General features: G+C 39.2%; 11 protein-coding genes and 2 long non-coding RNA genes across 24 annotated transcripts in view; 7 read left to right on the plus strand and 6 right to left on the minus strand.

The window, feature by feature from the left end:
• The first annotated feature begins 864 nt into the window (after positions 1-864).
• Positions 865-17,471, plus strand: gas6 (growth arrest-specific 6). The gene is made up of 15 exons (XM_037749203.1): positions 865-1,389; positions 1,596-1,756; positions 4,511-4,535; positions 4,638-4,700; positions 8,106-8,228; positions 9,272-9,391; positions 10,547-10,669; positions 11,756-11,877; positions 12,050-12,168; positions 12,883-13,072; positions 13,169-13,333; positions 13,427-13,595; positions 13,805-13,953; positions 14,039-14,240; positions 15,390-17,471. The coding sequence occupies exons 1-15, from the start codon at positions 1,314-1,316 to the stop codon at positions 15,539-15,541; spliced, it is 1,959 nt and encodes a 652-aa protein (XP_037605131.1). The 5' UTR covers positions 865-1,313; the 3' UTR covers positions 15,542-17,471.
• Positions 17,472-18,135: 664 nt separating this feature from the next.
• Positions 18,136-39,434, minus strand: LOC119476033 (transmembrane protein 255B). 2 transcript variants are annotated; one of them, XM_037749212.1, is made up of 10 exons: positions 39,048-39,434; positions 36,851-36,938; positions 35,409-35,551; positions 35,197-35,259; positions 24,959-25,048; positions 22,753-22,833; positions 21,942-22,027; positions 20,920-21,079; positions 20,145-20,291; positions 18,136-19,274 (listed from the first exon to the last, which is right to left on the minus strand). In XM_037749212.1, exons 1-10 carry the CDS (start codon positions 39,276-39,278, stop codon positions 19,044-19,046), a joined length of 1,320 nt encoding a protein of 439 aa, XP_037605140.1. In that variant the 5' UTR covers positions 39,279-39,434; the 3' UTR covers positions 18,136-19,043. The 2 variants fall into 2 exon arrangements, with proteins under 2 accessions (XP_037605140.1, XP_037605148.1); XM_037749220.1 differs by lacking the exon at positions 39,048-39,434 and having other exon boundaries at positions 36,851-37,018.
• A 379-nt stretch (positions 39,435-39,813) lies between these two features.
• Positions 39,814-50,336, minus strand: grk1a (G protein-coupled receptor kinase 1 a). Its single transcript, XM_037760282.1, has 7 exons — positions 48,158-50,336; positions 47,206-47,333; positions 45,868-46,025; positions 44,590-44,673; positions 43,459-43,583; positions 41,636-41,837; positions 39,814-40,576 (listed from the first exon to the last, which is right to left on the minus strand). The coding sequence occupies exons 1-7, from the start codon at positions 48,857-48,859 to the stop codon at positions 40,284-40,286; spliced, it is 1,692 nt and encodes a 563-aa protein (XP_037616210.1). The 5' UTR covers positions 48,860-50,336; the 3' UTR covers positions 39,814-40,283.
• A 161-nt stretch (positions 50,337-50,497) lies between these two features.
• Positions 50,498-56,154, plus strand: LOC119482613 (potassium-transporting ATPase subunit beta-like). The gene is made up of 7 exons (XM_037760295.1): positions 50,498-50,830; positions 52,784-52,912; positions 53,008-53,121; positions 53,209-53,414; positions 53,501-53,563; positions 54,568-54,660; positions 55,521-56,154. The coding sequence occupies exons 1-7, from the start codon at positions 50,719-50,721 to the stop codon at positions 55,677-55,679; spliced, it is 876 nt and encodes a 291-aa protein (XP_037616223.1). The 5' UTR covers positions 50,498-50,718; the 3' UTR covers positions 55,680-56,154.
• Positions 56,155-60,007: 3,853 nt separating this feature from the next.
• On the minus strand, positions 60,008-75,657 carry tmco3 (transmembrane and coiled-coil domains 3). Of its 4 annotated transcripts, XM_037747398.1 has the most exons (16): positions 75,625-75,657; positions 71,994-72,044; positions 70,017-70,110; positions 67,242-67,555; positions 66,417-66,584; positions 65,505-65,684; positions 65,144-65,344; positions 64,874-65,002; positions 64,698-64,790; positions 63,406-63,592; positions 63,120-63,237; positions 62,821-63,016; positions 62,546-62,696; positions 62,364-62,443; positions 62,128-62,277; positions 60,008-60,711 (listed from the first exon to the last, which is right to left on the minus strand). In XM_037747398.1, the coding sequence occupies exons 4-16, from the start codon at positions 67,497-67,499 to the stop codon at positions 60,598-60,600; spliced, it is 2,025 nt and encodes a 674-aa protein (XP_037603326.1). In that variant the 5' UTR covers positions 67,500-67,555; positions 70,017-70,110; positions 71,994-72,044; positions 75,625-75,657; the 3' UTR covers positions 60,008-60,597. The 4 variants fall into 4 exon arrangements, with proteins under 4 accessions (XP_037603326.1, XP_037603310.1, XP_037603317.1 ...); XM_037747382.1 differs by lacking the exon at positions 75,625-75,657 and having other exon boundaries at positions 70,052-70,110; positions 71,994-72,835; XM_037747389.1 differs by lacking the exon at positions 75,625-75,657 and having other exon boundaries at positions 71,994-72,083.
• On the plus strand, positions 72,112-81,747 carry dcun1d2b (DCN1, defective in cullin neddylation 1, domain containing 2b). Of its 3 annotated transcripts, none has more exons than XM_037747428.1 (7): positions 72,112-72,250; positions 76,690-76,906; positions 76,999-77,167; positions 77,301-77,431; positions 77,577-77,659; positions 78,020-78,116; positions 79,168-81,747. In XM_037747428.1, exons 2-7 carry the CDS (start codon positions 76,732-76,734, stop codon positions 79,242-79,244), a joined length of 732 nt encoding a protein of 243 aa, XP_037603356.1. In that variant the 5' UTR covers positions 72,112-72,250; positions 76,690-76,731; the 3' UTR covers positions 79,245-81,747. The 3 variants fall into 3 exon arrangements, with proteins under 3 accessions (XP_037603356.1, XP_037603346.1, XP_037603364.1); XM_037747418.1 differs by lacking the exon at positions 72,112-72,250 and adding an exon at positions 75,236-75,376; XM_037747436.1 differs by lacking the exon at positions 72,112-72,250 and adding an exon at positions 75,432-75,772.
• Positions 81,748-82,637: 890 nt separating this feature from the next.
• On the plus strand, positions 82,638-87,708 carry adprhl1 (ADP-ribosylhydrolase like 1). Of its 2 annotated transcripts, XM_037754757.1 has the most exons (7): positions 82,645-84,023; positions 85,205-85,369; positions 85,454-85,579; positions 85,747-85,887; positions 86,237-86,364; positions 86,471-86,603; positions 86,691-87,708. In XM_037754757.1, exons 1-7 carry the CDS (start codon positions 83,810-83,812, stop codon positions 86,858-86,860), a joined length of 1,077 nt encoding a protein of 358 aa, XP_037610685.1. In that variant the 5' UTR covers positions 82,645-83,809; the 3' UTR covers positions 86,861-87,708. The 2 variants fall into 2 exon arrangements, with proteins under 2 accessions (XP_037610675.1, XP_037610685.1); XM_037754747.1 differs by having other exon boundaries at positions 82,638-84,023; positions 86,471-87,708.
• A 5,139-nt stretch (positions 87,709-92,847) lies between these two features.
• Positions 92,848-96,222, minus strand: LOC119479334. Its single transcript, XR_005204663.1, has 3 exons — positions 93,967-96,222; positions 93,053-93,536; positions 92,848-92,950 (listed from the first exon to the last, which is right to left on the minus strand). It is a non-coding gene; the product is annotated as an uncharacterized LOC119479334 (long non-coding RNA).
• Positions 96,223-96,780: 558 nt separating this feature from the next.
• grtp1a (growth hormone regulated TBC protein 1a) lies at positions 96,781-105,484 on the plus strand. 2 transcript variants are annotated; one of them, XM_037754782.1, is made up of 9 exons: positions 96,781-97,155; positions 97,293-97,439; positions 99,935-100,092; positions 100,185-100,343; positions 101,598-101,722; positions 102,303-102,399; positions 103,209-103,381; positions 104,615-104,800; positions 104,944-105,484. In XM_037754782.1, the coding sequence occupies exons 2-9, from the start codon at positions 97,399-97,401 to the stop codon at positions 105,034-105,036; spliced, it is 1,032 nt and encodes a 343-aa protein (XP_037610710.1). In that variant the 5' UTR covers positions 96,781-97,155; positions 97,293-97,398; the 3' UTR covers positions 105,037-105,484. The 2 variants fall into 2 exon arrangements, with proteins under 2 accessions (XP_037610710.1, XP_037610700.1); XM_037754772.1 differs by having other exon boundaries at positions 96,781-97,439.
• Positions 105,485-105,905: 421 nt separating this feature from the next.
• On the minus strand, positions 105,906-113,967 carry lamp1a (lysosomal associated membrane protein 1a). Its single transcript, XM_037754735.1, has 9 exons — positions 113,556-113,967; positions 109,253-109,359; positions 108,938-109,157; positions 108,463-108,624; positions 108,158-108,378; positions 107,921-108,046; positions 107,747-107,813; positions 107,492-107,659; positions 105,906-106,976 (listed from the first exon to the last, which is right to left on the minus strand). The coding sequence occupies exons 1-9, from the start codon at positions 113,608-113,610 to the stop codon at positions 106,837-106,839; spliced, it is 1,266 nt and encodes a 421-aa protein (XP_037610663.1). The 5' UTR covers positions 113,611-113,967; the 3' UTR covers positions 105,906-106,836.
• LOC119479328 lies at positions 113,571-119,899 on the plus strand. Its single transcript, XR_005204662.1, has 2 exons — positions 113,571-113,707; positions 119,724-119,899. It is a non-coding gene; the product is annotated as an uncharacterized LOC119479328 (long non-coding RNA).
• On the minus strand, positions 116,321-127,020 carry cul4a (cullin 4A). Of its 2 annotated transcripts, XM_037754725.1 has the most exons (21): positions 126,862-127,015; positions 126,379-126,516; positions 123,679-123,794; positions 123,180-123,283; positions 121,718-121,787; positions 121,557-121,630; positions 121,316-121,478; positions 121,130-121,219; positions 120,926-121,008; positions 120,314-120,381; positions 119,705-119,823; positions 119,398-119,590; positions 119,177-119,281; positions 118,935-119,045; positions 118,604-118,689; positions 118,348-118,455; positions 118,122-118,235; positions 117,928-118,033; positions 117,578-117,750; positions 117,283-117,435; positions 116,321-117,196 (listed from the first exon to the last, which is right to left on the minus strand). In XM_037754725.1, the coding sequence occupies exons 2-21, from the start codon at positions 126,449-126,451 to the stop codon at positions 117,101-117,103; spliced, it is 2,205 nt and encodes a 734-aa protein (XP_037610653.1). In that variant the 5' UTR covers positions 126,452-126,516; positions 126,862-127,015; the 3' UTR covers positions 116,321-117,100. The 2 variants fall into 2 exon arrangements, with proteins under 2 accessions (XP_037610653.1, XP_037610644.1); XM_037754716.1 differs by having other exon boundaries at positions 126,379-127,020.
• A 3,690-nt stretch (positions 127,021-130,710) lies between these two features.
• The window catches only part of tgfbrap1 (transforming growth factor, beta receptor associated protein 1), a 17,238-nt gene continuing 6,824 nt past the window's right edge, over positions 130,711-141,124 (plus strand). Inside the window, exons 1-10 of one of the 3 annotated variants that reach the window (XM_037748806.1) lie at positions 130,711-130,951; positions 133,764-134,479; positions 135,279-135,473; positions 137,232-137,386; positions 137,602-137,684; positions 138,434-138,614; positions 138,728-138,888; positions 139,359-139,416; positions 139,519-139,662; positions 140,130-140,273. In XM_037748806.1, the coding sequence (XP_037604734.1) occupies positions 133,783-134,479; positions 135,279-135,473; positions 137,232-137,386; positions 137,602-137,684; positions 138,434-138,614; positions 138,728-138,888; positions 139,359-139,416; positions 139,519-139,662; positions 140,130-140,273 (1,818 nt within the window). In that variant the 5' untranslated portion in view covers positions 130,711-130,951; positions 133,764-133,782. Of the gene's footprint in view, positions 130,952-130,973; positions 131,105-133,763; positions 134,480-135,278; positions 135,474-137,231; positions 137,387-137,601; positions 137,685-138,433; positions 138,615-138,727; positions 138,889-139,358; positions 139,417-139,518; positions 139,663-140,129; positions 140,274-141,124 lie in introns of those variants that run through there. The other 2 variants (XM_037748797.1, XM_037748816.1) reach the window with 2 other exon arrangements.

Below are 141,124 nucleotides of genomic sequence, written 5' to 3' on the forward strand. Positions count from 1 at the left end.
TAAGTGAGCTTTATTTTATTTTATTTTATTTTATTTTATTTTATTTTATTTTAATTTGTATTTGTATTTCATTTCATTTCATTTCATTTCATTTTATTTCTATTTCTATTTATATTTATATTTATATTTTATTTTATTTCATTTCATTGTATTTAATTTTATTTAATTTAATTTTATTTTATTTTTGTTTATTTTGTTTTATTTAATTTCATTTAATTTCATTGTATTTTATTTTATTTCATTTCATTTCATTTCATCTTATTTTATTTTTATTTTATTTTATTTTATTTTATTTTTATTTTATTTTTATTTTTTATTTTTATTTTTATTGAATTTTATTTTATTTTATTTTATTACCAACTTTGTGTGATAATCTATTACTAATTATAATCCAGTAATATAATAATCATTCCATCACTGAAAAACAGCACACAGTTGATGGTTAAGTGAGCTTTATTTAATTTCATCTCATCTCATCTCATCTCATCTATTTATTTATGTATTTATTTATTTATTTATTTATTCATTAATTTCATTTCATTTCATTTCATTTCTATTTATTTATTTATTTATTTCATTTCATTTCAATTTATTTATTTATTTATTTCATTTTTTTGTATTTTTGTATTTATTTATTTAATTTAATTTAATTTAATTTAATTTAATTTAATTTAATTTAATTTTATTTTATTTTATTTTATCTTCTCTTCTCTTCTCTCATCTTATTTTATTTTATTTAATTTCATTGCATTTTATTACCAACTTTGTGTGACAATGGGTTCACACACACACACACACACACACACACACACACACGCACACACACTGTGGGAGGGAGGGATGCATCGTTACCAACTGAACTACCGCTGCCTGCACTCTCCACTCTCCAGATCTACTCCCCCTCCTGAAGCAGCAGCAGAGAGCCGTGCTGAGCTGTCTGTCTTTCTCCGCAGAGTGAGAGTGGGGACTCAGTCCGGCCAGAGAAAGAGAGGAGGGTCACAAAAACATAAAGTACAGACCGCGATGAGGACGAGCTGAACCTTAGAGAGAGAAGAAGAAGAGGACGGTCGCTTAACTTAACTGATATGCGGGAGAAACACACGAGCGTTTATATCCCAACGGTCCCAACGGCAGCAGTGATTCCACATCAGAGACGTTAACGAGCAACGGTCGGAAGTACCTGAATACCTGCAGTGTGAACGTCAGCAGCACCGAGGCTCCGTGACATTGAGACACACAGAGACACAGAGACAGAGAAGAAGGGGACATAGAGAGACTACAGGAGAAAGTTTGTGAAGCTTGGTGCAGACACAATGCGGTTGACCCCGACAGAGTCGCTCTCCTCGGCCGCCCTGCTGCTGCTGCTGCTGGTCCGCTGGTCCGACAGCAGTAAGTAAACACTCACATGCTAGCTGCTAACTAGCTCTCTAGTCACCTCTGACATGTGTGTGCTGACTGATGATGAAATGTGTTGTTAAAGGGGCTTTAACTGGTGGATGTTTCGCAACCTTTCTGCCAAAAATAGTGCTTAAATCCACAGAGTTATGTGACCTTCTCTTGTTCTTGCAGGTTAATGAATGTCTTTCTTGTTTTAGTTTCGTTGTCTCCTCAAGAGGCCAACCAGTTCCTGAGCAGACACAGGAGGGCTAATCAAGTGTTCGAGGAGACGAAGCAAGGACACTTGGAGAGGGAGTGTGTGGAGGAAAAGTGCACCAAAGAGGAGGCCAGAGAAGTGTTTGAAAACGACCCAGAGACGGTGAGGATTATATTATTATGTCACCAAAACCACCATTAAAGTTGTGTTTTTAGTCCAAGGTTGCATGCAGCAACCAAAACACACAACCACAACACCACACCTTCTTCTTCTTCTCTATTCAGACACTGCAGTACTAAAAAAACTCTGTTAACTAATCAGAACACAACCACAACGGCTGTGGCTCAGAGGGTAGAGCGGAAGGTCGGTGGTTCGATACCCGGCTGCTCCGGGTCACATGTCGATGTGTCCTTGAGCAAGACACCTAACCCCAAAATTGCTCCTGAAGTCATAGCCATCGGTGTGTGAATGAGTATTTAGATTAGATCCTGATGGGCAAAGTTGACACCTTAGCAGCGTCTGTCATCAGTGTATGAATGTGTATGAATGTGTGTGAATGTGTGTGAATGGGTGAATCCTGACATGTAGTGTAAAGCGCTTTGAGTGGTCGGAAGACAAGAAAAGCGCTATATAAATTCAAGTCCATTTACCATTTACAACACCACACCTTCATCTCCATTGAGGCACTGCAGTACTAAAAAAAAAAAACTCTGTTAACTAATCAAAACACAACTGTTCTTTTTACCCCTTGGCATGTGTTAGAAAACATAAGGTTGTTTACATCATGTTTGTATTGACTGTAAATTGATGACTGCAATGCAACAGTAGACTAATGATTCATTGTCTGGGCTGCTGGTGTTCATGCTCCAATAAGTCTGTGTGAATGCTGATAGCTGTCAGTGTACAAAATATTCCCACGTCAAGGACATGACATGTTATCTTCTTCTTTTTGTTTGTTTCTGTGACAGACATTGAGTCAGCGTGACTAAGCTTTAGTTTATGAAATACAGTTTCTGCTATCCCTACACGCCCCTTCATACTTCTATGCACACTTAAACTCACACAGGCGTTTGTGTGTCTTAAATATATTCAATTTGGCCCTATCTACTGGAGATCTGCTTGGCTTCTGGGATGCCAAACATTGGAAACTCCATCTCTGTACTCACTATCTGTATCGCTTTATGTCTACACATGCCTATTTTTAAATATCCTGCATGTGAATTGTGCAAACAAACTCCTCTGATTCGGATTGGGAGCTACTTAGCTGTTGATCATGGGCTGAGAAATGTGTTTCATTCGACACAGTAATGCACATTGCCTCGCTAATCCGTATACATACTCCCACCCTCTTTTATGTTTACCAACATACAAAATCCATCACACTGTGTGTATTCAGGAACTTTGACTGCAGATTAGTTTCCATTCTGCATTCATGAATGCACAGATTAGCCTTTCCATCCATGTGAATATGTAAGCCTATTGAATATGTTCTATATGTGCTATATATGCCAACAAGCCCCAGAGATATAAATAGTGTAACGTGTCAGAAAACGTGGAACACTGGCTATTAAGTCTTTTGACACCTGTACATGGTGTGTTGCACGTGTCAATGTTACTCAGTAAGCTAAGTTACAGTGTGGGCCATTTACAATAGAGACTCCTGCCCAAACCCCTTTAAAATGTTAAATAATAGCAACAAGTTAAGTGAGAGATTCAGATGAAGGTTTAACTGTACGTGTTTGTTAATGGTGTGCTGGGGATGCTGCCCTGCTGTTTAACAATCGCTCTTACCCTTGAAGTTTTGCCGTTGTGAATTGTTGCGGCGAGGGGGTGAATGAGGCAATCGATGACTCAGAGATTACTCGTAAGATTATCCAATTGGACAGACATGGAAGCTGATGGAGGCAGGATTAAAGCGAAGTCGAGCTGGGTTCAGAGGAAAAGGTGAAGTCAGGTGACATTAGTTGAGTTTGAATCATCTGGACGTACATCATCCTTAGGATAGCGTTGACGTGCCTGTAGTTTTCTACCAAGTCGTACCACAAAGCTGCAGACTCATTCATAGCTGCATTATTCATTCTGAAAGTGGTGCCCATTTCTGACTCTGCATTTTCTTCTGCTGCAGCTTTCTGACTCTGCAGAGAGAGGGAGAGTTCTTGGATACTATATGATTATCTTTGGTCACACACACACAATCACACCAAGTCTCTGGTCTCTCACTTGTTAGGTGAAATAAAAAGGTGTCACACAACTGACTGTTATGACCTCACTACATCTTAACCAAATGTGACTGACCTTTGCAAATCATTTGTTGCAGCAAATCAGGGGTATAATCAAGCTTAACATTGTGTAATATGTTCCTAGGTTTAGCTGACTTTTGATAACCGAATCTTACAAGAGACTTGTTCACCTCAGTCTGCTGCACCTGGCTCCTACTGCAGCAGCAGCAGCAGCAGCTCGCTAAAATCTCTGAGCCTCCAAAGCCAGTCTTTCCAATGGTAGATTATCTGCAAATTTTGACCTACATGTGGAGGAGTACTGCAGCCAGGAGGTGGGAGGGATGCTACTACTACCAGGAATGCAGAGAATCCTCAGGAAGCCTTTGGCAAAGGGCCGCACCCATTAGAGGGAGCACACACAGATAACAGAGTAATCATATTGTAATCTCTCTCCTGACATTAAACACACACGAACACACAGACGTAAATGTCAAAATTAATGATTGTTTATAAGTTTATTTCACTCCCATGAGTATGAGCACAGAGATCAGGCATGAAACGAAACCAAATCCTAGATTATGTCAAGTATTAAAGGAACTCGCCCCCACTAATCGTAAGCATTTAGTTCTGTTTCGTTTTTTGTTTATACGCTTACCTAACTGTATCCCTCTCTTTCCACCTCTTCTCCCTGGTTTAGGACTACTTCTATCCCAAGTATTTAGGTAAGTTTTCATTCTGACTAAACTCTTCATCTCTACTCCTAACTGCCGACTCGACTGATTATATGTTTGTAATGTCTTCGTTTCATTTTTCTTTTTGTCTAGCCTGTGTGGAGAGGTTTGGAGATGCTGAAAAGAAGAAACAGGATCTGATTACATGTGTTCACAGTAAGTTTTATGCCCTCTTATCTGTATCTTAATTTTAGAGCTTGATGGCAGAACTGTGGACAGGATAATAGACGGTCTTTTTCTCATCCTTCCTTCTGTGGTTCTTGTCACTGTGTAAGTATTAGTAGAGAGAGGCACCTAGTTGTAGTGTGGGGTTGGGCTGCACTGCAGTATCCCCGCTCTGCATCACACTCAGGCACACATGCTCTCTCTAAGAAGAAAAGGAAGGGAAGATGATGAAAAGGTGCTGAATCTTTTAGGCAACTCCAGGTCAGGTTTTTGTAGCGTGACACACCGGACTGATTATGTGACTTTGAGGTAGCCTGTGCGTGCTATATGTGCGTGCGCTTAGGTATCCGTGAGTAATATTGCAGCACTTTGCTACAGTGATGCTGCAGATTGGTGAATGAGTGACACACCCCTTCAGTCGTCACATACTCACGCACTATCTCTTGGTTGAGTGCACCAGCGTCTTCGTGAGTTGGCTCAGCGGAGGAGTGACGTGAAAGAGAAAGTCTGACGTGAGTGGAGCACAGGGTTTCTGCTGCATCAGGATACAGGAGACCAACCCGGCTTCACTGCTATTGGCTGAGGAGCCTCGAGGGGGGGTTTCCATGACTCAGCTGCAGCATCATGACACGGCAGCTCATCAGCTATCTCTCTCTCACCACTTCTCTCTCTCTGTCGCTGCAATTCTCTGCCCATCTGTCTCCTGCCTCAGTGCAGACTAGCGGTGGGTGGTATACCCGTATCAAAGCACATCATTCCACTAATTCCATTTATGGAATATTTTGGACATGGGATTTTACAAACATGGCATGTTATGGAAAGATACAGTTTCGGCTTCATTTTTCCACATACCAAAAGCACAGCAGACAGTGTTTATTCTCCCACTCCTCCTCCCTGTTTCTGTTCCTTTAGGCTGCAGTTTGCAGACTCAAATGTTCTGTGAATTGCTCTGCAGAAAAATGGAATCATTAAAAACACATTTTCAATTCTCTAGCATATACTGTGTGAAGTGAAGTGAAGCTGCTCAGTAAACTTCGGAGGGCTTATCCAAATTGCCATTGTGGTAGCCCACAGTGTGTGCTTTATTAAATGAAATTAAATGTGGGCATGCTGTTAAGGGACCTCTAAAATGTTAAGCAGAGGAAACAATTGAGGCTCCTGCGGTTGGTGACCCTGTTTGCTCATAGACCCCAACATATTACTAACCAGGAGCTTTGGTCAATTTGGTCTGATTCATTTAAGGACTGTCCTTAGAAGGAGGCACATAAAGAGGCATGTAGAGATGAGCACAAGTTGCTCTGACTCAAATGATGAACAGAACAATATTATGGAATTTAGTTTGTTAAGACATGTCGAGCATCTCTGTAGAGCTGCAACGATTAATGGATTAGTTGTCAACTATTAAATTATTCGGCAAATTCTCTGATTCCAGCGTCTTAAATGTGAATATTTTCTGGTTTCTTTACTCCTCTATGACAGTACTGAATATTTTTGGACAAAACAAGACATTTGAGGACATCATCTAGGGCTTTAGGAAACACTAATCAACATGTTTCACCATTTTCTGACATTTAATAGACCCAACAACCAATCGATTAGTCAAGAAAATAATCAACAGATTAATCGATAATGAAAATAATTGCTATTTGCAGCCCTACTTCTTAGTAATCGGCCAACAATATTGCATGGTTGGGGCGGCTGTGGCTCAGAGGGTAGAGCAGGTCGTCCACCAATCGGAAGGTTGTGTTTTTTTAGTCCAAGGTTGCATGCAGCAACCAAAACACAACCACAACATCACACCTTCTTCTTCTCCATTCAGACACTGCAGTACTAAAAAAAACTCTGTTAACTAATCAAAACACAACCACAACGGCTGTGGCTGTGGCTTAGAGGGTAGAGCGGAAGGTCGGCGGTTCGATACCCGGCTGCTCCGAGTCACATGGTGATGTGTCCTTGAGCAAGACACATAACCCCAAAATTGCTCCTGAAGTCATAGCCATCGGTGTGCGAATGAGTATTTAGATTAGATCCTCATGGGCAAAGTTGGCACCTTAGCAGCCTCTGCCATCAGTGTATGAATGTGTGTGTGAATGGGTGAATGCTGACATGTAGTGTAAAGCGCTTTGAGTGGTCGGAAGACTAGAAAAGCGCTATATAAATGCAAGTCCATTTACCATCTAAAGTTTTTTTTTGTACATGTCAAAGCTAGAAAATCGTCTCCACTTAATTATGAAAAGCATTTTTTTTTTACAAATGTATAGAAATGTATTCAGTAAGTTTATCAATGCATGATTTACTAGTAACTGACACAGTTAACAGAATATTAGCTAAAATAAATCAAAATACATAAGTATGGCCGTGTAAAATGAATCATCCACATATATCAATGTATAACTACAGGCATAATTTTGATATTGGTTCTGATTGATGATATTTTAAAGTAATTCTTGTCCCTATATAGTAAGCTGACTAATATGTTTTGGTATTTTAGAGAATATTTAACCTGGTAATGCACCTTAAATGCATTTTTGGTATTGTGGTAGCTCACAGAACCCAGTTGTTTCAGATTACAGGTAACATTTAGTAAGATCTTGATGAATTGATGAAAACCTGCGGTCATCACTTTACTCAAAGCCCATCATTTTTATTTTTATGTTTGTGTCTTTCATTTATTCTCACAATTGATGGTTCACCCTTTGTTTGTTGTGAGTATCCGCTGGCAATCAATAAAACATCTCACAGCTGGAGCATGTAATTGATCGACTAGTTTGCCACTATATGCAGCGCCCACGTGTTAGTAGTTTAGTAATAGATGTATTGCTATTGGAATTAAGGTATTTCTTTGTACAGTATTGTACATCATTCAGTGAAAAAGCTGCGCCTTTGTGTTTCCCATGTGAGCTTATCTCTTTCCTGCTCTCCTAACACTGTCCTTTTCTCTCTCTGAACTCCAGCTAACATGCCCAGACTTGTCAAGCAGTAGAACTCCACTGCTGGGAAAAGGAAAGTGCATGGAGAGAGAAAAGATTTACACATGTGCTCACTAACACAAGCTTGGTGCGAAAGAGAGTGCTCAAGTGAAACTATTTAATAGAAAAAATAAGACAAACAAAGGTTGAATTTCTATTTGATCTTGGGTTTTTTTTTAGCTAGAGGACAGGTATGCTGGGAAGGACAGAATTAGGGCATCTCCTGCAGGAGGGCTTAGGCAGCATTAGGCTATTTATATTGAACTCCTGATATGCAGAACATGAGATATGCCCTTCCTCTGTCTGGTATCAGTATAGAGTTACACTCATCGTATGCATCCGGTTTGCGCAGACTCAATTTGAAAGCAATAATCACACCTCCTTCCTCTGTGTCTGTCTGTCTGTGTTTGTTTTTTCTCATTTGAAGATATTCCAGACCAGTGCTCTCCTTCTCCCTGTAATGCCAAAGGTACGGTGCGCTGCGAGGACAAAAAGGGCGACTTCCTCTGTCACTGTTTCACAGGCTGGGCAGGAGCCAGATGTGAGAAAGGTACTGTCATTGCTATGGAAAGGGGAAGAGGTTATATAGTTGAACACCGTGTGCTAGAGCTCAGCAGAGGTTGGATTTTTGCACCGTCACTTTGTGTTATATCCAGAGTCTCTAGATAGATGTCAAAGTGTCTGTGACCTTGATTCTGACTGTCGCCTACACTGATAGAAAGATCTGGCTTCCCATCACTGTCATTAGTCACATACTTGTCAAATATTTTAATTGTTTCTCATCATGTTGATGTGACTGTTTTTTATTTTGACCTCACAAAACTCTACTTCTAGTGTTTCTGTTTCACTTTTATCTTAACAAGTGCAGCTGTTGTTGTTGACATGCCTCTTTAATATCCAACTGCTGCTGCTGCTATTAATGATGTGTGAATGGTGTGTCAGGTCAATATGAACTGCATGTACGGGAACCCACAGCAGGAATCTATTTGTCTCATTAGAGGTCAGAGCTAGTTACTGTATATAGATTTGAGGGGAGGCTAGCACTGAAAGTTAGAGGATTCCACTTTTACAAGGGAAATGTAACAAAGTGTATAAGCGGGAACTGGAAAACACACATAATACATACACACACACACTGTGAGGGAGAGGGAAACATGGTTGATTTATGGCACAGCCACCATTCCTCACATTTCCACTGTGACTCATCCTGCCACCTTACTGTGCGAGGAAACCAAAACAGATTCAGTTTGACTCGGTCTGAGCCTTTTCCACTTGACGACCGCACTCCTGCTAAACACTCAAATGCAACACTCAGCCACAATGACATAGTGTGTCAGTTATTTGTGAGGCGTTTAACAAAGTACAAATTCATAGGACATTTAGCATTTCAAACTTTATCAAACTGGCAATTCACGCTGTGCGCTCTTGTTCAGAATTTCAAAATTAAACTTTGAGTTACGTTAAATCTAACCTGATCCTGAATTACAATGAGAAATCTTAGCGCAAGCCAAACAGCCTATTGCTGTTCACAGCCCCATGATGATGTTTTTCCTGCGCTCATGTTGACTGTGCCCTGTACGTTCCTATTTGCAGATGTCGACGAGTGCAGCAAGAGAAATGGAGGGTGTGACCACGAGTGCAACAACACTATGGGCAGTTACCGCTGCTCCTGTCACCAAGGCTACATGTTGGTAGGACGCCACATGTGTAACGGTGAGCACATCATACAACAACTGGAATCATGTCAATACTGTAGCTGCAAATAACACTTTGTTTGACTCAGTCTGTATTTGAACACTTTTGAATCCACTTCAACTATAACAAATATTATTTCTGCTGTTATTGTTGTATATATATTTTGAATTTGCAAGGAAATGTAATGTGAGAGGTCCCTTTAGTAATCCAATGGCAGTGTTGTTCTGTCTTGTGACATAATTATCTTTGTAAGTCCATAAAGAATAAATGATTTAGTTAATGATTGAATGACAAAAACACATCAACCTCACAGACCCTTTGCCAGGTCCAACATGACAAAGTCATGTTGTGCAAATAATCATTGTCTAAACCCACAGAAGTCATGATAAAAACACCTCGACATTTCCACTTGATTTAATGGTACCAGCCTCTGAAAATGGTGTCTTCAGTGTAAATATGTGACGTAGTTTCAGAGAGTGCTGGAACAAGCTGATACTCTATGTATGTACGTATATACAGTACGATGCTGACAAACAATTTGAAGATCACATGAAAAATCACACTTTATTTTTTTTTTTTTTTAAATTAGGAAAAATGCTACGTGTGCATATCTTTGATATTCAACTTGTTATGAGTTCATAGATACCAAATATTTGATTGTGCTCCTTGTAGTTTCTGAGATACAGCCATTTTCATATCATACTATATTTAGTATTTGGGCACATGGGACAACCGTTTTTTCCTAAAATATGATAGAGTCTATAGCAAAAACAGTAGTCCCATGTGCCCAAAGACTAGATATAGTATGATACCTTTTCAGCAAAATGATTTCACAGATTTTGAAAATGTCTTCACATTTGTGCTTAGGCAAGCCCAGAGAACACTTCCACAAAAGGAAATTAAATATTTCAGTTTCAGGCACAAATGGGTTAACCAATCAGGACCATAAATTACTAGCATCTGACTTGTCACTGATTTTAATTTCAATTCAGTTAAGGTGTCAGATGTCTTTTCCTGACCCGTTTTTTTCCTGACACTAATGAGCAAAGATACAAATAACCTCCTCAGATCATGTCCTCCTAGCTGAGGAGTTGACTTTATAGTCTTCCTGGTTCTGTTGAATTTCCACCAGACTTTGACCGGTCCAGCTGACCACATTTTGTTTTCTTTCAGATGTGGATGAGTGTGAGGACCCAGGTGTGTGTGGAACTGCACGGTGTGACAATACGGACGGCAGCTATGATTGCTCGTGTGATATCGGCTATGTCTACGACAATGAAACCAAGAGCTGTGTTGGTAAGTGTGTACACACACAAAGACACACAAACACATAGTCTCATGAGAACTGACTGAGGAGCAGCTTCAGCCTCAGCAGGACTTGATGCAGCTGTGTTGTGGGGTCAGGACAGGAATGCAAAGACATTTGGAGAAATTCTGTGTAAGTAGGTAACAGGTCACCGTCTCCATGCGGTTAGAAAAAGTTAATTTCAGGTCGGAAAATAAATATGCAGACTGACGCTGTGATTCACCTTTGCTTGGTGCTCTTTTTGATTTCAAATGTGGTCAGGACAGAAATAGTTATAAAAGCAAAATAAATGAGGTAAAATGCAGTAGTCAGAATTCATAAACACACAACGAGACCTGCCATACTTTAAGTTTACATGTTAGAGAAGTGTTTGTCACTTTTCAGAGTCATCTTAAATGTACCAAATCCTGCTTTAAACATGCAATGATCTGAAAACACCATGACAGCCAACTGTACAATCACAGCAGCATTACCAAGCCTAATCCTCAAGTAGCCTTGGACCTTAATAAGTGTAATGTTAAGATGTACAAATATGCTCAACATACACTTTTATACTCAAGGAATGGAAGGATGTTCGAGGCCAAAAACCTGCTTGGAATGTCTTGGAATTTAATAAGTTAACATAATAAGATAAACAACCACGACATCAGGTCTGTTGGTAAAAACATTGAATAAGAATTCACAGACTTAAAAGTCATTAATCACTCGTGATCCCTGTTTTGCTCTGCAGTGGAAACCAGACTTTTCATAACCTCTGTGTTCCTCCTCTGAGAATTAACGTTTATTATAGCCAATCTTCTCATGGCCATGTAAGGTTGTACATGGAGCGGGGAGATACAGTACCACCCAGTCAACGGCAAAGACCACTTGACTCGAGTGTTGTTTGCATTCCCCGATGTGTTGACAGAAGAGATCTGATATATTTTTAAAAGCTTGAGGATGTTTTTTAGGTCCTTGAAAGTTTGGACTAATGATAACTTCATGAACTCTCTGATTCTCTGTAACCTTTTATACCTCACTCCTGACTTTCATCTCTCCTTTTCTTTTACTTTCTTCAACCTGCTGTCACTCGTCAGATGTGGATGAGTGTGAGGCGCACGTGTGTGCAGAAGAGTGTCTGAACACTCCAGGGAGTTTCCAATGCTTCTGTGATGGTCGTCAGGGCATGAAGCTGGGCCAGGACCTCCGGAGCTGTAAGGTGAAATACATATAGCAAATTCATAGTTCAGCTCTCACCTTTGTTGTTAAATGTGAACTATAAACTGCATTCTTGATCTGTTAAAGCATTTTGAACTAGTCGTAAATACACGAAGGGTGCTCATGAAGTAGCACCATGCGTTATCTCAAGATTTATGTTTGTGTTTTCACAGCCTATAACTCCCTGTATGTCGCCGTCTCTGAAGAGGAACTCTCGTTCCCTCTACCTGGGCCGCATGTTCAGCGGCGTGCCAGTAGTGAGGCTACGTTTCCGCAGGAGGATTCAAACTGGGTGAGAAAATTGTTACTCTCTCAACAGTTTCTACAGTTTTACCTTAGTTATATTGAGTATGAAGACAGATAAATGATTAAATGGACTCTTCCAACCTGCCGGTTGTTTCTGGTAGGACCGTTTTAGTTTCAATTATAGATGAGATCTAAAAGGAAGTATTACTCTGGCAGCAATCTATCTCAATGCTGCCTGAGGAAATGTATCAAACTCTTATGTTGTCTAACTTTCTGCATGTTTGTCTATTTGTATGCATTAGAAGATAAAATAATTCAGTTTTATTAGTATAGTTTAAGATCATTAGTATAATTTAAGATTTAGGCTTTAATCAAATCCCGTTTTTAAAGTGTTGTCCATATTTTTGTTTTTGATTGGCATGTTTCTGTTGAAATGATACCGTGGGCTGAACAGCCACTTGGTTTGATGTCTTTAAGGGAAACATATTTCGTTTTTTTTACCATACATAGTCACTCTATGAAGTTTTATCAGCTAATTCTAAAAAAAATGTCTAATATTAGCTGGGAAAATGCCACCCACTAAGTTTGAGTGCCAAGTGCATAGCAGTTCAAATTATTTTGGTCACTCTAAGGAATTGTTTTTCTTCGTGTCCTTTCTTTCCTCTTTTTTTCCCTTCATTTAATATTTATTCTCAATTATCTTTGTCATACAAACTTACTTATTCAAATACACACTCTGTCACTGCTCCCCACCTCCCAGCTTTTCTGCAGAGTTTGACTTCCGCACCTACGACCCTGAGGGCGTGATCTTCTTTGCCGGAGGTCACATAAACAGCTCCTGGATCGTGCTGGCAATGCATCATGGGAAGCTGGAGCTGCAGCTGAAGTACGGCACCGTCAGCAGGGTCACCAGCAGCGGACCCATCGTCAATGACGGCCAGTGGAGAAAGGTTGGAGGTTTTCTATCATGAACAGTACATTAGCTTAATTAGCTGATTGAGTGCTTCTTCTTAAAGGCTTCTTTAAATGTCTCATTTCCCTCTCAGATCTCGGTGGAGGAGCAGGGTCGGAGTCTAGTGATTAAGATTGACAGGGAGGCCGTCATGAAGATTGCAGTAAACGGTGATCTGTTTACGCTGAAGAAAGGCATGCACGAGCTCAACCTCACCGTGGGAGGAGTCCCCTTCAGAGAGGACGGCCTCGTCAATCAGGTGTTTGTTTGTATGTGCTTGTGTATTTTCTTGAATATACACCTAAGAGAGATGTTCTTTACATATTTCTCAACTGGTATGATCATGACGTAGGTGAACCCCCGTCTGGACGGATGTATGAAAGACTGGAGGTGGTTGACGGGGGAAGATACGTCCATACAAGAAACCATTCGGTCCAACGACAACATGCAGTGTTTCAGCACCGAGGATCGTGGAGCGTATTACCCTGGCACCGGCTTCGCTCTCTTCAACATCAGCTATGGTGCAGTGTGTGCATGTGTGGGAGTGTTATGCATAGCGTGGCTGAGGGTTGTATATCTGAGCTTAATGGCTTCTTCTTACTCAGTGTTTAATTTGTTTGGGTGAAAGTTAGGTGGCTCTCGTCATCGCCTACTCTTTTGTCAACAATTCGCCTCATCTTTGTTTGTCGATAAAGTTCATGACCGGCTGTTCTCTCACTTCCTGTTATAGTTACTTCAGAAACACAGAACCTGAGCGTACAGTTGACCCTGCGTCCAACTTCTGCGATTGGAGTGCTGTTTGCACTTGTTCACCAGGACAGAGTCCCTCTCTCCATCGTTCTGGCAGACTATCATCCCGGCACCGATGAATGGAGAGATGTGAGTACTTTAAAGCTCTACCTGTGTCTGTTTGTAAAATGTTACTCTTGTTTGATCTCCAAACTGACCTTTTGTGTGTCTTCAGTTTGTTCTGGTATCTGTAGGTGATGTCATCATTGCCAGCTCTCCAGCCCCCCTGTGTGACGGCGAGAGTCATGAAATCCAGGTGACGATCTCAGGCAACCAAACCCTGCTGCTGGTTGATGGCCAGTCTGGACGTAGTGAAGACACCGACATTCCTATTGATGTCCTGTCACAGTCCAGCACCTTTATAGGAGGCCTCCCTGGTGAGGACATGCACATTTCTATACACATTTAGCAGGATGTTATTTAAGCAAAGCTTAAAGACAGCTTGTCATTTAACAAAGACACACACATGCACATTATTTTTTTGCTATTCATGTATTTTACTTCAGTGAAGAAAAATGTTGTGCTAGAACACATGCAGAGTCAAAGCAAGTATTTGTCACACGTCGATTTTAAAATTGAAAAGCCACACAAACCTTGTAACATCCAGTTTTCTTGAGCCGATCAATTGAATAACGTAAAATTATATTTATCTTCCAGTCTCTCTCTAAACACTCTTAGCTTCCACATGTCAGCAATAAATGATCTTAACCATCAGTGATGCACGGGGCTTCGAGTGAGCTTACTTGAAAATATTGCGGGTTTAGGCGGATAAAAAAGTGACAAAGCAGCGTTCCGAGTAAGTTATTAATAACTTACAGAAACCCTCTCTGTGTCTCTCTCTCAAACACAAACACACACCAGCCGTGGTGGCGGTACGTAATTTTAACACATTCCAACACACCTCCACGTTATGCGCTGTCAAGAGGTCGTGGTCATTTCACATATATTTGAGATCACGATGCAGACACACACAAACCGCAAACTGCGGCACTCGAGTCTGCTTGTCTCTGTTGTCTCAGACCTCAGGCCTGACATTTATTGTGCTACTATAATGATAAAGTTGGTGGTTTGCGGGTCGGGTCAGGTTCGGGTGGTTGATGAACGCATATTTTTGCGGGTTGGGTGTTGCGGATTGGCTCTCATAACGGGCTCTCATAAACCCTGACTTTTACCCACGAATAATGAGATGAGGTCATTCCTGCAAAAATCCTACAATTTATTAGTGGTTCACTTTCTTGTACTGTGTATATAGCAAAACCATAATAATGATCCATAGTTCTGCAGTGGCTGGCAGCTGATTAAATAATTCAGGATCCAACATTCCCCACATTGGAAAGAAACCATGATAAGGATTTTGTCTTTTTCGCCTTGTTGCAAATTGTGATGTCGTAATGCGTTTGCTGAGTCTGACTTATTCCACACACTGACTAATACTGTTATCACACTTACGGTTAGGTCTCAGTTAGGGCTCCCACACAGTCCATCTTGTTATCTGCTGAATCACATATTGTTGTTTCCTCCCTCAGATGTTCCTCTGGTGTCCACGCTGGTGTCGGCGCCCTACAGCGGGTGCATGGAGGTCAGTGTTAACAGACAGCCTCTGGACTTGGACCAGGCCATCCACAAGCACAACGACATCCGCTCACACTCCTGCCCCCTGCTGGACTCTCACCAGTGACCAGCGCATCAGTCTGCCAAAACTGATCCATAAGCAGTTCATTGAGGCAATGGAGAATATTTCCAATATATTTATAAAAGCTTTGACCAGTGGGGAGATGTTTAAGATTGGAATGTAAAAAATAAAAGCTGGACCAGGCGTCGTGGTTCAGCTGGAGCCTTAGCCCACGATCACCCTGTCCTTTTACTGTGATGACACTGCTGCCTAGTATCTCAGTATAATGACTCAGTAAGGCAGTTAGTCAGCCAATGAGCAATGCCCCCCTGTACTAGGCAGAATATATGGGAATAAATGCTGCACAACATTGCCTCAAAAACTGCCCATGTATCACAGCCTTGTAAGCCCACAAGAACACACAGGGCCTTATCTAGATCAATGCCCACTGGTTGGTCTTGGGTCAGCCTACTACAGCTGGCATCCTGTGCTTAAATGCAGATCCTACTGGAACTGTGTAGGCAGAGTGACTCTTCGCTGCAGCGACTCCGCTGATAGAGCTGTGGTCATGCTGCTTACATCCAGTCCACCTAAAGGCCCATGGGGACCAGATAAATAGTCCTTCATCAGCTACCCTACTCAGAGAAAATGTGTGAATAGGTGCTTCATGAGTGTTTGCTGCATAATGACTTTAGGGGCTGATTGGGGACTAAATCAATCTTATTTGCTCCTACCAAGCTGAATCCCCTCCGTCACCACTGCAGGGGTGGCGTGGTATTAGGCACAACTTTGTGTTCTGTAAAAAAAAACTTGCACATTGTTGCAGGTAGCGATGGACTGCGCGTAAAAGCCATTTTCTTGATTTCCTCGTGTCTAAAGCAGCACTCCATGTCTGCCTGCAACCTTAAAAATCAACCATGTGCCTACAAAGAGAGCAACCAACCCAAACTTCACAACCGCTTCCCTCCAAACAGGTTAACCATTTCACAAAGGTGCAGTACTGTAACACACACACACAGAGCTAATACTTCTTCTGATGACATGTTGTGCTCATTGCAGTTAATACACTATGCATTACAGTCTTTTAAAGACCCGACTGACACCCTGATTCTCAATAATCTTCGTCACTAAGGCCCCTTCTTTCCCTCAGAATCACCCACTCACATATAATACCTGCCGTATACGGATCTGAGGATGTTAGATGAGTCTCACAAGCACAGGGAGACAGGAAGGGGCCCTCTCCATGAAGGAGAGAGCGAGCACTGCATCGAACGCACCACACAAGCTACTGAGAGTAAAAAGAGTGCGCTGTAATATACTGAATATGTAAATAATGTGACTGTACAATGCTTTATAGGAGACAGAAAACAAAAACACTACCTTGTGCTCACTGAGGTTTTCTGCACATTTAAGTTGATCCAAAGTCAAACAATAATCTGAGTCTCTGCTTCCTAAAAACGTTTGAGCGACAAATACACAATTATTTTCTTGAAGTAGGAATTGGGAGACTGTGAGAGCAATAGCTGGGGATCAAAGTATCATAAATCTTTGGGGACTCAGTTTTTTTTTATTTGATTTTATAGGTGCTGAGCAAATCAAAACACAATAAAAACAAAGAATGTCAGGAGCATTGTGACTGAGAATGCCAAAAGGGCTCCAGTGTTATTTTACTTCCTTCTGTAATGTATCATTTTCTAGTTTTCTGATGAATGAATGCCAGAATATAGAGCTTGACGAGTTATTGTTTTGTTTTTTTTACCATGAGTTGTATATTGAACTTGTCTTTAGTTTTCATTTTTCACTTTAACTGCCAGTAACGTGTACAATGCTGAGAGGAGTGTGCCTTTTGAGTTTCAACTTCCCTCAACAGTGAAAATCCTATTTAAAAAACAAAAAATAAAAGCAGTTGTATGAACACCATAGAGTAAAAATTGTATTTTCAAAAAATGCATTTGTATGCTGTGTGGTTACTTTAAGATAAACTTTTCATGCCTTGCTCCGTGTGTGACATGTGGTTAATCTTCTAAATTCAAGGTTTACTTTATGTGCTAGCTTTTTCCAATACAGCTTTCGACTGTTGATAAAATAATTTTATTTCATATGAATTCAACTTTTTATTTGTAAGAGGAAGAATTGTGTGACAATTACACAACAATACAGTAAAAACACCTGGTACTGGAGTAAAAGTTGTACTGGTGCCATACTTTAAAATGAGAATTTAAAGGAAAAGTTTGACATTTTGGGATTATTCCCTTTCTTGTCGAGAGATGAGAAGATTGGGAGAAAGTGGCTAACTAGCCTGGCTCTCTCTGTAAAACTGAATTCTAATTTAAATTTAAACTTTTAGTTTTTATTTTAATTTAACAAGTGAGATAAAACCTGTTAATTAGTGAGCTTTAGATGTGCTGGAAGGCGGATTTTGTTACCTTTCGATAAAGCCAGGCTAGCACTTTCCCTGTCTTTATGCTGAGCTAACCGACTGCTGGTGGTAGCTTAATATTTTCTGGACACACATGAGTGTTATCAATCTTCTCATTTAACTCTTAGCGAGTAAGCAAATAAAGCACATTTTCCAAAATTGTCAAACTCTTCCTTTAAATGTGAAATGTTGATGAAGCCCTTACTACACATGTATTTGTATGCATCAGTGAATATATGCATTTCTTAAAAGTGCCTCTTTAATACATAATGTATTTTATAACAGCTACAGAATCCCTCCCACATGCATCATCAATAATATATACAGTATACTGACTTTAAAGTGCACATTAAATGATTCACACTAACATAGTTAAACAACAGCAACATCAGCGTCATTTACTCTCCCGTTCACATTTCAAGAAAGCCCTTTTAATTGCTCCTACACTAGTTTGGTATAGTGAGACAATACACAAGAAGACGTGTAATCCAATCTACACAAGTTAGAACACAAATAACTATCAGATCACAGTCAAGTGTACTACTATACACATATTCACATGTAATATGTAAGCATCTGGAGGCCAGCTTTAGGCTTAAAGTTTGACATTTTGGGAAATACGCCTATTTGCTTTCTTGCTGAGATTACGATGGCAACTGCCAACAAGAAATAGTCCTTAAACTAACGAGATATAATGTGTTAAGAGGTGCTGGTAGGCAGGTTTTGTTTCTGTTGTACAGATCCAGGCAAGCTGTTTCCATCTGTTTCTAGTCTTTGTGGTAAGCTTAGTTAGCCGGCTTCTGGCTGTAGCTTCATATTTACCTAGAGATATTAGGAGAGTGGAATTAATCTTCTCATCTAATTCTCAGCAAGAAAGCGAATAAGCATATTTCCCAAACCGTTTCCTTTAATGAATACACATGAAATAACTTAATCATGTCTAAATAATTACACTACATAGTTATAAATCTGTCTCTCCTAGGTGCAACCACAAGAAATTTATCATTTCTATCAGTACAGAGTAGTCGTGACGGTCACAGAGGGTTTTACCGTCTACAAGGTCACCTATGAAATGTCTTGTGCTACATTCAGTCTGACCAGATCAAAATATTTTTCTCCCAACACGCCCCAGATGTTTGTGTCAGGGGCTCAGCAGGCGTAAGGTGGCGGTTTCTCAAAGGGGCTGTAGGTGGAGCCGTAGAGGACGGGGGCGTTGGGTGTCAGCATGTAGCCCCCTGGTTCCTGGGTGGCTCCCTGAGGTTGTGGCTGAGCCTGAGAAGGCTGCTGGTTCTGGTTCTCCTCAGACAGGCCGGAGTTGCAGGCAGGGCCTCCGTCAGGGTTCATCTGGGGAGTAGCAGGAGGCTGATAGCTGCTGTTATGCTGTGGGAGAGGTGAAGAGACAGGGAGTGGTAGCTTGCATCGGTATGTGGAAGTAGAGCCAAAGATAGCTAAATTCTGACATTTTTATGTGAGGTGTGGTTTTAATTCTCTTTGTGTCGTTTTGGTCCTCAGAAATATCAGCAAATATTAGCCATAAATCAGTAATAAAACTGTAAGGCAAATCAGACAAAGTCACCATGATATAAATAAAACTATGCATCTGCAGATTTAATAAAGTGATTGGCTTGTTTAAGAAGCACAGCTCTTATCACCGTTTACTTTATGGCACCAATTCAGAAAGCATCAATCAGACATTCCTGTTTTTAACAGGCTCTTGGATGACCATCACAAAGAATTGTCTCATGAAACAAGACCAGCAGAAGAAGTCGTCTTTATGTAGTATGATGAAACGGGGTTCATTCCTCAATAAACAGTAAGATTGAGGGTACATGGTTTTAGTACAGGTATCCACCTCCGTAATGTGATGTGGCAGCCGTGCAGATTAATAGTTTTCTTTCTGGTCAGGTGCTTTAATGTTAGAATGAAACAGCTGTTCAGCAAAAATAAATATGATCCAGTGCTGTTACCAAACGAATACACTGGAAAGGAAGATTCAGCTTTTTCACAGCAGACATTTTGACTTGTCATAGTAGGAAAAACACAAATAACATTAACTATGGCTCAGTTATATTCAGGTGTCCCAGTAAACCAGCATAAACAATACCAGGACCCTAAAACTGAGGCAGCTAAATTTATTTCAGCCATCATTAATTTTGTTATTCACACCTGTGCTTTACAGTGTATTAATATACATTTGTCTTCAAGGCCTATTAATTGCTCTTTTTTGTGTTTGTGTTCTGGGGCCCCTACCTGCATGGTTATTGGATAGTTGGGGTAGGCGGGCAGCGTCTGTCCTGAAGGGCAGAAACCAGCGTAGGTGACCATGTGCTGGGTCGGGTTGTACAGGATGTGGGGTGGCGGCGTGGGGCTGGGAGCCGTCTGAGAAGTCGGCTTCTGCTGCACGAAACAGTAAAAATGAGCGTTAAGTTACACATGAAACACACACTTCATTATATAAAAGGTAATGAAGTATGATTGCTGCCTGTAGGCACGATAATCGTAAAATCAGGACCATTAAGATTGATAGAATAAGATCAGAGATTTTCATGTCTTTGAAGCTTTGACTCATGGCAGAGAAACTTTCTTGTGTGAGCAGTAGATTTTTGATAATGTAGTGAGTGAGGCAGTGGAACAAAAATATATCTGCACACACATATAAATCAATATTATGTTTCAGACAAAGCTTTGGTAAAGTAAAAGAGCAAAAAAGAGGTTAAAATAAAAATAAATTAAAAACATAAAAATGCCAGTATACAACACAGTGCAGTATTTAGTTGATACAGTTCAATCTCATGAGTTTTGGTCATTCAGGAACCATGTTGATTAGATTCAGGCAGAGCACACCTCCACTTGGTAGTTTATCGTCACAAGTATAGTAAAAATCCTTCATCAGAGTGCCTTTTAGATCTTCTTCCTTTTAATTTTCTTTGCCTTTAACTCCAAACTACACTTTTTTTTTTTAAATTTCGCGTCTATAAAGTAAAGATGCACTCCAATTTTCTCTTTTTTTTGGGCTCCTGCTCACCATATCCTTGTACGCTCCGAGCATGGCAGCGGTGATGATGCCCAGGAACAAGCAGATCACATTGAGCACCACTGAGGCCCAGAGCAGACGGTACAGGTGGATCACATCCGAGCAGCCGCTGACCCCGGTGAACTCGTAGTATTGTGTGTGGAACTCTGTGCTGGAAGACGAAGAGAGCAGGAGTCAGTACAAATCTTAGATAAGGTAAGAATGGTTTTGTATTGTAATTATTGTTGCATTTAGATTACAATGTATCCGTACAAGAGGCCTTCTTCACAGCAGACATTGTGACTTGTCATAGCAGGAAAAGCACTGATGGCTCTGTTCCATTTAAGTGCATCAGTCAGTGAGCCAGGTAATGCCAAATGGAGTGCAGCTCTTATTAATTTCATTTACAACACCTGCAGGAAAACTACAGTCCATCAAAATGTCAGCCATGAAAAAGTATGAGAACCACTTTCCACAGCACATCATAGGTTTTTTATATTTCAGGGAGGGAAGAAAACAAAGAATCCCTCAAACTGCCCACCACTTGAACTCACTTTATGACTTTATTAAACCTTCCAGGCAGCTGTTCATTAGCTAATAACTGAGTAGTAACGTATAGTTGCAAGCAGGGAGGGACTTTTTGGAAAGCTCTTCCTCTTGTGTGTGTTCAAGAGCTCATGGAAACATCCGGGATTTTGAAAGTTGGCGTTAGAATAGGAACCTCTTAAATGCAAGAAAGTGACAGATTCATATGATCCAAGAGTGATTTTCCAACAGTGGAGCCTGTAAATACAGCCAACATTTTCTAGTATGCTGTTTTTTACATTGCTCTCTACTGTATTATCATACTAGTATAACATTATAACAGGTAGAAAGTTGGAAAAAAAAAGAAGTGAAAATACTCTGCAGTGATGTAAAGCACATGCAAATTGAAGTTAATTGGATTAAAACTGTATGGTCCGTGTTTATTCAAAATAAGGTGCACTCACTCACATACACACACACAAATATCAACAGCTGGTGGTGTGTCTCACCTCGCACAGTTGTACAGGTAGCAGCAGTAGCAGGTGTTGCTCCTCAGCTTCATCTTGCACGTTTTGTCGTACGAACGGCATGACACCTGCAGTGTCAGAGGTTGGAGAGGTTCTCAGAGCTTTAATAATTTGTAATAAAAGTTTTATAAACCTCATGAAAATGGATACGACAGCCAGATAAGCAGGTCTGGACAAAGAAATACATGAGGAAACTGTCTACATGTCATTTCCAAAACTTCTATTTGCTTATAATTTGATACAAAGTGAACTTTAGATGCAATTGTTGCTCTCAGTGCAGTAACATTATTGGACCACTAGATGTCTCTACACACTTTGTAACTTTTTCAGTTAAGCGCCAAAAGGCTGCAATAACACAGAATATAATCCTAAAATGCATTTCAAGCATCATTTAAAAGACAAGATCTGAGACACAAACGTGAAGCAGTGTGTGGGAGGAGGAAGGTGAATGGAAACCATACATGAGGTGAGGTGAGGTTAGGTATTTAGATTGTTTAGACCTTTTTCACAGCATCCATTTAGACATGAAACAGTAGGAGTCACCAGTGATAGTAATTAAGGTTTCATTCAGGTCAAACAGAATCAGGGTGCTGCTATTGTGCATGTTGGCTCACTGGAAAGGCTTCGCTACACTAAATGGAGCAGAACCTTTATTAATTTAATTTATTAAACCAATGTTTACCTGCTGCAATTTCATGTCAATATCGCTGCTGTGAAAAAGGTCTATTGAGAAATGACTTTGACATTTATACAATATAGACAATGGCAGGTGTGTACACGTTATATGAATCACCTCAGTATAGTAGCTGTCGTAGGCGTAGCCCGCTCCACTGGAGTAGAAGTCACACATGTCCTCCTGCAGGGGCCTTATGTCCTGTGTGTTAGAAAGATTAGAAAAAGAGAGGAGAGACTCGATTTGTTAAATAAATGAGCCACACAGCCTAATATAGGATGTATACGATGTTTTTCTGTTCTTTTTTAGAGTAAATCTCTGATTTAAGGGTTTCAATGATGCACTTTTTGCCTGAACCCTGGTTTATTCTGTCCATTGTCCTCTGTGTCACTGCAGCAGTGAAGGTTTACAACATGTGCCTGCTCAAAAACGTCCACCGCAAACCAAACCTCACTGGGCTTTATATAATGTGAAAGGTCATATAATCATTTTCATTGTCCGAAGCTTCAAGGTGCAATAAAATATTAATTTTACTGTCCCGTGAGCACAAAATAAATATATCTGCAGAGGGTTTGATAGCACTATTGATCAATAACAGTGACTGTGCCAGCTTTTTAAACTCTCTCTTGCTCATATTAAGAAACTCATGAAATGATTTAGGCTGAACTGTTCTGTCCGTGTATCCAAACACCGAGAACATCTAAGACATCCAGTAAGGAAGCAACAGTGACCTTATTTGACCTCTCTGCATTTTCTGTTCATTCCATGGACTGTATATAAAGATGGACGACGCGTCTCCACTTCCTCCCACTGTACAAAAGTGAAGCCAAAATATATATAGATTTTGATGTCATTTGGAGCCAGAGTAGCGCAGTAGTGATCGGGGGGGGTGGAGCCACGGCATCGAGGTCCCACCCACACACCCGGCTGAGCGAATAACGAGCCGAGCGCGGCCGCAGTTTGTTAGCCTGAACCACCTATCTGCTATGTTAGCTCCATGGTAGCTGTTTAGCTAGAAAGACACAACAGCTAACCATAATATCTCCATAACTACTTTTATAATCAAACTGACACATGTTCTTTTACACAGACTTGTGACAGTTATGGGAAGTTAAAGTTACATCTCCTCTCTCGTACAATTGTCGAGGCTCTGGTTCCGCGACTACTTCACTCAGAGCAGCTGTCAATCATGACGTCTCACCCACTTTTTATAGCATCAAATAACTACTTAAAACCAAACTCATCAGAAAAATGAACACTTGAACATACATCAGAGTGATAAGAACTCTAGAAATGACAGAAACCATCTTTGGGAAAAATGTATTTGACGTGTACTTTGACTTTTTAGTTTGGCCCCTGTATCATCCGCTAACATGGAGGGGGCGGGGCTTATGACCTAAACTGCAGCCAGCCACCAGGGGGCGATCAAGATGTTTTGGCTTCACTTTTGGGAGCTGTTATGTCGTCCATCTTTATATACACTCTATGGTTCATTGCCATTTAAACAAATTCAGGTATTTTCACAAATTGAGTTTCACGCATATTAATTTACTCTGTAAGTTATTTAAAATCAAGAGACTTTGAAATTGTCGTCTGACTGATGCCATGATGTGGACAATTAATGTTAAACTGACTGTTTATGAAAATGTTTTAGAGTAAATGAGGCTTCTTCCTATGAAAACGAAGAACTCAATATAGACATTGTGTAAGAGTGAACATGTTTGTAGTGGGACGGAGAATGAAAAGGAGACTCTTTGTGGAATTGCTCTTTATGTGCTTATTTCTTTCTCAATATAAACAAATTGCAAAATACTGTATATGTATCAGACCATTGTAAGGACGTTTCCTAGAAAATCAATTCTCAGTTGAAATAGAGTTAGAGATGTATTTTTGGAAAAGTGTATTCTTCTTGGGTTGTTGCATATTGTATGTTTTTATTTACGGTGTATTTGTTTGCATCTTAATACAAGAGTTTTCAGTGACTTAGAGAAAGGTGGGTAACTTTTGGACACATTTAATCAGCCCTGTTATGCTGAATGTCTCCCCAGCAGATCTCTGCAGGTCAGGCTGAGATGAGTTGGTCTGGTCTACCTGTCTGGTGTCGTGATGCTACTGACAGATCTGTCTGATTGAATCTGCAAAGTTCCTGATCTTACTAATGTGTCTGTGCCAGTCTCCTCTGTTTCTGTTGACCTTAGTGTGACCTTAGCATGTGTGATTAAATCTGCTGTGTGTTTGAGGGTTTGTTCAGACAAAAAAAGCTTAACGGAATTAGTTTGTCTTTCTTTCTTTTCAATGCAGGCATGTAAATACATGTGATACTTACAATGAACTCTGAAGCGATAATCCCGTCCACAATGGCACAGAAGAACGCCGCGATGACTCCGATACTGATGAATATGATCGCTGCCACGAGCTTAAAGAGACGAAGAGGGTGAAAGCATGAGAAGTCATTTGGAACAAAGATTAAAAGTACCAGTAAGTATCATCAGAGTAAGTACGCAGCAAAATGTATGAGATTATCAGCTTGTGTTTTGTTTGTGTTTATTTAAATGCACGACTATAGCTATGGATTGGAAACACACTTCTTACATATTTCAAAATAAAAGAATGACAAAAATTATCAGTAGGTAAAGCACAGAGGTTGTAAAATAAATAATCAGGTAATAAACCCACAAATGAATTGGGAATCTGATGTGGAAATTTTTAATTTGCAACAACCATAAATCTATTTATAAAAATGTATGTATAACCAGAATTGTATTGTGTTTTATCAAGTATTTAACAATAAATGTAGTTTTGTAGAGTTTAGAGAGACCAGGAGTAAATACTGTATAACGACAGAATACAATAAATGATGCCACATATGCATCTATTTCTACTATAATTTAATTTTCTTGAGTATTTATTTAATATGCCAGAATTTGTATTGTATAAAGGCAACGTCTAAATTGTATCATAAGCTTAACACACACACACACACACACACACTCTTGCACATGTAAGCTTTCTGCATGTGTGTGTCCTGATTGGTCATCTGCAGCGTCTGGGCTGCTGGACGATAAAGGAAATGTACGGCCTCTTGCTCTGCCAACAGAGGTGCTTTGTGGGTAATTTATGGGCACAGAGGCGACGTACAGGACACAGGGACGGCCTTTTGTACCAGCAAGGTCAACCTAATTCTCCCAATCTGAAACACGCACACACATACACACACACACACACACACATTAACCCCAAGAATCTAATCAGTATCCTCCAATCTGTGACACGCATCTGTTCTCCCATGTAGCTTTTACTGTAGGTACTTTTCTGATATTACACACACACACAGACCCAGCTGGCTGATCACAGATGTCTGATCATGAACTTTTTATCACTGAGCATCGTTTACTGTCTGTTCAATCGCTCCTCCAAGACTGCACCTGCTGTACTGAAGCAGCAGATTAAACACACACTTTTTCTCTATCTGTCTAAAATGGTAGGAGGGAAACATCAGTTTGTTCCCAGAAGCAAAATAAAGTAAAAAGGTAGAGTAGATTAGAGTATATCTAATGATCCTGCATTGACATGAGTGACTTGTTTGATTCATGGGAGACTGATGAGGCTGAAGAAGCACAAGAAATTCAGAACAGATGCAATTAGAAGTGGTACAATGTACTTACGTTCCTAATTGGTTGTTTTTGTGGCTTTGTGTCTTGGTCCCACTAACAACAAGAGTGCTTTGTGAAACCAAGAAAAGACTTTCCGGTTGATTTTCTCTTTGTATTCTTGTGTTTTTCAACTGAAACTATTAGTTTTGACCAAAATTACTTTTTAACTTTGCAGCCAAGAAAGGATGAGAATCTAATATTTGGAGTCAACAGGCCTTTTTCACTGAATACATTTGACAAATCACAGGTGTAAATAATGAAACTAATGAGGGCTGAATTCTAGTTCGCTTCCTCGTTAATGTTATTAGTAACACCTGTGCTTTTACTACCATAACAAGTTACATTTTGTTCTATTAGGATAAAGAAGGACTTTTCTTTCAAATAAGAGTTAATTTACTTCTTTAAGGACCCCGCACACCGGCTCAGGCGTTTTCACTTATTCTGGCTGATTAGACCTCTGCTCAGGTTGAAGCTGGGTGGAGTCGTGCTGTAAATTATGTGAGATTATCAATTAACATCTACCGCAGGCTGCACTTGGTTTGTTCAGCCAATACCAGCTTTTTGAAATATGTATTAGTCTGTAATGTTTATGATCAGGTGATCCCGTTTGGCGGCCAAAAATCTACTGTTGGACTCTTTACTGACCCCCCAACTACCAACCACTGTGCTTTGTGTATGTATATCCCCTGTCAAGTACACATTGTGTACACAGTACTGCATATGGCAGCTTCATTATCTCTCCAGTGCTATGAAGATTAGCTTTACTGTATGCTAACTCTGATAAAGTACATCAAATGACAACATTTATGTACAAATAAAATGAAATTAATAAATAAAATCCTGGAATAATAGGCATACTACCTGCCCTCATGTTTTCAGTGTGTCAGTTAGTTGGTGTTAATTTGATTAAACACAACTTTATTTACAAAAGTACAACTTGTGAGCACGATATAAAGCGCCCACTATGTCCGAGGCCTCGGGGAAGTTACCTGCTTTGCCCACTTGGTAGGCCAGTCTCGGGCTTTGGAGCGTATCCAATAGTAAATCTAAAAACATGTGAGGTAAGCCCAGTCTATACACGCCCTCACAGTCCTGAGAAGAAGTCTAATCAGGCAAAATCCAGGTTGTGGCTCATCAGAAATAAACTTTCCTGTACAATATTGTGCTGTAAATGTCTCCGACAGATCAGGTTTATTTGACAAGTCAATTTTATTGAGGCTAATCTTTAGTTAACCTCAAGTGTTATATATGAAATGTCTTTATAACACAAGACACAGTGAAATGGATATTAAAAACAAGGGGATTTTTTAAATAATTTCCCTGAACAAAGTGAAATAAGAGCTGAGAAAATAAGCTCTTTTCTGGGTGGGTTTTATCTGCCGCTGGCCCAGACTCTCCACTTCATTAGCGGTTTAAATGACTGCTTTTATGGGCTGCAAGTGGGAGATGAGGCCAGCGGCACAGACAATAGAGCCTGACAACTGCATTACTTCACATTACCTTAGCACCAGCTGCCAGCACATAAAACACCTCAACACACACTCTGTCGCCCAAACCACCGAATCTCCCCTGATACAACTGAAGCAGAGAGAAAAATCAAAAGCTGTAAAAGATTAAAGGCTAACACACTGTAGATGGGTTTCTGCTCTCAGGAGATTGAAGACTGCAATGGTGGAAAGAAACTCAGTACAAGTACTGGACTTAAGCATAGCTGTGATGTACAAGTACTTGATTATTTCCATTTTACACTACTTTATAGGCTACTTCTACTCCATTACATTTCAGGGAGGGATATTGTACTTTTTATTCCACTACATTTATGTAAATGCTATGTTACTTTTTAATTTTTAAAACTTATATAAAATACAATGAATTGTAAAAGACCAGATACAACAGTAAATTTGCACTTTTTGATACTTTATGTACATTTTGCTGATATTACTTCTGTACTTTTACATTAGTAGGATTTCAAATGAAGTACTTTTACTTGTAATAAGGATTTTTTTTAATTAAGGTATTGGTACTTTTACTTAGACTGCAATTACTTTGTCGGGCAGCAGAAACAAGTTATGAACACAACACTGACATATCATCTTCTCTTAAGTTTATATGGCAAACTTGTTAGCAAACAGCTGTTTATTTACACATCCAGCTTGCATCATTAACTCCGAGTCATGTTTGTGTCGACTCAAGGTAACCTCGGGGTCGGAAAAGTGACGCCAATGTGGAAGTGCCTTAAACTTGCATTCTTTCTAATAGCCAGCAGGGGGCGACTCCTCTGGTTGCAAAAAGAAGTCTGATTGTATAGAAGTCTAAATGAGCGTACTTCTCACTTGATTTATTACCTCAGTAAACATTGTAAACATGAGTTTATGGTCTCAATCGCTAGTTTCAAGTCTTCTTCAATATAGCATGATGTTTATTTAGTAAATTATGGTCCCATTTAGAGTCAAATAGACCATAAAGCAGGGTATGCTTTAGGGCGTGGCTACCTTGTGATTGTACAGCTAAATGAGCTGAGACTCGATATAAAGCTCAGTAATTGATACATTATTATAAAGATATTGATTATAGCCGCTTTAAGTACTGAAAAAAAGAGAAATACAATAAAGGACAAAGACACACATGATGTAAGTTTTAGAGAAGACATCAGTGACGAAGAGATAAAGACACAAGGAGGATTTTTATAGCTTCAGTAAAGATACCTATCAGGTTATGTAACTAAAGTCGCTGACCGCTGCAAGGTCTTTCTCCCTCTGCTCAGTGGTCCAGTGACCAATCAAGACCACAGCTGGACACACCGGTAATAAGAAACGTGTTGGGTAAAATACGGCCCTTTAAAAGGTTCACCGTTCTGCTCTCCAAGCTGCAAGGTGACCAAAAGGACGTCAGTCTGTGAAATACAGGCAGTTACTACGGAACAAAGAACATGAGCTACATGAAGCATTTAGTCATAAAGACATCTCACAGTGTATCAGGGCAGTGAAGCCTGTTTTAGGAGCAGCACGGTGAGTGCAGATAGGAGGGAGTTTACAGACAGAATTTCATGCTTCACCGTCCTTTTGAACATTTTGGAGGACAAGATAAGACAAAAGTGGCAATATTCAAGTCATTGAGATTTTAAAAAGCGTTATCCAAGAAATGTCAGTGGAGTACAAATGTGTGTTTTGCCTGCAACACGCCTCCCATTCATAAAAAGGGCTGTTTTCTCAGAAACATTTGTGATAAAACTAAAATCTAGAGATATAAAGATTCACACTTTGCAAAAAGACACAACTAGACGGTGGTTTAACACTTATGGGTAATAGATTTGTCTTTCTCTTCATCTCTATGCCAAGTTTTATATTATGGGTGACATTTTTCAAAATTGTTTATTATCATATAGAGCTTTATGTAGGCCGTTGATTTTTCTTTTCTCCCAGAACGAACCTTCTCAGCCTTGATCAGTGTTTGTGTTAACGTCTGCATTCACTCAGCAGCTGGATGAGTTACTCAGGAGCCAACAATCAAATCATACATACACTCTGGTACAGAGCTAATCATCAAGAATGAAAAGACCATAATCCTCTATTTACACAACAGCAATATGTGTTTGTACATACATATTGTATAGTCTTAAAATGTGTATTGTACATAAAACATACTCATGTAGGCTGCTCTGCATGTCTACTATAAATTCAATTAATCAATATAAGTGATTTGTAAGCACTTCAAACATGACAGCAAATATACACAACATTATAATAAAGTCAATATAAATGTTTGTGAAATTAAATCAATACTGTAGATGATCTATTTTGTTGGTTATTGTTTATTGCTATTATCTGATTTTCATTTTTCATGTGCTAATGTTTCTGTCTATAATTGTTTTTAATCATATTTTGTATATTTTGTATTTTTTGTTTTATTATCATTTTCATTCATACCTTAATCTTATCTTTTTTATTTTGCTGTGCATTAGTTTATCTTTCTAACGTATCATCAGTCTTATAAGTGTGTCTGCCATCTGTAAAACACTTTGAACTGCACTAAAAGGTACTAATACAAATACATTTTAATTGCTCCATTGATTGGTCCACTTCAACAGAAGGGAGGGATTTAAAGTTGTTCATTTCTGTAATCAAACCCGTAAAAGTGTCTGTTTGGCAGCAGTAAATAAACTTGTCACTTCTCTGACTGTTTACAGTTCAAACTAGAAAAGTGCACTCAGTAGAGTGCAGATCTCCGCCAGGTGTGTCTCCCTCTCCGGTTCCCTTACAGCCAAGATGGCGGCGAAGATAACAAAAACGGGGATTTATTAATCTCGCATCATAACTTTAGTGGATCATATCGGGTATGGAATTAATCTGCAGATGCTCCAGTCCAGTTTTAGAGCCACAACAAATGTCAAAATGTGGCCTGCAACAGACTAGGTAAAGTATGTCGATTGCCAGAAATGCCTTTTGCTACTGAAGCAGTTGTTGATCACTTGCAGCCCCTACCGACCGGTTAAGAGGAGTGAGGAGTCAGCAGTCAATGACGGTATAAACAGTCAATAAAATAGGTTTTTCAAAAAATGTGAATCACGCCAACCACGAGAGATCCTTGAGTATACAGTCATAAATGAGCACAGAATATACTAGGTTGATGGGTCCAGTAGTGCACAACATTAGCTGTGGACAGACAGATACACACACGACTGAACGCATGATCTCCCCTCAGGCTTAACAACATCAAACCCTCCATCTGCTGCTTTAAGAGGTCAGAGAAGCAAAGGCTTGTGAGATCCAGCAAGTAACAGAAGAGCTCTCCGATGTCCGTGGCATTGTCGGTACGTTGGTTAGTTGTTCTTTAATGAGCGACCTCGCTCTGCCAGCCGGCTCTCGTGTTACAGTGCTGAGCCTCGGACACAGGATGGGAAGAAGACACCTGTGTCAGAGTAACATCGTGCCACATGTGCCTCATAAGAGACACCGTAGACCGGCGCTACTGTGGCAGCGATCTCAACCATTAAAGTTTAAAGCACAGACTTGGGAGCGATGCCGGAGAGGCAGACGGATACAGCAGGTATAAATGTCTGTGTGCTTGACTTTCCCTTACAGCCACGCACACAACACGAGACGTGAAACAACGTAACGACTCTAACGAGCCTACAGAAAATATTCTTAAACATTAAAACCTGTCTTTATCTTTGTTAAATGAATTATTGTGAGGTCGGCTGTAAACTGTTTGTCTCTACCCACATGTGAACAGCTCAGGGCGTCTGTGTATACCGGATTGTACACTGCAGTGTAACGTAAGACAACGACACCCAGAACACCACATGAAAAATTCACAACACACTTTAGCACAGTCATGGTGACAAGTCATCTCTGTCATGCCAAGACAACTGCATATTGTCTATTATAGACTATTGCTATGTGCTGTAATAAGCCTTTAAAGTGTCTGTAGTCATTTAAAAAGAAAAACTGTTTTGATGTCTGTTTAAGCTTTTTTTTTACTTTAACATTTTGAGCAGTGCCCTAAGGTCATTTTATGTAAATTTGGAGGTTTTAGCACTTTACTGTTCAAATATCTGCTCCCGTTACTGTAGCTACAAAAACATCCTGTTCTCACATGGCACACAATGCTGATGCTAATGTCTAACGGTGGCAGATTTACCACTCAAAATACTTAAATAATTTTTCAAACAATGAGTCCTAGATTTCAGATACAGGTAGACAAAGGTGGATTCTCATTTCTAGCCGGCGACTGTTGATTTTTGTCAGCTAAAATGACAACTGTAGCTAGCTAATTAAACTAACGTTGGCTGAAATGTTTTCTGCTGACATCATTTCATAGCAAGAATCTTGCTAAACGAGTCTTGAATTAGGCTTCTTGATGGCTACATAGATATTGTGACACTGAGGCAAAAAACCTTAAGTATTGTAAATATGATGTCAAACTCTTGTTTCATTCTAATGTTATCATGTTTAGCTGCTTATTTTACAGACCCGTCCAAGCAAAGGTTATAAATTTATGCTTTGTTGTATATTTTCAAAAAACATGTTTCACAAAAAAGCTTTTACAATGAGGACTAACTGTTTGGTGACCGTATCTTGGTTAACAGGTTTGGCTGTGTAAGCAGTGTAAACTTGATCAAATATAGTAGAGCAGGACAGAGCCGCTAAACGTTAGTTTCGGTCTAGTGGGACTACTTTTAGGTTAACAAAACAATGAAGAATTTGGTATTTCTCGTCCAAAATGTTATTCCTCGCCATGTGGAAACATTTAGTTACATACTGAAAATATAATTCAACAATAAAATAATAAAATATGAAAAAACGCAAATAATTAAAACATTTTAGAGACATTATTTTTGGTATGTAATCTGTTTTTTTTAATCTAATCTGGAGTTTTGTCTGAGGGAAAGGCGTTGTGTTAACAGCGCTCATAGTGTCAACAACGGAAAAAGTGCTGACAGAGCTAATACCTGGGGGAACCGGAGGGTGGGCGTTAAGCTTTCGTGACAACGCCATTGGTCGGGAATGCGTTATCAGCTGTAACCGCTATATGAGCGGCAGCAAAGAGCTTGCCAGGGGGGCATGCTCACATGCACGAACATGCACCAAAAGTACACGCACGTAACAAAGCGAGGAGAAGCTCTGATTATAACACACACAGAGGGAGAGTGACTTCATTCTCTGCTCAGGTAGACATTACTCCACTATATCTTTACATAGCATGTAGTTGTTTGATGCTATATTAATGCTCTGAATGTCGTATAGAGCACCTTTAAAATCCTGGTTATGGCTGTGTTATGTCCTGAAACTTCAACTTAATCTGTTTTTATTTCTTCTTTGTCCCTCTCTTTTTTCTTTTCCTTTTTTTTCCCAGTATTTTACGTAATGTAAGTGATGACAAATGAAATATTCCTACCGAGATATAAATGAGATGTGAGTTATTAACTTTGAAACTAACTTTTTTGCCTAATAATTAGGACAAATTCAGAGGTGAAAAACAAGGACTCCCAATCAGCTAAAGTTTCTGTGTCACTGGTGTCCTCTTCAGTCCTTGCAGAGTCTCATGCTGGGTTGTATGTCCTGTGAATGTGATACTGACTTTACGTAAATGACACAGAGGAACAGTTTCAGCTGGTTGCCACTGGCTCTTGAGTAAAGTCTGCATTTGTAGGCCACTTGACTGTTGCCACAAAGGACGCCGATTGGAGGTCAGTTCACGCTGATTTCTTTCCCCTTTTATTCCGTTTTATTATTCTGAGTCTGAAATTCTCAAACCGGGGTTTCTACTTTTGTTTTTTTTTATTCACCATGAGTTAAAAAATGGAGAATTTATAAAGAGTCAATAATCTTTTCAGACAGGTCTTCGGTCTACTCTGTTGTACAGAGAGGCACTTTGATGATATTATACCTGTGTCCCTGTCTGAAATAAAGCATCCCTGTCAGCAACTGACCAATACTAATACAATTTCCCCCTCTTATCTGGTCATAGAAGTCCAGAGCCAATCGCATTCACTTCCCCCGGCCACAAATCCAGTCATGTACTCTGACGTCGGCACAAGGAACAAGAACACATTACGGCCGCCATCGAGTAATCGGATTTGCTTCTTGCTCATAATAGAGCAATTTCCCATAAAACAGTTTAGTGAATTTGCAAAGTCTGTAACATAATCCTCTAATTTATGGTGTATATATGTCCCGCTTTCCAGGAACAATGTCTCATTTTTAGAAGATGAATATTATGAAGCTCAAAAAGCTGACAGAAGTCACCTTGAGAGAGAAAAAACAGAGACGGCTACACACTCTTTTTCTGTCCACTTAGGTGTAACAGAACAAAATCTGAAAGAACTGGCGCTAGCGGCCTCAGTTTTAGAGCTAGAGTGAAAATACTGGCATCATATAAAACTAGAAAACCTAAGGAATCCATTGGTACCAACATGTCATACTAGCTTCTCGCAAAAGAGGCTAAATAATGCTCCAAACTTGCGCTTAATTTTTGCGAGGAAAAACTGGCAGGGCCATTTTCGAAGGTGTCCCTTGAACTCTGACTTCAAGATATGTGAATGAAAATGGGTTCTATGGATACCGACGAGTCTCCCCTTTACAGATATGCCCACTTTATGATAATCACATGCAGTTTGGGGCAAGTCATAGTCAAGTCAGCACACTGACACACTGGCAGCTGTTGTTGCTTGTTGGGCTGCAGTTTGCCATGTTATGATTTGAGCATATTTTTATGCTAAATGTAGTACCAGTGAGGGTTTCTGGACAATATTTGTCATTGTTTTGTATTGTTATTTGATTTCCAGTAATAAATATATACATGATTAATTTACGATTAATTGCAATTAACTATGGACAGTCACGCGATTAAATATTTGAATCGATTGACAGCCCTAAAATTCACACATCCTGCAACTACAGAGCAACATTAACATTCATTTGGAGGTTGTAAGTCCAATATTCACTGTCCCATAGCTTAGTGTGTTTGGTGCCGGGCAGAGAAGAGTCAAGGTAAGAATATTAGGCCCACTGCCCTGCACATATCATACGTGAGAAAGACTTATTATAAGACATCTTTGCCACTAGACCCCTACAGAGATTAGCTCATCCATCTACATTTACCTGCGTGCCTATCGTGATCCAGGCAGGTCTCCACCTTTCGTCATTTATGATGTCCTATAAAAGCTCACAGCTGTCATTGTCATAAAGTTTATGGAAATTTACCTACAGCTGCTAATGAATAAAACACCAACCACGCTTTGCAACACCAACACATTACTTGAAGTCTGAAGTACAAATCGTATATAGTTAAGGGGTCTAAATGAAGACCATAAAGGTGTTAAATGGGATGGAATAAGTGAAATCATCATTATAATGTGATTTTTAAATGTGTTACAACAATGACATGAGAGTCAGAGGATCAGACTCACCATGGGTCTACGGTTTTCCACCAGGTGGATGCCAACGATACCCAGAAACGCTCCAAAACTCAGCTGGAGGTGCAAAGAGATCAAAGTGGAGGACATGATTATAAAAAAACACACCATCTCACAATCATACAGTGGTTGAGGTGTTAATGACATTATAATGCTTTCTCAGTGTCAGGACAAAGAAGGTGCAACGGAAGGTGGTCGTCACTCACGGTGATGCCGGAGTAATATCCAGCAACAGCCACGTTGTCGGTGCGAGTGGCTGAGATCAGACCCACGGCCAGCACCACCAGAGCCAGAGCCAGCAAGGCCACCGTCACCCACAGAGCCGTTTTCCTCCGACGCAGGTACTGATCTGAGGATGGATGACAGGAGGACCTCTTTACATTCATTACGTCCCAAACCCTCTGAATTACAGGCCTTTCTAAACCTAATTCTACCTATAACCTCCTTTTTGCTCAAGAAAACATGCACATATTTGTCTAGCAGTGGAAGAAGTATTCAGATAATTTACTTAAGTAAAAGTACCAATACAACAATATAAAACAAGTCCTGCATTCAAAATCTTACTCAAGTAAAGGAGCACAAGTAAAAGTACTCATAGCTGGCTATGGTGGAGCTGTTCTGTTGTCTGGTTTGATTTACTGTATAACAAGGCATCTTATTTTATATGATCATTAAAGGTTTTGTCATCAACATTTTGCAGGATTTTTGTTCTTTTCACAGACATATTTTTGTTTTAGAGCACCGATCAATAAGGTTTTCTAATGTGCAAGAACTGTGGTTATAGATTTTTAAAATCCTAATTAGCAAAGTAACCAGTGGATACTTACAACAACATACTTACAACTAGGAATACTATGATCAAAAAATACTCCATTGTAAGTAAAAGTCCTGAATTCAAGTAAAAGTACAGAAGTATTATCAGCAAAATGTACCTCAAGTGTATTTCAAAGTACTAGAACTCATTGTGCAGAATGGCTCCTTTCCCAGTGTTATTATTATATTATATTATGATATAATATAATATATTACTCAATGTGGAGCCACTTTTGTGTATACTACTGGGTAGATTAGTGGTATGATACTGCATCTTATCATATAAGCAGATCATTTATGTAAAAAGTAACAAGTGTCAAATACACACAGTGCAGTAAAAAGAACAATATCTCCTTACAAAGTGGAGTAGAAGAAGCCTATAAAGTAGCAGAAAATGGAAATACTCAAGCAAAGTACAAGTAGCCTATGTTCAAATTGTAGTACAGTAAAATACTTACCAATGCACAGTTATATTCAACCAGTGACTATATGGCTCAGGTGAACATAGATAAAGTACAATATTTATAGAACAATAAATACTCAGAATAAGTTACCCTCAGGAATATGTCTAAGTACATGCAGTACTTGAGTAAATATGTACTTCTCCACCTCTGCAAACGTTTTCTTTTCCTCATCTAAAGAAGAAACCTGTCTTTGAGAACTATATCATCTACAGTATATATATATATATACACACAGAAATGTGTCCTATGCATTGAATTAAAGCACACTACAAGAAAAAAAACATGAATAATGTGTTTAAAATAATGTGTTAATGGTATTAAAGCTGGAGTCAGGTTAGAAGATCTCAGGATGAAACTTGACATAATGTTACCTGCTGGATCCAGTATTTCTGTGGCTGTTTGAGGAGCTGTCCGCTGGGTTTCAGGCTGCTGCATCTTCAGTCTGGATGAATTAAAAATCTATAATAAAAAATAAATAAAAGCAGATCAGGCAGCTGAAGCTGAATCGAGGTGTTTTTTTGTTCCTGTTGATTCAAAGCAGAGTCCTCATCCTGCACAGACAACAGGCTGCAATAAGATGCTTCTTTTTCCTATAATTCAAACATCTTTATAATACATAAAAGAGCTATTGCATATTAATTTTACAGCTGACTCTGAGCCTGGACCAGTTCAACTTTTCCTGAAGCCTGAGAGAGAAAGAGAGAGATAGAGAGAGAGATAGAGAGATGGAAAGAGAGAGAGATAGAGAGATGGAAAGAGAGAGAGAGAGAGAGAGAGAGACAGAGAGAGAGATAGAGAGATGGAGAGAGAGAGAGAGAGAGAGAGCGACAGAGAGGGAGAGAGAGACAGAGAGAGAGACATAGAGAGAGAGATGGAGAGCGAGGACCAATCAGCTCCCTGTATTCACCTCAGTGATAAATTATTAAAGTATCTATCTTACACAAGTTGAATGCAGCTTTAATACAGGATCCATGTTGTTGTTGTTGTTGTTGTTGTTATGGTGTCATGTTGTGGCTAAACTCTGTCCTATACTATATTATAAAAGGTGGTAAAAAGTGTGTTTTAATGTGCACAGACTGTGATCTGAGTGGTCATGATGCTGCAGAGATGATGTAATGTGAGTTTACAGCGCCCTCCATCGGTCAACACATGAATAAACAGGCATTGTACATACATCCTATTATTCAGTGTCATTGAAATATGAAACAAATATCAATATAACATCTAGTTTAGGGGTCAGCAACCTTTACTATTAATCATCATCTTATACAGCTTATAGTCTGAGTATATAGAATATACTGTAAATCTACTGCAGTGAGGGCCAAAGTGCAAATGTACTACAGAGTATTAGGGCCATTGAGGGAAAGAAATCTGAGATTTCCAGAATAAAGTCATAACATTACGAGAATAAAGTCATAACTTTACAAGAAAAAAATTCGTAATATTACGAGAATAAAGTAATAACTGTACGAGAAAAAAAGAAAATAACAAGTAAAATTACTACTTTATAATATTATGACTTTATTCTCGAAATCTCAGATTTATTTTTTTCCTCAATGTGGCCCTAATACTCTGCGTACCGTCATACCATGGATCTACATCAATGATAAATAAAAATGAAAATGTAAACAAAAAAGGGTTATTCATTTCCATTTTCAAAAGTCAACAGGGATAACCCTGATGTAGATGTTTGATATTGTTAGAAAAACTGTTGTTTGTAATGGTTTCAATTAAATTAAATGTACCCGCACGTCTACATCTGTGGTGGTGAAAAGTTTTAAGAAAAAAAAAATATGTTAATATATATTATAATTTCATCCATTAAAAACAAAAAAAGATACATGAAACTCTTTGTTTTATTATTCCATTTACAATAAAGATGTTTACTCTGGCTTCCATGTGTTGTGTAGTGAAGTACTGATATCACATTTGTGGTGATGAGTGACAACATACTTTATGTAGTGTGTAAGTATTGTAAGGCTTAACGTCATCAATTAGTTGATCGACAGAAAATCAACCCACAACCACTTTGATTAGTAATTTAAGTAATTTTTCAAGCAAACATACTAAACGTTCCCCAGTTTCAGCTTCTTAGTTGTGAGTGTTTTTTCTTTTTCTTTGACTTTTATGATGATAAACTGAATAAATTTAGGCTTTGGAGAGTTGATCGGAGAAAACAAGCAACCTGATGACATCACTTTGGATTTTTAGAAAATTGCAATAAGACAATAAATAAACGATTCATCGAGAAAAGTAATCTACAAATTAACTGATAAAGAAAGTTACTGTTATTTGCAACTGTAAAATACAAATTATTGTGAACAGCTCTTTAAATGTCAAAGCTTTTTCATATAAAAGGTAGCAAGGACTATAAGCTATAAAAGGTTAATAATTAAAAAAAATGTTTTCACTTAATGTCTGTCATCATATAGCTACATACATGAAATTTAACCTTTGACCTTGTACTCGTAGATTTGATTCGTAGCTGTAAACCTGAGATTCACACATACAGTTGAGTTCTGCGTGAACTTTTTTCACCCACAAACAGATAGTTGTGTAACTACAAACCTTTTTTGTAACTGTGTGGCAGCTGCCCATTCTCTGGTGCTTGCTGTCATTTCCCTTTTCCTGGGTGTTTTTTTTTTGGTTGAATTGCTGAGTGATTGGAGGGTTATTCATTTCACCTGTTGAGCAAGGTGTGATAGTTGAGAGCAGCTTGCTGCATTCCCCTCTTGGCCAATCAGGGTGACCGTGCCCTTTCTGTGGGCTTAAAAGAGGAAACTGCACACCCAGTGTCATTCTGATCCTTCCTTCACTACATGCAACATGTGTTAACAGCCAAGAGGCATTCTATTTTATATTATTATGTGGATGGGAACTGGTTCTCAGTTTTCTGCCTGATCAACTGAAGTCTGGGGGAATCAGCAACGCCACAACTGAAAAATCTTCATTATGCCACTCTACATTTGTTCACAAACTGTCATGCACAGCTACAGCTCTCCTTTTAGGTTTAAAAAATAAATCTATTTGTTCAGATATTGTTTACACATTCAAACAAAATTTAATTAATTTGTTCTGAAAGTTTTTACACATTCACACATTTGAATGTATTCATGCAAAATGTTTTCACAGACTCAGATATGGTGACACACAGTTAAATACTTCTGACTCTACTTTGACTCCATTAAAGGTGGTAGTGGTGTCTGCTTGTATCTAGGATGACGCTTGGCTGTAGGTGGAGGAACTAGATTGTGTTAATGTTTCAGTCACACACAAAACATGTTGATTTTAATGTTAAAATATGTATTTCAATTTAATAAAACATCTCTGCAGCAATGGATACAAGTTTTATTTACACGTCTGAAGCTAGAAAACGATTATAACACAGTGGAGAAACAAAAAGTGGAAAAAGGCAAAGGAAATTAAAATGCTAATTTTTTACTTGCAATTCATTCACACTGACACACACACAAAATAATCAATCATTCATTCCTCTACTTAAAAAAAAAATCCAACAGTGGGACAATGTTAGAAACAGATAATTAGATAACAAGTCAAAAGTGTGCAGCAATAAAGACAAAACATGTCAGTCCACATAAACAACATGAGTTTACAGTAAAGGGCTATAAGTAAAACTGGACAAAAAGTGCAGGTAATACTGTGAGTATCTCATTATCTATCAGAGACATGGATCCCCCTCAAAGTCTTGTACAAAAAGTGTTAAAGAAATAAACAATCAGCTGATGTAAACTCCTCCATTAACAGCTGGATGTTTTGCTGTGGTGCTCTGTGGTCGTCGCTGTCTTACGTCACCGTGCAGGTTGAGGACTTGGCCGGCTGCTCCAGGATGGATTCACGTCGCAGGTCGTTGGTCAGAGCGCCGTTGGCTCCCCAGACCGTGAGCTCGCCATAGATCCCCATCTCGATCATCTCCTCCTGCCAGGGGATGGGGATGTTCCCCGTGGCAAACTCTTCAAAAAACTGGTTGTCCATATCCTCCAGCTGCACGCCTTTAACCGTTGAGAAGGCCCCGACGTCGTCGATGTCCTTGGCGTAAACTGTCTTTGAGTCTGGCACGAAAGGGGGTGTGAGGATCCCTGAGGAGACATGAGTGTTTACTGGACATTTGGCTTGTTGAACTTTATTTTTCTAAGTAAAGTAGTAAATGTCAATTTTTTGTCATTTATGTGTCTATATTTGTCAATATAGACACATAAATAGGTCACTTCTAAAAGATGCTGTACCCCATATGCAAACATATTTTGAATTTCAAACAAAATGTAACATAAACAGCAAAAACTGAACACAAAGAGCCACAAAACTGATGAGTATTTAACCCCCAAATCCTAAATACTTCTTTATAACATTAAATATTCATTACTAACTGTGCATCAATAAACTGCAGAAAAAATATGAATCATCTTTAGTTATTCTTCATCAAAACCTCATCTATCCCCTTTACCACACCTGTGTGGGTGTGTTTTAGTTTGATTGACAGCATCCTGGCAACATCACAACTGTGCCCACAACTAAAATTTTGTTAAATCCTGATTGGTGCACAGAAATACATGACATCACCTTTCTTCAGCTGAGTGCGACCTTCTTTAAACCAGTTAGTAGAGCTAAAACTACAAAAATATGGCTTATGAAAAAGCCAAAATAGTTCAAACGTGTCTCGTTCATGTGGGACCTTACTGCTCAAAGTAAGAAGCTGATTCAAAAAAATTGTTTTTGGGGCCTTTAAGAACTAAGAAAATATTTAAAACTGCCCAAAAAGTGCATACAGATAACAAAACTCTCTTCTCTGAAATAAGTTTTTAACTGTTTTTTTTCATTATTATTATTATTTGAGCACAAAGTTGACTAGTGAAGAGGTGACAGCACTCAAGTGAATCTCATCAACTAAAAGAGGACCATAAAATTATTCAAGATTAAATACGACTGTTAGAAAAACTGGAATGAAGGTGTTTTCACATGACGATAGCCATAAGTAGATACTGACCATTCATTCTATGTATGTACTGTAGCAAAACGAAATATTGGAATACTTTAAAAAACAAAATCAGTGAGCAAAAAGTAAATACAAAAAAGACGTGCATTTGTGCAATTTGATGCAAACAGACAAGATTGTGAAACTTTAATGTTATGAAACAGACCTGCATTGAGTTTCCTCCAGTTGATCTCGCTGAAGAAGGGGAGCGCCCTGATCTCGTCACAGGATCCGTTCTTGAAGCCGAGCCTCTTGTCGACCTCTTTGAACAGCAGACCCTCACAGATGGACCGGGCGTTCTCACTGAACTTCTCTGGATACATTACCGGATCATTCAGGATCCGCTTCTTCACCACCTTATTCTCCACCTGAAAACAGCACAAAGACGAACATGGAGAGATGAATTTGTTCCTCTCATTTAAAGTCCAACTTTAACACATATTCACCAAGTCTTTAAAATGAACCAGACATTTTTAAAGAGATTTAAAGAGAATAACCAATTCAGGCATTTACCTGCACAGCTCTAATTTATTATCTTTCTGCAGGAAAATTCAGGGTATTCAAGTTTATGTTCATGCACAGTCATCTGAATATGCCATATAATACCACTGTAAATCCTCTATTAAGTAAATATATACATTACATCAATACACATAAATGCTTAATGTGTAAATAGGTAATAAAATCCATCAGTTCTCCTCAAAGTTAAATGCAGGGGTGGAAGGTAACTAAGCACAATTATGAGGTACTTTTACTTTTGATACTTTAAGTGCATTTTACTGATAATACTTTTGTATCATAGCAGTCCCTCATTCTTTGCTGTCATTTCCCATTAACTTTAGCTGAATGTCACAGTTCCTCTGAGTTGATTGGAGGGTTATTCAGATCACCTGTTGCTGCAGGTGTGCGGACTAATTAAGACTCATAATTAAGAACTGAGAGCAGCTTGGGGACTTTCGTGACAACGCCCTTTCTTTAGAGCATAAGAGAGGTGGGGAATCGTCCATGTTGATGTGTCACTGCAGGCTAAACACCAGTGTAATTAATGACATTAATTATAGTCCTGTTGCATTGAGGTGTGCCAGGGTCCAGGTATTGTGCATGCTGGCTCACCGGAATGACTGTGACACACTGAATAGAATGGGACCATAATTAATTTCATCAATTACACTTGTGTTTTGTTGTGCTATGACGTCGAAATAGCTGCTGTGAAAAGGGCCTATTGCACACCCAGGGCCCTCTGGTCCTTCCTCAACTTAATACAGAACTCATTTTAGCCAATTGACCCAGAAAATCTGGTCTTTAGGGCTTTTTGAGGCTTCTTTGCTGTCTTTCCTTTTCTGATTCATGCAAGAGTTTGTCGTTTTCTACAGATAACCTAATGCCTCCAGGCTTTATTTTGGGTTCATTTTCCTCCTTCATACACATTTCCTTATTATCGAAGAGGCATTTTATTATAATTGAAGAGGCATTTTTACATCATTATTATTATTAAGGAGGCATTTTTTATTGTGAAGGCACTTGTGAAATGTGTTTCTCCAAGTAGCTGTTAAATATTTCTGTATTATGTGGTTGGGAACTGGGGAATCAGTACCACCACATACTTTTACTTAAGTTAAATCTTTTATATGTAACAAAGTATTTTTACAGGGTGGTATTACTACTTTTATTAAAGTAAGACATATGAGTATATTTTCCACCACTGGTTAAATGAGGGCTTCATATTTCACAGCAGTGTCAGCATCAGGCCACAAGTGGGCGAAGTAGAGCCATCAAATCTTTAAAACCTGTTACTGTATTTATTACCCACAGACTGTATTGAGTCTATGGTATTATCACACAGGTTTAGTAAAAGCTTCAAACATCACATGACAAAGAGGCAACAGCTAGAAGACTGTAACGAAAGAGACAGAGAGCCAAAAGAACATGTTTAAAGCACACAATAAATGTAAAAACTGCTCTAAACGTGGTCACACAAAGGATATTTACCTTCTCTCCTCGGCTCCTGAAGGGTCCTTTGGCAGCCATGAACTCAAACAAAGTGACCCCCAGAGTGAAGTAATCCACCGAGTAATCGTACTCTTCTCCTTTCAGCAGCTCAGGAGCCATGAAACCTGCAGGTCAGAGAAAAGAGGTCACGACCTTTCAATTTCAGTACATTTGGATAAGACAGATATGTTTTTTTAACATACTTAAATAAGTAAATCTGCATGAATAGTGCATCTCTTAAAACAAATCCTGAGATGCAAGTCACGTTATCACATTTCACTCATTAATAATACAGCTGCTACTACATTAACTCAAGTACTGTACCTGATACTTCAGTACTTCTATTGTTGTTCAATTTACGTGCTATTTATTCGACACTGCATGTCAGATGGAAATGTTGTACTGTTTCTTACTCCGATATTTATTCACAGGTGCAGTGACTGGTTACTGGTCACAGATTTAGTTTTTTATGAATTATAAACTCAGAAAATACGACAAATTAAACTATCTAATGTATAGTAGTACTAGTATACAGTATGTTTGGAATTGCACCACCTTATCTGATTTTAGAAATTAGTTTTAGAAATACTGTCTAAATTCCCTCAGAACACCACCCGAGAAACTTTTGACAAGACACCAACCGAACTCTGTACAACATTTTTTTTTTTTTTTTTTATCACAACATTTCACATGTAATAGTGGGAATGACGGCTCACAGTAATGATGAATAATAATACTGGAGACAAAGAAGAAGAAACTTCCAATTGATCATCCATTGTGAATCTGAATTATGGGCTTGATGAATATGGGTTTATATTGTTTTGAAAAGAAACAAATGAATCATGAATCTTGAGTTAATTTTATTCATTTCAAAAATGATATATTTTTTACAAAATAGGAAATGAAACAACAATAGGCCTATCAGATTCAGCACATATACATATATACTGTGTTTATACTATCTTTTCATGCTGATATTGTATTTTAGAGCTGATATTTGCTCTGTTTGTTCATTGTCCTCTGTTATAAAGTGGCAGCAGAGTTTCAGTCATTCAGTTTAACACTGGTTGGGTGAAGGCAGCTGTACAGTAAAACTAAATGTCATATATTAATTACAGAGTGAGAAAGTACCTGGAGTCCCGGCGTAGCCCTTGATTTTGAGCTGATCATCAGCCAGCTCCACAGCCAGACCAAGGTCAGAGATACGTACGTTACCTGTGAGAACAAATACACACAACTAATGTCAAGAGTGGTGCACGTCACAGATACCAATGTTGACCTGCACCACTACGTCTGTGGCTCGTTTCCCTGTATGGCATGATAACTGAAAGACGTCCTTGCCTTAGAGGTAAGACTCAGTGCTTCAGGGTGTTTATACAGCATGTGTGTGTGTTTTGACCTCAGGAGGCCAAGAATGAGGCATATTTTATCACAATAAAAGCACAAATTAGTATATCTGTTGTAGTGTTTAGAAGTGGTTGGCGGTTTGAATCAGCTAACGCTCCCCTCCTGGTTCCAACTTCATATTTAACAGACAGACATGAGAGTGGTATCCTTACACAATTCATTTGATTAATATCTTAGTAAAATATTATATCCATAAAATGATTTGGCTTTTAAAACTACCCTCCTTTTATATTTCTAAAGATACTGATTTTAAAACTTATTTGACTAGATAACGTTACTATTGAAAACTTAAAACTCAAAAATAATTATTAAAAATGATTATATAAATTGGCAAAAACTATTAGATTATTTAGACATTTCAAAAATACTCCAATTGTTTAACAGACCCAAATTGTTTTTGTTGTTTTTATTATTTATTATTATTTTTTATTTTATTTTTACTTTTATTTATTTTTTCATTATTATTACTCTCTTCCTTTTATTCTTTTATTCTTATTCTCTTATTATTTAGATATTTCAAATTTACTCCAATTGTTTAACAGACCCTGATTGTTTTTTATTATTATTATTATTATTATTATTATTATTATTATTATTTATTTATCTATTTATTTTATTACTCTTTTCCTTTCGCTACATTTTGTTATTTGTTTTATAATTTATTTTATTTTTATATTTTTATAAGCTGAAATATATTTACTACAATTTTTATAATGAAAAAATGTAACATGTATACTCTATGTAACAACTGTAGGGAGAGTGTGGTATCAATCTTCAAACTCAAAGCAAATTTCCTAGCACTATTGTTCTAATTAAATATTCTAGTCATCCAAAATCAGACGGTTACGTTACCCCATAATTCACTGTTGAACCAATATGGTGTATTGAATGTATAATGAACCTCTAAAACAGGAATCACCAACAGCACAACAACTACGAGAACAGAATGGCTGCATTTCAGGACCAAACACAAGAGACCTTTTTTGAACTTGAGTGTCTGACCTTGATTATCCAGCAGCACGTTCTCTGGTTTGAGGTCTCTGTAGATGATCCTCTTCTGGTGGAGGTGCTCCATACCCTGGATGATCTGAGCAGCGTAGTAGCAGGCCCGCGGCTCGTCCAACCCCGGGTTGTCCTCGTCCACGTTATAAATGTGATACCTAGTGGGATATGAGCGGTTAAGTTAATTCTATACAGTATAAATATATATATAGACTGTATATGTTTATACAAGAAATAAACACTATGTGGACATTCACACTGACATGACATTTAAAACACATCTATAAAAAAGAGATTGTTTTGAAACATCAGAAAAATGGCACCATGAATCATCTCATTTTTAACACTACATGACATCATACTAAAGCCAAATAAATATCGGATTTAAATTTCAATGCATAATCCGTATATTAAAATATAAATTCTTAAAGGGACTGTTTGTAACTTCTTACACGTATAAATCAATTGGGGTCGGTGTCCCATGCGCGCTCCCGTGTGGCTACGCTGTTCAGACTCAGTCTCCAACACAAACTAAATGGAAGCACCAAAACCACAAAGTTCTATCTAGTGAAGCCCGTCTTGCAAAACAGTGTTGGCTGCGGTCAGAGGACGCGGGGGAGACCGTAGCTTTAGTCTCCAGGGCCGGAGTATCTGCTGTACTCTGCTCCTCTGCCTGCCTGCCTTCACTCGCACGCCGCGCTCGTTCTTGCTATTTGCTCCACCTCACGTGCATGCGCGCACACTAAACACTGCAGAAGAGTTAGTTTAGCTCTGAGAATATCTAGTGAATGTACAGTGGACGTTTGTGCAGAAATAAATGCTGCAGCTCCTCCAGACCAACAGAGGTTTTCCGTGTCTTGTGAAGTGACGGGGCTCCGCAGCGAGTAACGTTATCCTCTCCGACCAGGTGCCGGTGTCTCCCCTGTTCCCTCCGGCCGCGGTCGGGAGGCTGAAGCAGGAAAAGCCAACACTAGGATCAGCATTGATTCATGGAGAGACCTTCGTCTGGTCAGCTAACATTACTGCCAAGCAGGTGAAATACAGAGTGATATTGTGGTTTTAGCTGACGTGTGTCGCCTCACTGTGTTAACGAATGCTCGCTCACATTCACGTAGCGCGTGCACACAGGCGAGCACAAGCAACTGGACGCTGACTTTCTTTGACTTAACGGCCACAGGTGTCGCTGTTACAACCAATTTCTGATTCTTACAAACAGTCCCTTTAATATTGGGTTGCAGAAGTGTCTTAATCAGATCCTGAGAGGATGTAGCGTCAAAGGGACTGAAATATGGAGAACTTGTAGTCAGTGTGTCAGTGAGTGAGAGAATGAGATCTAACCTCAGGTCTCCTCCGTTCATGATGGTCATGACCAGACACAACTCTGTTTTTGACTGGAAGGCGTACGCCAAAGAGACGATGAACCTGCTGTGAACTCGAGCCAGGATCTTCTGCTCCACCATCGCCCCCTGCAGGACAGGAAGGGACAGCAGATGTGAGGACATTTACAGTGTTTACAGCACTCTAGGTGCTGTCATCTTTATTGGACACAAACAGTCCTGCCTGCACATAATAGTTTATCTGCAGGTGAAGCACATACTGTAGTTTCAGCGTTCTGTCATGAGAAGGTGTCATATGATGGTGGGAAGCTCTGACACCTGACGCTTGAGAGTTGGCTGCACAACAGCATTGCAACATCCAGTCAAGGAAGTAATTTCCCAAAATATATGATTGCATTTGAATGCACTGTTTCAGTCAAGTTTCATCAGAATTTACACACAAAAAAAATTTTTAAAAAATGGAAATATTTAAAACAAGTCACCGCTGCATCTAAACAAAGCTTGCTTTTCTCATATATGTCGGCCTATATGGAGCTAACCAGCATTAATTTGATCAATGAAAACTTGATAATCTTAGCAAGATTTTAAACTGAAGTTATACAGACGTCTTACTGTTTTTGTTTTGAGGATTGAGCAGAAGATTAGGAAATCCACTCCAGAGCTGCTCCATTTATAATCATGACAGGGCTGGCTCTTTATAATGAGATCAAAATGCTTTAATGCTGATGGCACTAATTGTATAAGCCAAAGGTGCCTAATGTCGTCTCCATATGAGTGTTGTTTAGAGGGGGGATTACACAGATACTGTGTACAACTGCTGGAGAACAACAAACTAGACCACAACTCGTGTTTCCAGATTTCAACCACTGCACAAACTACAATGTTTAATAGCCCCAAGTAATAAATGCAGATTTTCCACTCTTTCTCTGATGAGAAAGGACTTGTCTTCTTACCTCATTGCCTTTTCTCTTCTTCAGCCTCTTCTTGTTGAGCTTTTTGCAGGCATACAGTTTCCCCGTGGCCTTCGTCTGACAGGCAGACACTTCCCCAAAACCCCCTTTCCCCAATACACGAAAATCCAAAAACCAATCCTCTCCCATGGGCTGCATCTCCAACCACTTCCACTGCAGAAACCTTGTCAGATACATACTCTCCAGGAAGAAAGTGTAGGGCACTTCCTTGAGAAAATCCATCACATTGTTCGTGGTCTCACTGAAAAGATCGTCCCCGGCCTCTTGGTGCTTCTCTTTGACCTTTGTGATGCCGTTTTCTGGCAGAAAGGGGCAGAAATACTTGGCGTCAGGCTCCATGTACCGGGACAAGATCTTGCTCGCTTTCATGACTCGATCTTCATCCTCAGCCATGTTGTATTCCTCAATATCCTTCCACAGGCGGCAGGGGCCTTTATATTCTTTGTTGGCGTCTAGGAACTCCTGGAAGAGACGTTTGCCGATGGGCTGCTCCACACAGACTGTCTGGAAGCCCAAATCTAAAGTCTCCCGCAGGTCTTCACACACTGTGATGTGAGGCAGCTTCAGGCGGGAGTGGTACTTCTTGTCTCGATTGGTTGCAGGGTTGGCAGTGCCATCAAAGCTCCCGCGGGCCGAGATGTAGGCAGAGTTGGCCACCACTGTCGTCAGGCCACCGATATCCATGGTGACACAGTCGAAAAATGAGGAGGAGGGACGGAGAAATGTGTGAGATGCCGCAAAAAGCTACAGAGAAAATGTGAATGTGAATAATTCCCAGATAAGAACAAGATGTGGATTCAAATCTCTTCAGAAGCAGAGGATGTCGTACATCCAACCGCCTGCTCGCTGCAGACAGCCACAGAGAGCTCAGTGTTTCCCTCAATCATTAAACCTGTGAGTCCCTTTCACACACACATGCAGACACACTTGCAGATCTACCTGACTCATCACCTTTCCCCAAAGAGATTTATCCACCCTGTAACACCGTAATGCGTCATCCTGCATGAACCCATGTGCACGCTGTAGAGGAAGAGTGAAGGGAACAAAGAGTGAAAACAAAGACTCAGGAAACATGATGGAGAAGAGAGACAGAAAATGAAAGCGAGAAGGAGGAGAGATAAATGTGGTATGCATGTAGTGGGCTGGTAATGACAGGAATGCAGTGAAGCTGAGAGACAGAGCGAGTGGCACAGAGAGAAATGAGAGAAAAGTGTTCACAGTAGTTAACATCATGCTTCTGCACAGTGCTGTACTTTTGTACTCTTGTGGTCTTTTCCTATTTTAAATCTTCTACCAGAAAGAAACACCTATTCAGTCTCAAAACCTGATTCCTCTAATAATTGCTAGTGATAACATTTAGCTCAAATGCTACCACGATCACAATGACAATGCTAACATGCTGATGTTAAGCAGGTATAATGTTTACCATGTTCAACATCTTAGTTTAGCGGGTTAACATGTCAACATTTGCTAATTAGCACTAAACATACAGTAAGTAGCTTACAGCTGAGGCTAAATGTCATTAGGTTTGCAGGTATTTGCTCATAAACCAAATTACTGGACAAATTGAACTTTTGACCTGATGACACCAAATACTAATGTCCCCCCCACAAAACGGTTCATCCTCTGGAGGTCACGATTGTTGTTGAGATATTTTAGTCTGGACCAAAGTGATGGACCAAACGACTAACTGACGTTGCATCTATAGAGCCATGCTGCTACGTATAGATATGAATTTTTTCAGGCTTCTTAAATTTGAGGATTTGCTGCTTTTCTTCATTTGAATCAATGTAAATTGAATATATTTTGGTTTTCAACTGTTGGTCAGACAAAAGAAGCAATTTGAAGATGTCACCTTCGACTCTGGGAGCTTGTGAGCTTGGCAACTTTCACAATTTTTTGACACTTAAATAACTAACGTTGATCTAATCTGTGATAACATTGTTACAGTATCTACCGACTCCCTTTACTGTAAAATCTCCCCCTTATTACTTCTGGAAAAGTAAAATGTTACAACCTCTAATTGGCTCTTTGGCAGGTACAGAATCAAACAGATGCAGACTTTGGTTTCAATGTGCCAAACATTTAAATCCGAGCAAATCATATGCACTCGTTCACCTTGACTGTTGCCATTAGTAACCAAGCTGCCTGGCTGTTCAAGGTGATCCTCAGGTTTCACCGAGGAGTGAAGGACGTCGCTGTTCACCTGTTTCTACGTTGGCCCACCTCAGCGTCCCTACAGGCAGCATGCCCACCTTATCTTGGCCTTATAAATAGTGAATAAGAGATAACACATACATCACACTCTGGAGCGACGTCCAGGGAGTGAGTTTTAGCTTAAATTACTGTAAAAGAGAATGAGACAGGGGCAAAACAAGACATTAGTACAAACCTGAAAGGGCCTCAACATCTTTGGGGAGGGACAGGAAGGAGAGAGGTTTGAATCTTGTGAGGGAGGGAAGAAGAGAAGAGAAGTAAAAAGTAGAGTTGAGTGAAGGAAAGAAAAGGTCTGCTGTGGATCCTGGTCAGCACAGAGCTTCACCATGGCCGCCTTGAAGGAGAAGAGGACTTGTGGGCAAAAATGTGAAGACTTTGGCCGTTTTGTCTGGAACTCCGATGAGGGGACGTTAATGGGGAGGACACCAGAGAAATGGGGTAATTATAACTTCTTTAACCTCTCTTGTGCAACGTTAAATAATATAATACAGTACAGTGGCTCTGTATTAAGAACAAGAGTGGACGTGTCATTTATGAGGCCGTAGTTTGTAGCTCTGCTAAGGGAATATGATGGTGAAGGTTTATTTGTCTCTTTGCCTTATTGCATCATTTTGCATTGCTGGGGACCAATGCTACCAAACATTTAGGCAACATCTCACCTGCAATGACTGAGAAATACTTAACTACTTTTTTTTTTTTTGCCTAACAACGCAAGAAGGGCCTTGAAGTTGAATTAATATGTGAGACAATGTGAACAAAAATCTAACTTTGTAAACATTGCCAAATTGTGGCTCAGAGGGTAGAGCAGGTTGTCCAACAATCGGTAGGTCGGTAGTTCATATGTCAATGTGTCCTTGAGCAAGACACTTAACCCCAAATTGCTCCTGAAGGCATAGCCATCGGTGTGTGAATTAGTATTTAGATTAGATCCTGATGGGCAAAGTTGGCACCTTAGCAGCTACCAACTCTACCATCAGTGTATGAATGCTGACATGTAGTGTAAAGCGCTTTGAGTGGTCGGAAGTCTAGAAAAGCGCTATATAAATGCAAGTCCATTTGCCAAACTGTTTTAAATTAGTTCAACTTCTTTATTGTCGTATGCACAACAACTGAAGCAGTCACGTAAGTATTATCTAATTAGAATACAAGACATTTGTCCATGTGGAACAACTGGAACAAACTGGAACAAATATCCAATGTTTGTCCAATATTTAAACTGAAGAATTGCAAATATTTGCTCGAATGAAAGTTAAAGTACAGATTCAGATTTTTCTGTCTTAACATAATACCCTGATGTCCTTCTGTACATCTGAAGAGTTATGGATCTCTGTGATTATTTCTCCTGTCTACACAGGCCCTGAAGTTATTCACCATTCATGTATTCTAAAGTTTAGCTTAAACTAATTACTGGCTGACATTCAACAGTCTAAATTAGCCAAATTAAGAGGGTATTTAACGGAATTAAAGTATTTTTTTAGTACACATTTGTGTCTTAAATTGGAGTCACTTTTAGCTTCACAGCTAGCATGAACAGGAAGAAGGATTACAGCAACCCATGACTCTTTCCATGTGCACATGTAGTATGGGCAGTACAGGAAGAAGTAGCAATACTCCAAGATAAATATCATCCCATTATAAGTAAGAGTATATAAGTATATGTAAAAGTACTCATTATGCAGCAGAATGGCTCCTGTCAGTGTTATATTATTATACATTATATTAATGGATTAATATCATTACTAAAGCCTTAAAGTGTAGGCTGTATTTTAATGTTGCAGCTGGTCGAGGTGGAGGTATTTTGAACTACTTTATAGATAGTTAGGTACTTTAATCTATAACAATACTTTATGTTTAACAAGATCTTAATATATTTTTGTGTATAAATTCTAAACCTGCAAAGTAACTATATCACTGGAAAATAAATGTACTTAGTTACATCCCACCACTGCATATGGGCACGTGAGCGTTGTGTTGTAAACGATGCACCACATACGTTGAACTCTGTGTGCGTATTAGTGTGTGTTACAGTAAAAGACAAACACACATCATGTACTTGTATGTACCGTTCTGTGTGACATTTTCTGTCCTTTTAATATCACCTCAGCGAGTAATTATGTTTGCAGCATGTGGACGGAGAGAGATAAGCCCGCTGTTTTGATAAGCTTTGTTTTTTTTCGTCAGAGTCCTTCCCCCTCCGTTTGATCTTAAAATCAGATTAAATTGAGCTCATATCAACAGAGGACACCTTGACCTCTGCGAATGTAGACATACACCTTTGTAACCACACCTGCTTTGTGTCACGAGTGTTTTCACATTAAGCTAGTGTATACTGTACACTGTAATCCTGACTGTGTGTGTGTGTGTTAATAAAACCATCTCTCTCCTTCACAGTGTACATCAGTCTATATTATGTGGCCTTCTACGTGGTGATGACGTCCCTCTTTTGTCTGGCCATCTGGACGCTCATGTACACCTTGGATCCGTACGCCCCGGACTACCAAGACCGGTTAAAATCTCCGGGTAACACAACAACAATAACAACAAGAAGGAGTTAAGACAATGACGACTTAAATGAAACCTCGGTTAACCAGCTCTCTGTTTGCTTCTCTGTTCAGGGGTAATGGTGTGGCCGGACACTTATGGGGAGGAAATGGTTGAAATCAACTACAACACATCATGCAAGAAAAGCTTGAAGAAGATGACCAACATCCTTAATGAGTTCCTGAAGCGTCAGTATTATTACTATTAGTAGAGTTACCTTAATATTCAACGCAAAGTCAGACAACTTAATCTTTCTTTCTGTCTCTCTCATTCAGCCTACAACGACACCATGCAGCTTGAATGTAACAACTATAACTGCACAAAAGGAAAGTACTTCATCCAGAACACCTTCACTGCCCCGCACCACACCAAGTGGGCATGCCCCTTCATGCAAAGCATGCTGGGACCCTGCTCAGGATTTGAGGACCCAACCTTTGGCTACAACTGCACTATGCCTTGTGTCATCATTAAGATGAACAGGGTACGTTTAATTCATAAATATCCTTCTGAGCACTTTCGGAAAAAACTTTGATCTGGAAATAGAAATGTTCTGTTTTGTGTCTGCAGATCATCAGCTTTTTGCCAACTAATCACACTGGTCATCCCCCATATGTCAACTGCACTGTACTGGTGAGCAACAACTGCATATACTGATTTTAACAGCATACATTTTTTTACGTTTTACATATTATTTTCAGGGGTACTCCAGTGATTTAGTATTGCACTTTCATAAAGTCGAAGGGCTTCCCGAGAGACAAATTAAAGATCACAATCCATGCGTCAGAGATATGGTGACTTTTAGTCCCAGTTTGGGCCAAACTCCAAAAGCACTGGATCCTACATATCCCATAATGCAACTCTTTTCATTAGAACCTTCTTGGCTGGTTAACTCCCATATCTTTCAAACTCAACAACCCCAGTTTGTAACAAGGACTTTCTGTTATATTTGTTGTCTCTGATGAGGGTTATTTTCTCAGACTTGACAAAGCTCCTCCAGGGTAACATGAGAAACTAAAAAGGTACTCGGAGAGCGCAGACCTCCGCCAAGGCCGTTTCCATACGTGAAAAATAATGTGTGTATCCGCCCAGTGATTTGGATCAGCTCAAAAATGTAACGGGTTCTTTCTTCACCTTTCCACCAAAATCGTGCCAGTAGTTTTTCCAGAGTATAGATGCAAAGAGACGAAACTCCGTTTTTTTTTTACAACGGCCGCTGCCACCATTTTGGACTGAAAATGTTTTTTATATTTATAATATTTCATTGTTCAGCAGTCCATTTTGGTAGAATATGACAATATAATAGAAATATTTTGTTTTACTTTTGTACAGGACTTTGTAGACGTCGCTATCAGTCTAAAATGACAGAAGCGTAGCTTTGCTGCTGGACGCTGATGTTGCAATGGAACGAACAATTGACTTTCACTTCTTGGCAATATATACGTTCTTTGATTTTTCTGTAATCCTGCTGACAAACAGGCAAATAAACCAACAAAACATAACCTCCTTGGCGGAGGTAATTATACAGCTGTTTTCTCAGGTTGAGTAATATTTGTGACGAGTAAACTGATCTTCATGAGTAAAATTGGTGCCCCATTAAATATGATGAAATTCTTTGTCTATGTGTGTGTGTTTAGGAGGGACAAGACAATGTGGCCAAAATGGAGTATTTCCCTGAAGGGGGAGCTATGGATCTCTCTTACTTCCCTTACTACGGAAGACTGGCACAGGTGAGCGAGAATCAAGATCTGTTTATGTCGTTAAAAATGTTCTCGGTAAAAGTAAGGCTGAATTACCAAGCAGGCAATGGCCCAATATATTCATTGTGTTTCACTTGGTTTGTGGTAAATACATTGTGCATACTGTATATCTAAATAAACTTAACTAAATTACCACAAACAGGTGGTCAACAGAGGCTCACAGCTCATTTTCACCACCTGTAAAATCTAACACACTTCGGATTTACTACCAGTTTAGCAAACTGGTGTTAATGCATTCATGTTAAACGTTTTTTGTGTCACACCAATGACCAAAATTCTCAAGTTATTAATATTTAATTCGGGAATTAAAAGAAATGTTTGACATTTTGGAAAATATGCTGAGTTAGATGAAAATATCTACTGGCTAACTATCTCATGTCTGTATGATAAATATGTATTTGCAACCGGCAGGAGGTTAGCGTAGCACAAAGACTGGAAACAGGGAAACAGCTAGTCTGGCTCTGTCTTAAGGTCAAGGTCAAAATGACAATTTGCATTGATTTCCTGCAGTCGCTGCTGGTTGCTTGGCAATCTCATTGTGACAACAAGACCTGACACAATTCCCATAAAACCACAAATTGTTGATATTACACTTAAGCTTTTGTACAGATTAAACAAACAAGATATGCCATGTTAATTTGTGCGATTTAAAGGTGCTTGTAGAAGGCTAGCTGCTTCCCCCCGTTTGCATCTTTATGCAAAGTAAGCTAATCAGATTCTAGCAGTGTGGTATCAATTTCCTCATCAAAATGTCAAAGTTTTATCAACATGTTCTAGATAAATAGAAATTAAAAAACATATTGCATTACTTTCTTCCTCCTTTTCTTCAGCCTACTTACGTCAACCCGTTGGTGGCTGTTCGGTTCAGCCTGGTTGGAGAGAAGCATGCCAAGATCCAGTGCCGAGTGGTCTCCCACATGATCAGCTACGAAAACTTCCACGACCCCTACGAGGGAAAAGTCGTCTTCTACCTCAAAGCAGTGAAATGATAAGCAGAAGAGAAGATACTCAGATATCCCGTAATCACGTAACAACTAACCTGCCAGTATCAAAGATAGAGCCTGTGTCTACACATCAATATTTAACAACCTTTAAAGCACTTGTATTGAACAGTATAGGCCCACTTGTAAATGTCTGTGTGGTGCTTTTATAGACAGGATTTGTCATGCTTTGCTGAGTGATTCATGACCTTCTCTGTCATCTGATTTTGGGATTTTACCCATGATATAAAAAATAATATCTTTAAATCTATGTGTTGTTATGTAATCTGATGCACGCTATAGCAAACTTGCACATCTGTCTGCATGTGTCTCAACAAAGTATACAAAAATCTGAGTATGTCAAAGGGAAACTACTCGACTCGAGGTGGATTTGGGATTTTAAAAAACACTGCAGAACATGTTGCCAAATGTAGCTACTGCATTTTGAAAACATCTTTCTAAATAAAAACTAATTCCAAGTTTTGTTTGGTCTCGAGAATATTTGACGGAGTTACCAGTTTGAGGTTTAGGGATGATTAGTTTCAGTGGTGGAAGAAGCTTTCAGATCCTTTACTTAAGTAAATTTACAAGTAAAAGTCCTGCATTCAAAACCATACTTAATTAAAAGTATGTAAGTATTAACAGCAACATTTACTGTAAGTATCAAAGTACTTATTGTGCAGTAAAATGTTCCCTGTCAGTGCTTTACTATGATGATTCTGGATTAATATTAATGTGTATGTTACATTTTACTGCAGTAGTTGTTTAAGGTTGTGCTCATTTTAACTCCTTTATATACTGTTGGCTAGTTTAATCTACAGCAATGCATCATGGTCTATAAGATCATCATATATTTGTATTTGTAGTGTCGTTGTCTTATGAGAGCCATGTATCTCTAAAAAGTCCATTACTTTTCACAAGCTCAGAAAAAACAGCCTGTTTTCAGCTTTGTGACGATGCATTTTCCAGCTGATCCAAGAGGGTTTTTAAATAGTGTATTTAGCTTAAACAGGAGGAGAAATTTCTTCATTATTCAGTTTATCACAAACATTCAAAATCCTGAGATGCATGGTTTTCACTGGACAGGAAGGGTATTAAAGCTGTCAGACAAATGTAGTGGAGTAAAAAGCACAATATTTGTCTCCAAAACATAGTGGAGTAAGTATCAAGTAGCATAACATGGAAATACTCAAGTAAAGTACAAGTACCTTGAATTTGTGTTTAAGTGCCACTGTTTAGTTTACATCAACATAACCAAAACTATCAGTTATAAAGTTGTTGCAAAAGCAGGATACCTCTAACAATATATATTCAAGTACAGTCTGAGTACAAAAGGGACTTTTTGTAAGAATCAGAAATGCTTGTGAACAGAGTAAACTAACTCTCCTGCAGTGTGTAGTGTGCGCGCATCCACGTGAGCGTGGGACGAAATAGCGAGAACGAGCGCGTGTGTGAGTGAAGGCAAGCAGGCAGGCACAGGAGCAGAGTACAGCAGAGACTCCGGCCCTGGAGATCAAAGCTACGGTCTCCCAATGTCTTCCGACCGCGGCCAACACTGTTTTGCAAGACTGGCTTCACTAGATATAATTTAGCGGTTTTGGTGCTTCCGTGTAGTTTGTGTTGGAGTCTGAGTCTGAACAGTGTAGCCACATGCAAGCGCGCATATGCGAGCGCTCATGGGACACTGACCCGGATTGATTTATACGTGTAAGAAGTTACAAACACTCCCTTTATCTCATTAGTGTCTAGTACCACTGCTAATAGGATGATGATGATGATGATGGTGATGAGGTTTCTCACAAATCTGCTGACCGCAGTTTGTGGGTTATCAGCTTACACAGTGCAGCGTAAATAAACACACACACATGCAGTCACATATGAAAGAACCTGTTCATTCATATGTTCTATATGTATGTGTGTCATATGTTCAGGAAGTTAAATGCAAATCCCTGCAATAGCTTCACAATACCTTCGTCAGAAAGCACGTGTTTAGTAGCAGTAAATTGTGAAGAGAAGATAATGTAAATAAATATATGAGGGTCTCTTGATAAGCACGTGGATACTTTAATCTCTTTGGGGCTTCTAAAAATCCTCCAAATGAAACGATCTGAAAAAGAAAACCCACTCTTGGTTGGTCAATTCATCAATTCCACAATAAAACCGTAACTTTTAATGAGGGGTCAAATGGAGACATTGGTTCATTTTTAAGTGTTCACAAGCCAAAAAGGTCGGGAAACACTGGATTAGAGGACTCATACTGACATCTGACATAGAGTCATTAACTTTATCTTTCTGCACTTTCTTTTAATGTTCCGAGTGTGATTTCTTAGCCAGGGAGAGGGTTTACGTTTGAATGTCGTCTTTAAAAAGGTGCAGTTTTATGCTGCAACATGTACTATTAAAACCAGAAACTACATCCCCTTATTGGGGAGAAATTAAAGGACTCAAACCAGAAAACCCTGGCAGGACTGAGTGGCTGACGTGGAGTTCAGAGAGAGAGGGAGTGTATGCGAGTATTGGAAGCAGGAGAAGAAGGTGAAAGTGAGATTTGGAAGATTACAGCTTTACGGTCGGATGGAGGGAAGAAATTCCAGAGAGCTCGGTGATCTGCCCGATTCACGCACCAGAGCGGGACTCTCGATATGACGCACTGGTCAAAGTTAAAAAGCTTAAATCAAAGTTATAAATCAGAGCTGAGAGGAGACATGGATATTAAAAACACAGAGGATTAATAAACTACATTATATCTAGGTACAATAAGAGATACAAGTTCAGAATAAAATTGCAAATCAAAAAACATAAAATACGTCTCACTCTCAAAAGTGATGGATTTGCTGAGAAATGTGAGAAATTAAAATAAAATAATAAATTGTTTTCTTTAGCAGCATTAGGTCGTTAGGGTGGCTTTTGTTTGCGATTAGACAATTCATTTTCATGTTCTCCAGAGAACAGAGTAAATACAGACCAAAACCAAGAGAATACTTCTTTGTCATCGTATTTTTTTAATAAATAAATTAATGAATTCAACAATTTAAAAATACATGAACATTTTGATGAAAACGTTTCTTTGTGCCTCGGAGCGTCGGTCATGACCACCAACACAAGTATGTAAACTACACAATGTAAAGAAAAATACCCCTCTGTGCTGACATACTGCAGGGAAATGTTAAACAGAAGACAACATATAACATGTATGTAGCTCACACACTGCACATTATGAAAGATAAGACGAGGACATTAACAGCAGGAGAGGCCAGACGGGCTCGCTTCTAGTGCAGAGCAGGCACGTAAGTTTGACATTCAATGGTAACTAGTGCAGGATGTTCCTTTAAATGTAGCATCAGTAAATACATCGTGATGAGCTGCTCTCTAATATTTCAGTATCTGCATTTTTTACTTTTTACTAATGTACATTATACCAGAGTTTACATATATTTGACAAGAATGGAGAGCCCAAAAATTAATTAACAAAGACAGTTATAGTCTTTGTAAAAGGAATTGTTATAGTTCTTAGGTAACACTGAAGAGTGCTTTCACAGCTAAATTCACAGTAGTACAATGATTACAATAAACTACAAGTGCCATCTATTAAATACAGCAGATATTTGCTCTTCGTAAGGATTTGAATCTGACATTTGCAATAACCTTAATTTGAAGGTTAAAGTCAGAAATAGTAATGTGAGATGGTCAAATGTAGGAAAGAAATGGAGGCAATATAAATTATAGAAAAGTTTCCCTTATTAAAAAAATACAAACATTCATGAAAAAAGAGACAGAAATGTGAAGTTAAACCTTCAGATTTGGTCCATGTGATTGTTACAAAGAACTAGAATGGAAGACCTCTGCCCCCCCCCCTCTCCGTTCAGCTTGCGTCATCATCCACATGTATTTTTGTGTATGATGAGATGAGCTGTACGCAGCGGAGCATCGTTAAACACTTCATTCAAACTGGACAGAAACAAAATAAAACTCACCTAAACCATTATCGTTACTCTTTCCAACAATCACCAAGTGTGCTTTGGTCGAACTCAACTGTAATTTCACAGAGTTTAATGTGAAAAAACGCCGAATCTACAGGTATCCCCCGCTCTCTCTCTGTCCCTCTCTCTGCAGGCAGATGAAAGAGGCAGGGTGACGCGTCATCAGTTACACTGCGCATGTCTTTAAGCCTGTGGTGTTAATGCACAGGCTGAGCGGAGCTATTAAAAAAAATTCCCGAAGCCGGATCATGATCCGGATCGCCACCAAAATCTAATGGATTGTTCATTGTGCCACATCCCACCCCTCCAACAAATTTCATTCAAATCCATTGCAGACTTTTGGAGTAATCCTGCTAACAGACAAACAGACAAACAAACCAATGCCGGTGAAAACATAACCTCCTTCCTAGGCTTCGGCGTTGGCGGAGGTAATAATAAAAAACTTGGGGTTGAAAATGCAGAAACAAAAGAGGAAAAAAGAGGAATTCCATTTACTTTCAATGGGAAACAAAATCATTCTTAAAGACAGTAGAGAGGGAAAGTATCAGTAATTCTTCATAATGCAGGAGAAAGTACATGAAACGCATCAGAGCTGGAAGGATATCAAGTATTTGTGCTTCTCCACTGAACTGTCGAGCCGGTGTGCTTCCTATCAATGATTCTTTAAAGAATCATGATGCATCTTCACAGATGCTGTTGAGCTTTTATCAGAATTTATGTTGGCATTTGTTATCAAAGAAAGACCTTAAACCGTGGGGGGTATCTGTATCTTAGATGGTCCAGGTTTTAAGCTCTTTACGTGGAGAAACAGCGGTTAAATCTAGAAGAAGGAGAGGAAGATTTGGTCCAACCTTTCTGAATGGCCAATTAAGACTTAACTCCTGCTTCTCGCTGTCGTTTTTTTAGGAGTTACACGGGAACCTTTTGGCCCTGAAGGCGGTCTCTGGTCATGTGACTGTTTTTCGTTCGGCCCGGGCAACCCATTTGTGAGTGGCGACCCTCCACAACACCGGAGCCAGCAGCAAACTGAGGGTGGTGACGCTGAGGACCAGCAGGTACACCTGAGCAGAGAAAGAGAAAATGTATTTATTCGATTTTAGTATTTACTACTTAAAATGAGCACAAGCCCCGACACCTACACAGTATCAATATTCTGCAATATTATACCGTATATATGGACTCTATTTTGTATATTTTTTCTTTGAATGTCTACTGGGGTCACAACATTTTATTAAATCTTACTTTTAATAGAAAATAATCATGACTTTTAGACGTTATTCCACGTTGACCCCTGACAGAGCTATATGGACGTAATTATACATAAAAAAAAGTTTAAAGGGTCAATCCACCCAAATTAAAAGTGGTATTTAGTCAAGCACATTGCTGTGGCTTTATTAGCCCCGATTTTTGAGATACCCGTCTCTGAGATTTCTGTGTGCTGCTCACAGCATTGAAAATTGACATTTAGAAAATTCAACAGCAACGTTGTTTTTGGATTTTTCTAGCGGGGGCAGAAACCTGAGAGGCAGATATATCAAAATCTATATCATAAACCAAAACTATCTACAAATCAGACACCTCTAAGGTGAACAATCATTTTAAGAGGGTTCTCTAGTGATCCTTTCACCAGTCAGCGCTCTTAAACTATTATTTTCTGCAACTATAAAGCTGCAAAAAAAGCTAATTCATGCTTTCATCTCAGCACTGGTTTTCCAAAAATGTCTATTAGGAGGCTACAACTTATTAAAAATATCATTGCTACTACACTCTTACTAAAAAGACAGAGCATATTACTCTGCTTTTAGCTGAACTTAAATCTTCCTGTATCATTTACGATTGATGTTGATTTAAAAGTGTTTTTGATTGTATATTAATCTATAAACAGCTCAGGACAAGCCTTCACTATAGACTTTTCATCATATACTGATTACCCGATATGTGCAGTCACCTGTGTGTCACTACAGTTGAAGACCTTCAGGAGAAAGCTGTTCAACAGCCCAAAATATACAATAATAATCTTTATTTTAGAGTAAAAACAATAAAATCGATTATTTGATTAATGGAAAAATGTATCTGCAAGTTCTGAAAAGAAAAAGGCAAATCTTCTCTGGTTCAAGCCTCTCAAATGTGAAAAATTTATGCTTTTCTGAGTTTTATATCATTTTTAAACTGCATATTTTCGGGTTAGTCAGACAATACATTTGAAAATGTCATCTTGGGATTTTATAGACCTAACAGAAATAATTGAAAAGATTAATCGATAATGAAAATAATAGTTAGTTGTTGTCCTACTATACTTTAATTATAAAGCACTTTTCAAAACCCAACAAAGTGCTTCACATAAATCAGCAAATTAAAAAACAACAACAATAAAAGCAAATGAAAAAGACATTAACTGGACCAAAACGACTGGGGCACCTACGACCACTTCAGCCCTTTTCTGAGTAAAATAACGTATATTTTCAGTCATCACTGACCTCTCGGGAGATGATGCCAGCACGACGCGCACGGCTGCTCAGGACGAAGGAGAATTCGCTGACCTGAGCCAGACCGGCTGAGACGATCCACCGTAAGTGTCGAGAGCCTGGAGGCAAGATGGCCGACAGCACCGCTACGGCCATCACAAACTGGGAGGAAAAACGAGGAGAGAGGAGGGACTGAGAGCGCGGCAAAGGTGAACTGTAGAGAACAAAAAGAGAGAAAAGTGCTGTACCTTCATAATGACGAGTGAGAGTGTTAGCACCATCAGAATGGTGAGTTCATACAGCACGAATGTCGGGAACACGTGGAGACCTGCAGCGTCACACAAACACACGATGATTCAGTCAAGTCTTACTCGTACAAAAGCGTAACATGATAATAAAGCTGCTCTTAAATTGACACGTTGCTTCTGACCGATAGAGGCAAAGAAGATGATTGCGAGGAAATCTCTTATCGGCTCGATGCATCCCATGATCTCCGTGGTAACCATGTGACCCTGCGTGGACAGCAGAGCTCCCGCCAGGAAACAGCCCAGCTCCATAGACACATCGAAAAACTCTGTCACCTACAGTATCAGTCAATGAGAGAAAAGGAGTTTAAATAATACTGCAATGCAAGAGATATATCAGATGTTTTCTAGAGAAATGCAGGAAAACTACGAATAAATGATTAAAATGTAAAGTGCATACCGTCAGCATGAAAAAGACAAAAGCTGTCATCCCCAGCACCAGGATCTCCTTGTTGCCTTTGCTCTCAGCATGCAGTTTCTTGTAATACGGGCCAATCAGGTATGATTTGAGTAACAAACACAGCAGCAGCACAGCAGCCAGAGAGACCAGGACCTGGCCCAGGAGGTAAAACACACGGAGACTTCCAAACAGGAAGCTGTGTGTTTCACAAAGGGAACAACGGGTTTAAATAAGCGGTGCATGCTTTTGGTTGAGGAGAGGACACATGCAAAAAAACAAACAAATAAAGGCTAACTGACCTGTCCAAGTCTCCTCTCTGTGCCTGGATCAGAGTCGGCATGACGGCGATGAAGAGGCCGAGCTGAACGTCTTGCATCACTAACATCCCGAGGAGAACGCTGCTGTAGTCCAGATCACCTGTCTCACACACACACACACACACACTCACATTATTGATCATTGTGTCATCAAGTTTTGCTCCAAATACTGTATAACTGCACGGGAAATATCTGGTGCTGCTGCTGCTGCTGTATTACTACTTATGCACATCTGTGTTCATTTCTGTGCAGAGACATACCTACATACCTTCTTTGTCTCCTCTGCTCCCCCCCGCCAGGAAACGAGACACTAGCGGCGTGCTGGACAGGGACAGGCATGTCGAAATGAAGACAGTCTGGGTGGGTCGAATATGCAAGACTTGTCCCCACAACAAACCGGCCCCAACCATCAGCAGACTCAGATAGCACGAGCCCTGGACTGATATCTTCCATACCTACACACACACACACACACACACACACATGCTTATCAGCACGCTTTATGGAAGTAAGTAAGTAACTAACTAAAAGCAGCTATATTTTAAACTATGAAAAATTGATCAGTAGAAAAAGGTCATCAACTAAAACATTCAGGGACATAAAATGTATTTTATAAAAAGGTTCTTCTTTTCTTTTTAGAACGATACAGATGTTATGGCATATTTGCAGGGAAAGTAACATCAGAAAATGTTAGTAGAGGGAGTAGATACTGTGACAAGAAGTGATAGATAGCAGGAATAGAAATTAAGTATTGGAGCACCTTGCTATTATGATTATTTATTTATTTATTTATTTATTTTTATTCATAGATTAAACATTTTAATTTATTATATATACAATTTTTTATTTTTATTTTATAATTTCTATTTATTTTGTTTTATTACCATTTTTTTTCTCCTTCCTTGTTTTCTCCTACTTTGTTTTTCAATTTACAGTTATTATGTGTTATATGTGCACATTTATTTGTTGTGGTTTAGGCTCTTGTAGTCTTTTTTCTTAAGGAAACAATAAAAAGCAAGATTCCTTGGTAGCCGAATGTCCCTGCCGGTTCAATTACAGCTGTGTGACCTTTTTTGTATGTCATGCCGCCCTCTCTCCCCCATTTCCAGTCTGCCTCTAAACTTTCCTCTGTCCAATAAAGGCGAGAAGAAGAAATTTGAAATCAAAATTTTATTTGGTGGTTATTTAGTCATTAATGTTTCAGGCATTTGCTTAAAAAAGTTAGCATTACCTAAATGAAGGTTACACTATGCAGCCATAACATGTATATTAGGATTATTCAACACAATATACTGCCTTACAATCTAACTTGGATTGTTAAAGTCTAAAAGCTTCTATAACCGAATGCTTTTACAGATTTTGCAGGTCCTTACTCATTATATGTCACTAATCTCGAAATCAAGTTTGAGGTCATTTCAATCTGCATGCTAATAAAAACATGACATTAGTGTGAGTTGCTTACTTCTTATGTATTGTCTTTCACTGCTTGCAAAACAAACTTTGATGAAAATGGACGTTATTGTACAATTTTAATCCTGAATTCGAATCCCTCTTGTTTACCTTTCGAACTCGCTCAGGTGAGAACTCCAATCCCACCACAAAGAGAGTGAAGAACACACCCAACTCCCCCAGAGTCTCCACCTGGACCATCGACTGCAAGACAGACACTGACATGAACAACTAGCAAAGACTGGTGTCGCTCTTCAAGTCTGATCTGATCACACACATAAACACACCTTGATGCTGTTGAGGCCAGAGGGACCCAGCAGGACCCCACAGATGATATATCCAAACATGGGAGGAAGACCGACCAGAGAACAAATCCAACCACATGGCAGCGACAACATCACCACCGACACCAAGTCCTGCACATACATGTACGGTTTAACTGTGTCAAATATTAGAAACTGAACTATTCTAATCATTATTAAGGAGTCAAAACAAATTAATACAGAGCTTCTTATGTATAAAACAGGATCCCACCTGAGCTGGAGGAATAAACTGACCTTGATGAAGTGATGGTCTGCTCTGGGCATCGTGGAGTCTCGTGGTTTGGTGAGGACATACTGGTTGTTCTGCGAGTCGATGAGCATACTCAGTCCCAAGTCATCCTCCACTTCCTTCTGCTTGGACTTGTTCTTCCTCTTCCCTCCGTTCTCCTCGTCATCCTCCACCCTCAACACTGCCTCTACATTTACTCCTTTCATCTGCACAAACAGTGAGTACAACAGGAGGCACAATTTGATGCTTTGTCGAACACGACAGTGTATTTAAAATCACAATCTCGTTGGTATCACGACTATTCAGTCTCTCTCAAGTGTCTGACGCATTTTAATTAACCGAAGTCTGTGAGTGATGTTTACCCACCAGTTTGTTGTTGTCAAAGGCGTGCTCCTCGATCTCCTCTTCCAGCCGGTCTGCTGCCTTCCTGACGTCCTCCAGGATCTCGTCCAGCATGGACAGAGTCTTATTCTGGGCTAAAAGGCTCTTAAGAGCTTCCTGCTGGTGCTTCTCAGCTGCCACCAGTTCCATGTACTCCTGTTCCTCCTGAAAGTTGACAAGTCAGGTTGTAACAACATGTTAACAGAGATGCATGTGGCAGTATACACAGGAAGCATACAATTATACATGATATTACTACTACCTTTGACATACTGTAGGAGTTAGCAATGTGGTTGAAACCAATATCATAGTATTTGTCTGTAATGTCATATATCACAATATGACAATTTTTTTTTTCATCCAAAAATTAAACTTGACTTATTTTGATAGTTTTTAATTACAGTCTGCCAAAAATGTCAAATATTGTCTGTTGCAGCTCCTCAAATGTGAAGATTTGCTTCCATTATATTATTTTAAATTGAATATCTCCGAGTTTTATGCTGTTGCTCGGACAAAACAAGACAATTTTGAAGATGTGTGATGTGTGTGAAGGGCATTTTTTATTATTTTTTGCCATTTTATATAACCAATTAATCAATTAACTGAAATCATCAAATCATTATAAATAATAATAATAATTTGACTCATGAATTAATAATTAAAATAACCCTATTCACATCATCACAAAAAATGTTCCACAAAAAGTCACCTTGTGGCATCACCATGCATTCCTTGCCATTGTTGAGATGTGTGTCTACATACAACATGACAACATTTATGGACATAGAAACACTAATCTTAGTTCACTTAGACTGACTGAATACAGTATGAATCAGTGACTCTCTCCTGCCCTCTGTCGAAGTCTCTATGAAACACTGCTGACCATGACGCCCTCACCTTTATGGCTGCCTCCCTGAGGGCCTCCAGCCTTTGTCTGCTGCTCTCCTTCATGTTGACCACATCCCTGTAGTCTCCCTGCAGCGCCCTCTGCAGGCCGTGCACCGCCTGGAACACCAGGTGCTCGCTCTCGTTCAGCTCCTTCTGGAAAACCTCCAGAGTGTGAACCTGAACGCAGGGATTGGACATGAGAAAAAAGGACAAAATAGATCCAGATAACATGTGTTAAAATGGGAAGAATGGTCATCATTACTCTGAGAAAAATAATCCACCTGATTTGGATGAAATGTTTTATAGAGACAATTAGTCAATTAATCAATTAGTCAGTTAACAAAATATTAATCAGCAACAACTTTGATAACCATTTATCATTGAAGTCACAAATCAAGCAAAAATGCCAAATATTCTCTTGTTCCAGCTACTCCAGTGTGATAATTGTTTTGTATTGTTGTAAATTTAATATATTTTGGTTTTGAGATATTGGTTGGACAGAGGGGATCTTTTTTACTGTTTTCTGACATTTGATCAATTGATTAATCTAAAAAACAACTGACTGATTAATGCATGGTGGAAATGATTGCTAGCTGCAGCTCTAATATAACCAAGGCATGTTCTCTGTATATGTGAAACCTGAACTGTGAGAATGAAATATGAACAGGTATTATTGTCAAGCTACTGTGTCAACACCCAGAGAGACAGAGACACCACCCTGAAGAGTTGCAAACCTTATGACTCACACACTATGTACTTTTTACTATAAAAAATAAAGCTAAACAGTCGCCAGAGGGCCTTTGTTTGATCTGGTATTTATTCTCAGTCTGGTACCTGGAAGAGCCTCTCTGGTTCTGAAAGAGCCCGGTCTCGTCTAACACCATCAGCAGCAGCCGCCAGCTTCCTGACAACCACATTCTTCTGATGCAGGAGACCCACCAGACGCTTGCAGTTGCTGGTCACCCAGTTCTGGGCGTGTGTGGCCCCCTTGCTCCGATAAAGCTTGATGGCGTGCTGGGCCACTTGGTCCTTCTGCAGCACAGCGAGTGCCCCCACCGTGCCAAGGCACATCAGCCAACACACAACCTGCATCCAAACCTCTACTACTGTCTTCACCCGAGTGTGAAGATGGATGACGAGAAAGAGATCTGGGAACGGGAAAAGAAAGTTTGTTACAACGATCAACAATAAAAAAACAATAAAGCTACTATGATATGAATGGACTCAAAAAGTGTAGAGGAGACATGAGGAGGGTTTAAAGGATACGTTCAGTGATATTTTATGTTTTTCTTATTGTCAACAAATCTCAAGAAAAGACCAAACCAATGAAGAATTGATCCCACTAACAAGTACTGATATAGCTTATTCCTTTGTGCCATAGAGCTCCATTGTCGTCCAAACTATCAAACTATCACATTCAGTCAGTGAACCAAATCTGCAGCGGAAAATCGTCCCTAACAAATACACTATTTACTCCTATTTGAGCAATGTTTGCTAAAATCTGCTGCTTTTTTAGGAATTGATTTAGCCTTTCTTTTTTAAATCAAAGTACTGTGTATATATATATATATATACTGGAAAAACAAAGTTTGGAAACTTGTGTTTGGTGGATTATTTCTCTGTTGTTACAATGCTAATTGGCGTTGTATTTTACATCGTTGGAAAGCCTGTTTATTTACCTTCGCAATGATGTCCCACTTGTAAGGATCATGCATTTGTGGGATGAGCAGCATAGCTGATTATGTGGGTAGCGCTCAAGAAAAATTTGCCAAAATGCTCCGTCAATGGTAAACAGTGTATTCTCCTGTTGGTGTTGACTCTTGTTTTGAGTTGTTTGGTGGATTGGATGATTGAACTCTCTATCAGTAACAAGGAACAAACAAGACATATTGGCTATTTTACACTTTATTCATTTAATACACCATCAGGAGCCTCAATAGCGGTGGAAGATCCATACGCAGCCACAACAGCCTGGCACCTCCTCCTCATGCTGGCCACCAACCTGGTCACACGTTGCTGTGGGATGGCGTTCCATTCCTCAACCAGGATTCGTTGCAGGTCAGCCAACGAGGTTGTGTTGGTCACTCTAACACGTAGAGGGTTAGAGTGACCCAAGCTGATCCCACAAGTGTTGAATTGGGTTGAGGTGTGGACTCTTGGCAGGCCGTTCCATTGTCTCTACTCCCACAATGTGGAGGTAGTCTGTGATAACCCTGGCTCTGTGGGGGCGAGCGTTGTCATCTTGGAGGATGAAGTTAGGTGCCAGATTGTGGAGATATGGGATCGCCACTGGCTGCAGAATCCCCTCCTGATATCTCACTGCATTGAGATGGCTTTCAATGATGACAAGCCTTGTTTTGCCAGTGTGGAAGATGCCGCCCCACACCATGACACAGCCATCGGTGCTACAATCAGCATAGTGTTCTCCGCGTCGTCTCCATACTTTGACCCTGCCGTCCAACTTTGGCAGACAGAACCTGGACTCATCACTGAACATGACATTCCCCCACATGTTCAGGTTCCATTGTCTGTGTTGTCGACACCAGCGCAAACGGGCCTGACGGTGAAGGGCAATCATTGCAGGCTTCCTGGTAGCCTTATGAGAATACACTGTTTAGAGCATTTTGGCAAATTTTTCTTGGGCGCTACCCACATAATAAGCTGTGCTGCTCATCCCACAAATGCATGATCCTTACAAGTTGGACATCATTGCGAAGGTAAATAAACAGGCTTTCCAACGATGTAAAATACAATGACCATTAGCATTGTAACAACAGAGAAATAATCCACCAAACACAAGTTTCCAAACTTTGTTTTTCCAGTTTATATGCTTTGGTCTTTTAATGGTATTTGTTGATAAAAGGGCTGCCCCCTCTTAGTTGACTAATCGATCATTTTGGTCTTTGTCGACTATGATTTTTTTAGTCGTTTGGTAATTTTTTTATGATTTTCATGCTGAATGACTTATTTCCAAGAAACCTATGAGCACATCTCTGGTAAAAACAAGATTTAAAGTGGTGCTTCTGTGTGATTCTTTGTGAAGAAACTCAGATTTACAGATTTGTCGATTAAATCAACTCATCGATTAGTCGACAAAATCGTATGAGTGTTAGTCGACTGAGAATTTCTTTGGTCAAGGACAGCCTTATTGATAATAACAAAATTATAGAAATACAGAAATTGCCAGTCATCCCTTTAAAGCACAGACAGTGACAGCCCTAAATTGTCCTAAAATTTGATATAGATAATCTCATTTTATGTGGGCCACTCTGTGCTTTTGTCATCTCAAGAGACGGTTTAATCTTTTGATCACAGCTGAACAGCTTAAACAACAGCTGTGTATACTCACCTGTGCTCTGTCCTACTGGCTGCTTTGAGTCGCTAATAGCACCTTGTAGTTCTGTGTAAAGTGCACTTGACTTGACTTGACACGTCACAAGTATAAATTCCAGTAGTGCTAGCTATTCTGCCTACACCTAATGTGATGTTGCTTAAAAACTGAGCAAATTTAAGAAAACTGTTTTACTGTCCTCTCGTACCCTGGCACCATGTGCTTGATTACACATTAACGACTGAATGCATTCAACTCACAATTCAGCTGGACCGCACCTTTGTAAGCATGAGTCAAGCTGAGTGATGTTTACTTTCCAAACTCCTCCTATGTCCTTCTTCTTCCCACGACTGGACCGCAGCAACTCTGCTACTGTTGATAGAAATCAACAACATAATTTTCATACTGTTAGGTGGATTAATCTATAGCCTAATGTGTCATATTAAGGGATGCACCGATCCGGCTTTTTCAGTCCTGATACCGATAGCGATACCTGGGCTTTGGGTATCGGCCAATACCGAGTACCGATACCAGTGTTTAATTAATAAGCTGTATGCCTCACTGGGATCATTCCTTTATGTGTAAACATCAGGCTTGACTTAAGCATTTCTTTCCTAACTTTGTAAAACAAAATGTAACAAATAAATACATAGATATACATTTATTGAACTGCTATTTATTATTAAATTAATAAATCATACACCAACAACTTGGTAAAAAAATCTTCAAAATTAACATAAATTACAATTCAAATGTAAACCTTTTTAATGAAGCAACAAATTGGTCACAAATTAAACAGGAATTAAAATTACAGTATATAATGTATATAGTATATAAACATAGAACTGAATTGAATAGGTCGGCCCCATTGTCACCAATAACCGATCAAGCTATTTGAGTCAGTATTGGCCCGATATCTGATCCAGTATCGATCAGTATTTTTTAATTTAGATTGGCTTTTAATACCTAGTAGCGCTGTGACATTTTTCCTGTGCTTTTTATGTACCTTTTTATCATTTTATGATATGTTATGTTTTTATTCCTGTTATTTCTTGATGTTAATGTAAAGCACTTTGGGTACCTTTTGGTTATTGTAAAGGGCTATACAAATAAATGTTGATTGATTGACTGATTGATTGATTGATTGATTGATTGATTGATTGATTGATTGATCGGTGCATCCCTACTAGTCATATTTCATAAACTGTGTAAAAACGGAATGTGAAAAGTAACAAATACAGTTGTTAACAAAATGTAGTGGTGTAAAATAGCATAATATTTCTCTCTGAAATGTAGTGGAGTAAGTGACTAAAAACTGTCATTAAGTACTTTTTAAGGTGCTTTTCACATTAAGTTTTTTACACAGTTTATGAAATATGACTAGGGATGCACCGGTACCGATACTGGATCAGATATCGGGCCAGTACTGACCTAAATAGCTGAATTGGTTATCGGTGACTATGGGGCCGATCTATTCAATTCAGTTCTATGTTTATATACTATATACATTATATACTGTACTTTTAATTAATGTTTAAGTTTTGACCAATTTGTTGCTGCATTAAAAATGTTTACACCTGAATTATTTTTTACCAAGTTGTTGGTGTACGATTTATTATTTTAATAATAAATAACAGTTCAGTAAATGTATATCTATGTATTTATTTGTGACATTTTGTTTTACAAAGTTAGGAAAACAATGCTTAAGTCAAGCCTGACGTTTACACAGAAAAATAAATGATCCCAGTGACTTCCACACAGTGAGGCATACAGCTTATTAATTAAACACTGGTATATACCACTGTACATATTGAAAAACAGCTGAAAAACAGGCATGTAAATAGGAAAAACTATGCACAATATTCCTCTCTGAAATGTAGTGGAGTAAGTGGGATGAAATAGAAACACTCAAGTAAAGTACAAGTAACTCAAAACTGTAATTAAGTACTTTTTAGGTGCTTTCCACCACTGATCTGTCAATTGTGTTCACTAAAAACCTGGAGGTCACTCTCTACTACTGATACATGCCTCTACATACTTAAAAACAGCTGAAAAACAGGCATGTAAACAGGAAAAACTATGTCATCCCTAATAACATAATGGCAGCCAAGAGTAACATCATACAACACACACACACCCCAGTCATTACTGGGGCGCTGTTAAATTATGACTTAATGTCCCAAACACAGATTACTCTTTTCACTGAAGCACATCAATGTAAACAGATAAATACAAGAAAGAAAGGCTGCAACTACCTGTGAAATATGTGCTGTACTGTCCTGGCTCTCAACAACTCCACTCCTCGACTGAAGGAGAAGAAGAAGAAGGGAACAATCATGCTGTTGTACCGCAGCACCACCACCACCGACACCCCTCCTCCTCTGGCTGCCACATAGCTGCAGCCAGCGTCGGTCACTGGACCACCAACTTCATGTTTACTTCGACCTCCAACATTGGTAACAGTGACTCGTTGCTAGCTAGCAGAGAGGAATGATAACGTTACTTCATCCAGGTAGGTGCGACTGATGTTGATGAAACGTCTCTTCTGGTTGGATCAGTTTGTTTAATGTGTGTAAAGTTCAACCTGTAAGCTGTACAGCTAAATAGTTAGCTCCTTAAATTCCTCCTCGGAGCTGTCAGACCAGCTCCAGCCAGCTGAGTCTCCCATGACACCACAGCTAACACAACGATGCTAGCGTTAGCTCAATAAGTTAGCTTACTAGTAACTTTATATAGAAACAGACGTTTAACATAAACCTGCGGCTGAAACTGAACACCTGCTGCTTTGTTTTCTGATGTAATCGCGTCAATATAACTTTGATAACGTTTTAAGATTACTTCCGAAACATCTTGATCAGCTCTGATCAAGATCATGATGGGAGTTGTAGTTCTTTTAGATGTTATGTTTTCTAGTACACTCATAGTGACAGCTGGTTAAATCTACTTTGACTTGTCTTAACAACCGCTTAACATCATACAATTTAATTAAAAAAAAAACTGTAACAACGCAGTTTAAAGGAGGTTACTGTCTTGCTCGCTCACAACGTGTAGTTTTAATGTATAACAGACATAAACGTCTCGACTTACAATGTTAACGTCTCGACTTAGAATGTTAACATCTCGACTTACAATGTTAAGGTCTCGACTTAGAATGTTAACATCTCGACTTAGAATGTTAACATCTCGACTTATAATGTTAACGTCTCGACTTACAATGTTAACACTTAGAATGTTAACGTCTCGACTTAGAATGTTAACGTCTTGACTTACAATGTTAACACTTAGAATGTTAACGTCTCGACTTAGAATGTTAACACTTAGAATGTTAACGTCTCGACTTAGAATGTTAACACTTAGAATGTTAACGTCTCGACTTAGAATGTTAACACTTAGAATGTTAACATCTCGACTTAGAATGTTAACGTCTCGACTTAGAATGTTAACACTTAGAATGTTAACGTCTCGACTTACAATGTTAACACTTAGAATGTTAACATCTCGACTTAGAATGTTAACACTTAGAATGTTAACATCTCGACTTAGAATGTTAACGTCTCGACTTAGAATGTTAACATCTCGACTTACAATGTTAACACTTAGAATGTTAACATCTCGACTTAGAATGTTAACATCTCGACTTAGAATGTTAACGTCTCGACTTTGAATGTTAACACTTAGAATGTTACATCTCGACTTAGAATGTTAACACTTAGAATGTTAACATCTCGACTTAGAATGTTAACACTTAGAATGTTAACATCTCGACTTAGAATGTTAACGTCTCGACTTAGAATGTTAACATCTCGACTTACAATGTTAACACTTAGAATGTTAACATCTCGACTTAGAATGTTAACGTCTCGACTTAGAATGTTAACGTCTCGACTTTGAATGTTAACACTTAGAATGTTACATCTCGACTTAGAATGTTAACACTTAGAATGTTAACATCTCGACTTAGAATGTTAACACTTAGAATGTTAACATCTCGACTTAGAATGTTAACGTCTCGACTTAGAATGTTAACATCTCGACTTACAATGTTAACACTTAGAATGTTAACATCTCGACTTAGAATGTTAACATCTCGACTTAGAATGTTAACGTCTCGACTTTGAATGTTAACACTTAGAATGTTACATCTCGACTTAGAATGTTAACACTTAGAATGTTAACGTCTCCACTTAGAATGTTAATGTCTCGATTTAGAATGTTAACACTTAGAATGTTAACGTCTTGACTTAGAATGTTAACACTTAGAATGTTAACGTCTCGACTTAGATTGTTAACATCTCGATTTAGAATGTTAACACTTAGAATGTTAACGTCTTGACTTAGAATGTTAACACTTAGAATGTTAACGTCTCGACTTTGAATGTTAACACTTAGAATGTTACATCTCGACTTAGAATGTTAACACTTAGAATGTTAAAGTCTCCACTTAGAATGTTAATGTCTCGATTTAGAATGTTAACACTTAGAATGTTAACGTCTCGACTTAGATTGTTAACATCTCGACTTAGAATGTTAACACTTAGAATGTTAACATCTCGACTTTGAATGTTAACACTTAGAATGTTAACGTCTCGACTTAGATTGTTAATGTCTCGACTTAGAATATTAACACTTAGAATGTTAACGTCTCGACTTAGAATGTTAACGTCTCGACTTTGAATGTTAACACTTAGAATGTTAATGTCTCGACTTAGAATGTTTACACTTAGAATGTTAACGTCTCGACTTAGAATGTTAACGTCTCGACTTTGAATGTTAACGTCTCGACTTTAAATGTTAACACTTAGAATGTTAATGTCTCGACTTAGAATGTTAACGTCTCGACTTTGAATGTTAACGTCTCGACTTTGAATGTTAACACTTAGAATGTTAACGTCTCGACTTAGAATGTTACTCGCATAGCGCAGACCAGTAACGTTACCGTCTCTACTTTAAAGTGAGTTTTTAGCTGACTTTACTGTGTTTTAACGTTTAAAGTTTGAACATTTTATTCACATATATCGTACACTTTTGCTAAAATAGTCGTGTGAATTTGTTTTCATGATGAAATAGTTCGTTGGAGTGGAGTAAAAGTGTCCAACTGTCACCTCACTTTTCTAATTAAGCTAGCGCTGCTAATATTAGCTAGTATGCTAATTCTGAGGACAGTTTTATCGTTTACTCGCCATTAAAAGTTACATTTTTCACACTATTTTTCACGCTATTTTTCACGCTAAACTAAAACTAAACATAAACTTGGACGGAGTTGGAGTGCAGATGACTTCCAGCTGCGTCCACAGCTTGGTGTTTTTAAAGAAGTTCTACTGTACTGTAAACGTGTATTTTTAATGTATAACAGACAGTTTCATATAAAATTGAGATTTTTTTTCCCCTTTTAAATGTTTTTCAGTGGAAGGACTTTGAGAATAAATAAATATTTTCCCGAATTTTATCTATTAATGCAGAAAAAACATTAAACTAAAGGAATACAACAACAACAACAGGGGCCTGTGGGGATTGCAGCGCTACAGAACTACATTTCCCATCAACCCCAGCGCCCCGTACAGTAGCGCAGTTCTTTTTCGCACATGCGCCCTGGCGGTAATTGGATATCAAGTGGGCCAAAACAGCGTGTGATAAAATGGTAGGTAAGATTAAAAATGAGAAACCGGGAAAGCAATTCTTTCAGCTCCGTTAACACAAGTCCAACAACCCGGTACCGGCTGTCACTACTAGTTAAAGGAGGACACACCGGTAACGGAGGGATCGGTGTGTCCTCAGCCAAGTGTCGCATAGCGACAGCTTGATGTGTGTGTCGGGAGTGTGTGAGGGAGACGGAAGGTCAGTTGTTGGTATGTTGAGATCGGACACCCCGCACTGAGCCGCACGTACCTTTCCCTTTTTGGTAACCGGCCTGTTGGTGCTCTGCTCCGGGTCAGCAGAGAGAGAGAGCCTGCAGGATCAAACGACCCCCTTTAACCGAGAAACTGGGTCACCAAACAACTGGCCTGTCACGGTGAATGTGCTGTTTGATCATCGGGTGGGTCAGTCAGGGCTGCAGCTCTGCACAGACTCTGCAATCCTCCTGATAGATTAAATGCACACGAGGAGGTGTTTGCGTGGTGGTGCATTTGGAAGTGTTTCCCCTTTAATGAACTATAGTTATACTAATATATATGTCTGAGTCTTACTTTTGAAATTACCAGATCTTATAGTCATGGAAGTAGTTTCCAGTTGCCAGGAGGGTTTTTAATGGAAATCCTTGCACTCATTCAAATGTTCAGAAAGTTTAAGGCTGTGTGTTGTATAAATTTTAATGTGCAGCCTCAACTCCACATGCATGTCTCTAGATGAAATGAACACGAGGAGGTGTTATTGTGGTGGTGCATTTGGAAGTGTTTCCCCTTAATGCACTATAGTTATAGAAATATCTGTTGCAAGCATGGTGAGAGTCTTACTTTTTAAATTACCAGATCTTATAGTCATGCAAGTAGTTTCCAGTTGCCAGGAGGTTTTACCGGAAAGCAAATTGCACTCATTGAAATGTTCAGAAAGTTTAAGCTGTGTGTGTGTTGTATAAATGTTAATGTGCAGCCTCAACTCCACATGCATGTCTCTGCATCCCATTTATTACTAAAGGATTAACCACCTGTCCTCAGGGGTTCTGACCCCTCAGGGGGTCCTGAAGGCCTGCAGGTTGTGCATGTAGCAATTAGTCTGCTATCATGCATGCACCATTTTAGCACAATAAAAAACTGAAATAATTCTGCAATTTAACATAACCTTGAAGCCCTGTGGCAAAATTCTGCTTTAATTATTTTAATTTATCACTTGATATTGTGCTGACATGGTGCATGTTCTTTTAACACATTTAGACAGATAGTATCTGATACCAGGGTAAAATGGGTGTGTTACTACAGCCCTGCATTTACCTTGTGGGCCTGCTTGTTTTTACAGCACAAGTTGAAGTCATCGCAGAAGGACAAGGTTCGGCAGTTCATGTCCTTCACACAGGCCGGGGAGAGGACAGCCGTGTACTGCCTGACACAGAATGACTGGAAACTAGAAGTCGCCACAGACAACTACTTCCAGAATCCAGACCTCTACTACAAAGAATCCATGAAAACCTCAGTGGACCGCAAGAAGCTGGAGCAGCTCTACAACAGATACAAAGGCAAGTGTTTCAATCAACGCTGATTTTAATATCGGCACAGTTTTGTTTACATTTGGCACTGCTTTGCTCACTCTTCCCCGATGTCTTTGCAGACCCCCAAGATGAGAACAAGATAGGCATTGATGGGATCCAGCAGTTCTGTGATGACCTGACGCTGGACCCAGCTAGCATGAGCATACTTGTGGTGGCATGGAAGTTCAGAGCGGCCACGCAGTGCGAGTTCAGCAGGAAAGAGTTCCTGGATGGCATGTCTGAGCTAGGGTGAGCAACGCTGACACTGAAATCTACAATATTTGATGCCACTGCATTCATCCACTCGATACCGGTTTGTGTGTGCAGTTCACCACAACTCATAATAACACGATTTTGTTTTTATCTTTAATGTCTCCTCTAGCTGTGACAGTCCTGAAAAACTCAAGGCGATCCTTCCCAGACTAGAGCAGGAGCTGAAAGACACAGGGAAGTTCAAAGACTTCTACCAGTTTACCTTCAATTTTGCCAAGAACCCTGGCCAGAAAGGTTTAGGTAAGCATAAGAACAAAACATGAAGAACGTGTAGAACAAGTAAAGCTGGTCACTTTCGGTTTTACCAATTTTTATTTTATTTTAAAAAACAATACAAAATCATAATAAAAAAAAGTTTAAAATCGTACTCCACTTTGTGTCCTAGACCTGGAGATGGCTGTTGCTTACTGGAATCTAGTTCTCACAGGTCGCTTCAAGTTTTTGGATCTCTGGAACCGATTCCTGCTGGTGAGCGAGGAAAAAATCTTTGTCAGACCTGCTCTCACCCTTTTATTTATTTTGTGTGTGTCAGCAGGATATTACAAAACCAAAGAAATAGATTTCCAGTGTTTGGAAACTGGAAATGGAGAAGCAAAACTATTAGAAACACTTTGGTAGAATACAACAACACCACAAACAACAGCCTAAAGAATAACCATAGATTAGATTCAACACGTCTTTGACACGTTGCCAACAACAACAACAACAACTAAGTTTCACAAAGCTAGTAGTATGTATTTCCAGGCTGTTGAACTGACTTTCAATGCACAGGGATTTATAATATTGTAATAATGTGTAACTCTCTTCCTGTGACTGTGCTGCATTCAGGAGCATCACAAGCGCTCAATTCCCAAGGACACGTGGAACCTCCTTCTGGATTTCGGCAATATGATCGCAGATGACATGTCAAACTATGATGAGGAAGGTGAGTTTGTTAAAGCAGGATAAAGTAATGTGTATACATTTCAGTGTATTGAAAAGACAAACACTCACTGATCACATACAGTTGTATTACTGATAGTTCAGTCGGTCATCCTGATTCACTCAGACTACAGCAAACGTCATGTCAGAGTAAGGTCTTACAACTCGCATTAAAGGCTAACTTTGGTTTCAACCTGGACCCTATTTTCCCATGTTTTTGTTGTCGAACTGACGAATAGTGACAATCATTTCTGAAATTGGTCCAGTATTGAGGGAGAACGCTGTAGACGGCAGCTGCTCACAGGCTTTAATGTAATCATATTGGGGCAAGCTGGCACCGCCATTTCCGTCCACTAAGCGTGCTTGTTTTTGCCATGACAGCCTCTGATTGTTATTATAAGTGTCTGACATTATGGAAAGAGTGTCGCTCAAGGAGAAGTCTTGTTCTGAAATCTGGCGAGGTGACGTGTTGCAGGAAGACAACGGTGGAATGGTGGAATAGATCCATGGTGGAAACGTGAGTGCCAGCTGGGCAGAGTTTGTTGTGTTGGAGTACAGAAAGCGTAGCTTAGTGTTATCTAAAAGATTTTCAATTTCATGACTGAATATTTCGACCAGATTTTGAGCCAGAGTATACGGATATTCAGATTTCACAACGAGACTCCTCCTTGAGTGGGATTTAGACGCACTAACAAACAGACCGGATCAAGAGAAAGGTAAGATATTATTATTATTTATATTATTAATTTATTTCTCTTGAGGGTCCTTTCAATAATGCTGTCAGACACTTATAATAACAATCTGAGCAGCAGAAACGAGCACTTTAAGTGGACGTAACGTTACATTGACGGTGCTCACTTGCCCTTGCAGCTTGTTTAGCTGCTGCCGGTTACAGAGTTCTCCCTCAAAAAGTGTTGTCGCCATTAGTCACTTGGACACAAAAACATGGGAAGCTAGGGTTGAAAAATACCAGTTACCCTTTAAAGTGCACTAAGTCATTGTAATAGATTACATTGAGATGTAACTAATATTCCGTGTTTTTTCTCTCTCCTCAGGGGCATGGCCCGTCCTCATAGATGACTTTGTGGAGTTCGCTCGGCCGATTGTGACGAGTAAGCGCAACATGACATAGTGTTTGTCTCGGCTTCATGCAGCAAATGGAGTTTGTGTTTCTCCCAATTTTCTTCTTTTTTTGAATGAGGATTTTTATACAAATGAGCCAAAAAGAGAGTACTTCTCAATAAGCCTGTCTGCAGCTTGTCGTTACGATTGATCTTTCAGCTGCATAAGATGCCTTGACTGGGTAGTGACCTGGAACACCAGTACAGAGAGGAAAAGCAGGAGGGGAATCAACGGGAGAGACATTGTGTTTTTTTTGTTGTTTTTTTTTGGCAAGGACAGACTTTGTAATTGCAATATGGAAACGATGGGTGCCCTAAAACTCGTCACTCATGGGCAAATCCCCAATGGTTGTGGCTTCGAACTGCTGCTGCGGACTCGGCTCACTAGCCTGCACCCTCGGCACAGTGAGGAGGGACAGTGACGGTGAACTTTCAGCACACGCAGAGGATTAAGTTATAGATGCAGTAGGATGTGGCCTCTTACTTTGTCAATTGTGAATGGAACAGTATGTTAAAAATCTGCATGTTTTTGTCAGTCAGTGTGAAGCAGTGCCATGAATGGATGTTGAGGAGGGGGATAAAAGTACTCTATATGATTTTCACTGAGATTGTGAATGTGTAGCTCTCAAATAATCACACTGAGAGCAGAGAGAAAGTGTGCTAGCTCATCAATGTATGTTTGTAAGTGTGTGTGTGTGTGTGTGTGTGTGTGTTTTGGGGTGGGGTTAAACATATTGCCTCTTTTACGATACAATGCTAAATATTTTCATTTGGTTTTATTATAATTAGAAGTTAAGAAATTATGATTCACCTTAACTGAGCGACAGTGGAAAATCCACATTTTGTATTGACACTGAGAATTGGACAGAGCAGCATGCTTTTCAAGCTCAGCACCAGCAGAATCACTATTGTTACAGTTGTAAAATGCTGTACCCATAGGAATAACAATAGGAACAAAAATGTATACCTGAGAAAACAGGTAATGACATGTATAATCATGATGAGTACATAAGAAGCATTTAGGATCTTTTAAAATGCTTCTGCATTACATATTTGGTTGACTTTAGTTTTGCAGTGTGTGAACTGCTGTACACAAAGAGAAACTGACTGACTGACTGACGGGCACATCGACTGTTTTCTATTATCCAGGTGATTTGCCAACTCTGCAAACTGCACTGATTTACACTTTTTCTGTTGTTGTAGGTTTTCTTTATCAGGCAACACTGTATACAGCTACAGAGCTACTCAGTTTACTTATATACTAGACTTTTTAAAATTAACATCTACATCACAGCTAGGAGTATTTTAACTTTTTGTTTACACTGTTTTGAGGTTTTAGTCTGTTGCTTTTCATCAATTAGTGACTAGTACAATGGTGTCATGTTTAAGTACCATAAAACATGTCACTTTGAGAACAATGCTTGTGCTGCCATCTAGCGGTGCAGTGCTTTTCCTTCATACAAGATTTAGTGTTGCTCTTCAAGTGTTATCATAAACACTAAATGCATCTCGGCTAAAGAGTGTGACAGAAGGTAGAGCTCAGGTACTAGTCGTCCTCTCCCAGTCACAGTGAGCATCAGTGTTTGCCATCTAACTATCTTGTTCTGCCAATTGTTGTCTCCATGATAACACTTTTGCCATGTGTTGAAATACGGATGGATTATTTCCCCGCATCAAATTTCTCATCCAACTACAGGGGGAAAAATTGCCTTGTGTTTAAGTTCTCATATTTATGTAAACAAAGGTCAGTCATAAACTATGGTGGTGTGCATGAAGTTAAGAAGCTGAGGTGGATCAGGATGGGAATCTGTTATGATTTCAGTCCCAGATTGAATGCAGATGAGTGGCAAAGAAACCAGCTTCATCATGACTGTAAAACAGTCCTTGTTGTAGCAGCTGGTAAATGTGTCACACTGTCCATCTTTGTAAAAGTTAGATATGTGTTGGTGGAATGAAATATCCCATAAAACTTTCTGAGTGTCGAGAGTTGTGCACAAACCTATCACGGTCAAGACAGCACGCCGGTGTGAAAGCTTTTCCCAGTTGATTGTTGTTGACTTTATTATCTGACATCGTCTGTGGTTCAGTTTGCTAACATGGTACATTTGGTACGTTTTTTTATTTGTCAAATGTGTGTTTTGACTGTTTCAAGTCATGCAAATCATTCTTATCAAAACAGTATTATTTTCGCCGGCAAGAAAACAGGTATTTAAAGAATGTTATGTTTTGTCACAGAAGCATACGGTACATTGTTTTCTTTAAGAAAGTTGTCAATAAAGCATGTTGTTTTTAACAGCCTGGTAAAAAGATGTACCTCTGTCGGTACACCAGTTAGTTCTGACAACGAGTGTTTGTTTCGTTGTCAGAAACGAAGATATTGAATGCTGGTCAGCAGGTTTGTGTTGTGCTGAAATCAGTATCCCGATATTAATATTTTTCTGAAATCAATATGAATCGCAACTTGTCAAATGTGTAAAAGCAAAATTGCAGCTAAAATACACAACTTGATCCTCAGTGTGATGACCTGTGTTGTTAATTTCATCAAAGAAAACTATTCGTCCATGTAAGAAGAACATCAGCAAATAATTCTGTTTTTATTTAGAACTACTTTTGAATAATTCATTTGGATTGGATAACGGTACTCTGTAAAACTAAAACATTGTGTTATGATGCCACTATAGGTTCAAAATAAGGCTGTCAATTGATTCAAATATTTAATCGCGATTAATCGCATGATGGTCCATAGTTAATCACGATTAGTCACATTTTTTTATCTGTTAAAAATTTACCTTAAAGGGAGATTTGTCAAGTATTTAATTATCTATTATGGTATAGTATATAGTATTATTAAGTATATATTAATTATTATCAACATGGGAGTGGGCAAATATGCTTGCTTTATGTAAATGTATTTATATATTTATTATTGGAAGTCAATTAACAACACAAAACAATGACAAGTATTGTCCAGAAACCCTCACAGGTGCTGCATTTAGCATCAAAAATATGCTCCAATCATAACATGGCAAACTGCAGCCCAACAGGCAACAACAGCTGTCAGTGTGTCAGTGTGCTGACTTGACTATGACTTGTCCCAAACTGCATGTGATTATCATAAAGTGGGCATGTCTGTAAAGGGGAGACTCGTCGGTACCCATAGAACCCATTTACATTCACATATCTTGAGGTCAGAGTTCAAGGGACCCCTTTGAAAATGGCCATGCAAGTTTTTCCTCGCCAAAATTTAGCGTACGGCCGGAGCATTATTTATTCTCCTCAAGCTAGTATGACATGGTTGGTACCAATGGATTCCTTAGGTTTTCTGGTTTCATATAATGCCCCTGTCTTCTCTCTAGCTTTAAAACTGAGCCAGCTACAACCTAAAAGTCGCAAGTTACGTAAATGCGTTAAAGAAATTAATGGCGTTTAAAAAACGATATTGAGACATGTAAACTATATGGCGGTAATGAATGAAACAAAAAAATTCCATATTTCTGCTGAGAACCACTGCGCTACAGTGTGTGTGTGTGTGTGCGTGCATGCATGCATGTGTGTTTGACAGTGTTTGTAAAATGTCAGCTTGGTAACAGTTGTCCCTTATCAGGTTGCATTCCTGCTGCATATCATCATCATCATCATTGGCTGTTCTGGTAATGCTTTGTCTACTGTTACTAAGTATGTTTAGAGCGACATTCATCACCAACAGATAACTCAAGAAATGAAGGGTTGGGAATAACAGATTGTCTCAAAAGGGGTATAAAATCGAGGTATTATGTGAAGATGAAGATTAAAGAGGGAGGGGGACTCTCGGATGCAGTGCACATAACTGGAAAGCTTTGCTGATGTCAGGGTGGGAGGTGATAAATAAATTATGTTTAGAATAGTGAGGTAAAGCTTAGAGAGTTGAGCTTCGATAAAGAAGGAAGCAGGCTCATGTGAGTGGGGATGATGCTCCATTCTTACCCTCCTCCCATGGGGCGGGCGGGATGTCAACAAGCTCCAGCACCAGCTGACGGGCTTGCACTCCAGCCCAGCAGCAAATTAGCATCTCTTCCCGTTACCACTCCACACCCAGCCATCCAGCTTTTAGGCTTTGGGGCCATGGGGATTGCCTTTTTAGGAGACACCTGACCACAGCTGAACTCCCCGCCGCCCAACACAAAGAAACTCTGGCTGATAACGTGATGCTTTCGTGTGTGTGTGCGCGCCCACCCTTGGTAATGAGAGTGTGTGTGAGACAACTGATGAGAAACTAGACGAGAGCGCTGAGGGTGGGAATTGTGGTGGAGCTGTTATGTAGTGGAGACAGAGGTCTGTGGAAGCTCCTCATCAAGTGGAAATCTTAATAGTGAAAGCTGGAGAGGCTGTTTGAAGACCTTCAGGATGCTTTGCAAGAAAGTTTGTTCTGCGACCTTGAATCTGTTGAGGTGGTGAAGAAGAAGAAGTGCAGCTGAAAGGAGCTCATATTTTGGCAATTGTTAGTGCCATCTAAATCCCAGGAGAGGTGTGACGGCATCGTTCAAGAGAAGATCTTTTATAGCTGGGTGAGCCAACGAGAGCGGAGTATCCCAGTATCATGGAGAAATTCAAGGCGGCCATGGTTCTGGGTGCTGTTGGAGATGCCTTGGGCTACAGGAAGGGCCGTTGGGAAGACTGCACCTCAGGCAAGAAGATCCAAGAGGAGCTGGCCTCTCTCGGGGGACTGGGGGCACAGAAACTGGACCCTGATAACTGGCCCCTGAGTGATGCAGCGAGGATGCACATCACCACAGCAGAAGCACTTGTAACAGGTACGTTTACAGGCAGATTAGAGAGCAGGAAAAATAGCAAGAGTATACACTCATTTGCTTCTTTCTTCTATTTTGAAATGTTAAATTTGATCTAAAATTACATCTAACTTCACAAAAATCCAAAACGTTTCGTTCTTTATCTGTTCAATAAAATATAGACACATCAGACCTGCCTACGTCTATAGGGACCAGAATAGCTTCTTCTATACAGTCAATGGAAGTTGCTAATCACTAACTGGCAGAACATCTTTGAATGACACAACCTGCTGACATACCATAATCCATCCTTGCAACTGGTCATCAAATATAAAATGTCAATAGAAATCCAACTACAAATCACTCAAATGTCATCTCAAGCCCCCGCAGGGTGGCCACGAGTTGCCAGGATAGAAAAGTCCAAAATAGACTACTTTGGAAAAGCTGATCCTCGGCTCTCCTTTACTGAACAATAGCAGGTCAGACTCCTCCATAATCTACCGGTATCATGTTTGGCTGCAGATGCGGTTCAAAGCCAATGACAGAGGTCCTGTGAAGTGGTGATGACATCTGTTGAGATTAGGAAGCCCTATTTAGCTACAATCCAGCATGCCTGCACACATACTCATACAGCAGCCAGACACAAATTTATGGAGTGGAGATGATGTCAGAGTTTACTTTGTCAATCTTCTTACCAGCATATATAATTACAGTAAAAGCAAATGTTACAGCAGAGATACTGTTACATAAACATTCATATAAACATTACATTTATACAGTCTTATCTGAAGCAGCCTCATCGTCTATATAACTGAATCTGAACCACAGTCCAGTCGAGAGTGTGAAAGTCCCCATCTTTCATCAAAATCCTTGATCACTAAATTAGAGCTGATGCTTCTTTGTCAACAAAGTGTCTCTCTCTCTCTCTCTCTCTCTCTAACACACACATAGAGTACATATATAAACACATTCTAGCAGGATGGCTGTGGGCTCTGCTCGTGGATCCCTGCTGACCTCATGGTGTGTGGAAGGGACTCCACTCGCTCCGATGGCATGCTGGTCCTAATCTATGGTGTGGCAGGCTGAGGCTAAACTTAGCCCACCGCAGCACCACTCATCTCGCCTTGCATGCCAATCATGAATGACTCTCAGTCACGGTGTGTGTGTGTGTGTGTGTGTGTGTGTGTGTGTGTGTGTGTGTCCAGATTACTGGTGTCTGGAGGATCTGTACCGGGAGCTGGTGCGTCTCTATGTTGAAGCCATGGTGTCTCTCCAGGGCAGAGCCCCTGATCCTGCCACAGTAGAGGGCTGTGTTCACCTCAAGCCTCACAACTTCCTGCTCGCCTGGCATACACCCTTCAATGAAAAAGGTCATTGGAGATTTTAGATCCATATTTTTTTTTATTTCGACATAACTACAGTATATGAAAATGTTTGCATGTGTCTATGTCCAGGGTCTGGTTTCGGGGCAGCTGCCAAGGCCATGTGTGTGGGGATGAGATACTGGCAACCTGAGAGAATAGACAACCTGGTGGAGGTCAGCATTGAGATTGGCAGAATGACCCACAACCATCCCACAGGTGACAATGTTGGCAGTCTCTAACCTATCTGATCAAACTACAGGCTGATAATTGTGCTGCTGATAAATTGTTAAGCATCTTTCTTTACATTTTAACTGCAAGAACATTGATTAAATACACGCTTAATTGGTGAGTTTGACTTGTGGTGTCACTCTTGGCTGCTTCAGGCTTCCTAGGCTCCCTGACAACGGCGTTGTTTGCATCCTATGCGATCCAGGGGAAACCTCCCGTGGCTTGGGGCCGTGAGCTCATGAAGGTCATCCCTCGGGCTGAGGAGTATTGCAAGAAGACCATACGACACATGGCAGGTAAGACAGTGATTGTGTCTGTTAGTGAAGGGGCACATCATTTTACAGCTTGGTTGATTAATCCAGGTCAAATGAAGCTAAAAAACACAACAGCAGTAATATCAATGTTTGTCAGTATACAGTATATAGTGATTTTCTGAGTTTGATATGTATGCACATGTGTCTGAGAGAGCATGTGTGTGTTTGCACATTCAACTTTAAGTTAAAGTTTATTGTCATGTGTATTATAATACAATGCTTTTGCAATTACACAGTGATACTTTACAAGTGCGGTGCATATGAATGCATAAGCTGTAACTGAGATGGCTGGGGTGTGATTTGATGCTCCAGTAACGTTTTTCCTATGCAGAATATCAGGAAAACTGGTTCTACTTTGAAGCCAAGTGGCAGTTTTACCTGGAAGAGAGGGAGATAGAGGAGGAAGGACAGAACAAACCCTCGTTCCCCGACCGCTATGATGCTGAGGAGACAGACAAAGTAAATCCTGCCTCTCTGTCACACACACATAAAGAAAAGTTTAACTTCAGGTTTCTACGTCAACAGAACCCCTAACAGGAATAGTAATCTGTCCTCGTCCATACAGATGTATAAGCGCTGGAGCTCAGAGGGCCTTGCAGGACGCAGAGGTCATGACGCCCCCATGATAGCCTACGATGCCCTTTTGGCGGCAGGGAGTGACTGGGCTGAGCTGTGCAAACGAGCCATGTTCCACGGAGGTGAGGACCTGCACGACAGGTTTAATACACAGACAGATAAAACACACACCATGCTCACTGTGACTTCTGTGAAAATGTTTGTTTTAGGTGAGAGTGAAGCCACAGGCCTGATCGCAGGTTGTCTCTACGGCCTCATGCATGGCCTGAGTCAGGTTCCCGCAGGACTGTACCAGGATCTGGACAAAAGAGAGCGTCTGGAGGAGCTGGGAGAAAAGCTTTACACAGCAGCATCTGCAGAGAAGTGCACAGACAAGTAATCCTGCTCTTCACTGGCCTGAACCCTTCTGGCTATCAGAGGAACTGCACATGACTGTCAAACTGCTTCCCTTTGTCCCACACCACCCTCTAGTCCTCCCTGGTAGTATCTCAATAGTCTCAATAGTGGCATCCTGTCCACTCCTTGCCCTCCTCTCCTATATTTTGCTGCACACACGGGTGTCATGAATTGGAGAAGTTGAAGCACCTGTAGGTGTGAGGCAGAGGAGCATCAAAAGGGAGACCATTAAGGGTATTGAGCTTCAAGCCTTCAGCCTTTGTCTGTCATGAATGCATTCCTGTGAGATCATCTCTCAGGAGCGACATCTGCAATCATGTTCTGTTGATGGCAGGGAGGAATAACCTGTCTCCACCTAATTAAGTAAATTACAGAAGAGTGGGGACAAGAAAACTCTTTGGCCTTTATACATTTTAATTGAGAATAGTAAACTAGTTGACTATTTAACCTGACAATTTCCTTCTCTGACCTTTTCCTTTTCTAAAGCTAACCTGTATTAACATGAAGCACATGGTTATGTTGTGTCATGGAGTATCTAATTCGAGAGCCTAACTGATTTTAAGATACGTCTCTTTCTCCGCAGTAAGTTTCAATAGTTTTTAATCTACATACATCTTGGCTTTATAATGCATGTAACATTTGGTGGAAATGTTGAGATGATTTTAACTTTTATGCATAACATTATTGAGTTGTTGAATATTTTATCTTTACTGTGATCAATTATTATTTGCACTGTGATGCTCTTATACGGCATTAGTGTACTATATTGTGAAAGCACCATTACATGGTCAATATTAATATGATATGAACATTAAAATGGACTCAGATCTATATGACGCATGAAGTGCCTGTCTCTCTTTACCAGATATCCTCTTCTTGCTGCACAACCCTCCTCTGCAACCCCCCCTGAACTAATCAGCTATAACAAGTTCACACTGCTGGAGCACCTCACTTCAAGTCTGAATATTGTATCTCTTGCTGCAGGGGTGGGATGACTTCTGGTATATCCAGTTAGAGTAGAACTACTGTTTATTGACTCTAATATCACTCAGGTAGAAGATTAATATGTAAAAGGGAAAAAGTCATCCTTTTGAAGATTACTGCTGCTAGTTTTATGGTCCTATATTTCAAAACTAGTGAGACGGTGGGGTACCATTATTCATTTCTTTACGGTAAACCCTGTCTAGGCTACTCTACATACCTACATACTCAAAATAGTGCAAGAACATGAAAAGGCTACTCCAGTTTGGGTACAACTTATCCAAATATATTTAAAGTCACCTATTTTATGCAGTTATTCAGTGGGAATGTAGTTTTAGGTGCAGACCACACAATATCGACTAAAATACTGCAAATTTTCTATCTGTTCTGGCATATACTGTAATTACACATCTCCTCACAATTATGCATCCTGCACTGCTACTATCTCCATGCAATAATAAAGTTAATGATTTGCCAATCATTTTTCAGCTCTGCTGTCAATATCCAGATGGCTACAGTAAGGGATTAAGTTTTGCATTTCCTCTATTCTCCATAGACCATATTCTCAGGAAACCAGTAACCAGTACCCCGATGCCAGTATGTTGAGGAAGTTGGTTAGAGACCGCAACTGTCGTCCTGTACTCCGAGGGATTCTGGAGAGTCTCCTGCGTTACCTAACACAGGATCTGCCCAAGTGGACCGTCAGAAACAGAAACCCAGAGAAGCCAGGGTTGGATATTGTAGTTGAAAGAAACACAGATTGGCCTGATCAGAGAGTTGAGGCATCAATGAAGCAGACTCAGACAAGTTGCACTATTGTTCAGTATAAAATGACCCAAGGAAAGACTGCTGAGACCTCTCCCAAGATCCCTGAAAAAGGCTGGTCAGATCCACAAAAAGACAGATTGCCAAGCAGGTATGGAGGACATCAAAAAGCAGGAGGATTAATAAAACATCGTCTAACCACATTCAAGCTCATCCAATCCAAATTCACACGGTCCACACCCAAACCTCCCATCACCCACCAAAGGGAGGTAGGACCTCTGTCCTCCAGCAGAGGAGTGGCAGGTAAAGTGAACCCCTGCCAAGACAGTGAGCACGACATTCACAAGAAGAAACGGACCAGAAGAGAACCAGGACTGAAGACGGGGGGCAGTGTGAAAGATATCATAGCCACGTTCGCTGTGGCTGAGCAAAAAGAAAAGGGAGAGAACACGCTAAAGAAACAGCCAATCAAACCCAGACTCATCGGAAGAGGGATCCTCCTATCTTCCTTGATGGAGAGGTTTGAGACAATGGCCACTATACGTAAGGGAGGTGACTTGAAATGTTCACCTGAAAGGCCTTCTGGAGGAGTCAAGGTGACAAGTAGCATAAGACAATGGGAAGCTTGTCATGAAAAGCAGCTCCAACAGGATCAAACTGTCCACAAACAAAGCCAACCCAAGCGCATGGAAAGTAAATCTGTTGGACGGCAGTTGAAAGGAAATCAAACTTCAAATGAGCAAGAACAAAGACCACAGCAGGCAGTAGGCGTTTTAACAAAAGCAAATATGGAACAAAAAAATTGTTTAAAAGCAGAACAAATAAGCCAAACGGGAACCCAGCATTCAGATCAAAACTCTGAAGGTCAGTGCTCATTGCATGTAAAAGATCCAGCCTATGATAACAATGTTAAGGATAGGAGGTCAGGGGAATATGGTGAGATTCAGACTACAGTAGAAACTATCACCAACAAGTTAAAATATGGACATCTAGAGCTGATCTGTTTAACATCTGTCACCGAGAGGTCGCTCCCAGAGGCTTACAGGCTTCTTCCACAAGTAGAAGCTCAAGTGAAGAGGCATGTGGCGACCATCGGCACCTGCCCTCCTGTGTGGTCCACATGCGTTAATTCTTCTCCTAAACTATATACCCTGGAACCATCAGAATGTTCACGCTTGGAAAAGATACCTACCTTGAAGACAGAAGTCGTACAAAAGGTAAACACAGATGAACCTTCCACTGAAGGGAGATGCCAGGGACTTTCTAAATATACAGACCACATGGAGAACGGAGCAGTGGAAGATCCAACCAAAACTATGACTATTCAGAGAAGGTTGCCCGAGTACGTCATCCCATGTGTTTGCAGATTTGAACAAGATGTTGATGTTGAGACTGATTCATCCCCTCAATTAGCACCGCACCCAGAAACTATGACTCCTTTGGTTGCAACGCCACCACCACACTCTGATATTTCTACGCCTGCTTTGAACACTGGATTGGCGACAGTGGGATTTAACCTATGTCCTCCTGATGACATGAAGGCACAAACTCTTATAACAAGAAAAAACAAACCAACACAAGATAAATCACATGAAAAAGTCGGGGAGAGAAGAGAAGAAGTAAAATCAAAGCCTAATTTGAACACTGGATTGGTGACAGTGGGATTTAACCTATGTCCTCCTGATAACATGAAGGCACAAACTCTTATAACAACAAAAAAGAAACCAACACAGGGTAAATCACATGAAAAAGCCGGGGAGGGAAGTGAAGAAGGAAAATCAAAGCCTGCTTTGAACACTGGATTGGTGACAGTGGGATTTAACCTATGTCCTCCTGATAACATGAAGGCACAAACCCTTATAACAACAAAAAAGAAACCAACACAGGGTAAATCACATGAAAAAGACAGGGAGGGAAGAGAAGAAGTAAAATCCAAGCCTGCTTTTAACGCTGAAGCGGCGACAGTGGGAGTTAACCTATGTCCTCCTGATAACATGAAGGCACAAAGTCTTATAACAACAAAAAAGAAACCAACACAAGATAAATCACATGAAAAAGCTGGGGAGGGAAGAGAAGAAGGAAAATCAAAGCCATCTTTTTACACTGGATTGGCAACAGTAGGAATTAACCTATGCCCTCCTGATAACATGAAGGCACAAACCATTATAACAAAAGAAAAGCAACCAAAAGTGGGTAAAACACATGAAAAAGACAGGGAGGGAAGAGAAGAAGTAAAATCAAAGCCTGCTTTTAACACTGAAGCGGCGACAGTGGGAATTAACCTATGTCCTCCTGATAACATGAAGGCACAAACCCTTATAACAAGAAAAAATAAACCAACACAAGATAAATCACATGAAAAAGACAGGGAGGGAAGAGAAGAAGGAAAATCAAAGCTTGCTTTTAACGCTGAAGCGGCGACAGTGGGAGTTAACCTATGTCCTCCTGATAACATGAAGGCACAAAGTCTTATAACAACGAAAAAGAAACCAACACAGGGTAAATCACATGAAAAAGCCGGGGAGGGGAGAGAAGAAGTAAAATCAAAGCCTGCTTTTAACACTGAAACGGCGACAGTGGGAGTTAACCTATGTCCTCCTGATAACATGAAGGCACAAATTCTTATAACAACAAAAAAGAAACCCACACAGGATAAATCACATGAAAAAGACAGGGAGGGGAGAGAAGAAGTAAAATCTAAGCCTGCTTTGAACACTGGATTGGCGATAATGGGAATTAACCTATGTCCACCTGATAACATGAAGGCACAAACCCTTATAACAACAGAAAAGCAACCAAAAGTGGGTAAAACACATGAAAAAGACAGGGAGGGAAGAGAAGAAGTAAAATCCAAGCCTGCTTTTAACGCTGAAGCGGCGACAGTGGGAGTTAACCTATGTCCTCCTGATAACATGAAGGCACAAACCCTTATAACAAGAGAAAAGCAACCAACACAGGGTAAATCACATGAAAAAGCCGGGGAGGGAAGAGAAGAGGTAACACCAGTGGACATAAAAGATGCTAGTGTGCCACAAAGCTTTAGACTTTCTGAAGACAATAAGGCTGCATCTGAAGACAACAACAAGACGTCTGCTGTAACAATACCAAAGATTCAACCTGAGAGAGACAATCCAAAACAGAGACCAAAGTACAGAACAATCAACTACGGGGAACCTTCAGTCAAACAAAAATATAAACCTAAAATAATACGATTTACTGACACCTTTAATTTCTAGGTTGAACCAACAGCAATGCACAAACTCAGAACTGTTTCCTTTCACAGACACTGTACAAGGAATTCAAATCAAGATTTCAGTCACTCGATGCATACAATGCTCACAATGCATATTAATTAGGGCTGTCAAAGTTAATGCTAGAGTGACGATACTGGCATCTTATGAAAATAGAAAACCTAAGGAATCCATTGGTACCAACCATCTCATACTAGCTTGTCATGAAGGAGGCTAAATAATGCTACAAAGTTACGCTAAATTTTGGCGAGGAAAAACTGGCATGGCCATTTTCAAGAGCGCCCCTTGACCTCTGACCTCAACATATGTGAATGAAAATAGGTTCTATATGTACCCACGAGTCTCCCCTTTACAGACATGCCCACTTTATGATGATCACATGCAGTTTTGGGCAAGTTATACTCAACAACAGCACACTGAAACACTGACAGCTGTTGTTGCCTGTTGGGCTTGAGTTTGCCGTGGTATGATTTAAGATATTCCTAAAATAAGATACGATATTCCTTTATTAGTCCCGCAGTGGGGAAATTTGCAAGCATATCAGCTTGCAAGCAATAAGCATATTTTTTTATGCTAAATGCAGTTTCTGGACAATATTTGTCATTGTTTTTTGTTGTTAATTGATTTCCAATAATAAATGTATACATACATTTGCATGAATCAAGCATATTTGTCCACTCCCATGTTGATAAGAGTATTAAATACTTGAAAATCTGCCTTTAAGGTACATTTCGAACAGATAAAAAATGTGTGATTAATATGTGATTAATCACAATTAACTATTTTAATTGATTGACAGCCGTAATATTAATGTACATTCATACATCAGCAACAATACACAGTTAAAACAAAGTTACAGCTACAAAAAAGCATGTGGAAGCTGTGAGGGCTTTGGTTTAGGACCCAGAAGCAGACACAGACACAGCTGGATGGTGGTTGAAAGTCAGGTGGATTTATTATAATAAAGGTGGTGAGGGCGCTGGAGAAGGCAGGGAACAGGCAGGCTGTTGAGCAGGGTGGAGTAGCTGGAGGAATGAGCTGCGGCGGTGTGAGGTTGGCTCGATGGGAGGCTGGCACTGGAATCCAGAAGACAGGAGAACACAATGTTAAATATGACAAGCACTAGGAAACACAAGAATTACTCTGGTAATTATAGTACAGAGCGGCCGAGAGAATACCAACTGGTAGGCAGAACAATCTGGCGAGGACTGGCAGGAAAGCTGGTGTTCTTGTACTGTGGGTTGATTAGGTGATTGTTGACAGGTGCAGAGTGCAGAGTGGAGAGTGAGACCAAGTGCCTGATGAGGAAGCCGCGCCCCTGCCACACCCATACAGACAGGCAGGGGAGGGGGAGACCCAGGGGAAGCGGAACACTGGAAAACTACTGGAGTCAAGGCCAGAGCCGTGACAGAAGCAACAAGTAAAACTGGTGTTTTTCATCCATAAGCTATAGAACAAATAATGAGCCACAATAGGCTAAACCCATTGCAAACACTTATCTTGTGCATATTTATCACAACATTGTTGATTCAAAGATTATTCTTCATCTGAAGTGTATTTACATAGAGATTCATAAAATGACTGTATAATGTAATGTATAAGGATGAGAATAAAAGATCACTGATAGTCCACTTCAATATTTTGTAATAGAGCACTGATAACCTCTGTAATGGCAATTTTCATATCTGCAGTTTAACACTGTACCTTTAGATAATCTCAGGGCCTCACATGTTCAACTTTGTCACCATAGGACAATGACCTGACATTTTAGATCTCTGTAACTGCAAACAACAGATTGCTGAAATACTTGTTATGTCTTGTGATGCTCTGGTGTCTGCTGTGTGCTGACGCATTGATACACTTTCGATCCTTCTCTTCTTTTCTTCTTTGCACTTATCTTCGTGTTATGCTTTAAATGTATAAATACTACTCTTTGTATTCGGGGCTCACTTGCCACAGTCCACAACAGGTGGCTGTGCTCGTGAGTCCATCTGCAGATGTTTTAGTTATTAATGTATGCCTTTTTATTAAATTCACTGAAAGACAAGTTGTTACGTTGGTTTGTGTCTTGTTTTAACAGAAACTGCCACACCTCCAAATGAACAGTTGCACAGGCTGGTCAAGACTTTATCAAGGATGAATTGTTGCAAACAGTACCGCCAACTTGACCACTGTTTTTTTTTTGTGTTCTGTACAAAAATCTGTGTCGTCATCTTTTCTACTTGCAACACTTGAAATAACTGTTTCTCATGGTATGAACACTGTTAACGGTAAGCTGCATAAAGTGGAGCATAAACAAGTAGAGCACACTGCATAACAACATATGATGACTAGAAGATGAGTTTGACTGTAAACAGCTTTACATTTTGAAGGTGAATTATAATTTAAGTCAATATAAATTAAATGTATTTCACTGTCAGGTGCACGCTGCTCAAGTTTAACTGTATGCTGTATCGTTTCCAACAATATTACATGCAAAATGAATGCTGCCTAATATATTCATTATTGTCACAGTTGAATATAGTACATTTTAGTAGATTTGCAAACCATGGATTGAACTCAAATTTGTGAGGACAATTTTTAATACAATTTTTTATACAAACTGGCTGCTGTATATATTGATTACTTAGTGAGGAACTGGACAAATACATGGTCATTTAGGTCACAAAGCCTTTTTTCATGATCTTCAATCAAATCTAAAGAGGACACAGTGACAATTGCCCAGAACAGATGAATGGTTGCACACAGCAGAGCCAAACATGTCAGTGGTTGGAAGCTCATCCTGTTCACAGATCAAACCGGTGCCCGCCCACCAGCAGGATTACACTACTGCTGAAACATGTGTCTGTATCTGGATTTACTCCGGTATTTTCACAAGAGGATAAGAGATTGAGGCCTACATGATCCATCATCTGTCCATCCCAAGGCTTATCCTGATATGCAGCAGTGGTGATGAGGAGTATGGTGTTGCTATTGAGTGGCTGTGTGCATGTATGGCAGAAATGCTTAAATATAATTTTAACTAATTTAATTGGGTTAAGCGTGACTTTCTACAAACATCCGGTTAACAGTGGTTAAAACATCTCCACCCATCTCCACACACTGAATTATATGGGATATTTATGGTGTTTATGGAAATGAAAAAAATCCAATAAGTTTTCATTCTTACTTGTGTAAGACTGCAACTCATTTCAATATAGTCTATGTATTTTTTAAATAATATTAGCTCATTAAAAAAAATCATACATTCATGAAATGTTTCCCTATATGGATGTGAAGCTGTGCTGATGCTGGGACAGAAAGAGATGAGTTACTCTGATGAGTTCATCAATTCATTTTCATAAACCCAAGGCCTTATTATTATATATATATATATTTTTAAATCTCAAGGTTCAAGGTTCTTAACTTGTCATTTGTCAATTCCAGCAAAGCAGTCATTAACAATGACAATCTTTGGTCTCAGGTTCCTTCAACAATGCTCATAATATATGTATAAAAGGGGAAATCACACAATAAAAGTAAAAGCAAAATGATAATCTAAGGCATAAAATAGTGCAGTTAAAATATAGGGCTTAAATACAAACAGGAGTGAATATAAAATAGTAATGTAAATTTGTAATATAGTTGAAGACAGTATTTCAGATGGTCTCTGTACATATCTGCAAACTTCTTATGATTTTCAAGGCCTGTGGGAGCTCTGAATGCAGCAGATTATGTTTGAGTATATCTGGAGCACCGCTGGCCAGCATGTGAACAGAGGCCTGTATTATCTACCTGTATCTACCTGTGCTACGTGGCTGCGCAGAGGGCGCGGTTACCTAGCATGTTTGCTGCCTTTAAGTGTCATCGGACATACTAACACCCTAGGATTTTTTTTTTTTATCAGGGAGTTACAGATGTGATAGTTACGTAGTATAACGTGATCATTTTATATGGCAAATAAATGTTTTTGTAAAATGTTATGATGCCTATTTTTTGTTACTTTTTTTTAAAAATGCAATTGCTTAGTGCAAATCAGTAATTGCTATGTGTTTATAGGAAATATACGAATACAAGTAAGTGTATTACAGACCATTATAGGCTACACAGTAATGTAAAAAAAGGGCGTTTACTTATAATAGCAAAGAAAAAACACTCAATCTGGAGAAAAATATAGCTAGATGGGTTAACAGGCATGCACATATACGTATGCTTGGAGCTGACCTGACGTGAAGAAGGATGCATATGCATGTAAATGATATTACTGTATATTTGCGCTCCCCCCCTTTTATTTTCTATTAACTTATTTGTTAATTTAATTTATTATTATTACTCTTATTTTTGTATTATTTTGTGTGTTTTTTAGCCTGTTCTTTATTTTTATTATTATTATTTGTATTATTATTATTATTATTATTATTATTATTATTTATTTTCTTAATTTTAATTATATTCTTTCTTTTTATTATTATTAATATTATTATTATTATTTATTTTCTTGATTTTAATTATATTCTTTCTTTTTTTATTATTATTATTATTATTATTATTATTATTATTATTATTATTATTTATTTTCTTAATTTTATTTAAATTTTGAATGTTGAAGTTGTTTTCTCTAGTGTACTTAATGAGTTCGTCTATAAGCTCAACTACTTTAAAAAATTGGTTTATAAACTATTGTAATTATGAACTGTAAATTGCATATATGAAAACAACCTTGATAAAAGGGCGGGGGGGGGAAACTATAAAAACACTCACTCTGATGCTCACCTCTCAGCTCCACTTTATATTGAACCAGAGGCCTTGAATGCGTCTCTCCCTGAGAGCGGTGAAGTGGGATATTCCGGGAATCACTCGAAAGCAGCATCAGGTCTGATTGACGTGTCTGTCCTGGAGCGACGTCACGAGTCCTCAATCTTCCCCATGGAGTAGAGCTAGTTTGTCCGGGACAAGAAGAAGAGTGGAGGAGACTCGGATCTGGACTACATCGGGTTGCATTCATGTAGTCGTTGCTGTGTGGATGTTGTTATCAGAGCTACAGATTAGAGCTACAGGCCGGTTAGTTGGAGCAAGCAGCAGGTGCATGTGGATGAAGATAAAACTCCAGACTAACTCCGCTCTCTACACGGCTTCAACACCGGCGGGTCGATACAAATACCTGAGGGGTCGAGCTAAAAGCAAGCACTTGATTTGGGGGAAAAGCGTAAGAATGCTTTTCACGGCTTTTCTCTTTCGGGGATAGAAAAAAATGATGGAAAAAACATCGTCTTGTCTCATCTGTCCGCAAACATGGAGAAAAGTTAAGTCTACAAGTGACCGTTGACGCTACAAGTGACCGTTGACGCTACAAGTGAACGTTAACGTGACCGTTGACGTTAACTTACCTCAACTTCGACATTCGTGGCTGTTTGTAAACTTTTTAATTGTTTTTTTTCGCGTTATATTTTGTTGTTGTTGTTGTTGTTGGAGAAAACAACCCGCTGGATACATGGTGAAACTCTAGCACAGATTCTGAGGATATATCTCTGGAGCAGAAGAGGTAATGGAGAAGAGGAACAAGGCGACGGACGGAGACATGTACAGGTAACGATAGCAACAACGTTGGGCTTTACCGGTTATCAATCTCAGCCTGCTAAAACGGTTAAAATCAGATATGATTGGTTTTGGGAGATCGATAACTCACCTGGTGAAGTGAATACAGAAGCAGTTCATTATTGTAGTCCTCAATTTGTGGAAAAATGGACGCAGTAACGTAACAAACGTTACTTTAAACCGTTACTCAAGTTGTGGCTTAAAACTAACGGCTATTAACGAACTAGCTCGCGAGTACAAAGCGACACGTGGGGTATTTTAAAGGTCCCATATTATAAAAAAGGGAGATTTTCATGTTTCTTTATTAAAAAGCAGGTTTAAGTCCTCTATAAATACTGTGAAAGTATCAAAACACTCAATCCACAGGGAAATACACGCAGCCCGTATTCAGAAACTCTGCATTTGAAACAAGCTGTCAGGATTTCTGCCCATTCGTGATGTCACAAATATACAATATTTAGACACTTGACATAATTTTAAACGTGAACATTCTAAATGTGTCCCAGTTTATTTCCTGGTTGCAGTGTATGTGAATGTCATCAGCTGACAGGAAGTACACATGGACCCAAGCTGTTGCCTAGCAACGCAATTCTGTTGCAATTCCGTTGCAATTCCGGCAAAATGCGCTAAAATGGAGCTTTTCAGACAGAGGGTAAATACAGGGATATTCAGGCTGACAGTATGAGGAAAATAAAGTTGTTTTTTGAACATTACAGCATGTAAACATGTTCTAGTAGAAACACAAAATACAAGTATGAACCTGAAAATTAGCATAATATGGGACCTTTAACAAATCGCTATAACTGTTTTCTCCCATACAATTTCACATATAACGTTACTAGTCTAGACGGGCACTGCATTTCATAGGTCTGTTTAATAAATGTGTTCAGTTGACTAATAATCTGATTAGAGTAACGTTACTATAACATTACTTTCTGTAGGAGAGTCATATATATATATATATATATAAATAAAATACAATCTGTTGCCAGGTTATTTAGTACACATAGCTGAATGCAATCTGATACAACAGCCTCATAATAAATCCTGCCTTCAAGAAGATTACAATAGTTTTGGTGAAAGTTGTTTTTAGAGAGGTGTTGATTCAACTCTATGGTACTTTCAGCTGCTGTTTGTTGTTCTATTGGGTTGTAGAGGTGTTTCTAATATTTTGTACACTCCATATGAAGTTAAATTAAAAAGTAGGAACTACCGCCTTCAAAATTACCATAAAGTTCAATCAAAATCTCTCTTTAACAGTTGCAACAAAACTGAACTTTATAGCCTTTATGAAGCCAAGCTTTATTGCAGGGCGGTTGTATTCGACTACCATAGTTTTATCTAGGTGTACCTAATAAACTGGCAATGGAGTGTGTTTATTGGACTTTAGTGGAATTGCACTTATCTACATATAAACATAGCCTAAAGCATTTTGGCTTTTTTGTAGATGTTTGAAATCGACACTCATTTCTGCAATATACTTTTTCGTTATATATTTTTATAAAGAGAATGGGGGCTGTTGCACAGTTCAAACAAACAGTGACCGATAAGCCAATCCAACACCTGAAATAAGGTGCCACATTCACACACTCCGCACGGATACATCTAATGTGTGCCCTTGCTTTTGTTTTGACAACAAAGTCATTCTCAGGTGAGGAACATAACGTTTGCATAATGATACCTTTATTTTCACCCAGTATTTGCAGAGCCACACTAGTTGGAGCCTGAGCTGTGTGTAGTATATACAGTATTAGTCTGTTGTGCTTGAACATGTTCAAAACAGATGTAGTAGCCGACCACATTGCTGGTCTGTAGGTGCATTTCTTCCACAGGGATGACTTTGCTCTTGTGAAAGGGTTAAGCTGCAGGAAGATTATCGTGTTACCTAAGGCATTAGGTTGAGCCACCTACACCCACAACTTTTTCTTTTTTTTAATCTAGAACCATATTGTAGATGTAGGTAATGTAGCTACACGTGCTATATAAGAATACATTAACAAAATGTGACCATTAGTCTGTCTTTTGTGTTGTAATGGCTTTATTCAATCTAGTTATGCTTGAGCAAGGTGCTAAGTAAGTGTGGATGACAAGGCACTAGCAGTTAAATGATACTGGACTAATTAATGACAGTAACTGTTTTACCAAAGGCAGGATTTTTTTTTACATTAAGTTTATGACACCAAGAAAAATTATAAAACACATATTTGAAATTTATTATAATGAAATTATCAGTCACTCCTCAAATACAATAAATAACATGACAGTACTCAAGTAAAAGTACATAAATAATACACACACCAGCATACATACATATGGGCACTTGGACAGGTCCCCCTGATTTTGTTTAAATGAATTTGTTTGAGGTTGAAAATGCTATGATGTGAATGCTTGGTAATTCTGATGATGATTGCGATATACTGAAACAAACAATCTTTCATTCTTTGATGTGTCTCATTAGAGTTAACAGTTTCTAACTCTGCTTTTAGGCCCACCGTGGATCCGTATGGCTTTCAGCGCTCAAAGGACTTTGATTATGAGTCCTATCAGGAGCTCATGTCTGAGTATCTAGTTGTGCTCACCCGACGATCCATCAAGTGGTCCAAACTACTGAAGGGCAAAAGCAAGGTGCAGAAGAATGTAAAATGTGAGTGTGAAAACTTAACATGCCAGTATCCTCACAGAGTAAGTGCACGCAATAAAACTGAACTAAACTTAAATGTTCCCCCTCTCCTTCAGTAAAGCGTTACGTACGCAAGGGGATTCCCAATGAGCACCGTGCTCTGATCTGGATGGCAGCCAGCGGGGCTCAAGACCAGCTAGAGAAGAACCCAGGATACTACCAGTCCCTGCTCGGAGCCCAGCACGACCCCAAACTGGTGGAGACCATCCGCACTGGTCAGGCTATGAACAGTTTCTCATTCACCTATATGACCACTCAGACCTCCTTAAAACTGACGCACACCAAGCCAGAACCTCACAGAACCATCCCTAGCAAAGTCTCAGTGCATCACCTTAGATCTTCAAGTTGCTCTTGAACCTCTATCTGACTCTTGATCAGAGGATATAACTGTTTCTAATCATCACGAACATACGAAACAAATTAGCCAATTATTTTCACACCAAAGTGAATTTGATTAAAAGTCTCATTATTGCGTGCAAAGTTCTGTTTTGCGCTGGCATTGTCATCATGTGGTCTAAATGAGTAAAATAATAGATTTCGTTTGAATACCCAGTCAGAGCATTCTTTCTCTCTGACTGCCTCTGAGGCTGATCCAGTCAGTATGCTGATTCGGCTGAACGGTTGCTGATTAATGCTGACTATAGCCAACAGTGCCAGACACACTGCAACAGCCACAGCCAACAGTCAGCCACACAGGGAACACTGATGCCCAACAGTTTGGTGTTTCAGAGCCCTTACAGAATATGTTTTAGTGTTCAGTGTGACATATGCGTGGCTTTGTTCTTCAACCAGACCAGCTACCCTGTTGATGTTTCCTTGTGTGAGATACTGACTGGGCATTCAGACAGAAAACGGCGCTGTGTTAAAAGAGTGTGTGAGATAAAAAAAAAAAATCCGGGAAGCCCAGTTTGAGTAATAGATCCATTAGTGGGAAGGCGTGTTATATGCTAAAACCCTGCACAGTAGTTTATAATAATATCACCAAGGACTCTAGAAAGTTATCACGGCCACAATCATTTTATCCCCCGCCTCTGAGATTGCGAGGTAAACAATACTTTACCCTTACCGGGTCAATTTACAAAGTAAGACCAGAAATCTGCTCCACCCACGGGCCCTTAATTTAGTATTTAATTTAGTATTACAGTTAGCCTAATGTATTTGAGCTAGCTGTGTGTGTGGGAAATGGTAAAATATACAACAAAATAACACAACATACATAAAGACGTTTTCCTAGCTTTACCAGCAGTGTTACATTTGCTGCCAAAAAAAATAACAACACATATAAAGGTTATTTAGCTATTTGAGTTTGCATTTAGAAATAATTTGAATCCAAGACTGATGTAACAATTTTAGTTGTATTAGCAGACTCTGTCTTTCTTCTTCTTTTAAACTAACATGCTCTCATGCACCCGTAAACACACAAACACACAGCACTAAATACGAGTTTCTGTGTGGTCTTTTTCTTTCAGACTTGAACCGAACATTTCCAGACAACGTCGAGTTCCGCAAGACATCCAACCCGTGTGTGCAGGACGCTCTGTACAATGTGCTGGTGGCTTATGGCCACCACAACCAAGACGTGGGCTACTGTCAGGTAATATTACTGCCTAGATTCAGCCTAAAATGTTTTTTGCATAATACCATTCTTACACCTTCCTACATGTGTGACAAAGACGTCAAGTGCAGTATGACTTAAGTTAGCAGTGAAGGATTAGGTCCATTATCAGTGTGGATTATGGGACAAACATAAACAAATTAAGTAGACAATGTAAATTTGAGTTTGTGGGATCATCATCATTCTGTGACGTGTTTTTATATTAGTGACCGCACAATTATTCAACACGTATGTGTCCAAAGAAAGGCCGTTTGTGTCAGTATAGCCTATGTTAATCATTAGCATTTGAAAGGCAAATTTCATTCACCAGAGCATATGCAGTCTGGTTTGCAATTCAAACAGGCAGCAGGGCTGTGTTTATGGTTACATCACTTATGAAGTATAACAAGAACCCCTCCAACTGTAATCATACTTTGATTGTTTTGTTTTTGTGTCCTTGTTTCATGTCCAGTGAACACTTACTGCTCTCTCCCCTGGATGCTTTATTAAAGAGCCCTAGAGTCTCTAATAAAACCTGCTCAGACATGATTTATGTGAACTGAGTCTCTTTTGTCTTCAGGGGATGAACTTCATAGCTGGGTATCTACTTATCATCACAAAAGAAGAAGAAAAGTCCTTCTGGCTGATGGATGCTCTACTCGGCAGAATTTTACCAGGTGTGTGTACATTAATTTTTTCATCATTCTGGTCTCATGGTGTGTGTGTGTGTGTGTGTGTGTGTGTGTGTGTGTGTGTGTGTGTGTGTGTGTGTGTGTGTGTGTGTGTGTGTGTGTGTGTGTGTGTGTGTGTGTGTGTGTGTGTGTGTGTGTGTGTGTGTGTGTGTGTGTGTGTGTGTGTGTGTGTGTGTGTGTGTGTGTGTGTGTGTGTGTGTGTGTGCGCGCGCACACATGTTTTCCATTTATGCTGTTTTTGTTTTACAAAAATCAATTTGTTTATATCGTTTTGCAGTTAAAGGAACAGTGTGTACGATTTTGGGGGATCTGTTAAGAGAAATGGAATATAATATTCATAACTATGTTTTCATTAGTATATCTGAAACTAAGAATCGTTGTGTTTTCGTCAGCTAAGAATGAGTCCTTCATATCTACATAGGGAGCAGGTCCTCTTCACAGAGTCCGCCATGATGCTCCGCCATGTTTCTACAGTAGCCCAGAACGGACAAACCAAACACTGGCTCTAGAGAGCCATTCATGTTTTTACGTGACCTGAAGGCCACCGTAGTTCTCTGACACACTTGTGAAACGGTGGCGTTACCACGGTTTTGTAAAACTGCGGCGTTACCACAGTTTTGCACTCTGTGGCTAACGTTATACCGCAGTCTTGGAAAGGGAGTGAGCGGAGGGGTACTTAGTTGGTTGCATTCTGCAACCACACCACTCGATGTCGCCAAATCCTATACACTGTCCCTTTTAAATAAGAGCGATGTCTATCTCGCAGTGATGTGTGTGTGCGTGTGTGGTTACAGACTACTACAGTCCAGCCATGCTGGGGCTGAAGATGGACCAGGAGGTGTTAGGGGAACTGGTGAAAGTTAAAATCCCCGGAGTCTGGCAGACCATGACGGATCATAATGTCATGTGGACCCTGGTGGTCTCCCGATGGTTCATCTGTCTCTACATAGACGTCTTGCCAGTAGAAGTGAGTGTATCTGTGTGTGTTTCATAGTGCGGACAGGATCCTGCCATTGTCACTGCAATTTATTTGTTATACCTTGTATCCTGAGTCAAAATTGCTTTATACAAAAGTTTAGAAAAGCTTGATGACAGACTGTGAGAGGCAAGTCAGAGACAAATTCTGGTCATTGGCATTCAGAACTTTATACAATGCATGTATGAAACCGTAAAATTATACTAAACTCTAATGTTTTGTTGTTAAGATGTGCTTTTAATCTCTAAAACTATCAAATCTCTGTCACAGCACACTGTTCAAAAACACTGTTCACTAAAACCACGTGCTTTATTCCAGCGCTACTTTTAGTGAATTCAGATGTACATGTAAAAAAATAAGCGTTTTATTCCTCCTTTTCTTCCAATGTGGAATGGCCAACCCCACCATGTAAACAGTCCTTGTTGTTGCTCACTCCCTCTGTTGGCCTGGGGGACGGGTGTGGACTGTTATGTTCTCCAAATACACATGGAGATTCACTAGGAGGGCGTAACACTTGCAGATGTTCATGGTATTCTCTCAACATTCCAGCCTCTCACACAGACACTGCGGCCAGCCTGTAGGAGTTATTACTGCAGCAACAAGGACATGATTCCTCACTAATCTCCAATCCCAAGATTGATTCAGGGATGCTGCTGCAGTGTCCGAGTTTTTCCTCTTCTCCACTTGAGCACAGCACCTAAGTTGCAAATTTCTGATTTTAAAGGAACAGTGTGTAACATTTCGGGGGAGCTATTAGCAGAAACGGAATACAATATTCATAACTATGTTTTCATTAGTGTATAATCACCTGAAAATAAGAATCGTTGTGTTTTCGTTACCATAGAATGAGCCCTTCATATCGGGCGATCGAGCGGGTCCTCTTCACGGAGTCCGCCATGTTGCAAATACAGCAAGTCATTAAAATCTAACAACTCCATGATGACCAAGAGTATGTATACATTTTCCGTAGTTTACCTAGGCTAGCTAGTGGCGCTTTGATGTGACTCTTCATACTATACAACTCACTACAACTGGTTATTGATGTTTTGGAGAGTTTCTAATGTTGTCTATCACGGTTGGTTACTCATCTTTTTTTGCACTACAACTGCTGCGTTTGCCTGCAGTTCAGATGTTTGTTCAAACTGCAGGTTAAGCTTCATATTGTGCATCGCTGTGCATGTGTTCTCTGGTGGGATTTAACTCTTTGTTGTTGTTTCTCTGCAGACAGTCCTGAGGATTTGGGATTGCCTGTTCTACGAGGGCTCTAAAATCCTGTTCCGTGTAGCTCTGACACTGATTCACCACAACCAGGCTCTGATTCAACAGGCCCAGTCACTGCCGGACGTCTGCCAAAACTTCAAGCAGATCACTCGTGGACCAATTGTTGATGAATGCCACTCTTTCATGCAGGTAAAAGAAAAGGGAGGTATCCCATCACTGCTAGTTATTGAGAGTGTCATTCACTGGAGGAAAGACCAATCCGTTTAAAGCAGATGTCCCTTGTTATTAACTGTCTTTAATCCTATAATCCTGGTGTTTCTTGCCTTTCCTAGAAAATCTTCACTGAACCAGGAAGTCTCTCCATGGCAACCTTGACTAAGCTGCGGGCGACATGTCGATCTCGCATCATTGCAGAAGAATCCTGAACCAAACTCGACAACCTGTTGCTCAAACTCAATACACATTCCACTGGGCTGAGCACCCAACAGCTGGTTGCACCTTCTTTTTTACTGACTTAATGTCACAGTGGCTACTACATACTGTGGAGTTTGTGTCTTAAACATATTTTCAGACAGTCATACAGTCCAAGTGTAAATATATGGTGAAATGAGAATATTCTTAGCAATGTGCTGTATGAACTGATTATTCCATTTGAACCTAACATGTAGTTTCTTCTTTTGTGAAAATTATGCACTTTACTCCAGAAAGTCAGAGACACTGTAGAGAAAAAGCTTGGCAATAAACGGTCAGGTCAGTTAAATAATGTGTTGAACACTATGAGCACAACCAAGAGGCCTGATGTATTTCACACTGAATGGTAAATGAAGACAAAACTGCTGTAGTACTGCTGTCAGATCTGAATTATACTGATTTCATGACAGAAACTTGTTTTTTCAAACATTTCAAAATATGATTCATGTACTTATTAGTTGTGTTCAGATTTTGAGCAAATGTCTTTATTCCTGTCCTCAACCATTAACTCAAGTGCACTATGGTGAAATTATTGAAGTATAATTGAAAAAGGCTGCTCTCTTTTTCTAACAAAGGTGTGTCCAGTTTGTTCTGTGTTTCGGTTTTGTGGCCCTTTAAACTTTAACGTCATAGTACTGATATCACATTTTGTTGCACGGGTCAAAAATAACCTTGGCGTTGATCCCAGCTCTGAGTATTCTATGTAATGTACACTTGGATAAACAGCTCAGAGCAAACAGACATATTTATTTCACACAAATGAAGTTAAATCATAAAGGTACTGTTGCATTGAATACCCCCACCACCCCTCAAAAATCAGTGCTGAACTTTGAAGATTTTTATTAACTTTCAGTAAGATGCATAATAGAAAACGAGATCAAACCATTTTCTATAAAAAAATAAAAGATCAAATCACTACGATTCATATTAACATTTCTTTAAGGAGAGAGTCGGGGAAAACAAGAATGGAAACATAATCCATCCACCAGTTCACTTGTGATGTTATATACATTTTAGTAATGCAGTCGCACTCTGTGTGTACAGCTGGACCACGACACACAGTTTAAGCAGCTCTCCGCCTTTTTATAATCACAATTACCGGACTGGATTTAATTTACTGAATTAAACTGTGCCTTAGTGCACTATTGGGGCAGTCTCCACTGTGGAGGCATATGATTGGAAAAGACACTCAAGGCTTTCCCTTTTCTTAGAGTAGGATTATCTTTAGCTTGTTAAGTTAAAAAAAAAAAAACTCCACCCAACTTGAAATGATTTTACTTGCACACACAAGCCATTGGAACTTAAAAAAAATTATTTGTCCTACAGTTCATTTGAGTCTCCCTCTGCCTTTTTAATTGCATATTAAATGAGATTTTATAAATAATTACATAGCTAAAAACAGCAGTTCAAGCAAATTCAACCAATTCCTAGAACTTAATGGAACAACAGCTGACGGTGAACTTGCTACAGCAAATTCAAACTGCCTCCATCCGTGATTGTATGAAGACTCGGTCCTCTCGGGTTTCATCAAGATGCACGCCATCTAAAGCTAGCAGGTCTTTGGCTTCTCATCATTATCTCACAGAGAAAGTGAAAGGAAAATAAAAATATCCAGAGGTCACATAGGATATGCAAAAACATGCACTCACCACAGAGTAACAATTGCTTCCATTCACTCATGCTCGCTCACACACTTGGGTTCATCTCCCCACCGCTCAGTCTGTCGGGTTTAAGTGAAATAAAGGAGGGACCATTCAGATGGTCTGGTATCCAGCATGGCTCCTCTTCCTGCCTATTAGATATGCAATGAGGACGATCAGCACCAGGCCGGCAAGAGCTGCTCCAACAATGATGGGGATGAGCATCTGGTCTTGGTCTATCTGACACTCCTCCGCTGGAAAGAAAAGATGAGAAGTTAACATTATATTGCAGAATTTTGGATCTAGAAATATGTCATTTATGTGTAGTAGCTCCTCCAAAGTTAACAAATACGCCTACCAGCACCTTAAAAGCTCCCTCAACACAATGTATTTTGTTGATTTAATCTGCACTCAAACAAGTGGAAAAAAGTTGTGGTTTTAAGGGGTTACATTCTTTAACTATTTCTTATATTTTCATAGATATCAATCTTTTCATTTAACTCTCCAAGAGAGAATATTTCCCAAAAGGTCAAACTATTCCTTTAAATCTGCGTATTTCTTCAACCAACATGAAAACTATCTAACTAACTGCAGTATTTGACTGCAGCTTCTGTGAAATGGCAATTAAGTGTCATCAGACTAAAACTGCAGAGTGCTACCTACTCCTAACAAACAACATCATCAACATTAAGGTCTGAGGACAAAAAATGAAGAAAACTTGGGATAAAAAGTGGACAACAGCAGGGATGATAAAAGAAAGCATTTGTACCTGTAGCAAACTGGCTGGTAGTGACTTCAAAGGGTTGGACCTGCAGTCTGAATGTGTTGAGAGAGAAGGTTGGTACCACAGCCAGAGTTTGCTCTGCGTTGCACATGTAGGAGCGGCCCAGCGTACTCCGCAGGTAGTCCAGACTGGTGTTACTGGCTGAGAAGGGAGCTGTGGAGAGAGATGCATCAGTAATAGTTGAATTAAGCAAATCAGAGCCGGGACGAACAGTATGTTGCTTGTGATAAAATGACATACCAGTGGCATCAGACCAATTAGCAAGCAGAGTTATCCCACTCAGGTGGTACTTGTTGCTCGTGGAGTTCTGTGGACGGGAGGAGATGGGTTTGATTAAACACTTGCATCCACGCATAAAAACAAAATCAAACTGATCATGTAGCTAAATTCAAAAAAGATGAAGGATGATCTTACCAGAGTGAAGGTGAAGCTGAGAGTGGTGCTTCGCTCCTGTGTCAAAACCAAGGAAGCACTGCTGGCTTCACATGATCCTGATGAACTTGTCAGATTGGGAGTCAAGTTGACTAATTCTTGGACAGTCTGGCAAAGTAGACAAAGATACATTTGGTTTAATAGAAGTTTGTTACGCAGAATAGACTGAACATATTTAGCGATTTGTGAGTTGTCCTTGTTTGAGAAGCTATCTTTTACCTTATTCCGAGATAGAGAGAAATAGGAGACGTTGAGCTGCAGTCCCATTTGGGCCAGGAGACACACAGTGCCGTTGCTATTGTTTACAGAGTAGGTGCCTCGCTCAGGTGTTCCTGGAGGAGTTGGTGCTGGAGGGGGTGGTGCTGGAGCTGTGGTTGTTGCAGCACTGGCAGTGGTAGGTGGAGCTGTAGTGCTGGCCTGATCTGCCATACATATGCTTTCTGTGACAAAAGAAATGATAAGTAAATAAGTGATCAACCATAAAGAAGCAGGTCAAACAACCTAGAAACAAAACAGAATCGTACCTGTTGGACTCAGGTCATTTCCTGGCATGTACGCCTCCAGCCTCATATCAGAGAAAGTGGCAGTTGCTCCACCAACTGCAAAAGTAGAGGGGCTCACGCAGCGGTAGGTGGTGTTGATCGGCGCCCAGATCCCAACCGAAGCCGACACCACAGTGACCACAGCTAGGACAAATAAAAACATACAACAAATTACTTATAAGTGTTGTTTATTGTATAATTACTAGCATCTACTCAGTCATACTGTAAATTCGACATTACAAACATTTTTGTGCTCCTATCATGCTACAACTTATTAATGTACGCTTTACACCATACAGTTAAATTTAAATGCTATAATGAAATATTTTACATTTTCTTACTTCATACTGTATATTAAGATCTGGTGTGAATGTTATTTTCTATACAAGCATCACAGGCTAGATGAAACAAACTGAATCTGCACTGAGTCTGAGTTTGTTGTGGTGTTTGTTCTCACCTGAGCTGTTAGCCTCCGGGAAGATGGTAGTGTCGCTGAGGTTGTACTGCAGCGTCAGGTTATCGACACTGTACAGGCTCCCATTGGTTGAAAAGCTCAGCCCCAGCGCGTGGCCGGATCCAAACACCGCCACCAGCCCCGGTGAGCTGCCGTTTGTTCCACATGAGCTTGTGCCTGCATCGACCGTGGTGGAGTCAGGCAGAGAGAACTGCACTGTTCTCTGAGGAAAGACAAGTGATATGACCGTTGTTGACAAGGAGATACAATCAATATTGATGCTTTTAGAGATGGAAATAATATTGTCACTGTACATACTGTGGCGCTGGAGGTGTTGTATGTGATGGAGAACGATGCAGAGAGCTCAGCCTTAATGCAGGTGGAGTTCCCCTCGTTCACCTCAAGAGTAACAGCCTGAACGCAACCTGTAGAGGAGAACATAATGAGCAGGGAGGCACAATAGTGAAATAATATCGAAAAACATTCCAATAAAAACAAACATCTAACAAACAAACTCACTACTACAAAAATATTAATTTTCATATTCTGGACAACTATATGACGTGGTAATTACACTTCAGTGTGGATTTGTGTGTCATATCTCATAATACTATCCCACAATGATTAACAATAATTAATGATATGTTGCTTAGCGCAACTTATTAATGCACAATGTGACCTGATGATGAATTAAACTAACTTTACTGTATTGATATTAGGGCTGAACAATATATCAACAACATATCGATATCTTGAAGCTAGATATCGTCTTAAAGTTTGGATATCATGATATCGTAATATGGTATGAGCTGTCTTTTCCTGGTTTTAAAGGCTACATTACAGTAATGTGATGTAATTTTAATTGATGACCTTAACAGACTGTTCTAGCTGTTCTATTATTTGCCTTTACCCACTAAGTCATTATATCCATATTACTGGTGATTATTTATCAAAAAGCTCTCAAATATTTTATGAATGCATCAATAGTCAATCCTTCAACAGCGTCACAATATCTATTCATTATCTGGGTCTTCTGGCTTTTGTATTTGACTTGCCTGGTTTGATAAAGGTTACAGAATGAGTACAAACGATATCAGTGATGATTATTACAACATAACCAGTGTTTCATGAAGCCATGCCCTACATACACAATAAAGCAGTTCACACAAGCCACCACCAGAGGTCTGCAGACAGCTAAAAGAGAGAGACCAACATCACACCCTGGCCATGACTCTTTCCCACAGAATTGTAGAGCTTATTCAAGCTACTTGTAACTACTGCTACTCGTCTCCTGGCGATGGAGTCATATTTGTAAGCTCAACCAACCTGGCAACTTTCACACTTGCATGGTATTAATACCTTAATGCGCTGAAAACTGCCAACTCACTGTTGCGTGTCTAAGTGTGCGTGTATGATAGTGGCTGTAATTCTTGAACATATTGTGTGGAAGCTACGGTGGCTATTCAGGACTTACTCATTCATGTACTTACTCCTTAAAATAACTTTCTCACACCCTTTTATAACACAATAACGTAATACGGGAGTTTCACCACTTGCTTCACACTTCCCAGAATGTCTACAAAGAAGTTTGTGGCTTTTGTATGACCGCTTTTGGTTAACTTTAAAACAGCACAGATTCTTATTTACTGTACTGTATGTTATTAGATTGTGTTTTATTTCTATACTATGTTCAGTCAGATTTTGGTGATTTATCAACTGTGTGGGACCAATAAAAATAGAAACTACTCATCAGGGAAATAAATAATTATCCTGCACACAGGCCACCAATGCTAGCATGTTTCAAAATTCAGTTGTCACTATGAATATTTTACTGCTAAGAAGGATTTGTGGAACTGAAAAGATGCTCATATAGCTGGTTACATGCTGACATTGCTGAGAGAGAGATTTATATAGCATTGTGGCTTGTAGGCCATGTTAATGGTACTTATTTCATAACTCACTTATTACTCAGCGAGCTCTTCCCTCTTTCCTATTCTTCTGACTTCCCTTCATCTTGAGCTTTCTCCATTAATATAATTTATTGATCCTAAATGGTAAAATCACTGTGCTTCAGTCCTGTGTCAGTCTCTGTCAATCACACTTTCCCTTCTCTGCTGCCTTGCTGAAACTTGACCCCGATGCCACCTCTCTGTTCACCCTGTAAACACACAGCAGACGGTTTACACAACACTGCAATCTGATCGTGAGGTCTGCTGTGTGTACAAAGTATCGAGCTGCAGATATCAGCGTTAGACAGTCGGCAAGGGGAGCATTACAAAACAGAAAGGTATCCTGACTCTGCCTCTTGTGTTGTGAGGAAATGCTGGTGTAGGCAGGTTTGAACTCTTAAGGTCACCAGAGTCTGTGGAAAACAAAACTGAACACCAAGTTAACCACAGTGCTCCAGTATTAACATACTGCAATGACTCAACAACATTACTGGCCTGTTTTCCTGTGTCAGCAGCTAGGTGTCTGTGAACTAGCACTGTCAGTAGGCCTCTAGCTGGGCTGGGTGCAACACAAAGCATCATAGCGGTCACGTGAAGCACTCAAATGACACAACAATGAGGCCGATCTGCTGCTCCACAACATTAACAAAACCTGGGTATTACATTATAATAGAATAAAGTCCAGGGACTTCTCCAGTTACTTTGGTCTGTTTTAACACAATTAGGCCAAAATTTAACTGAGGATAGATGACCTTTTGATTTTTTTATGAAACTCTATGTGAAACTTTGAAGGGCTGTGGGTCCAACATCCACTTTTTGGTCAAACTTGGAGGGATATACATATAAGTTTCCACTGGTTACTGGCCTACACCAGGAGGTCCCTATTATATTCATATATCAGGTCAAGCCATGAATGAATATAAAAAATGTCTACATCCTATGCTGGTGGTTCAAGACTCCTTCCCTGCCAACTGGCCTTAATAATAGCCTACCTTATACTCAAGTACACACATAACGTTAAGCTAACGTTAGTGTTATATACTGTGGCTACATTTAGACTAGGGATACGGGCCGATACTTATTCAAATAGCTGGATCGGATATCAATATATATACATTTTTATGTTTATATACTATATACATTATATACTGTCATTTTTATTCCTGTTTAAGTTTTGGCCAATATGTTAATGCATTAAAAAGGTTTACACTTGAATTGTAATTTCTATTCATTTTGAAGATTTTTTTCCCCCCCGAGTTGCTGTTGTACGATTTATTATTATTATTATAGTATTTATTGGTCAGAATTTGTTTAACAAAGCGATGTTTAAGTCAAGCCTGATTGCTTTACACATTAAAGAATGATCCTAGTCACTTCCACACAGTGAGGCATATCGGTACTCGGTATCGACCAGTCGACCCAAAGCCCAGGTGGTATCGCTATCGGGACTGAAAAGGTCAGATCGGTCCATCATAACGTAAGCTAACGTTAGCGTTATATAGCTACATTTAGACACACTTAGCTGCAACTAACGAATATTTACATTAACCTGCCGATTATCTTCTCGATTAATCGATTGATCTGTAAAATGTCAGGAAAAATGTCCAAGCTTTGACAGACGCTAGTTTTGTCTGACCTTAAAGAGGACATATCATGCTCATTTTCAGGTTCATGCTTGTATTTTGGGTTTCTACTAGAACATGTTTACATGCTTTAATGTTAAAAAAACACATTATTTTTCTCATACCGTCTGTCTGACTATACCTGTGTTTTACCCTCAGTCTGAAACGCTCCGTTTTAGCGCATTTCAACGGAATGGCAAAGAAATTGCGTTGCTAGGAAACAGCTTGGGTCCATGTGTACATCCTGTCGGCTGATGTCATTCCCATACACTGCAACAGGAAATAAACTGGGACACATTTAGAATGTTTACGTTTAAAAACTGTGAAATGGTCTAAATATTGTAGATTTGTGACATCACAAAATGGAAAGAAATCCTAACGGCTTGTTTCAAACGCACAATTTCTGAATACGGGCTGTGTGTATTTCTCTGTATATTGAGCGTTTTAATACTTTCACAGTATTTATATAGAACTTAAACCTGCTTTATAATATAAAAGACATGAAAATCTCACTTTTTACAATATGGGACCTTTAAGTTCACAACTATTCATATATTAAATTTGATATAATAAACGCTAAATAAAGACAAGGAAGGGACCTCATTTTGAGAGAAGCTGGAACAACAATTTGATTGTTTATATCATGTTTATTTTTGTTTATAGCTTATATTGTTTATTGTATATTGGTAGAATTGGTAAATTTTCAATTTTTGTATTCTTATTTTATTCTAACGTTTTTATCTATTCTTTTGTTATTATACTGCTTATTTGCACCAACAACAAAAAAAAGCTAATTCTTAGTGTATACCTCTTACACCTGGCAATAAACACGGTTCTGATTCTGATTAATCGATCATTCAACATTGTTTCCGTCTATCTCATCTTCGATTAATCGACTAAAGTTACTTGTTTGAACATCTAAGGTAGCCGTTAAACATCTAAGCTAGCCGTTAACCTGTTACCACAACAACGGACCAACGGTCAGGCTTCGTGACGTCGTTTGGTTCCACCGGACGACGGTTGCCGTGGTTGAGTTATTAAAACACTCACCTAACACCGCCAACCAGGCGATGATGAGGACGGCCATAGTGTGAGAGAGTTTCATCCTTTCAAGGCTAGAGTTTCCTTCTTTTTATCCCTGTAGTAGAGAGATAAAGCCCGGAGAGGAGGTGTTGAGTGGCCGCTGCAGGAGGCGCAGGCAGGTAGGTCTACGCAGAGAACTGACACTTGACGTGACGGACCGTTATCTAAAGCTGAGACGTCACTGTTGTTGCTCTTCTTCCTGTTGTTGTTGTTGTTGTTTACGTGTCTCTGTCTCCTGTGTGAGGATACAGGAGTTGTTTAGTAATCCTAAAGCACCGTCCTGCTGGTAGAAACTCTCAGTAAACACGGTTAGATGTCGGTCACAGCCTCACAGACTGAGTAATAATCACTAGTCTCGTCATGTGAACTGAGAGCATAGAGAGAGAGAGACACCCGCCCAGTCACGTGAGACCGCCCCCTGCTCTCTCACGAGCTCTATTCAAGGCTCTATACTAATACATCATAAACTCTCCTCTGCTCCATTAACTAAAACTAAAGGTCACTAAATATACATAAACATACATATATACATACATATATATATATATATATATATATATATAACATACATATATATAGCTGATCTATTACATGGCATTTATTTAAATAATGTGTTCAAATGTACATTCTGATATCCCTTTTTTACCAGGCAGCTATATACTATATTGTATACTTGGTGTGAATTTGAGTGAGAATTGTCAGGAAGAGAAGGCAAACCAACCAGCTGAAGCAAATGTATTCCTGCATTTGGTTTAGTGTTTTTCCCCGCCCTTATTTAATTTTAATTAATTAGTCTTGACATATGTTGTAATTAGTACTAATAAATAATAAGCTGTCCTCTGCTCCATTAACAAAAAATGATTATATATAATATATATAAGTATATATAATATATATTAGTATATATATATATATATATACTTATATATATATAGATTATATATTAGTATATACTGTATATATATATATATATAACATACTCTTGTCCCATGTAAATGCATCAGAAAATGCTTGCTGATAAATATGACTTATTATAGACAGACTTACATAACTGTACATAATGTCAGGTGGGTGTAAAGAGACACCTAATGAGAAAAATAGTGCACTTCTAGGAATAATATTACAATTCTCCTTCAGGGAACTCACACAAGTAACATATGTCAAGACTAATTAATTAAAATTAAATAAGGGAGGGGAAATACACTAAACCAAATGCAGGAATACATTTGCTTCAGCTGGTTGGTTTGCCTTCTCTCCCTGACACTTTTCACACAAATTCAAACCAAGTAATACTTGGTGTGACTTTCTATCTATATTTTTTAATCTATAATATTACATGATTTATTAGTTGATTATATTTTGTATTAATAATCTGAATCTGTAAAGTAACTAAAGTTTTCAGATAAATGTAGTGCAGTAAAATGTCTAATATTTCCCTCTGAGATGTAGTGGAGTAGAAGTAGAAAGTAGCAGAGCATGGAAATACTCAAGTAAAGTAGAAGTACCTCAAAATTGTATTTAAGTACTTAGTTACATTCCACCACTGAGTACATTTTATACTGTTGTGTTTTTCAAAGCATTAATTTACTCTTCCTGTTAGAATAAAGTAATTGTTAATTATTTAACTTCAAAGTAGTAATGTGTTTCTGATACCTTCACCTTTTTTGCATTAAATCATACCGGGATGTTTGCTGAAATTGATTGGACGTGGCACAGCCCCACCAAGAAAAAATTCCACCAGCCGCCACTGCCAAGTATACAATATAGTATATAGCTGCCTGGTAAAAAGGGATATCAGAATGTACACTTGAACACATTATTTAAATAAATGCCACTTAATAGATCAGCTATATGGCATATCAAATGTACTGTAAGATCTGGAGAACAACTTGCTATATAGGAATGCAGCATGTGAGAGTCCTACACACACACCCTGAGCTGTGCAGGCTGCAAAGTGCATGTGTGTGGGTAAGTCAGCTGACACCTCCATCAATTCACGAGGGTGTGCAAAACCCGAGAAGGAACGCAGGGGCTGCTTTAATGCTGCTGCCCAAGACTTATCAGGGCCCTGCTACATTCTCCCCTGCATAGTTTAACCAACACTTTTTCCACAAAAGACATGCTGTTTCCTTGTCTTATAATGAGACTAGAATGTCAGACAACTAGCTCTTGTGACACATTTGTTTACGATCCATTTCTTAAATCGTACAGAAGTTGTACATTCCCTGCTGTGATAGTGAAAGTATTAAGAAATACCCTTTCGGTTCCTTCTTCCAGTAACTTGAGATTTTAAAATCCTAAATGGCAAATTAACATAAAAGTGAAAATAGCCTGATCAATCAAGTATATGGAAAGAGAACCGTCAACTTCCTTACTGTATAATTTGGGGCTGAGTGATACAAACAGGAAAAAGACAAAATAAAGTGTTGTGATGTGTAACAGACTTTCTCATCTACATAATGTCCATGTTTTGATACTTTAACTGCACACCACATAGCTGCATACAAGACAAAAATCCCCCTTGTTACACACAGGCCCAAACTGCCCTTATTCCACTACTAGTAACTACTACAGTAATTCATTTGATGAAATCAGATCAAACTGGAGGAGTTGCATACTGTCCGCATGATGATCTACATAGCAAGCTGAAGCTCAAGCTCACAGAGGCAACAGGCCAGACATGTTTAAATAAAAAAAAAAAACACAACCACTAGCTGGTTATCTACAAATCATTCATTGAATCATTAAATATCCATTTATTCAGGTTCACTTTTCTCACTCTTACATAGAATACAATCTGATCTACAAAAAAACGTCAGCACATGACATTGGACATTTGGACATTTTGGTCAAAACATATAAGATACCCAAAGAAATACCCAAGTGGCTTGCCTGCATGTCATTTAGCTTCTGTGTTACAAGCAATGAACCCTCCCCTCCAACCCAAACACATCTGGCCCACTTCATCCTCCTCAAGTCTCTTGTCCTCAACAGCTGTTTCTCTGCCAAATCAAGCAACCAACCAATCAGGTTAACACTCTGTAGTTTATGCAGCCATTCACAAGGGGAAAAAAATAAAACAAAACAAAAATCTTAAAACTCAAGACAAACCTATAGTAGAAAACAAGTGATTTTAGAATGACGTTGTGGCGAAAAAAAATCCAAATCCCAGGGAGGAAAAAAAAACAAAACAAAAACAGAGGAAAGTGCTAGTTATTTTCAGTTGAGTTTTGCATTAGCAGATTTGTAAGTCACATAAACCAACCATCAACAACCCGGGCCACTCCTCCAGCCCCATCCCACTGAAGATAACGCAGAGTGGGAACAGTACAGCCAAGTCTCTCTCGTCTCTCTGGAGCTCTGTGTGATCTGGATGCTGCGTCCAGGATCGTGGATGGAGGGAAAGATGGGCACCAGAGGAGAGTCGGGTGGCTGAAGGGCTGTAATGCTGTTTTGGGGGGCCAGCTGTACGCCTGCTGTGAGGAAAGCATGGCAGTAACAGTGGTATCCCTTCAGGCAACATAGTGGTACTGGTTAGGAGTCTCCTTGTCACGTTCCATGTAGTCTCTGTCTATGAGCGACTCGATCCGCTTCTTCAGATCACCCGGCTGTAGAGAGTAAAGCGAGTCAGATGCTGATGAGCTGTGAGTGTGTGCGCGTATGTGTTAGAAGAAAAATCAAAATAATACATCACCTTTACAGGGAACTTCAGCTGGTTGTAGAGCTCTGATACCAGTAGGTTGTGACTGAGGGTCTTCCTCATCTTCATGATACGCACCACAGCTGCATCGATCTGATACTGCCTGTCTTGAAATACACGCTCTGTGGTGCTTACCTGCTCCTCTACCTGTAAGGAAAATGTGTTTTAAAAATGGATAAGAACCATCCTTTTTGCATAGGAAAACGCATGTAAATGATATGTTAAAAACAGCAATGTACACCCTGGTTGAGGAGGAGTGTGAAAGAAAGAAATGTGCCAGTGTTTTTACCGTTTCCTTCATCTGGATCTGGTTGATCTTGATTCGGAACAGTTTGTGTTTAAAATCGTTGTTGAAATTGAAACGGTCTCCATCTTCCACGTCTTTACCTCGAGGGTTCTTGTTGAGTACGCGGGCTTTTCCGCAGGCCAGGGACTGTAGTGTACGCCTGAGCTCTCCCTCCTCTGTGCAGGATGAGAGAGAGAGAGAGAGAGAGAGAGAGAGAGAGAGAGAGAGAGAGAGAGAGAGAGAGAGAGAGAGAGAGAGAGAGAGAGAGAGAGAGAGAATGATAATGTGATACATCAGGTACCTCTCTCGCAATAGAATAGTTGTATTACATGTTTAAAGACGTGTATATTAACCTATGCCAGTGGCAGTGCGAATCTCCTCCATGCTGAATTCCTCTCCCTCATTAAACATCAGCAGCACCAGCGTCTGGAACAGCGAGACCTGCAGCTCCTTCTTACCCTGCAGGATAAATTAAGTACAGTTCAGATGTTTTCTCAAGCCAGTTTGTCTCTTCTTTGTGCCCTGTCGGAATGCACCAGGCCCTTACCTCTTTAAACTCTGCCTTTAGTACAGCGTGGCCCAGTGTGGGCTGCCACTGCAGCTTCCTCCCACTGTGCTTCCCCAGGTAGAACAGCTTGAACACCTCCTGGAGTTTTACCATCTACCAAAACATAAAGAGATGAAATTTGTACCAAGATTGTCCTTAACACAGTCTGTTCAGGATCAGTTGATAACTCATGCCACATTTACAGAATATCAGTAGAAATGCTTACCTCTGGGGGCAAGTGGACTTCCATTGGTGTGTATGAAGGCCAGTAGCCCATAGTGAGGATGTTCACAGTAAGTTCTATGTTGCTTGGCTCGCTCTGGTTCTGCATATACTGAGTAGAAATATCATAACTTTTACAATTATGTATGAAAAATGCATTAAATGACACAGCACAGTGGAATGCATACACATACTGTAAACATGGCATCAATATTTTAAGGCTACACAAGTGTGTCTATGTGCACAGAGACTGAAAGTACCTGTTTGAACTGAATCATGATGTCTTTGGACAGTTCCATGTCCTTGAACATCCCCTCTAGCTTACTGGTAAATGCCGCTCCGCATTCTGGAGGAAGTCAAAACCACAACTATCACAACTGACTTGTTCTCACAGCACATGTGTGCACCCATGACAGACTATCTCAGATTTAATTGAACTTTTTACTTTAGTGCTTCATTTGTTCATCTATAACACTGGGGTAGATGCTTTAGATAAAAGCGTTAGTGTATATAAATGCAGCCATTTATCATATATGCATGAGCCACATGACATTCAACTTGCTAATTCAAGAAATAAGACTTTGGTCTCACCATGTTTGAGCTTGGAGAGCATTGACTTTTCAGCGTCAACAGAAGCACTCTTGCCGACGAGCAGACGCTTGGCCAAGTCCTTCTTATAAAAAGCTTCAAACACATCTTTTCCTGGAGGGAGACAACAGAGATCAAAAGGTCTCATCAGAGTGTAACAAGCTTCATAGTGGTTAGTAACACTACTTAACTGAGAAAGCAAACATACACACACACACACACACACACACAGAAGTGTAACTGACCGTGTATGAAACGGAAGATTATCATTATCTTATCCAGGATTCTCTCCAGCTCTTCCTCTGTAGCCTCCTTGTTCCCTGCTCTTAACTTAGAATCCACATATTTAGCTGAATGGGACGCAATAACAAAGAGAGACGTTATCACATGCTGGAACTAATGAAAACCACATTAAAATGTAAGTATCTGAGTCACAATTGCCATGTCATTTATTTGCCTGACCCACCAATAAGTTCAGCTGGTTTGTTGGGCCTCTTGTTGATAAAGGTCTCAAAGGCCTCCTTCATGGCGTTGATGAATCCCTCACTCCGTGCAAAGCAGCTCTGTGCCACGTTGTCCATCTTGTCCTTGAAGTCCAGCAGGTCTTGCACCATGTCCTTGTCTTTCTCTGGAGTACATACAATCTCTCCACCGAAGGACTATGACCAGAGAAAGGAGTATATGCATTTCTCAGACATAATCAACATGTTTTTATTGATGGTAGTGCTTTGTGTTGTACGTCTACGTATATGTTGGTTGAGCTATGTGTATACCTTTATGTAATCCCTCCAGAACTGCAGCAGTGTGGGAAGTCCTCCCTTCACCTTGCTGAAAAGCTGGTAGAGGAGGGCCAGCTCAGTCGTACGATTCTCATCCAGCAGGGTACCCAGACCTGGCACAAAAATATTACACTATTATTGTATGTGCATATTAAAAAATTAAAATTCAACTGCATTTTAAAAATTTCACATTTATGACAAAATTGAATTCACAAATTGAAAAAATAATGGATGTGTACAGCTGTTTCTGTCTGTTGTTTTTTTTTTGCACAAGTCAGACTTTGCTCCAGTAAATTTGAATTCCAACAATTTCATGGCAGGTCACAAAGCAGATAAAGTAAATGGGCTTGATTAAGATTTACAGCAGCAAATGAAATTGTGCATGATTTATTGAGAGGGTTGGACACCTTACAATGTAATGGAAAGCAAATGAAGAATGCCAGACTACAGCCTCAAAAATCACCTTCGAGTGGAATCAATAATCCTCTGGCACAGTTCAACAAAAATTGTACACAATAAGCTACACAAATGTAGTGTATATTGCCACACACAAACATGCATGCTGATTTAGATGACTTATAAAAGTCTTTCATACAGACATACCTTTTTGTAGCATTGCAGTCATGTGTTCTCCTAAAAGTTGTTTCTCAACACAGCTAATAAGTGGTTTCCTGCACAATAATGAGGAGAAAAAAAATTAGAAAATGAATCAGAAAGATGGAATAATTTGCACACATAATCAAAGTATGACCTTTGATTCAAGAAAATGCCTTCAGTCGCACCTCCTGACCTTTCTGAACAGCAAATTCTCCACTCTAAGTCTTGTTGTTCATCAATGATTTATTGACAGCTAATAAAAACTGGGGTTATAACTAAAGCTCTGGGGTCATGTAGGAAGATGTTGAGGGAGCTTAACGTGAATGTATTTCAAAAAATGAAGTAAAGATAGTCCTTTGTACTGGAAATGTAAACAGTCAGTTGACACCACGATGCACCATTTTTCTATAAATCAAATACATGTAAATACACCAGTGTACTACATATACTTTGAGGCCCCTAAAGGTATTGTATAATAGGTTCACCCCACCTTATGAGGTGTTATTTTTTATTGAAAGTGTTAGTAATGTAAAATGTGTCTATTTTGTATATGTGATTTGATTTTTGTCTCAGTGATATGTTATGATAACATAATTGAACATTTAAAAAACAAATTACTGAGTGCTCTGGTCGAGGTAGCTCATGATACGATCATTCTCCTCCTCCAACCGACGAGCCACATGGTGCAGGTACTCGGGTACCTGGAAACACATATCAACACACATATTCAGAGCATTTGCAGATGAGAAGCACATCCTTGGTATTAATTGTATGGCAGGTTAATGATGAATAAATTACAGATTCATTAATAGTCTCACTCACATCTCTCTCCTGCATCAGCCGTTGTCCCTCTGCTGCATACAGACGATTGGTCTCAATCAAAAATCTCTCCTCAAAGGAATCTTTGTAAACCTTAAGAAAAGGTAAACAGTCGGGAGGTAAAAACAATGACATATGCTCAGTCTATTTTCTACTGGTTAGTTTAGTAATAAACAGGTGATCAGGTACCTGTAGGTCTGACAGCATGCCCAGCAGGCTCCTGATCAGACTCCGGTCTACTGTCTCTCCATTTCGCTCAAGTTCTATCTGCTCCAAAATGCCATCTACTGTGCGCTTCTGTACTGCAGTGTCACTCACAATGTGGGTACGAAACAGTTCCAACCCAGTGTCCCTGCAACATATATACATAAAATCAGCCTCCTGAGTACACCATAATAAACAGAATAATTTACATAAACTGTAACTTTACCAAATGGAGGGGAGTAAGGAGTTCTGAAGCACATAGGTACGATCCAGGAAGAGAAAGATACTTCGGATCATTATCTGTAAAGAGAAAAAAACAGTCTTAAAGTACACTTTCCTATTAGTGGAACAGTATTGATATCAATATCTGTCAAACATCAAACTTACCGTTTGCCTGCAGTGGTCCTGCCAGCAGCGATTCATTCGCTTCAGGAAGGAAAGGTTGTCCACAGACTCTGTGAGCTCCATGTTAAGGAAAAATCTTCCATTCACTCATGTCTCTTAAAGTGGCAGTAGGCAACAATATTTTGGCATAATTTGGCAAAAATTCCATAATAACCTTTCAGCATATTGTAATTCAAGTGATCTGAGAGAAAACTACACCTCTGCACCTCCTCATGGCTCTGTTTACAGGCTTTAGAAAATCTTGCCCGTGACGGCAGACTTTGACCAATCACAGGGCATTTCAGAGAGAGCGTTCCTATTGGCTGTTCCACAAAAGGAGATGCGCGTTCACGTCTGGTCTCTGCAGATAGTGAAAGCCTCGGTCAATGGCGGAACAACCTGGAAAGCTTGCTATTCCAGCATTGGCAGCAACTGCCTACACCTCAAAACAACCCAAAAAAAGAAAGACAGACTTTCAAAAAGACAGTCCAAACTGTTGATGTCGTTAGAAGGTAATGTGTAGCTCGCTGCGGTAGCCTCCTCAGATGTAGCGAGTACGTATGAAGCGCGTGCATATGCCCGTTCTCGTGTGGGGGTAGGGGCTTCGGACAGAGAGGGGAGAGCGGAGAGAGGAGAGAGAGGAGAGAGCAGCTCGAGGGGATGCAGGATTTTGCGTTTTCTGGATTTCTACGCACTGCAGCTTTAACCAAAATTTTGAATGACCGTATTTAACAGCATTTCGTGGCTAGGCAGCATGAATGAACCCCTTGGTCTCACTTCTCTGCTCAAAAAGACTTGGTGGCTTTTAGTCTTATCTGTAATTAGCATACGCCAAGGGTTTTATTATGGGAAAAAACAAAACTAATTCTATATTTTAAGTCCAGCCTGCCTAAAACAAAATCTAAAACACCTATTAAGCAACTAGAGGACATTAAATATGCTTAAATAAATTAAAGGTCTTATGATTGGATTGCTTATACCTTGAGACAATTTTGTTAATCAGTGACTTGTTGTTTTATCATACAATACGTCAAGCATATTTACATCATCTGCCGGTGACAGCCACTGTTTGTTAAAGCCCCATTGTTTAGGATTTGGAAATATAAAGGATGAATGCCAAACTAGTTGTACAGTATATTGATGTCTTGTGAGAAAACACTGCAACAACACCTGAGGTGTGACAGGAGAGCCCAGACTTCCTCAGCTGAGTGTTCAGGCTGGCTAACTGTCTTCTCCTACTATGAATCATGGGCTCCTTGATCTGAGGCTGAGAACAGGCAAAGTACAGTTTGTTTTACAAGGTAAGATACCTACTGTCAAGGAGGTCTCTCTCTCTCACAATGCCACCTTGATTTAAATGGTAAGAACACAAAAATACACATCCTATTTTTTCCCAACATCGGTAAATGCTTCCACAGGTTCAACACATAACTTCCCTAATGGTTATGCACAAAAAAAAGGATATTCTCTAAACTGTTGGATCTGGGCCTGCACGTGATCTTCACAGACCTGCCGTAGCTGCTTGTACAGTGTGGGGGAGACTTTATACGAACAGAGGTTTTCTACCGCCTTCAAGAAAGAGAGACAAGGAGAAGAGACAAACAGCAGAGTGAACACTTGTAATATGATTTCTTGATTTAAAAGAATCAGTTGTTTTTGGTAATTTATTACAAATTATGAGCACTGTATATTATAATAACTTGTTTTTAGATTTGGCCACTAGTTTCCATTCATTTTAGTTAAGTTTGTAAATCCACTTTTGTTATGTGGAAATGTAGTTTTCAAATCAATATGCACATCAATGTACAGCGATATCACAGTAACAAACAGATACAAGTAGAGATTCTGTTTACGATGTGATAGATTACCTCTTATCTTTAGAAGTTTATTTTAACCCTGAGCTGAAATTAACCATTGGAAACTTCAAGTCTGTATTATATGAGAGAAAAAAAGAATCAGCAAACCTGATAAAGCTCTTCCAGATTGTACTTGATAGAAGTGCTGTTCTGAATGGCACCCACTGCATCTCGTAGCTTCAGCCACGTGTCCTCTGTATAGTTCTCGGCTAATTTTGGCCTGTCTGTTACAAAAAAAACAAACAGCAACAATGTTAATTTATAGGCATTGAGAACCGCCAAACAAGCTAACAGGAACTCATTAATCCAAATGAAACAATATTAGCATTTGGATAGAACATGATAAGTTGCACGTTTGGAAACCATCAGCACTGATGGGTTATGATCCAGAGCCATTTTTCATATGCCTCTATCAAATGTTTAAAGTGGAAAAAAATAAGTTTCCAGAAGTAATTTCTTACTTAAATCCTCAAAAACATTTGCAATAGACAGTATTGAATATATCTTGATTAAAAATGCAAATGGATACATGGTAATATTAGTTTTCATGGTCATTATTGCGATAACCAACAATTAACTAAGGAGTACACCACCTCCAGCACCACACACTTTGGACTCACAAGTAAGAAAGTAAATTTTGGTTATAGAGCTTTATTTCGAGACTTTTCACTGAGTTATTCCAACTCTGGTTTCTTTAAATAGTAAATAAGTTGGACAGTTATTATTCTGAAGAAGTTTGCACATATGTAGAGAACGCTTACAGCTGTACATTTTTTCATTAAAAAACACTTTTTTTTTGTCTCTGTAACCTATAAAATATGATTTATTAGTATGTGATGCATATCAGCACATGCCTGGCTGCTTAGCTGCCTATATGAAAGGTTACTGTATGTTATAACCATTGTAGCTCTGCAGTGGAATCAATCATTTTCATTGCCTGATAAACTATATATTTTTTTTTATCTTTTACATAAACATCCACTCTATAAAATGTGAAAGATAATGGAAGCCTATCACAAGTTGTCAAGTGATTAACTTGATGAACAGTTATTAATTCATAACATTTAAAACAGGTATAGTAAAAAAAACTTTTTGCACTCAATACTGTAACCAATATATGTTTGTTTTATGAATTTGTGAAGTGAATAAAAGGAATGAAAAAATAATAATCACCTATTGATTAATCGTGTCAGCACACATACACTGTTATAAATGATATTAGTCTTTATTAACCTAAGACCTGAAGTAGGACACTTAACATATTGGGAATGTTTGGGATTTATAATACACACTCATGTGTGTTATTATTCAGAGGTAAATCAGTCACAATGAGCAAAAGTCTTTCTAAAAGTAGGTGTGAAAATCACAAGTTTCATCACGATACAATATTATATTGATTCTTTGGACAACCATACGATATTTGCTAATATCACAAATTCTGCCACGATACGATTTCGATTTGATTCAGGGGCCCACGATCAATATGAGACAATATCATATGCTCATTTAACACAATCAGTTATATTTATATCAACTATTTAAAAAAACACTAAAAGAGCATTACTTAAGAAGAAACTTTAGTAATTAATAAGTATTCTTGGGTTTGTAAGGGTATTATGGGCATTCCATGTTAAATGAGGATATTTTTCTGTTAGATCATGATAGATTCAGTCGGAGACGCTCTATTTTCTTTGTGTTTTTGTTATTTAAACTGTGTCAGTCGTTATTGTTTTATTTACAGTTGACGTGTATTACGATGTGTTATGTTAGTGTATGATGAGTAGTGTGAATGTGTATTTTTGTATTGTCACCATGTAAACTATGTGGGCCCCAGGACGAATAGCTGCTGCTATGCAAAAGCCAATGGGGATCTTAATAAACAAACAAACAAACAAAAAGCAACAAAAATATAATTTGATAATTTTACTATTGAGCTCTTCCAGACATTTAAATAAAAGATTATCTAGTTGTTTTTTTTAAATAAAAATAATAAATATAAAGTGGGAAATTCTAAATAAAGTTGTACTTTATAGATGACGATATGTATCAATATTTACACTGTTATAAATTACATTAGTTTTTATTAACCTAAGACCTGAAGTAGGCTGACGTTAAGGAGGATGCATGTGTGTGCCCATGTAAATGATATTACTATATATTTGCGCTCCCCCCTTTTTTTATTTTCTATTAACTTATTTGTTGATTTAATTTATTATTACTCTCGTATTTTTGTATTATTGTTGTTTTTTGTTATGTGTGGGTTTTTTTCTAACTCTATTCTTTCTTTTTATCATTATTATTATTATTATTAATATTATTATTATTATTATTATTATTATTATTATTATTTATTTTCTTAATTTTATTTAAATTTTGAATATTTAAGTTGTTTTCTCTAGTGTACTTAATGAGTTCGTCTATAAGCTCATCTACTTAAAAATTGGTTTATAAACTATTGTAATTACGAACTGTAAATTGCACATATGAAAACAACATGAAAAAAAGGGAAAAAATAAAGTATAAAAAATAAAGTAGGCTACTTCTACACTCAATATGTGCAATTATCTGATTAGAGGCTTTTAAAACCAATAAAATCAATGCATCAAGCAAAAAAATAGCTAAATCACTGTGCTATGTAATGAACATGTGTGATTACAAACACTAACATGTGCGTGACTAATCACACCAGTTAGGTCAACAAATTGTACACAACTAAAGAGACAGACAACTTTTCTAACAGCATGATATCAGATCATGTAACCATGCTGTTTTGGATATAATGAAAACAATCAGTGACACACACAGTACCTTTGAAATTCTTGATGACTAGTTTCTTTGAAGCTCCACTCTTGCTGGAGGCCACAGCCGAGGTCCTGGCCATCCCGTTGGTGTTGAGCTGCTCCGTTATGTTGGAGAAGCTGGCTCTCTTGTCCTGTCGGGTGTCCTCTGCCATTATCAGATTAGCGCTGTGGCTTAACGCTGTGTGTATGCTTCAAGTTGTTATTGCTGAGTTTTACTGTTAATATCTACTGTTTATTAGTATTTACTCATCAGCTACACAGACTCTCTGTTGAACCAGCTGCTGGAAGGCACAGGCAGTGTATTTAACACACATTTACACAACAAAACGCTGAGTAACGTTGTGTTAATGAAGCAGAAAGCTCAGTAAACAGAGAGCTAGCTAACAGTGTGTTATCTGAGACTGCAGCTACACTTTAACTACCTCGTCTTCTCTCCACAACAACACTTTAGCTGGTTTAGTCTACTCCATGCCAGTCTGTGACTACTTACAGATGTTAACGAGCTCAGTTATTGCACTGTGCGGTAGCAGATAAACACGTAGAGGCGACATGGTGAGCGTTAATATGTAACAGAGCTGTTATTGGGTGTCTTTCTTTACCAACAGCAGCTAGCTAGCAACAACAAAATGGCTTTTCTCAGACTGTTCAGTTGGACAGGTGCATCTTGGGGGAAAAGAGGGCCGAGTTGCGTTCAGAGGCAGTCGGGACTTTCACCGGTTGTTACTGTTTGTTTTTTTTGCAGCTCTTAAAAACATGAAATAAAATCCCTACATGAGTTAATACTGCTAAAAAAAAACACTCTTAATCTGTCCTGCTAAAGAGAGTCACTCACTTAAAACATTTACCTTGTGAGTCATGAGTAAATAAAGTGCATTACTACCACTAAAATGCAGTGGTGGAAGAAGTATTCAGAATTTACCACAGTGTAGAAATACTCTATTACAAGAGACAGTGCTGCGTTCAAAATCTTACTTATGTTAAAGGCGACATATTATAAAAAAGTGAGATTTTCACTTTTTTTATTTATTATAAAGCAGTCTTAAGTCCTATATTAATACTGTGACAGTATCGAAACACTCAATATACGGAAAAATACACACAGCCCGTATTCAGAAATGGTGCATTTGAAACAAGCCGTCAGGATTTCTGTCCATTCGTGATGTCACAAATACAAGTATATTCAGGCCGACAGTGTGAGGAAAATAAAAGTTTTTTTTGAACATTACAGCATGTAAACATGTTCTAGTAGAAACACAAAACACAAGTATGAACCTGAGCATGAACATAATATGGGACCTTTAAAGTACTGGTTTCAAAATGTACCTTAAGTACTCATTATGCACGATGTTCATTTTCAGAATAATATTTAGATCACTGTATTATAATTATTGATGCATTAATGTGTACATCACTTTAATATTGTAGCTGGTTGGACTTTTTTGACCTCTAACAATTTATCATTATTTATGTTTATTTATTTTATTTTATTTATTTATTTATTTTTTCTATAATTATTTTTTTTATTTGTATATTTGTGTGTATTTATTTATTAATTTATATTTATTTGTGTACACTTGTTTTTTAAACATGAAATAAAATCCCTTACATGATAATAATACTGCTCAAAAACACTTCTTAATTTGTCCTGATAAAGAGAATCACTCACTCAAAACATTTAACTTGTGAGTCGTAAGTAAATAAAGTGAATCACTACCACTAAAATGCATTAGTGGAAGAAGTGTTCAGAATTTACCACAGTGTAGAAATACTCTATTACAAGAGACAGTGCTGCGTTCAAAATCTTACTTATGTTAAAGTACTGGTTTCGAAATGTACCTTAAGTACTTAAGGTACTACTACTTAACTACTACTACTACAATTACTTACTTAACCTTAAGTATTATGCACAATGTTCCATTTCAGAATAATATTTAGATCACTGTATTATAATTATTGATGCATGAATGTGTACATCACTTTAATATTGTAGCTGGTTGGACTCTTTTGACCTCTAACAATTTATCATTATTTATGTTTATTTACTTTATTTTATTTATTTATTTATTTTTTACTATAATTATTTATTTTTATTTGTGTGTATTTATTTATATTTATTTGTGTACACTTGTTTTTGAAACATGAAATAAAATCCCTTACATGAATTCATACTGCTCAAAAACAACTCTTAATTTGTCCTGATTAACGCAGTCACTCACTCAAAACATTTAACTTGTGAGTCGTAAGAAAATAAAGTGCATCACTACCACTAAAATAGAACATTTTAAAAGGAAATTATCATCACATTTAATTAATGATGTCTAATTATCTTTTGATATGTTTAGATATATTTTCTTTTCTTCTGTACCTATTTTTTTTATGTATTTCATTATTTTTATTGGATTGTTTTCCACTGTTTGGTTAGGTTTTTTTGCACATTTTGTGTACTTCTTGTTGTTGTTTAACTTTTGTTGTATTTTTAAAATGATGTTAGTTTAGATCTTTATTCCTTTTTTGTTATTGTTTTTTTCTCCTGGGGTTGGGAGGAGGTCCTTTGTATAAGCCTGTGGCTTCTTGACCTCTCCTGACACATTTCTTGTTTTTTTTTTCATTGACTGGATTTTGTGCAGTTTTATATATGTGCAAATAAATAAATAAATACAAAATTAAAAAATGCATTGGTGGAAGAAGTATTCAGAATTTACCACAGTGTAGAAATACTCTATTACAAGTGAAAGTGCTGCGTTCAAAATCTTACTGATGTTGAAATACTGGTTTCAAAATGTACCTTAAGTACCCATTATGCATAATGTTCCATTTCAGAATAATATTTAGATCACTGTATTATAATTATTGATGCAATAATTTTTACATCACTTTAATATTGTAGCTGGGAGGACTCTTTTGACAACTAACAATTTATCATTATTTATGTTTATTTATCTTATTTTACTTTTTTTACTATGATCATTTTTATTTGTACACCTCGGGGTGTTGTCATGGGTGGTGGGAGGAGGCTGGGTGGGATATCTATCAGTCCAAACATGTTTGTGCAGTGGATTGTCAGAGTTGTATTAACAAAATTCAGAAATAAACTCTGTCTAAAAAAATAAATAAATATTGTAGCTGGTAAAGGTGGAGCTGATTTCAACCACTTTATATACTGCTGAGTTGCTTAATCCATAGTGATACATCAGAATGTATTGGTTGATTTATATTTTTGTATTAATATTATAAGTCTGCAAAGTAACTAGTAACTAATGTTGTCAAATAAATGTAGTGGAGTAGAAGTATAAAGTAGCGTAAATGGAAATATTCAAGTACAAGTACACATTAATGCATCAATAATTATGTACTCACTCAAAACATTTACCTTGTGAGTCACAAGTAAAATAAAGTGCATCACTACCACTAAAATGCAGTGGTGGAAGAAGTATTCAGAATTTACCACAGTGTAGAAATACTCTATTACAAGAGACAGTGCTGCGTACTCATTATGCACAATGTTCCATTTCAGAATAATATTTAGATCACTGTATTATAATTATTGATGCATTAATGTGTACATCACTTTAATCTGCAGGACAGATAATAATGCATACAGTGCACTTTCGTGGACTAAACTACTAAGCTTCTGCACTATATTCACTTTTTCAATAGTCCTATATCACAGCTGTTACTCTGCACTATCTTCACTTCTATCAGTTTTTCCTCATCTCCTTGTATTTTTATATCTGGTATATTTTTTTGTACTTTGTATTTTGCACTACTAACTTTTTTACTGCCTTTTTACTAACATGTTTTGCACCATGGAACTGTGATGCTGGAAACTTGAATTTCCCTCGGGATCAATAAAGTTACTATCTATCTATCAATCTATCTATCAATCTATATAATATTTGCTCTTGCAACACTCAGAAATCTTTTGACACCCTCCACTACATATGAGTGAAGAAACCTGTGTTAATTTGCACTAAAATTGTAGGCATATTCGTTGAAATTGTTGTTTTTTTTGTTCTTCTTCTTTGAGGTATTTATTTATTTTGTCTTATCTTTTATTTTATTTGTTTTCTTTGTTAGATATGTAATGTAATAATTCATGAAATGTCATGTCTCTCTCTTTGAAATTCGGACTAAACATCTCATTGTATAATTTAATTATTAATATAGTCTGTCTGTATGTGTATATATGTGTATATGTAAAATGTAATACAAATATTGATTTTTTAGGCATATTCATCTATTATTGATTATTTGTTGGTCATATATATATATTTAAGAAGTCAGTTTGAAATGTGATGAATAATCTAACCACTCTGTTGCTTGCTGAGAGGATCTTGAACGCACCCTGCATCACCTGCAGCCAGCAGCAGCTCAGTGCAAATGGGCGGCGTTTTATATACTGGACGAGGAAGACCTAACGCAACCATTCAAGCTGTATATTCCTCCTGTCGGTGCGGCATCATGGCTGTATTAATGTCTGACTGTAACGATCTGTCGTGGCGGCTGTTGTTGGAGTAGTAAGGCCCGCCTGTGTGTGTGTGGAGCTCCGGCCTGCCGTCCTTACAGCGCTGTGTGCAGCGGTACGTATGATGGCTAACGTCAACAGATAACCAGGAGACACCAGGGAGGAACCAGGAGACACCAGGGAGGGAGAGCAGCATCTCCAGGGAGGAACAGGGAGGGAGGCCGGGGAGAAACTAGCTGTTTTTAACCTTTCTACGGACCGACACCCCGTGAGACTCTTTATCAATCAGCCCTTCTGCAGCCACGTTGAACATCCAGCTCAGCCTTAACTAGCCTGCTAGCATCACTGTCTCTGTAAGCTAACGTTAGCTTAGCCAGCTACCTAGCTTCTGGAGTAGCTACATAGCTAGCCTAGAAGCTAGGTAGCTAGCCTAGAAGCTAGGTAGCTAGCCCAGAAGCTAGGGGCTAGCCTAGAAGCTAGGTAGCTAGCCCAGAAGCTAGGTAGCTAGCCCAGAAGCTAGGGGCTAGCCTAGAAGCTAGTTAACTAGCCCAGAAGCTAGGTAGCTAGCCTAGAAGCTAGGTAGCTAGCCTAGAAGCTAGGGGCTAGCCTAGAAGCTAGTTAGCTAGCCTAGAAGCTAGTTAGCTAGCCTAGAAGCTAGGTAGCTAGCCCAGAAGCTCTAGGGGCTAGCCTAGAAGCTAGGTAGCTAGCCCAGAAGCTAGGTAGCTAGCCTAGAAGCTAGGTAGCTAGCCTAGAAGCTAGGTAGCTATCCCAGAAGCTAGGTGGCTAGCCTAGAAGCTAGTTAGCTACTCCAGAAGCTAACTAGGTAGCCTAGAAGCTACCTAGTATAATATTTTGCTGCTGCTGTTAGTTAGCCTTCATGGCAGAGTAAACTCTGTTTCTTCTTTCAAATCACGCCTCTAAAACCTTCCTTTACAGGAAGGCCTTTTATTAGCAAGCCCTTGTTTTAAATTTCATTATTATTGACTTTTTGTACAAAAGATTTATGTTCAACATTTTATTTTTTAGCCTATGTTTTTATTCTGTATTGTTTTTATCTTGATGTTTGCACTATTTTACCTTATGTAAAGCACTTTGTAACTATGTTTGGAAAGGTGTTATACAAATAAAGTTTATTATTATTATTATTATGGGTTTGCTATAATAATGGGTCTTTAGCTGTCACCACTAGCAACGTTACATGAGAGTGTGTTAGCTAATGTTTACCAGGACTGTTGAAAATAAACTCTTAACTAGACACTACATGAAGACTGATCAAGAAAGAGGACTGATTTAGCTTCAAGACATTACACATGACATTTTGCTAGCTAACGTTATACATTAGTAGGGAAGGAGCTAAGTTACCACAACAGGGCAGACATTAAAGATATCTTTTAATATGGCTGTGAAAATAAGCACTCCAGTAATTTGATATTAATCAATTATATGTATGACCATGGGAGCTAGGCCATAAGTAGTATTTTAAGTAGAAGTGCCCAGCCCATATGTGGGACAAGACTCTACTTGCATTACAGGGCAAGAAAGAACAGAACAAAAGGGAAAGCAAAACACACAATGCTGTATATATATCCATGTGTCAGAACATATAAGATTAACTTATTAAACACACAACACTTTCATATGTTGATGGTCAGTCCTTATTGCTAAGTCATATGCCTAATATAGAAACATGTATTGTAATCTACAGTCATTGCCAAAGGCTCAATGCCAGATCTTAACTGAGCACAAACAGACTTCTGTGCGCTGTTGAGGTTATGTAAGTAAGTAAGTAAAGCTTTATTTATATAGCACCTTTTAAAACACACCGTTACAAAGTGCTTCACACACAAATGAGACATCAAACAATGATGAAAACAAGGAAAAATTACAATATGAAACACAGAAACAATGAGAAACAGATCAAACAAAAACAAACAAACACACATGTGGATGAGGTCTATAGAAAGGTTTGCATATAGAGATGGGTTTTTAGGAGCCGCTTAAAACAGTCCAGAGATTCAGCAGCTCTAATAGATTGGGGGAGGTGATTCCAGAGAGTTGGGGTATGTAGAAGGCTGCCAACAACTCTATTTCATTTTAAAATTTGTCAATTAATTGTTTTGATTTATGAAATGTCAGAAAATTGTGAGAAATGTTTGCCACAATTTCCAAGAGCTCCAAGATGATGTTTTGCTCCAACCAACACTTAAGATTAAACCTTAACATAGTGGGAATGTTTGGGATTTATAATACACACTCATGTGTGTTATTATTCAGAGGTAAATCAGTCACAAATGAGCAAAAGTCTGTCTAAAAGTAGGTGTGAAAATCACAAGTTTCATCACGATACAATATTATATTGATTCTTTGGACAACCATACGTTATTTTCTAGTATCACAAATTCTGCCACGATACGATTTTGATTCGATTCAGGGCCCGTGATCAATATGAGACAATATCATATGCTCATTTAATACAGTCAGTTATATTTATATCAACTCACAAAAAGCAACACAAATATCATTTGACAATTTTATTACTGAGCTCTTCCAGACATTTAAATAAAAAACTATCTTTTTTTAAATAAAAAGAATAAATATAAAGAGAGAAATTCAAAATAAAGTTGTACTTTATAGATGACGATATGTATCAATATTTTCCACTTTGAATCAGTGATATTGGATCGTTGATCATTGAATCGATTTATTGATCCAAATTGATCGTTACACCCCTACCTAAAAGCAGAATACGTCCAGAGCTTGTTGTGAATGAGGGACACGCCCATGCCTCAGTATATCCTATTTATCATTACTTATATTGCCAATGACTTAGTAATGTATCACAAGAAAATGTTATGCAGTATACTGTCTTTTTGATTGTTTAATTTGTCTGCAGTTTTGTTGATGCCTGTCTGTTTTCCATCATCTAGTGTAGATGCCTTGGCTGAGATGAGTGTGAAGGCTTTTGAGCTAGTCCCCGCTGTGGAGCGAGACCTCCTCATGGGCGACAAGGCTCGCATCAACATCGAGTGCATTGAATGCTGTGGAAAACACTTGTACATGGGCACCAATGACTGCTTCATCCACCACTTCCTGCTGGACGAGGTCACTTCCTCCAAAGGGAAACTGACTTACTCGGCTCAGAAGCTACTGCACAAATATCTGGGCCTCAAGAAACCAGTTGCTGAGCTGCGAGCTGCCTCCGCTTTGGAACGTCTGATAGTGCTTTGCGATGGAATAGTCTTCCTGGTCGACATGGTGACACTGGAGACCGTGCCCTCTGCGGCAGGAGGTGGAGCCAAGATCAGAGGTGTATCAGCGTTCTGCATTAATGAGAACCCGATGAACGGTGATCCGTTCTGTGTGGAAATGGGTGTGCTCTCCTCCAAGCGGCGGACCGTGCAGATTTACATGGTGTATGAGGACAGAGTGCAGCTGGTCAAAGAGGTGACCACTCCAGAGCAGCCCTGTGCTATCAGTGTTGATGGTTACTTCTTGTGCCTGGCCCTCGCTACACAGTACATGATTCTGAACTACAACACAGGAGCCTCCCAAGACCTCTTCCCTTACAACAGCGAAGAGAGGAGACCCATTGTGAAGAGGATCGGCAGGGAGGAGTTCCTCTTGGCAGCACCTGGTGGTCTGGGTAAGTCGGGACAAAAACAGGGTATCTGCAGAAAAGTCTTTAAAAGCATTGAGTTCATTTCCCTTAAAAAAAATCTTAAATATTCAAAGTAATTTACAAAGGTTATGAATATTCTGTCTTGGTATGTGTTTGTGGGCTGTCGGGAGATGTTATTATAGAGACATTATCTATAAACTACAAGTGAGACTGATGCTACAGTGGATTGTGCATGCACTCTACTCATAATGGGCAAGTATCAGTTTTAGCAGAAACTTTAATTTATTAATTCATTTTTAATTGGTTAATCCATCCATCAGTTTTCTACCATTTATCTGCGTACAGGTCACATTTATGGATTCATTATTTTACTAGGAATTATTGTTTTTTACAGCTGGGAACTATAGATGAAAATGTGATATAAATGACCATACATTAATTTACTTGATAAATAATTGTAGGCCTTATTGTCCCTAATGTCTTTTATAAAGTCTTACATTTTGTGAACACTGCAGAAATCAAAGCATAGGCAGTTTTTCTTTAAGTTGATTGTGTACCCATTTTTAACATTTTCATGTGATTCAATGGTTTCAACTAACCTAACTAACTTTTATGACACTTACATTTATTGTTTATTAGATCAACTGACAGTATTTATCAAGTAGTCTATGAATTGTCTAAACAAGCTAGCTTTCATAATTCTCACAGCTCGTGTGCATCTACTTTTACGATTTTGAAAAGTTATGAGTATTTATTGACTTGGAGTGTTTACATGACATATCCCTGTTTATCTTTAAACCTGTCTGTCCACATCTCTCTCCAGGAATGTTTGCCAATGCAGAAGGGGTTTCTCAGCGGGCTCCAGTCAACTGGTCAGAGAGCGTGATTGGTGCTGCTGTGTGTTTTCCGTACGTGGTGGCTTTGGATGAAAGCTTCATCACCATCCACAGCATGTTGGACCAACAGCTAAAACAGACCCTTTCATTCAGGGATGGACACATTCTACAAGACTTTGAAGGTATCCTCACATCTTGGTTTCTCAAGGATTTTCAACCTATGTTGTCTAATGAAACCAACTATTTAACTGAAATGATGTAAGAATGAGGTGAAGAACTGATATATAAAGTATCACCTGACAGGAGCATTATGTTAACTGCGTTAGAGCCCACCTGAGGCCTGTACTACGAAGTGAGTTCAACATACCCAGGGTATCTTCTCGTTATCTGGCTTAACTAACCCTAACAAACTAGATCCTGCTCCCGCTTAGCGGTCCTACGAAGGTGGTTATCAACTCGGTAAATCAACCCAGGGTTTCTCAGTCTGGCTACGAGCGCGTTCACATGAACGGGGCGGTGTTTGTAGCATGTGACCAATCACAGACATGGACAAGTCCACAGACTTGCAGACAGACAGGCAGAGCGGCATATTTTATAAAGGAAGAGTAATATTAGACAAATACGAAGAAGTTAAACACATAATCCAGTCTAAAAATAACACAGTTGAAGCAGCCAAATGCAGGAAGGACAGCTGGCAAAAGAAAATATTCCCGATGTGTGAATGCGTAAATTAACAGAGTTATTAATTTAACGGAATACTCAAAAGTCGGATATAGTCGTCTAGATATAAATAGCTTTTAGAAGTGTAATGGATGAATGGATTACACTTCCTTATGCCCTTTAACAAAGATGTGGCGTGTGTGACTATTTCAGCCTTCTTTCAGCTGCGTCGCTGTCTCCGGCGGTGTGAAACGGACTCATGAACAAGTAAAAAAAGAAATATAAAAACACAATTCAAAGCGGTTAACATCCACAGCACACAGCCAGCTGTCCTTCCTGCGTTTGTCAGTTTAAACTGTGTTGTTTTCAGCCTGGATTATGATTTAAACTTGGTCATATGTGTGCAATATTATCATACAATCTGCGCACCAGCTCTGATTGGTCAGTAGGCGGTGCTTTTATACGAGTTGATCTGTTAGCTGGAACAGCTTACCTGCTCCAGAGCCCCTGGTGTCCTGCCTCCTGCAGGTGTACTCAATAACATGTATCAACCATGTTACCATTTATGACATGTTTTTATATACCTAGGTTTACAAGAATACTCCCCCGATTTATCATTGCACTCCTTTAACACTGTTTGTATCACAATGGACAGTTTCAAACAAAAGTATCAGACTTTGTGCAGCTCCCTCTGGAGCCAAAAAAGGCTTTATACATGTTGCTTTCCACATATACAGAAGTACTCCACAAGACCTGTCAACAGACTTGTGTAAAATCGGTAGAGCTTGATTTGTCCATCCGATATAGATAATGGAGAATGAAGTGAAATCATGTCTCTTTTAACTGTCATGTGCTTCCTTGTTGTACACAGAGCTATGAAAAATGGAAGTGGAAAACAGCACTCTTATTAAATAGTGCAGGGTTGGAAAGAGTCTGCTTTGACTTGCTGGACTGAGACATCAAAACCTTTTAGCAGAAAGAGACTGAAAGCTGGGTAGAGCTGTACACTGGAGTCCTAATGGGATCTGGAGCACTAGCAATCTTTTCCTATTACAGAGAATCTTTCAGTTGAACAACTGATAAGCAACTCAAGCTGAACTCATGAAGCAGTCTCTTTCCAGAGCTAAAGACGTTTTAAAGGTGTAAGCCACAGGATTAGATTTAAACAATTAATTAAGTTTGTTGGTTGTATATAAACAAGCCACTTGGGATATCACTATGCATATCAGTGGCTGTTTAAGAGTGTTAAAGTTCTGATCTGTGAGCATTGTGTGTTTTAGGAAAGGTCATTCTGGCCTCCACTAAGGCAGTGTATGTCCTGGTACCCCTGCCGCTGGAGAGACAGATCCAGGATTTACTGGCCAGTCACCGAGTGGAGGAGGCGCTCATTCTCACAGAGGGAGCACAGCAAAATATTCCCAAAGACAAGTACCAGGTAACAAACAGTGTGTTGTTTTGCCTTAATGGCTGAAATATGTCGAAAAGATGGTGTTATGTGTGATTTATCGACCATTAAATGATACTGGCCTCACTAATAATCAATGATAATATGATAACTTTGCCTAGGCTGAGATCTTTTATTTAAACTATTACATTACTGACAGTATTGTTCTAAATTGTCTCATATATTGTCACTTTCTGCATGTACAGATTTTGCACAAAAGAATCCTCCAGCAGGCAGGTTTCATACAGTTTGGCCAACTTGAGTTTCTAGAAGCAAAAGAACACTTCAGGTAAGAGTCGGTGTTACTTTGTTTATTAAACTGCTCTGTTTTTTCATGGGATTAAACTGTGTGTGGCTAAAGTCTAGCAAGTGCCCTTCAGGCCAAAAGTTTGTTTGCATTTTAACTGATATTACTGACCCCACAAACCAGTCCATGTTGAGCTTTGTCACTGTTGGAATACATTGTTAAACCTTCAACAGCAATCAACTCATCCCATTCATATTTTCCAATTCCAATCTTTCTGTCTTTTCATAGCCTGTTAATTAATTATGATTTAAGCTTTTCTTCCATGGCAACAACCTTTTGCAGAACACATAATCTTTCTTAGGACCCTTATTTCACTGAACAACCAATTTTGTTTTATGTGACCAAAGTTGTTACCCCAACCCCCACTTTTTCTGCTCTAACTGCACTTTAGTGGGATTATTTAGTTCCCAATCTTTGTGATTACATTACAAATGTAGAATTTTATAATTGTCTGCCAAGGAGGTTATGTTTCCAGTCCGGTCTGTTTTCCTGTTTGAATAGTTTTTTTATTGTGTGAATCTGGATCCACTTTAGTAATTTTAAAATGTAATTGTCTATCGATCAATTATTATTATTATTATTATTATTATTATTACAACAAATGTTGAAGATTGTACAGCTCTGAGGTGTCGTGTACGTTCTATGATGGCTTTCTACTTCCTCTAGTTTCTGGCTTTTAGTTCTTGATTGCTCATCTCAGTAGCATTTTCTGTTACCGTTTATATTTGCAGGAAGGGTCAGCTGGATGTGCGGGAGTTGATATCTCTCTACCCACTGCTGCTGCCAGCTTCCTCTTCATTCACACGCTGCCACCCTCCTCTCCACGAGTTTGCAGATCTCAACCACCTGGCGCAGGGCGACCAGGAGAAAGTGCTGCGATGCAAGAAATTCCTTATCAGTTATTTGGGAGAGGTAAATGGAGAAAAAGAAAATACACATCATTTTGCAGTGAGTTCACTTGTCAGAAGTCCTTGTAATACTTTATATATGTATTACATAATGTTTTTCTTCCTCTCCATACACAGGTACGAAGCACAGAGGTGGCCAATGGCTGTAGAGAGGACGTGGACACTGCACTGTTAAAGCTGTATGCTGAACAGGATCATGACAGCCTTCTAGACCTGCTAGCTTCAGACAATGCCTGCCTACTAGCAGACAGCGTCCCATGGCTGGAGAAATATCACAAGTGTGTATATTATCAGTTTTGGTTTTGAGAACAAGTTAATATAAATGATCACATATGAAAAACACACAGACATGTTATAGTTTCAAGAGCCTTCACATTCTGTAAAAGCGCTATTATTATTGGACACATAAATACAATTAATCTGAAACGGCATCCACACATTTTAAAATTGTGGCTACACTGCTTGATAAAGAGTGTTTAGGGTAAATTGGTAGTCTCCATTTGATCTGGTTATATCATGCTTAAAATTTGTAATTTGCGGACACTGTGGGAAATCAGTATATTTGCAATTTCCTACAGGGACTGACTGAGATGGGGCTTTGTTGGGTAAATACTTGCTGTTAATTACAACCCTGATAAAGCTGTAATACTGTGTCCGCTTTAGTCAAGCCAATTTAATTACTTTGTACAAAAATAGATTAGTAAGGGAGAGGCTTTGCTTCATTCAGTGTGTTTTCCACCTCTTTTAGGTATTTTGCACTTGGGCTGCTCTATCATTATAATGGTCAGGATTCAGCTGCACTTCAGGTATGTACGTCTAAAATGTGTATATTATTGGTTCTCACAGAATCAGCACCAACATAATGTTTTAAGTATTTAACGTATTCCCTCTTTATTTTTTTCTGACAGTTGTGGATTCGAGTGGTAGATGGGGATCTGCAGGACTCCACAAGATCTGACCTTTATGACTACATCGTGGACTTTCTCTGCTCCTGCTCCAACCTGGACCTTGTGTGGAAGTATGCAGACTGGGCCTTGCGGAAGAATCCCACCGTAGGTTACCAGGACCTTAAACGATCTAAAAAATGTCACTGTGCTGGCAAGATTATTAGTGCTGGTCAACTGATGATGATGATGATGATTAACAGTTGAAAGATGCTACATCTAAAAAACACATCTAATAGTGTTCATTAAAAATCTGACTGCTGAGATTTGATCTGTCACTTTCCAGTGCTTATAAGCCATTTCTTCAGTTCCTTATTAAATAAAAGGAAGTTCTTATTGAGCTCCCATATACCAGCATACAACTCCATCCATGTGTGGATAGACTAAATGTGCTTTTTTGCACATTTGATTTTAGATTTTTTTTTGTAATGCTGTGGGTTGTCAAGTATTTTATATTCTGCATGCTTTTCCTCCATGCCAGATTATTTTCACATAATTTTATGGCATAATGTTCTCGTATTTTGCATAAAGTGTTAGAGGTATTGTGGTAACCGATCTTTCTTTTTTGTTCATAGATAGGTGTCCACATCTTTATTAAGAGGCCTGCCAGTAAAGAGCTGTCACAACTGAACCCTGATGATGTCATCACTTACCTGGGAAAGCACAGCCAGGTGCTGCTTCTCTACCTGGAGCACCTGGTGCTGGAGAGAAGGATAAAGGTACAATAAAAATATCAGCTGTGGCTTTGTGGTGAGAGAGAACTGGGAGACCCTGGTTCAGTCTTGGCGTCAGCAAGCGGTTGGCTCTGTTGAAGTGTCCTTGAGCAACACACTCAATCCATGCTTGCCCCAGAGACACTGTGTGGTAGCTGTTCTAAACACTAACCTTCCTTTAGGGTAGCAAGCATCATTAGAGGACTTTCCCTGCAGTATCGGTTCTCCAAAGTACTAAAGTGAATTATTATTCGACTGCAACAGACTCACTATTGACCACATTCTAAATATGAGTCTGGTCACATGAGACAGTGGCTCAGTGGTTCGCACTGTCCCTTGACTTCCTCCTGCAAACCTGACCTCTGAGCTAGGTTGCCTTTTAGGGTGCTTTCACAAACCATAGTCTGTTTGGCTAGTCCGAATCAATGAAATTGATACTTTTGGTTAGTTTTCTATTTATTCTGGTTCGGTTTGACTCTCACTTCTGCAGAAGTCCAAGCAGTCCTCTCCCACTCATGTTAAGCTGTTGTTTACCTGTGTTCATCTCAACAAATGCCCGCAAAGGCAGCCTGCGTTTTGGTTTCGCTTGGAGACAACCTCTCGGTGTCGGATCGATTGTTTTGGTCCGCACCAGAGTACGACTACTGCGTTCACAACTGCTCAAACAAACTGCACCAGGGGTTGAACTGCACCAGAGTTTGATTAAAGCGGACTAAATGTTGCTTGTGAAAGAGCCTGGCTCCTCCCAGGAGTCCTGCAACATCTGTTGGTTACTGAGATGCTCCGCAGTAGCAGATGAGGAATAACAGCCTTTCTCATGTCAGTAGTTGTTATGAAGGCGAATCCTGTTAGTACTC

The sequence above is a fragment of the Sebastes umbrosus genome, chromosome 2 (genome assembly GCF_015220745.1).
Source record: "Sebastes umbrosus isolate fSebUmb1 chromosome 2, fSebUmb1.pri, whole genome shotgun sequence".
Classification (NCBI taxonomy): Eukaryota; Metazoa; Chordata; class Actinopteri; order Perciformes; family Sebastidae; genus Sebastes; species Sebastes umbrosus.

Bases quoted from the DNA above. Each gene is read 5' to 3' on its own strand.
- tmco3 (XM_037747382.1), bottom strand. From the start codon at position 72,076: ATGATTGTTCCCTTCTTCTTCTTCTCCTTCAGTCGAGGAGTGGAGTTG. The intron at 63,238-63,405 runs GTATGTAGGTAT...TGTGTGAGACAG, and splicing joins GAGCAGAGGAGACAAAGAAG to GTGATCTGGACTACAGCAGC. The intron at 60,712-62,127 runs GTCAGTGATGAC...TTCTCTGCTCAG, and splicing joins CTGGCATCATCTCCCGAGAG to GTGTACCTGCTGGTCCTCAG.
- gas6 (XM_037749203.1), top strand. From the start codon at position 1,314: ATGCGGTTGACCCCGACAGAGTCGCTCTCCTCGGCCGCCCTGCTGCTG. The intron at 12,169-12,882 runs GTGAGAAAATTG...CCCACCTCCCAG, and splicing joins CGCAGGAGGATTCAAACTGG to CTTTTCTGCAGAGTTTGACT. The intron at 13,073-13,168 runs GTTGGAGGTTTT...TTTCCCTCTCAG, and splicing joins ATGACGGCCAGTGGAGAAAG to ATCTCGGTGGAGGAGCAGGG.
- grtp1a (XM_037754772.1), top strand. From the start codon at position 97,399: ATGGAGAAGAGGAACAAGGCGACGGACGGAGACATGTACAG. The intron at 101,723-102,302 runs GTAATATTACTG...TTTTGTCTTCAG, and splicing joins AAGACGTGGGCTACTGTCAG to GGGATGAACTTCATAGCTGG. The intron at 103,382-104,614 runs GTGAGTGTATCT...GTTTCTCTGCAG, and splicing joins TAGACGTCTTGCCAGTAGAA to ACAGTCCTGAGGATTTGGGA.
- grk1a (XM_037760282.1), bottom strand. From the start codon at position 48,859: ATGGATATCGGTGGCCTGACGACAGTGGTGGCCAACTCTGCCTACATC. The intron at 46,026-47,205 runs GTTAGATCTCAT...ATATCCCACTAG, and splicing joins ATGAACGGAGGAGACCTGAG to GTATCACATTTATAACGTGG. The intron at 43,584-44,589 runs GTACTTTCTCAC...TCTGACCTGCAG, and splicing joins GGGCTACGCCGGGACTCCAG to GTTTCATGGCTCCTGAGCTG.
- adprhl1 (XM_037754747.1), top strand. From the start codon at position 83,810: ATGGAGAAATTCAAGGCGGCCATGGTTCTGGGTGCTGTTGGAGATGCC. The intron at 85,370-85,453 runs GTCATTGGAGAT...GTCTATGTCCAG, and splicing joins TACACCCTTCAATGAAAAAG to GGTCTGGTTTCGGGGCAGCT. The intron at 86,365-86,470 runs GTAAATCCTGCC...TCGTCCATACAG, and splicing joins ATGCTGAGGAGACAGACAAA to ATGTATAAGCGCTGGAGCTC.
- cul4a (XM_037754716.1), bottom strand. From the start codon at position 126,523: ATGGCAGAGGACACCCGACAGGACAAGAGAGCCAGCTTCTCCAACATA. The intron at 119,591-119,704 runs GTATACACATAG...CTCTGGTCATAG, and splicing joins TCTGGAGGGATTACATAAAG to TCCTTCGGTGGAGAGATTGT. The intron at 119,046-119,176 runs GTCAGTTACACT...GTCTCCCTCCAG, and splicing joins AATCTTCCGTTTCATACACG to GAAAAGATGTGTTTGAAGCT.
- LOC119476033 (XM_037749212.1), bottom strand. From the start codon at position 39,278: ATGACACTGGGTGTGCAGTTTCCTCTTTTAAGCCCACAGAAAGGGCAC. The intron at 25,049-35,196 runs GTGAGTCTGATC...CGTCTCTTTAAG, and splicing joins TGGAAAACCGTAGACCCATG to CTCGTGGCAGCGATCATATT. The intron at 22,028-22,752 runs GTGATTCATATA...CTGACACTGCAG, and splicing joins ACGACAGCTACTATACTGAG to GTGTCATGCCGTTCGTACGA.
- LOC119482613 (XM_037760295.1), top strand. From the start codon at position 50,719: ATGGCCGCCTTGAAGGAGAAGAGGACTTGTGGGCAAAAATGTGAAGAC. The intron at 53,122-53,208 runs GTCAGTATTATT...TCTCTCATTCAG, and splicing joins CCTTAATGAGTTCCTGAAGC to CCTACAACGACACCATGCAG. The intron at 53,415-53,500 runs GTACGTTTAATT...TTGTGTCTGCAG, and splicing joins TCATCATTAAGATGAACAGG to ATCATCAGCTTTTTGCCAAC.
- lamp1a (XM_037754735.1), bottom strand. From the start codon at position 113,610: ATGAAACTCTCTCACACTATGGCCGTCCTCATCATCGCCTGGTTGGCG. The intron at 109,360-113,555 runs GTGAGTGTTTTA...TCTCCTCTACAG, and splicing joins CGCCTGGTTGGCGGTGTTAG to GTTGCGTTCAGGCTGTTACT. The intron at 108,625-108,937 runs GTGAGAACAAAC...TATTTGTCCTAG, and splicing joins CCCGGAGGCTAACAGCTCAG to CTGTGGTCACTGTGGTGTCG.
- dcun1d2b (XM_037747418.1), top strand. The intron at 77,432-77,576 runs GTAAGCATAAGA...TTTGTGTCCTAG, and splicing joins CCCTGGCCAGAAAGGTTTAG to ACCTGGAGATGGCTGTTGCT. The intron at 78,117-79,167 runs GTGAGTTTGTTA...CTCTCTCCTCAG, and splicing joins GTCAAACTATGATGAGGAAG to GGGCATGGCCCGTCCTCATA.